We start from the raw sequence: 101574 nt of genomic DNA on the forward strand, positions 1-101574 counted from the left end.
TCGTGTTCTGCAGTAAACAGTCTGTGTGAATGCATCTAAATTCCACTTCAGATGCAGATTCTATTCCACCTCTGCAGTGCAAAAACAAATTTTGATTAATATCATTTGATTGGTAACAGCTCTATAGTGACTATTTGAATTTATTGATTAAATTTAAGAATTTGACACAAAAGATGATGCATACATTTAATTAGGTTAGAAAAGAATTGGTCTTTAAGGGTAAAAATTTCAATAAAAGGTAAAAATGAATTTAGACACTGGAAAAGTTCATTTCTGTTACTCCTGCAAATGAACCACCACGCAGAATATGAAGAATATCAAAAGCTTTGAGCGTCAGCTGACCATTGCAGTCCCCTATATTGCAGCATTGTAGGCCATGAGTGAAAAAAGATGAATATATTGAACAAAATGTATTTTTAGGGCTGTCAAAGTTAACGTTAATTTAAATGACTACATGTTTAACACATTGATTTTGAATATTGTGAGAAGTGCTTGATAAATCTGAAAATGTTTCTCTCCAGCATTATTTTCATAAATGTTAGTGTCAGAGAGATTATTTAATTTTTTTCTCATTTCCAAGCAGTAGCTGACTGTATTTTGATCCCACTTACTGTATGAATAACCCACAAAAAGCCTGTGTGGTTAAAGTGCTTCTTGTGACCTCCTCATTTTCAAGCAGTTTTCGAACGCAAACACGTGTTCTGGGCGTCCGCCCTCCGAGACATTCTGTGGTCACGCTGTAAAGGTTGACGACAGGGCCTCATCCTCTCCCTTTTGTTGCTATAGCAACATACTCTGATGATAGTTTGCTTACATGTAAGTTTATGTGCAATGGACTGTGTAATTATATACCGCAGTCTTTATAATGGCAAAGCTGATGTCACCATGTGTAGTGGGCAGATCACTTATGTACTGGAGGGAAAATTGTTAGAAGAAACTAAAGCTTGTCAGGAAAAGTTCTCAGGTTTCAAAGAATGAAAGAAATATCATTTTATGTTTTTTATTTTCTATATTTCCCTTTCATTGCTTTCTCTATTTGTTTATTTATTCTCCTCTTTCACACTTTGTATTACTGCAGACTACTTAAACTTTTACACCCCGCTGTGGATTTTTACACACACACACACACACACACACACACACACACACGCACACACTGACTGAAGGATTGAACTGAAATTGCAGCTGTCAGTAAAGGCCCGGCTCTCTTTGACTCTACATTATCGTCCCATAACTGTGTAGAAGTTTTATGAGGTTCTGCCCCGCTCGGAAATAGAGGTCACGTAAAGGTTTCATCCACTCCTGATCACACTTGGACGTGGGATTGGGCTCTGCTGCCCATGGAGTTCCTGTGAGGATTTAGTGCAAATGTTTTTTGAGAAATGGATCTGCCCTTTCACTGACCTCATTCAAACACCTACCACACCACTTCCAAATGTCTTTGAAATACACCGCTCACTTTTGACAGTTGTTGGCGTTGGTGATAGGGACCACCTAAGAAAGGTCAGCCGAGCGAGTGTAGAAATGAAGAATATTGTCATGTCAAATATTTGTGTAACGTGTAAATTATTGGATGAGCCCCTGTGTAAGCATGTTGGTCTTTCCTTCTTTGCAGAAACCACACAGAAACCAAACCTCATAAGTGTCCTCATTGCTCGAAATCATTTGCCAACACAAGCTACCTTGCTCAGCATGTACGAATACACACAGGAGTTAAACCTTACACCTGTAGCTACTGCCAGAAGACCTTCAGACAGCTCAGTCACTTACAGCAACACCACAGGTAACACACAGACGTGCTTTCTTTTCTTTTCAGTTGTGTTTTTTCATTCATGTTTTTTCTTTTTATGTATGTTACACCTGCATTATTATTCATATAGACTATTTAATTTCCTACCTCTTGACTTACATGTTTTGTGCCTGTTTAGGATCCACACAGGAGACAGGCCATACAAATGTTCACATCCTGGCTGTGAGAAGTCTTTCACTCAGCTCTCTAACCTACAGGTAATGTATTCTGTTTCTTTATTAAATCAATTTTATGTGTTGCTTTTATTTAGAATATTAATTCTTAGTTTTCTTTAAAGGGATAGTTTGCCTAAAAATGAAAATTCTGCCATTAATTTCTCACCCTGATGTCGTTGCAAACCCGTAAGACTTTCATTCATCTTCAGAACACATATGAAGATATTTTTGATGAAATTCGAGAGCTTTCTGACACTGCACAGACAGCAACACAACTACCACATTTCCAGAAAGGTAGTAAGGACATCATTAAAATAGTCCATGTGACATCAGTGGGTTAACCATAATTTTATGAAGCTACGAGGATACTTTTATGTAGGGCCAGGCTGCTCAACCCTGGTCCTGGAGATCGACTTTCCTGCAGCAAAAGGTCCATCCCTGACCAAACACGCCTTACCAGCTAATTAGTATCTGAAGGAGCAGTTGATAATTACAGACAGGTGTGTTTGATCAGGGTTGGAACTAAACTCTGCAGGAAAGTCGATCTCCAGGAATAGGGTTGGGCACACTGATGTAGGGTGACCACCTGTCCCACTTTGCGTTGTACCGCACAGCATTTTCACCCCTTGTCCCACACGTCGCATATTGAGAAAATGTTCTGCATTTTAATCAGTCTGTTGGTTTTTAATTATCATATTAAGAAAACGTCCAAGCGTTTTTTTGGCCTTTTAAGAAAGCTTTTCATTTATTCTTTTTGCAGCTTAGTTTCCGCTCAAAGGATTTGCGGACCTCATCAAGTGATCTAGTACAATTTATATACTTTTTAATGTCAAATGCTCATCTTGTCTCACTCTGCCTAAAGTGTTTTTTCCAGTTCATGACAGGTTATGTCGAAAAACTCCCATCTCATGATCTCCCTGAACTTCAAAATCGCCCTATATCACTGTTTTACCTTTTTTGGTTGAGGGTGTTTGATGATCTTTGCATGTTTACTTTGCAAAGACTGGGTTGGTACTTCTGCAGCGATGTAGGATGATTTTGAAATGATTTTTGAAGTTGAGGGAGAAAATACGATTGGAGTTTTTCGACATACCCTAACTGTCTTGAACCACAATACACAGTTCAGACAGAACAAGATAAGATGAGCTTATGAGATTTAAAAGTATTTAAATTGTATTTTTTAAAAATAACCAATCGTTTCGCTAGATAAGACCCTTCTTCCTCGGCTGGGATTGTTCACAGCTGCATTTAGGATCATTTGAAGCTGCATTTAAACTGCATTTTGGAATTTCAAAATCGGGGCACCATATCAGTCCATTTTATGGAGAAAAATCCTGAAATGTTTAACTCAAAAAATATAATTTCTTTACGACTGAAGAAAAAGACATGAACATCTTGGACTTCTTCTTTAAAGCGGCGTTGCTGGTAATATGACATCAAAGTACCCATTCACTGATCGGTCTGCTTTAAGACGAACGCACGCAATGCCGTCTGCTGGACTAAGCACGCTCATTGTTGCATGTATATGATTTTATTTTCACCACCTCTGAACTCACAAAGAGCTCGTAAAAGGCATTTTACCGCCTCATTGCTCCACATTTGCCCTCTGCTCATTTTGTTTTGGATACACCGCTTGTTCCCTTCGTGAAATCATGTCGCACAGCGTCGCATCTAGTCATTACTTCGTGTTTTTGGTTCATTTAGAAGTATTTGGTCCATGTTGCATTCATATTTCATTCGAATCGCAACCGAGTACGTCCACTAAAAAGATGAGTCTCGGTCCGCTTGTTTGGTGCACACGAAAGTTCGAATGGCAGCGTTCACACTTACTCAAATGAACCACACTAACAGAGCAATTGCACCAGGGTTCATTTTAATCAAGCCGAACATGACAAGTGTGAACACACCGAGAGAGAGAGAGAGAGAGAGAGAGAGAGAGTTATATTGTAAACCTTCAAAACAATTTAAAAAAAGAGCACTGAAAAGTCATGAGCTGTTTTATGATGTTTTTATTGTGCTGTTTGACAACCCTTGCTCCTCATCTATTTTTATTGTATGGATTGATTTTGACAGTTTTGTAACAACATGGTGTGAGTAAATAATGATTTTTTGGTGGGGTGAACTGTCAGTTTAATGTTTCTGTCAATCACAGTCTCATCGGCGTCAGCACAACAAGGACAAACCGTATAAGTGTCTCCACTGCAACCGTGGTTATGTAGACGCAGCCAGCCTGGAGGTTCATCTGTCCACTCACACAGTCAAGCACGACAAGCTCTACTCCTGTGGTTTATGCAACCGCACATATACCTCGGTAGAAACCTCAGCACACCATAATGAGAATCATTCCCAATTCTTTTTCAAAATGATCCTAATGTGTATCTCTCTCTCACTGTTTGTAGGAAACATATCTGATGAAGCACATGCGAAAACACGCTCCAGATATGCTTCCGTCTCCACCCGGATCCAACCAACAAAGTCACAGCCCCGGTCACGCAGGAGGAAGCAGCTCAGATGGAGACACACAAAGCCAAGCCGAGAGGAGCCATGCCTTCATCCAGCCGGTCGGTGTGCCGTGCATATTCGACCTGAACCAATACAAACCAGTACCTTCTGCAGAAGTTCAGTATAAAACTGTCAGCGTGTCTGACATCTCCCCTCACAAGGACCTCTGCATCACTGTGGAGGCGTCCGCCATACAGGTGGAACATCTTAACTCCTGAGGAATCCCATGGAGAGAGAAAACTTTGGAGGTTAGAAAAAACTTTTGCAATTGACGAAATCCACACAAAGCTGTGGATATAGAATGACTTTTCTTACGTGATATTGTTTTATTTGTATGAAGGAGCAAGTGGATTTAAATGGACAACAGTGAAGAAAACAGACTTTTGTATTTTTTTTTTCTTTTCCATTTTTTAAACATATTGCTGTAATCCTGATCTTCCTCCAAAAAGCTTCCTTGAAGACTGTTGCTGTTTCAATGGGTACCCAGTTCATATCTCAAGTCTTTTCATGAAATTTCTGGTTTGTATGATTGTGTGCGTCTGTAGTTGTTGGTACGATCACCGCACTGTCAACATTAATATTGTTACTGTCAATAATAACGGAAATATTGTGTCTTGCACAGAATGTATGGGAATTGTTGGTCTGTTTTTGTTTTTAAAAAGGGAAATTTGTTCGCAGTCACATACGTAAAACAAAAGTACATATGGTTATCAGATGTATAGTGTGTGTGAATGAGTAAAGGACAACAGTGAATAGGACAACAAGATGTATCAACTAATGTTGATGGAAAATGTTTTTCTTGAAAAATTATCCTGTTTAGTATTTACATTTGCAGATGACATGTAATATTCCATAATTACATAAATAGAATATATGATATTCTATTGTAACTACTGTTATGCTATCAAAATAACTGTTAACATGCAGCAACCTCTAGGCATTAACAAAATCAGATTAGTGTGCATTAACCCTTTAAAACAAGATATTAAAAAACAAAAATTATTGCTTCTGATGTGCCTCCTTGTGATAATCTCTTACAACAGGGGTTTGCAACATTTACAGACTGGGTTTTTCAATAGCAATTGTCATTTATAACATTAACAAGTAGTGTTGCCTTTTATAATACATAAACCATTAAGAACATAGAAGATTATTACTAACAGACCAAAAAAGATCCCTCTTTGGTTTAGAACATTCAGGTACTTTCTTTGTGGTTTGTAGCTTTTGAACTTTTCTAATTAAATGTATTTGTAAATTCCCTCATGAAGTTGTTTGTCAGACATCAGAGAAACAGAATATGAAGCACAGAATGAACTGTTTGTACTTAGCTTCATATAATTTTAGATTTATTTGTAGTTAATTATACTTAAATGTTAGATATTTATAGGTTTGGCCTCCATATATAATCGTCAGTTTCATTTCTGGGAGAGACTGCACCACTAGTCACAAAAACGGGGGTCAGAATTTCTTACTACTTTATCCTTTTATTCATAAACAGTAGCGACCGGAGGTAGTAAAAAAAAAAAAAGAGAACAACTGACTAAAAGTTGATCAAATGCATTTCTGACGCGTAGTGTTTAATCCTTGAAAGTCATAATGGTAGCGTCCACCCCATCAGGGGGCGGTCTCACAGAAAAGTCCATGCGAGTAACGGAGAAACTTCACGAATGTAAATAATAAGCGAACAAGGAGGATACGTCCTCGCACTTTCTTTCTATTTCCATCTTTTGACTAATGCGAACATGCCACGCAGAAAGCCTTTTAGTAACAAACAGAAAAAGAAGCAGCTCCAGACGAAACGCGAGAAAAAGAGAGGTGGGTAACTAACGTTAGCTTAGCTGAGTTAGCCCGCGACCCGTTTGCAGACGTGCTACATTAGCCACGTGACGCATTGTTTTATGATTTATATATTTTAGTGTGCAGTCATGTGAGCAGGTTCCCTCATGGTAGAGCATTAATTGAGGTATTACGTTGCTGTAACTACTTTGTTTGCTAAGTTTCTGTGGGTGTGCGTGAAACCAAACTTGACATGCACAAAGCAGCGCGTTGCTGTCATTTTAATTCGTGGTTGTGAATATGAAAGAACGCTGAATTTAATGTCGATCGACAGTATAAATCCATTAACTTGATATGAAGGTTGTATGCAGTAAACAACTGCTGACAGGTCGACCGTCACACACCCGAGCAGTTAATTTTCTATGTGGACCATATTTCGATTATGATTTGTCAACAGTGAATTAATGGTGAGAGGAGGTGATTATGATACGCATTTTGAGCAGCTTTTGTTTTGCTGTAGCTGGCGCTTGTGTTATGCGGTATGTAAGTGCGCAGACTCGGCGTGAAGTTACGTAACACAAAAACAAAGCGATCAATGCACACTGAAGCAGGCTGAATTAACTGCTGTTCGCCTACAGTTTTGTAAGTATTCGGGTCCAGTACACAGCAAAACAAGCCAAAATAGGTGCAGATGAACTGGTGGAAGCGTTAAAGGAATAATTATGCCATCAGTGTAAAGCACACTGCAATATTCTCATAGAAACTGTAATGACAACAGAGTGTTCATTATGGAGGGATATGACTGGTTTCTGAAGGTCTTAAAAAGTGTGCTTCACAAATTAAGGCCTTCAAAAGTCTTAAATCAGAGCACAGGTTTTAATTTTGTAATGTCTTGGCATCAAATATTGCAAGCACTGAAAAAAAAAAGAAATATCCTCTGTATTTTTGATTTGTTTTACAGTAGAAAATCAAAACAGTTCAAATCAAAAAAGGTTACTTAAATGCTTAAAATGAGAACAAACATCTGTAAGGATATAATTTTTCTCGCCCATGTGTTTCCCTTTGAATTAAGTCAATCTTTAGACATTTTTGCAGAGTTATTTTTAATTTTTTTGTAATTTTGTCTACTTATATTTGTAAAATTAATTAAAAAGCAATGGAGATCTGTTGGAAGTTGTATTTTCAAACTTTGAAGCATCGCTATTGAATACATTTGCATTTAGAGAGTCTGTTGACTTATTGTGTTCCTTTCAATTTTTTACTTATATGTGACCCTGGATCACAAAACCAGTCGTAAGGGTCTGTTTTTATAGCGAAATAAAATACCTGAAAGCTAATAAATAAGCTTTCCATTGATGTATGGCTTGTTAGGATAGGACAATATTTGGCTGAGATACAACTATTTGAAAATCAGGAATCTGAGGGTGTAGAAAAATCAAGATATTGAGAAAATCACTCTAAAAGAAGTTCTTAGCAATGCATATTACTAATCAAAAATTGTGTTTTGATATATTTAGGGTAGAAAATTTACAAAATGCCTTCATGGAACATGATCTTTACTTAATATCCTAATGATTTTTGGCATAAAAGAAAATCGATAATTTTGAGCCATACAATGTATTGTTGGCTATTGCTACAAATATTCCTGTGCTACTTATGACTGATTTTGTGGTCCAGGGTCACCTATTTTCTTTACTTGGTCTTAAAAAGTCTTAAATTTACCTTCAGAAAATCTGCGGAAACACTGGAATGGACATACAGGATGAAAATACAGAAAATAGTGTATAATTCAAAAACAAACAAAAAAAAGCTTTTGGAGTCTTGTTCAAAACAGAATACACTTTTTAAAGTTTGTGTGTACTTACTTAAACATATTTTAGTGGCAAATTTGTATTTAAAAGTGAACTAAACCTGAGAAAAAAATCTTTAAAAACCACCCTTTGGAAACGTTCTCATTTGTAAAACTGGTATTAAAATAAAGTAAACAAAGGTTTTTTTAAAATGTAAAAATGCAGAAAGTTTTCTGTGAGGGTTAGGATCAGGTTATAAAATCAATAACTATCTGTATGTGAAAAAACAATAAAGTCTATGTAATGTCCCCATTTAGATAGCTGCGTAAACATGTCTGTCTCTGTGTGTGTGCAGGAGAAACTGGTTCAAGTCACAGTAGCCGAAATGCCAGTGTGGAGAGAGGGCCTGGCAGAGACAGGCAGTCGGATACATCAGACAGCGAGACGACAGACATCAGGAGGATCAACCATCAGCCTGGCACCAGAGACAGCAGATATGACCCCAACAGGTGAGTCGGGACAGGTGAAACAGTCACTCCAGCCTTGTCTTATTAATTTAACATGAGATATTTTGGCAGGGGCATGTATCGTCCTGTTTGTTAATCTTATAATGGCTTGTTTTGCAGATTCCGTCTGCACTTTGAAAAGGAGAGCAAGGAGGAAGTGGAGAAGAGGAAGAAAATAGCGAGGGAGAAAATCCTAAAACCGGTGGCAGAAAAGGAAATGGAGATTGATATGAATCAGATCTACCCAGAAGATAAAGGTATTTATACTACTGTGTAACTTAAAAGGATAGTTGACCCAAAAATAAAATGACCCCATGATTTAGTCACCCTCAAGCCATCCTAGGTGTATATGACTTTCTTCTTTCAAGCGAATATGATCAGAGTTACATTAAAAATGTTCAGCCTCTTTCAAAATTTAGAATGGCAGTGAATGGGTGTTGAGATTTTGAAGTCCAAAAAGTGCATCCACCAGTCTTAAAAAGTAGTCCACACACCTCCGGGGGGTTAATAAAGACTTTCTGAAGCAAATCTTGCGTTTATGTAAATATACAGTTTATAAATCGTATGGGTTTGGAACGACATGGGGGTAAGTGATTAATGACAAAAAAATAATTTTGGGGTGGAGTAACCCTTTAAGAAGACCTTTAGTAACACACGGGAGCCATGTGGAGTACTTATATGATGAATGGATGTGTTTTATTGGACTTCAAAAAACCAACAGCCATTCACTGCCATTATAAAGTTTGGAAGAGCCAGGGTATTTTTTAATATAAGATTATATTCATCTGAAAGAAGAAAGTCATATACACCTAGGATGGCTTAAGGGTGAGTAAATCATGGAGTAATTTTCAGTTCAGTAATTTTCACCCTTTGAAGTGGTGACGTAATGTTATGATAATAGACTTTACATTTGGGTGAATTTTCACAAAACTAGCCAGAATGTCACCTTCACAATTACACCATCAGATGCTGCAGCATCTGTGTCAAATAAAAAAATGCATAGTATGACTTTGCTGTCAAATAGACGAGTCAATGAATTGTTAAAAATGCTGAGTCTGTTTACAACCATTTGCTGTAAATGAGAAAAGGAGATGTGTTTGTAATATTAAAATTCTGCACTGTTTGACCTAAACAACTGAAAAATGGAACACTAAAATATAACATATATTCAAACTCCTGTTCAAAATTCTGGGGTTGATTACATTTCTTTTATGTTTATCAAAAAGTCTTATATGCACACCAAGGTTGCATGTTTTTTTTTTATTAAAATTACAGAAAAATGGTAGTATTGTGAAGTAATATTACAATTTACAATAGCTTTTCTCCATTTAAATATATTTTGAAAATGCAATATAATCCTGTTAAGGCAAAAGCTGAATTTTCAGCATCATTACTCCTGTTTTTAGTGTCACATGATCCTTCAGAAATCAATATGCTGATTTTATGCTCAAAACAAATCTTAGTATTTATAGGAATGTTGAAAAAGTTTAATATTGCTTAATATTTTTTTGAAAATCATGATACATTTTTCAGGATTTTTTTATGAATATAAAAGTTCAAAAGAACAGCATTTATTTGAAGATGAAAACCTTTGTAACATTATAAATGTCTGTTTAATCATTTGATGATCTTGATGAATTTTTGATGAAGTATTCATCAAACTCACCTGAAACTACAAAAATAACTATTTTGATTTTTACTATTTTTCTATTTTGGTCCATGTTGTTATATCTTTCTTCATTTCACTTTCATTTTGTCTAATAACAGGCCTAGATTTCCCACGGCGGCCCTCGTGGCATTACAACATGCGGCGAGAGGAGTTACTGCGGAAAGAGGAGAAGTCATTTCTGGAGTATCTAGAGGCTCTTCACTCCAAGAACCCACCCGGTACCCTCAGCCACTTTGAGCACAATCTTGAGGTGAGGCATGTTCTGTTACAAAACACACAGCTGAAGTACTTTGAAAAATCATTTTTATCAGCAACCAGAATTTGATCACTGCTGAGTCAATAGCTATAATGAAACCGCTTTTTTTAAAGCGCTTGAGCATCTGTTTGGCCAGGCAGTGCTGGAGGCAAATTCTGTTAAGTGTTCACATTCACTGGTTTATGAGCCGTTGTTTTTCTCAAGCTATGTGAGACATAAAACGGTTGTTTGCTTAGTGCAACAGGAGCAATAGTCAAGCTTTTTCAACAGTTAAAGGCATGTTTAGTTTATTAAAAGAGGCTTTGTGATTTTTGTTTGTTTTTAATAGCCTGCAGAAAACAAAAGCACTACAATATGTGACCCTGGACCACAAAAAGTCTTAAGTAGCACGGGTATATTTGTAGCAATAGCCAAAAATACGTTGTTTTGGTCAGAATTATCAATTTTTCTTTTATGCCAAAAATCATTAGGATATTAAGAAAAGATCATGTTCCATGAAGATATTTTGTAAATTTCCCACCATAAATATATAAAAAATTAACAACTTTAAAGGTGATTTGTGTTTTTTTTTTTTTGCATCCTCAGATTCCAGATTTTCAAATAGTTGTATCTCGACCAAATATTGTCCTATCCTAACAAACCATGCATCAATGAAAAAGCATATTTATTCAGCTTTTTAGATTTAAAAATGTACTTTTATGACTGGTTTTGTGGTCCAGGGTCACATATTGTGCAGATAATTTTAAAACAAACAAGCTTTGTTTCAAAGAACTCATAAACTTGCATCTCAATTTTTCAACCACTTAGCTAAGCAAAGTATTGGATCACAGTGAATTCATTGTTATTAACATTCTCCAATTTTCAGATACTTTTGCATTAATGTAGCTAAAGGAGACCATAAAATGCCTGAGCCAAAAACCTTTCAAGTCATTATTTTACCTAAAGTGGGCCAAAGGTCCACAAACAAGTAGGCTAATCCAAAAGAATGTGAATAACAGATTAAGGGTTCATTACTGAAATTCAGACAGCCTAAATAGTGCTCTTTCAAATAACAGATACGTAAAAATTTTTTTTTTTTTTTTTTTTTTTTTTTTTTTTTTTTTTACTACTGACTGATTGACTCTCTTTCAGACATGGAGGCAGCTGTGGAGAGTAATGGAGATGTCTGATGTCATTCTCCTCATAGTGGATATCAGACACCCAGTGAGTGTGCGACTGTAACGCCTGTTGAAACTTTTAGCAGTTTTCAAAAGATCATCAAAATTGCATAGCATTACACTAAATGTGGCGAGTGTCAAATTATGCAAACTGAAGTAATAAAATCCCCACTAGGTGGGGCCAGAGATTCTATCACATTTAATCTCAGAAAACAGCATTTTTGTATTGTGTTATACATATTAAAGGGTTAGTTCACCCAAAAATGAAAAATCTGCCATTAATTTCTCACCCTCCTGTCGTTCCAAACCTGTACGACCTTCATTAGTCTTCAGAACACAAATTAAGATATTTTTCCATTGCGATTGAACCACTGATGTCACAATTTTATTGATGTCCTTACTACCTTTTTGGGCCTTGAATGTGGTAGTTGCATTGCTGTCTATGCAGGGTCAGAAAGCTCTCGGATTTCATCAAAAATATCTTAATTTGTGTTTCGAAGATGAGCGAAGATCTTACAGGTTTGGAACAACATGAGGGTGAGTAATTAATGACAGAATTTTCATTTTTGGGTGAACTATCCCTTTAAGCAAAACAAAACATTATCTCTCTGTCTGTAGGTGCTGCAGTTTCCTCCTGCTCTGTATCACTACATCACCAGTGAGTTAAAGAAGTACATCATCCTGGTGCTCAATAAGGTGGACTTGTGCCCCCCTCCGCTGGTGTTAGCATGGAAACACTACCTGACTAAACAGTTCCCACACCTGCACTGTATTTGCTTCACCTCACAGCCAGGACAACCCTACAGTACACGTAAGAGAGAGTTTCCGGTATCAGTGCTTTCATATAATTGAACAAAATAGACAAGAAATAACAAAATAGACAAAAACGTCCTCCTTCTTTACTATCTGCAGTTCTACAGAAGAAGAGGATGAGGAAGAAAGTAGGATGGAATCAGGCTGGAGGCCCAATTCACATCATGAGAGCATGTCAGGAGATCACAGCAGGAAGAGGTTAGACAACTTCCTCCCAGACAGCAAATTATCAGCACTGGAACACAGGGGAGTATTAACTGATAATGATGGTTATTGTTTATAGTGGATTTGAGTAGCTGGGAGAAGAAGATCCAGAGGGATGCTGTTGCCGTGGGAACAGAGGGGGATCAGGCTGATGATGGATCGGAATCTGTGTTGATGGAGCATCACAGTGACGTTGCCATGGAGATGAACAGCCCCACACAAGAACTATATAAAGATGGTGTACTAACATTGGGCTGCATAGGTAAAAGCCTGTTTCTCTGATATTAAAGATACCATGAAACCAGAATGACAATAGGTGCATTTCCATTATAGATTTGCAAAAGTTTTAGCGATATTTTATAAATGTCAACAAGATACTATCGCGAAATGACGGTGATTCTGTTAACCAGTATTATGTGACTAAAACATAATTTTTACCTCTCGTCATGATGTTGGTAGGTTTATGTAAAGTGGAGGTCAAAAGTTTACATATACCTTGTAGAATCTGCAAAATGTTAATTATTTTACCACAATAAGGCTATGTTCACACTTGGCGTCTTTTTTTGACAAGAAAAAAGTTGACAAGGGCACTTTTTAAGTAAAAAAAAAATCTGTTTCTGAAAGTTTCCATTTCAGTTTTGCGAAATAATCCTTTTTCGAAATGACTGAAAAACATATTGTAGATAAATACCAGTTTCATATAAAAGATATATGAAGTATCTTCTCAATGTGTACATTTTAAATTCATTCATTAGTTTAAAATTCATATGGAGTTTTTTGCACTTTCTCCAGGTTTTCCTAATGTAGGCAAATCTTCAGTGCTGAACAGTCTGGTTGGCAGGAAGGTCGTGAGCGTGTCTCGAACTCCAGGTCACACAAAATATTTCCAAACGTACTACCTCACTCCCACTGTTAAACTGTGTGATTGTCCTGGGCTTGTCTTCCCTTCCCAAGTTGACAAGCAACTACAGGTAAAAACAGAATGATACTGTATCATTCATTATTATGAAAGTTAAGTCACCAAGTCTGTTTTGTTAATTCTTATGTTCATGTGTATTATTTACCTTCTCAAACAGATCCTAGCTGGTATATATCCAGTGGCCCAACTGCAGGAGCCATACAGTTCAGTAGGATACCTGTGTGAACGGACCAACTTCCTGTCTGTGTTAAAGCTGAAACATCCTGACCACAGCCCAGAAACTCCGCAAGACCCCAGCACACAGGACTGGACAGCATGGGACGTGTGTGAAGGTGTCTGTCCTGTTTTGATATTGTGTCATTTGTTTCATATTTAACATTTGACTGAAGGGAGAAAGTTGTTTTTATTGGTTTGTCTATCCACCTTATTTTTCCTGTAAGAGTGGGTGCAGCCATTTATAAATTTTATGGGTTTGGCTTCTGGCCTCATCCGTGCTTAGCTATTTTTAGCTGTTCAAAACAGTTATTTTTATTGCTTGATATTGCATATTGGTGTCTTACCATATTATCTGAATGTATTATCTTAATTATGATCACAGTGGTTTGTAGTGCAAACTGTTTTACCATTTACTGCACGTTGTTATTCTTCTTGTAATTTTTCTATAGCGGTTAATGAACCAAAAGTGTCGCCCATAGGCTTATTTCCGCGTTGAAGAATAAGGTGGATAGTCACATATGTTTTTCATTTACTTCTTATTTTTTAGCCTGGGCTGAAAGGAGAGGGTATAAAACTGCTAAGGCGGCCCGTAACGATGTCTATCGGGCAGCCAACAGTCTCCTGCGTTTAGCCATCGATGGTCGGCTGTGTCTTTGTCTGCGACCACCCGGATACACTCAGAGTAAAGGTCAGAGGTCAAACTACTACAGATTGCTTTATGTCATCCGTCACTCATGACTCGATTTAATGTGTAATTTTCACGTCTTCAAGATTTCTGTAGCACTAACTGGTAATGTTGAGTCTATTTGCTGATAAGAGGCTGATATCTCTTCAGATGAATGGGAATCACACCCAGGCCTGGCCGAGATCATTGCTATTCAGGGAAGGAAGGAAGAAGAGGAAGAGTGTGGCGACAGGGAAGATGACGAAGGCGAATCCAGCTCAGAGCTGGAGGAGGAGAACGATCGAGACGCTGATGATGATGAAGATGCTGATGGGGATGACGAAGATGATACCGTGAAGGCTGACACCGTGAAGGCGGACAGGAAGGGCCTCACTCTCAACATGTTCAGTGTGCTGGGAGAGAACGAGTGTGAGTGAGGGATGAGATCCGGGTTCATTCCATGTTCATGCATTCCAGTTTTTTATTTATCACTGATCTCCTTACGACCATCTCATTTCAATCTGCAACGTGTCAATCAAAGGACTGTATAAAGTTTTGAATTTAAACGCTACACATTTATTTTGCATTCGAGCCCTTTGTGCATTTATACAGCCCGTTGTATAGACAAAAACATTCTTTGTTCTATCTCCTTTTGCTGGTTTTGTGTTTTTCCAGTCTTTCTGTGCCTCTATATTTTCTGTGCTTTCCATCATTAGAAAATGATCAAAATGCTTTGAAAACTTTTGTACCTCCCGCATGCAGCCTTTTTCCCCTTTTTTGAGTGGGCAGAAGGAATGTCTGTACAACTGGTGATTTGTACAATCAGTGTTACTAAACAAACATTGATGAATACAATCGCTGATTCATCATCAATCTCAAAGCAGTGATGCCAAAGGTTCAGGTGAGGTCAAAGGTCACTGCTTTGACCTCAAACTGTGAGTCCCCCATGCGAATGTATTCTACCCTCAATCTCAGTACCACAAACCTCTGCATGCAGGGCAGAACCAGCCGTGTTAGAGGATAAAAGATAGAGACCAGAAACAGACTGTTGACTTGAAGATTATTCTTATGAAAAGACGTTATGGACACTCCAAGCACTTTTTAAAGCCAGAGGCAGCAACCAGCAGTCTTTTATGGATGAATACTTTAATTTCTAGGCAGATATATACGTTTATTATGCGGGCAATGAAGTGAAAGTGTTGTTTAGAGTTGCAGAGTAAATATATATGGCAAAACAAGTTCTAGACTATGCAAAGTTTACCGAGGTATCAGAAAAACTGATACAAGTGTTCCAGTTCTAAAAAAAAAAGATTGTATAACACACACTAACACAAGCCACTTGAAGATTTTGGAGTCATATTGGTTTGGACTAAAAGTGCTTTGTTAGAGAGTGGGTTGGTTTTGAAGAATTCAAGTTTGAAGTGTGCACTTTTGCTGTAGGACTATAGGACTCAGGTAATGGTGTTGATGTGCAGAGAGACCGATACAAGAGTGCTGGTTTCCTGCTTTTCAGCCTCCAGCCCTGCATGCCCTTGCTTAGGGATTTCATGTGGGCCTGTCTTTATTTGTGTGGGTGTGATGGTGTGTGGATCATTCTTTCTTTATTAAAATGTTATTATACTGACAGAAACAGCCCTCTGCAATAAAAACGTTCCCCTGACTCTTTGCCGTCATTGTTTTTGAGAACACAGATACTGATGTCTTTACAAACAGGATGTCGGAATGTAAACTAAGTACTCACCCTCATGTCGTTCTAAACCCATGAGCGCGCATCATGGTTGCAGAAAACCCCGGAGAGACAGCCTTCATGGTTAGAGAATTACACGGAGACGGTAAAATACTTACATTTAAGGAGACTGATGTCATTTTCAAAATGTTCTCCGCATATTACAAGAGCTTGTCACCCAGCGATAAGCACTGCTATTCAACAAAGTTGACGTTAGATAGTGCGCTAGTATTACAGATCCGAAACAGGGATGATGGTTTTTTGTGGGCGAAGCCTATCTGCTGACAGAAAATGATGGTTATCAAGTGGCAGTATATAGAGCTATGGAATAAAAGAATAACAAAAGGTCAATTTGATTTTATATTTCAAAATTCGGACTTTATTCTTGCAATTCCGAGATTATACCTCACAATTGTAATGAGGCAAAAAAAACTCATTCTCTCTTTTCCCCTTGGCTCAAAATAGGAGTTCATCCCACACTCCTGGCTTTTTTCCCCTCATAATTGACAAACTCACTATTTTTGAGTTAAATCGAGTCATAAAGTCTGAATTGGGAGATATAAACTTGCATTTCCAAGAAGAAAAAGTCAGAATTCTGAGATAAAATAAATGTTATGTAAAAATGTTAATATTAATAGGTTTAAATAATAGTTCATGCTGTAACTGTAGGGCTGATACAATACGTCCCCTATGAACAACATATGTGAATATTATGTAGACCTATTGTTTAAATCAAATTTATGCTTTAAAAGTAGAGTAATCATAGCAGTCTTCATCCATAGCAGTTTCATCCAAGCGTTTAGCCTGAGGTATTCAATTGAAATTATTTGCATTCCGATTTTGACATCAAAAGGCACACAAATTGTTTTTTTCGTCTTATTCCATATATTTGACCATTTACCTCTGCTTGTTACCAGTGTTTTGTTTTGTTTTTTTCTGCCACCACAATGCGCGCACAGCTTCAAGTGAGTAACTGTGACATCTACTCCAAATTGGTCTATTATAAACAATATAGCTAATGTATATTACACATTATAACAAATCCCTGCAGAAGGCGCCAGTGGTCTGTGATTGTTTTTACACTTTACTGTGCAATCTATTCCGTGTTTAATATTGACTCAACATTTCATTCAGATGTCCACCTTATCTTTAATATTTGGCCATATCTTTATGACAGAAATGCTACAGCCACTGTAAGTTCTTGAATATGTGGACATCAAAACGTGTAAACTCAAAGTGAGAGTTGAAACTTTTATTTTGATATCGTGATGAACAGTTAATAGCATATTGAGAAAGAAACTAATGTATTCTCTTGTGTTTACATAGGTTTATAAATGATTTACCTTACAAATCTGATGAAATGGTGTTTGTTGCGTTCCCAGATAAATGTTACAATAAACCCAAACTCACATGGAAATGATAACAGTTTGTATAGCAGCATTTACTGTGAACTGAGCCGCTTTGAGAAGCACGTACATAACCTACAGGCATATAAATAAAGCATATATATTTATTCAACTGAATTGTAGTGCTTTATTATGATTTTAAATGGGTTTTATACGTGGAATGTGCCACCTCCGGTATTTTGCCGATTGATTGACGCAGGCAAAATGCATTCGAGGATAGAATCAAGGAATTCCTGCAGCCCTAGTTCTTACTACCTTTCTGGGCCTTGAACGTGGTAGTTACATTGCAGCTCTCGGATTTCATCACAAATATCTTAATTTGTGTTCAGAAGATGAATAAAAGTCATATGGGTTTGGAACAACATAAGGGTGAGCAACTAATGACAGAATTTTTTATCTTTGGGTGAACTCTCTTTAAAAATCACATTGAAAACTCAACACAGTGGTCAAAATATGTCTGTTTACTACAGGTTTACATAGAAATACAGTTAAAAGGCTGTGGAAAAGAACCCAAAAACACATTCTGTGTAAACCAGCCTTAAAACTGTTGGAAAATCAAGTGGTTACCTCATTTGTCTGAGAGAATGCCGTTTCTAAACACCTATTATCAAGGTAAAGAGTAGCTTCTTTGAAAAAGCAAAATGTAAGATTTGTTTAACAGTTTTAGCTCATTACATAATTCCTATACTTCCAATTAGTGTTTCTTCATAGTCTCGATTACTGTTATTGTAAAATATGGAAAATAGTAATCATGAAGAATGAGTAGGTGTGTCCACACTTCTGACTGGTACTAATTATGAGCTTTATACTTAGGAAATAAAACCGTTGACAGTCACTGGCCATGAGGTCACATGGCACTGCATCACATCAACTAAAACATTGCTAATCATCATTTGCCAGCAGTAAACACTGCAGCATTATGGAGACAACGAAGCATTCCTATCTAATTTGATTATTCCACCATAATCAAAAACATGTCATGTAAAATCCTCCATGTCGATTACATTATAATCCGTTTCTAATTAAACTGGGAAAACTATTAAACAGGCTTGTGGTTTCGGGTGTGACTTGAATATGCTACAGTGCCTCACAAGCATAATTTTCGCATAATAACCAACACAAATAATCTTCCCCTCTGTAAAACAGTAAAACACAACTCACTAATTTCCTGTAGATTGTGTAAAACTATTTGCCGGTTTGTAACCGCCATCAGCTCCACGCTGCTCTCATATTTCACTCAACCGTGACCTCATAAATTATCCAAATTAAATTCTGTGGTCTTTAACAGGAGTCATTGGTCATGCTTGTGTTGTCCATATGTGTTGCATTAGCGTAGAGGAGCCTGCTTTTCACATGATGTACATAACCAGTCTGTAACACCCTTAAAACCGCTAATCAACAAAGAGTGAGTGAATCAGTCTTATTAAACCAGTCTGGCTTTAAGCGGCATAATCAAAGGTTTTGTATTGACTGAGACAGCGTCTAAGTTTTTATCAGTGTGAATAATGGCAAACACACATTAGGTCAGGCAGAGGTTAATCAGAAACAAGACACATACTGTATCTCTAATCTCATTGGTGTTAATTTGCTTGTTTAGACATCTGGTGATTTTGGCAGACTCTGTTAGCGATACCATTCATCACATGAAAGAATTTACCGGTTTAGGATGTCTGGTTGATTAAATATCTTCCACAGTAAAATGAAAAATGCAGTTTGTATATAATCTTGAATGATAAATGGAAGCATGGAGTCGTGTATCTGAAAGAAATGCAGAGGTAGCATTTGGTCTTTTTGACTTCACAGGCTTTTTATCACTTCCCTTAGGAATGCAGAAGGAACTGATAACACTGGGCACAGCAATCCTAGGAATGTCACTGGTCTTGTAGCTCCACAATATTTATGGTTCCAGTGATATTTGACCACATGATGAATAATTTTACAGGCAAGAGAACAGAATTTTGAAATGGTTATTGGAGTTTTCTATTTGTGACTAAAATTAGGTCTGTTAACTTGCCTAGAGAAGCTTTTATGTTCTACAACATACTATTTACAGTAAATTAAAGTCATAATATGGAAACCTGTTTCTGTTAAAAAAAAAAAAAAAAAGACAGTTGTGAGATTGAGATGTTAGTCACAACTGCAGAAAATAAACTCGCATTTGCACAATATAAAGTCACAATAATAGTGATAAATAGTGAAAATAAGTCATAATTGTAAAAAAAAAATATTCACAAGAAATAATGTCGCAATTGCAAAGTCTCAGTTTCGAGAACTAAACTTTCAGTTGTATATTATTAAGTGACACTGAGCAATATTAAAGTCACAATTCGCGAGAAACAGATGTATTTACAAGAAATAATGTCACAATTACAAGATGTCACAGTTTCAAGAACTAAACATGCAGTTTAATTATGTTACATCAAGTAATATAACGTCACATTTGTGAAAAACAGATGCATTTACCAAAAAAATATCACAAGTGCAAAATGTCACATTTTCGAGAAGTAAACTCACAATTGCACAAGTCACATTTAGCAATATAAAGTTACAATTGTGAAAAACAGCTGCATTTATAAGAAATAATGTCGCAATTGCAAGATGTCACAATTGCGAAAAAACACCTGCATTTACAAGGAATAAATTTGCAGTTGTAAGATTGTCACAATATAAAGTCACAATTGCAAAAAACAGCCATATTTTCAAGGAAAAAAGTCGCAACTGCAAGATGTTACAATTTCAACAAATAAACTTGCAGTTGTACATTATAAAGTGACATTGAGCAATATAAAGTCACAATTTCAAAACAGCTGCATTTACAAGAAATAATGCAAGATGTCACAATGTCCGGAACCAAACTTGTAGTTGTATGCTATAATGTCACAATTGAAAAAAACAGACACATTTACAAAAAATGTCACAAGTGCAAGATGTCACAACTGTGAAAAAACAGCTGCATTTACAAGAAATAATGTCACAGTTGTAAGATTGTGATAATATAAAGCCACAATTGCAAAAAACAGCCATATTTACAAGAAACATTGTCGCAATTGCAAGATCTCACAATTTCAACAAATAAACTTGCAGTTGCGAAAACAGCTGCATTTGCAAGAAATAATGCAAGATGTCACAATTTCAACAAATAAACTCACAGTTGCACAGTGTAGTCACATTTAGCAATATAAAGTCACTACTGCAAAAAACAGCCACATTGACAAGAAATAATGTCGCAATTGCAAGATGTCACAATTATGAGAACTAAATTTGCAGTTGTGAATTGCAAAAAACAGTTGCATTTACAAGAAATAAAGACGCAGTTGTAAGTTGGTGACAATATAAAGTCACAATTGCAAAAAAAAAAAAAAAATTCGCATTTGTAAAAAATAATGTCACAAGTGCAAGATGTCACAATTTCGAAAACTAAACTTGCAGTTGTATATAATTTGACATTGAGCAATATAAAGTCACAACTGCAAAACTGCATTTACAAGAACTAATGCAAGATGTCACAATTTGCAGAACCAAACTTGTAGTTGTATAATATAATGTCATAATTGCAAAAAACAGACGCATTTGCAAAAAATAATGTCACAAGTGCAAGATGTCATAATTTCGAAAACTAAACTTGCAAGTGTATATTATAAAGTTACACTGAGCAATATAAAGTAACAATTGCAAACAGATGCATTTACAAGAATGTCACAATTTCAAGAACTAAACTTGCAGTTGTATATTATGAAGTCACACTGAACAATATAGTCACAATTTCGAAAAACAGCTGCATTTACAAGAAATAATGTCACAAGTGCACAATGTCAATTTGCAATTGCATGATATAAAGTCACATTGAGTAATATAAAGTCACAACTGTGAAAAACAGCAACATGTACAAAAAATCATGCTACAATTGCAAGATGTCACAATTTCAAGAACCAAACTTGTTTGGCAATGACACAATATAAAGTCACATTGAGCAATATAAACTTGTAGTTGTATATTATAGTCACAATTGTAAAAAAGGAAAAAAAAAGATGCATTTACAAGAAATAATGTCACAATTCTAAAATGTCACAATTTCGAGATCTAAACTTGTAGTTGTATATTACAAAGTCACAATGAGCAATGCAAAGTCACAATTGCGAAAAAGTCACATTGACAAGAAATACTGCCGCAACTGCAAGATTTGAAGTCACACTGAGTAATATAAAGTTACTGTTGTGAAAAATAAAGTTGCATTTACAAAACATGTCACAATTTTAAAATATAAGGATAAAATATATTTATTACTTACACAATTTGCGAAAAACAGATATAATGTCGCAATTGCAAGATGTCACAATGTCGACAACTAAACTTGTATTTGTATATTATAAAGTCACAACTGCAAAAAACAGCCACAATTTCAACAAATAATGTCGCTATTTTATGTATAACTTACATAAAGTCCCAGTTGTGAAAAACTGAAATAATGTCACAGTTGCTAAGATATGCTACAGTTACAAGAAATAAACCCGCAATTGCTGACATAAAGTCACACTGAGTAATATAATAATATGAGTTAAAATTTTAAAAAACAGTTGCATTTACTAGGAAGAAATTCATGTTGTCATTTTTAAAATATAAGTCACAGTTTTGAAATACAATCTCACAACTGTGTGCTGTAAAGTCACAGATGTGAAAAAATAAAGTTGCATTTACAAGAAACTATGTTTCTGTTGTAAGATTATAAGTCATCATAATTAAATGAAATAAAGCTGCAAATGTGAGCCATAAATTCATATTGAGTAACATTAAGTCAAAATTACAAGAAAAAACATTACCTCTGCGGTGGCCTCTCTATATCATACCTCAAACAGGATTAAGCGTATTAGCCTTTTAGTTTGGCCTATAAATTGACCACTTGATTGAAGAGCTCTATTAAGAAGACCTTACTCAGCTACATAAACAAATTTTGTTCATGATTTTGTTTAAAAATGATTTATAGTGTTTAGTGTATATATTTGGATAGGAGTTTCCCCTACATTTATTTCAGTGCGTTCAGTGCTTCAGGAACACACGCACACACACACACACACACACACACACGCCGGTGTAATTTATGAGCAGGCAGTTGTTTCTAGTCTGCTTCCGAGTTGGGTGCTGGCGATGGCAGTGAAGTGTATTAGGTGTCCTGTCTTCTGCCCGAATCTAAACTCCGCTTTCAGTACGGCAAGTCAGAGAGGCCAAACTATGCTGGCACACAATAGTACTGACATAATAAATTATCATCAAACAGCATTATGAAATATCCCACCACCGTAAACCACCTATTATGTGATAGAATTAGCTCAGACAGCCTAAAGACAGTGTATAAATCACACCACAGAGATTTTACACATCCACCGAGCAATGCTTCAGATTTTCATCACATTCTAAAGTGTTTTCCACATGTGCGCATGTGTGTTTTGGGTGGTGTGACTGTTTGCCACTCACCATGTTTGTTAGAGTCTATGTGTCAATAGGTATTTTTAGCTTGGGCTCTCACTGCATTGCAATGGCACTCATTCCCAAAATCCCAGCAACCCCCCACTCCGCTCACTCTCACTGTGAAGCCAGATAGAGCAGGAACGGCCAGGAAGAGAGCGAGCGGGACAGTTGTGTCGTCACATAGACAGTCTATGCAGAATTAGACACTCACTGCTCTGTTTCCATGGAGACAGTTTGAAATAGCCCCCGATGATGGGCTGTTATAAAGGCCGACCTACCTGATTGCCACACCCTGACTCAACCGTTATTACCGTCAGCCGCTACATTGTTAGCCACTCATGTGCTCAGCACAGAGACAGAAAATAACAGTCATTTGGAGAGAATCAGATTCTGTCTGATGTGGAGGAAAGAGGGAGGGAAAGAGACAGATTGAAAGAGAGAACCCGTAATTAGGAAACACAATGAGCGTCTAACAAGGGAACTAATGAATTAGGCCACAGACTTCTACAAATACATGACAAACGTGTTTATTCACAGATGGAAAAGAAGGAGAGGGAGAGGAAGTCGAGTGAAACTTGTGCTGTAGTCACAAAAAAGACACTCAAATACCAGATTTCTCTTCCTCTTCAGGCTCTCTTCATTTTTGTCCTTTCATGTTAAAAGAATCACAGTCCCTGAAGGGTTCAGTTGGGATTTGGGAATGAAGTGAGCAGACTGATTGAAGAGACTGTGGGTGGGGCCTTAAAGGAGAAGTCCACTTCCAAAACAAAGATTCACATACACTGTACTCACCCCCTTGTCATCCAAGATGTTCATGTCTTTCTTTCTTCAGCCGTAAAGAAATGATGTTTTTTGAGGAAAACGTTTCAGCATTTTTCACCATATAGTGAACTGATATGGTGCCCCGATTTTGGACTTCCAAAATGCAGTTTAAATGCAGCTTCAAACGATCCCAAATGCAGTTGTAAGTGACCCCAGCTGAGAAAGAAAGGTCTTATCTAGCGAAAAGATCAGTTATTTTCATTAAAAAATACAATTTAAATACATTTAATCTCAAACACTCATCTTGCCTTTCTCTCCCTGAACTCTGTATATTCTGGCTCAAGACAGTTAGGGTATGTCGAAAATCTCAGACCGTATTTTCTCCCTCAACTTCAAAATCATTTCAAAATCATCCTACATCACTGCAGAAGTTCCGACCCAGTCTTTGCAAAGTGAACACGCAAAGATCAAACACCTTCAACAAAAAAGGTAAAACTGTTTTTCGACATACCCTAACTGTCATGAACCAGAACAAAAACAGTCCAGGCAGAGTAAGACAAGATGAGTGTTTGGCATTAAAAAGTATATAAATTGTATTATTTTTATTAAAATAACTGATCGTTTCACTAGATAAGACCCTTCTTTCTCGGCTGGGATTGTTTATAACTGCATTTGGGATCGTGTGAAGCTGCATTTAAGCTGCATTTTGAAAGTCCAAAATCAGGGCACCATATCCGTCCATTATATGGAGAAAAAATGCTGAAATGTTTTCCTCAAAAACATAATTTCTTTACGACTGAAGAAAGAAAGACATGAATATCTTGGATGACAAGGGGGTGAGTAAATTATATGTAAATTGTTGTTCTGGAAGTGGAATTAGTTGACCCAAAAATGAAATTTCTGTCATCATGTATTCACCCTTCTATGGAACATGAAACAAGACTTTTTTGGGGTTATTTTTTTTTTTGTTTTGTTTTGTTTTGTTTTTCAGTAAATGGGGACTGGAAGCATATTAGTATATTTTAGCAGCATTATTTTAGTAATTCCGACAGTATTTATTATTGTGAATTAGCATTTATTTTTATATTTATATATAGACCTTTTATGTTAGAAAATTTTAAAATCTACACTTTTTGCCCAGAAGACCTATCGTTTCATATTGTTATGTGACCAGGATAATATCGAGACAGTTTTGCTATCGCGATACCACGATATTGATAATATGGCTACACCCTAAAATACTTTTTTATCTGTTCCTCAAATATCTTATGACTTTAAAAAACTTGAGAGACATTTATGGTAACTTTGCATCCTATTTAAGAACCTTTTTTTGAAAGCTCATCTTTAATGTTTGGAACTACATGACAAAGAGAGACCAGGACATACTTCAAAATTTCTTATTTTATGTTCCACGGAAGAAAGTCATACAGTTTTGGTCAGTGACATAAGAGTGAGTAAATAATGACATCATTGTAATTCTGGGGTGAACTTTTTCTTTTTTTTAAATCCTGAGTCTTCGAGTATATAATGTAAGCGGTCAACCAGAGCAAAAACATCTAACCACATCACACAAAAACACAGACAGACACAAACGCAATTACCGTCTGTTAAGAACACCTGCGGTCACACTCACCCATCTGTTTTAATCTTCCAAGGAGATTTTCCTTAGAAAGAGAAAACACACAACAACAACTTAATGTAAGAAGATAAAAAAAATGAAGACAAAACATAAACATTTATGAATGCATTAACATTCAGGCTCACAAAAGTAGGGCATACAGACTCTTAATGGGGTTAAACATGATCAACGTTTGTATGTCTTAGAAATCTACACAACATAAAAAAGAACAACAGGCTCAACAAATAATAAGTGGGATTACTGTTCAGGAAATCACTATGGGTCTGGGAATAACCTGTTTGAACTTGAGATCTATGAATGCATTGAAGCAGATTCAAACAGAACATCCTCCTACTATGTGACACAACTTATATCAGTACTGGAGCAGCAGAGGTTGTGCCTGGTGCATTTTTACTTCCCAATACCCAAAAAAAGAGATCAGAGAACTGACACCCTTCTGACCCCCACCCAGACACCTACCCGTGGCTGCAACCTGACCCTGTGACCTCTGACACCTTCACCTTTTGGAAAAGCTTCAAGGGAATAACCAAAAATGGTCAGTATCTTCAAATGTGCAAAGTAATATGTTTAACACAATTGGTCCATGCTACCATAATCAATGCAAGATAAAAAGCCTTTAAGAAACACGATGCCAATGTTAATGACACTAACTAAGGGATGGTTCGCACATGACACGTTCTTAGGTCCACTGGCTCAGCTTTTTAATTGTTGGTCTTGGTAAACAAGCTCTGGATGGAAGACTTTGACCTTTGCAGTGCACCTCACTGTTGTTTTTTAGCATCTTACACCATGATCGCTCCGTAAAATGCAGTGCATATAGTAGACAGTAACACAGTATTTTACTGTTTTAATTTTGTTTGATATTTAATATTTTGGTATTTTAAATTAAGTGCATAATTTATAAATATGTCTGAAACATTAGCAAATTATAAAATAATTCTATTTAAAATAACAAATATATTTTTAAATAGTAGTGGTGGTAATAATGACAATTATCATTTTTTAAATGTTTAAATTAGTGGTGTCAAATCGATTAATCACGATTAATCACATCCAAAATAAAAGCTTGTGCTTACATAATGTGTATATTTTGTATATTTATATGTTTAAGAAATATATGTAAATATATCATTTGAAAGCAGTAATAATGACAATAATAGTGTTGTTACTGCTATATATATATATATATATGTATATATATACACACACATATAAACACATGTATATATTTAAGAAATATATGTGATATTTACATTATTTTGGATGTGATTCACTGATTTGACAGCACTAATCTAAATAAATAATAATGATAATAGTGTTATTGCTGTTAAAAAATATACATAAATGTATATGTAAATATATACACATACATGTATATATTAAAGAAATATATGTAAAATATACATTTTTTGGATGCGATTAATCATGATTAATCGATATGACAGAACTATTTAATAATAATTATAATAATAATAGTGTTATTTCTGCTAAAATAAATAATAATAATAGTGTTATATATATATTATATATATATATACACACACACATAAATGTATATATTTAAGAAATATATGTAATATATACATTATTTTTGGATGTGATTATTCATGATTAATCGATTTAACAGCACTAGTATAAATTAATAATAATAGTGTTATTACTGCTAAAATATATATATAAATGTATATATAAATATACACACATACATGTATACATTTAAGGAATATATGTAATATCTACATGATTTTGGATGCAATTAATCACAATCAATTTGGCAGCGCTAGTCTAAATTAATAATAATAGTGTTATTACTGCTAAAAATGTAAATAATTCTAAATACTTATAATTAATAATATCAATATAATAAACTATATTATTATAGATTAGTATACATCTAATACATTCAAAAGTAAGTACTTTTGTACTTTCACTCAAAAGTAGTTAGAGTCATTATGATTAAAATCAGTACTTACATTTTCAAGTAGTAAGAAGTGACATTTCATCAGGTTATCTGTACTTTAAGTACAGGAACTATGTACCTCATCCTTCATCCAACTTTTAAAAACATGTCTGACTTTCATACAATGGCTGATATTTCAGCAGTAATGTGATGTGATTATAACACAGCACCAGGAGGAATCTGACTCTGTCACTGTCATTGTCTTTCAACATCACACACACATGCACACAGGACAAAGTCAAAAGTCTTACATTCCTCTAAGCCTCAGACACCAAATGTGGCTGATCTCATTTCACAAAACACACACACACACACACACACACACACACACCCTCCCTGAATCATCCCTGTCTTTTTACGCTCTTATGACACTTTAGAGAAGCTCTCTAACCTCTGGGCCCCTGAGACAACCAGCCATTTTGAAAGAGGACACCGGAGAGGACAGAACAGAGAGTGTCCTGCCATTCTTCAAGTGTGTGTGTGTGTGTGTGTGTGTGTGTGAAGGTGGGGGAGGGTTTATGTGTGTGACATTGGTAACTGAGGTAGCGGGAGGGATCCATAGCGAGCGAGGGAGAGAGATGGACAGATTATGTGCTTTAGTAAGGGAATGAGCGGAATGCCAGTTTGTGTCGCTTCCACGCATTCTGCAGGCCTGACATTGTGAGAGTGATCAGGCCGCTCTGCCCCTCAACAGCTGTGTGTGTGTTAGTGGGGAGGGGTTGCATACATGTGGACTCATGGGTGTACATATGATCTGCGCTTCCTCGTTTTAATCAGCATTTAATTACATAAATCGTATAGATGACTGGTGAAAGTGAACTATTAAAATATGCAATGCTTTATGTATGCAAACAATTATGTTGGTATTCAAAGCCATGTGCATCCCTCTCTCCCTCTGTGAGCTGTGACCTTGCACATTTATACACTTTGGCAGCTTTTTAAAGTCATTTCTAGCAATTAATTCAACTGTTCGACCATGATCTGCATTTGTGCTTTCTACCTTTCTGCAGAAAACTTACTGTAATGTTTGTCTATATGTATAGAACAAATGCAAATGATTTGTTGTAAGTTGGATGACACACATTGTGTCACATAAGGCTGTGCAGCGAAGCCATTATAAGTATCTGTTGCAAGGATGTAATTATAAGTATTCCGAAGCAAATATTAAATCAGAAAGTGTGCCAAAACTAAATTGTAAGCCTGTTTAATTCCATAGTTTCCATTATAGTGAACAAGCTTGTGTAATTCATGCAGTTATTTTTATGTACAATTATACAAAAGCTTATTTTTCACATGATTTTTGCATATTTTTCAATTATAATTTTTGAAGCTACGAGAATACATTTTGAGCACAAAGAAAACTAAAATAATGACTTCATTCAGCAATTTCTTCTCTTCCATATCAGTCTTCGACGCACATTCACAACAGTGCCACGACACACACTGAAAAGAAGAAATTGTTAAATTAAGTCATTTTTTTTTTTTTTGTGCTCAAAATGTATTTTCGTAGCTTCATAAAATTAAGGTTGAACCACTGATGTCACATGAACTATTTTAATGATGTCCTTACTACCTTTCTAAGCCTTGAACATGGTAGTTGTGTTGCTGTCTATGCAGGCTCAGAAAGCTTTGATTTCATCAAAAATATCTTAATTTGTGTTCCTATGATGAAGGTCTTACAGGTTTGGATCAACATGAGGGTAAGTAATTAAAGGGTTAGTTCACCTAAAAATGAAAATTAACCCTATATTTGCTCACCCTCCAGGCATCCTAGGTGTATATGACTTCCTTCTTTCAGACGAATGCAATCAGAGTTATATAAAAAATTATCCAGGCATTTCCAAGCTCATGGCAGTGGGTGGGTGTTTCTCTTCATCAGTCCAAAACAAGCCCAATAAAGTACATCCATCCATAATAAAAAGTACCTTGCACGGCTCCAGAGGGTGAATAAAGGCCTCCTGTAGTGAACTGATGCATTTTTGTAAGAAAAATATCCATATCTAAAGCGTAATAATCACTTTAAGTTAGCTTGAGCCAAATGCTCGTACACAGAAACAGCTCCGGGTGGATGACGTAGGATGTCGGAGTCTCGCGAAAACCAATGTTTGTTTACAGGAGCAAAGGAAGCATTTCCTAACTTCCACTTGGTTTATATCAAAATCCTCCAACATTTTTCTTACAAATCCTCGTTTTGACCTAATTAGTGACCAGTGCTTTGTTTACCTTTCTCCACGGTGCATTCGCGTTCCTCACATATGTATGAGGCACTTTTTATTATGGATGAATGCACTTTATGTGACTTGTTTTGGACTGATGAAGGGAAACACCCACCTATTGCCATGACAGAGCTTGGAAATGCCTGGATACTTTTTAATATAACTCCGATTGCATTCATCTGAAAGAAAGAAGTCATATACACCTAGGATGCCTAAAGGGTGAGTAAATAATGGGCTGATTTTCATTTTTGGGTGAACTATGCCTTTAATGATAGAATTTATGGGTGAACTATCCCTTTAAAGTGACTGTTTGGGCACATTCCTGTATCATACATTTTTTAAAGCTTTAGGCCTCAAAACTCTTGTGTTTCATACTTTAGCTCTATACTTTCAAACAGTCTTTTAATGAAATTCATTATTCACATTTTGTAAAACTCTCTTATTGTTTGATTCTACATGCATCACACATCTGTTTTTAATTTCATTAAAATGTATTAAAATGTCATGCATTACTGGCTTCTCAGGGGTAAAGCTGTAACTATCAGGCACTTTTAAGTGCATTGCTACTCCCTGTCTTTCTCTTTTTTTACTGTAACCAGCTTTACTTTTCACTCAGATTGGATTTACCTCCTTTTCCTTTCGGCCACACTTCTCTCTTCCCTCTCCATCCTTCACACTGAATTCCACACAGGATCAGGCCTGCTTTTCATGCTTAGCTGAATCAAGAAAAAGAGAGAGAGGGAGAGAGAGACAAGAATGGAAATTTAGCTGTGGAAGAGATCTATTAAAAAAAAAGAGTTATTCAACAAGCGTAACAGAGGGCCTTATCTTCAGGAAGAGAACGAATGAAAGAGAGAGTGCATGAGACAAAGCCAGTGCAAGTAGTGAAAACCAATGAAACAATGAGCAAAGGTCACTGCAACATTACAGGGGGATCGCAGGTTGCCGGAGCAACACACAAAGCTAGGCTAGCGGGAGAGAGGTGAAAAAAGGGAGGGAGTGAAAAACAAAGAGCGAAGTGGAAGAACTAATCAGGCTATATCACAAGCTAAGCCTGTGGAGGAGGCGTTCAATTTTCTAACACAGTTGAAAAGTTATAGTTCCTGTCTTTGCTTGTGGCACCCTGGTAAACTGAGCTCTGCTCAAGGACGCGCCCTCAGCTTTATTACACTGTGGTGAAATGCCCTTGTATTGATTTTCATTATAAAACATGAAGATTAGTTGAATCACTTGGAACATTAAATTTAACACTGAAAATCTCCCAACTTTTTAACAACAGAAGTGCACTGAATCAGGCAGTAATTTAAAGTTCTGATGTAATGGAAATAGCGACAGATCATTTCTTTGTGCGTCATGAATATGCGTCAAAGACTGACACGGAAGAGTAGAAATTGTTGAATAAAGTCGTTATTTGTGTTTTCTTTGTGCACAAAAAGTATTCTCGTAGCTTCATAACATTAAGGTTGAATCACTGATGTCACATGGACTATTTTAATGATATCCTTACTATCTTTCTGGGTCTTAAAAGTGGTAGTTGTGTTGTTGTGTTGTGTTCACCAAATGATTGGTGAAGTTCTGCATGTCACCAGAAAAAACGTCATTTTCACTGAAAGGTCTAGTTGTGACATTCTGATTAAATCAGGTGAAAACATTTTTAAAAAATATTAACATGCACATTAAGATCTATGACATGCATTTAGCAGCTAGATAAGAGTGAATTTTCTTTTCATGCCAACTTTGCAAAGTGTGAGGGGAAAAAAAGAAGAAAAAACAAGCAGGGGATTTGGGTCAGAATCTTTAACCATTAAATCCGTGTTTGAGTTAAAGTTAATCATATTCAAAGTTAAACCAGGTCATGCACAATTGTTCATTCAGCGCAAATTGGACAAAAGAACAAGCTGCTTTCAAAGCAAAGTTTGAACTGGAACTCCTTCACTTCTAATTTTTTCCCTCTTTAAACACATTCTCTCCTTCAACACACCTTTGTTTCAGTTTCAAACCTGATGTTAAACGATATCTCCCTCTGTTTTTCTCAAATATGCTTCACTTCTCTGTGCAAATTCTTTCCGTGCCATAAAAAGCAATACCTTCACACACGCTCATGCTCATACACGATGCCTGCGGTCAATAGGCTTTGAGAAACAATATTGACTCGCTAGGTAGACTGCTGTTCTCTGGGTCCACTATTTACCTCAGTGTTACTGAATGACTGCCAGCAAGTTTCCAATTCCCATCTCCTTCCAATGAATGGGCAAGTAGCAACACATAGCTGTGGAATAGCTTTTTCACTCACCCACCCTTTTCTACCTGTCTTATTTACCTTTAATATCCCTTTTCACTGGCATTAAAGCACCACGCCCATTCAAAATCAGCACAGCGTTTTAAGTTTTTAACCTAAAGACTTTTCTTTTACCTTTTCATTCTTATTGCGTCTGAGCTCAGGTTTTAGTCTGTTAACACACTATCTTTACTGTCTTGCCTCAGGACATAATGGTATATTGCTGGGGTTTTACTCTGTAATAATGTCATCTTTTACCACTACAAAGAGTTGTTTTTCTAGACGCTAACTTCAAACTCTGTGGGGGAAAGCCAACAATATTAGAAATTCAGCCAATACGTGATTTACGGCGAACGCCGGAAAGGGTTAACAAGGTACACCCCGTTGTTTCCTTACTAGCAATATTAAATTTCATATTCCCCAAATCTCTCCGTTGCTGTAACCCTTTTTTTTAAGTCTCTCAGAGGTAAGCGTTGAGTATCATTTACAGCGGCGCTGCCAGGTCACGGGTTCCTTGCTTTACTCCCCCCGGATTGGTCAATTGCCTCATGAAATATTCAAAGAAGCACCTGATTGAGGGCTGCCATTGGACGCAGCTAGTGCAGTTATGTAAATGAGCACCTGGTCGTGTTTGCAAGCCCTGAGGGGAAGAGAAAGAGGTCTAAAAGCTAAGCGCTTATGAGCGCGCAGAGAGAGAAGCACTGATTGAGAAATAAATAAGGACGTCCGTGTCATTTGCGCTCATAGAGGAGTCGGATCTTACAGAACATTCCTACTTACAAACGTTTTCGAGCGTGGGACGTACAACTTGCCTTCTTTCAGAAACTTTCTGCCTTGGCTTTCTTGACTCGGTTTATTTATTTGTGCTTTTGTGGCTTTAAGCACAAAGTCATAAGACTGTGCCAGACTATATTTACCTAGTATATAAACAACCTGCCAAAGTCAACAACTCGGATTAAAAAGAAGCTCAGGCGACACATTTGAAGACGTTTTCGCGTTCTGACAGACTTCTAGGTAAGTGATTAGAAAATAACCGACTATTGCGTATAAGTGTAGTTCATTTATGATTAGCAAGCTGTCAGAGCTTACTTTTTACTGTGTCGTTTTTAGTAAATGCACTGTAGATAGGCTACTCGGATTGCGATTGTCAGTGTTTGTTCGACCGCCGCGTGGAACACATTTGGCTTTCCGTTAAACTCCATTCGTTTTAGACTGCGCTCAAATGTGTTAAGTCGTCGCGCAAGTAAACTTAACCGTCTCTGTCTCGTGCATGGCGGCCAAGAGTCTCGGTGTGTGTGTATATGTGAGGAGTTTGGACGTCTGCCACGGTACCGGGAATGCGCTCGGTCTGGTGCGGAGTCGTGCTGTTTGTTTGTGAAGTTGTTATTCACACCCGCTCGACGATATTTAAACGGTTCCTAGTTATGGTTATGAAACCTGGAACCAGGTTTAATGGCAACATTTATATGAACAAATACTGTGAAATGGCTTGAAAACTGCTGTGGGTCATTCTGGTGGTATATTTACCCACCTGTGGCCCCGGCATTACGCGTCAGTTAGTATTTATGGGCTACCGCAATCTTGCTTTTAACTGTAATTGCAGAGCAGTCTCAAAAACACGCTAAACTGACGAGTCATGGTGTTAAATCAGTAAGATTGATGCAAATTGCTTATCAGAGAGCTACTATGCAGTGATTTACGATTGCTCTTGGTGTTTGAACTTATTTACAGCTTGTAAATAACGGTTTACCGCACTAACCGATTTATTCACAATTGTTAAGTGAGCACATGTGTTTTACTTCTAGGATAGAGAAATTAAATAAACAACTTGCCTTTTTACACAGATATTATCTTTCAAACCAACAAATTGAATTTAAACAGCTCTGGTGATGTGCTATTATAACCAAACATGTAAAATATAGTCTACACTTTTATAGTTGACAGCTCCATGTAAATACCTTTCAAAGTAAAAGGTACATTGTTCACAGATGTTACTATTAGGATTAAAGAGGTAAGACAATAGTGGGTTTGTTTAAGCTTTCGTTAACAACCCCTCCAGGGTAGCATGTTTGAGTGGAAATGTGGCGTCCAATTGTAACAATAAGATCTGTCTGCACTTTATTGAAAAAGCCTCTCAACACAGTCCTTGCGAATCTAGAACAATAAATTCAATATGTGCCTTACACCAAATTGCTATACAGATTTTAGCAATTAGTTTAAGACCACCAGACAGTTGCAACATACTGTTCTGAGGATTTGCAAGTGTTTTACGTTCTGGCGAATTGGTGACTAATTAAAATTTGTACAAATTGATTCATACATTTTTGTATGATCTGCTAATGCCTCACTACCTTTGTAATTTTCCATACAAATCACATCATACAAATCAGTACGAAATTGCCAGCTCATACTTAAGTACTTAAGTTTTCTCATGAGATCTGAGCTGCGTTTCCCAAAAACATCATTAGCTAACTGTGGTCATAAGTTTCATTGAACTCTATTGGTGATTACGGAACTTGCAACCATAGCTGCTTTTGGGAAACGCACCACAGGTTGGTTTGTTCTGACCCTTGTGACCTCAGACCACCGCAAGACCCTGTGAATGGATCAGCGTCAGCAGAGCAACTTTAAACTGTGTGCTAGAAAGGACACCGCAGCCTTTCACATCACCTAAATTACCAACCACACAAAAAAATGTACTTGTAAATGGATTTTTGCCCTAAAAAGGAGAGTTAATTTTCTGATAAAGCAGAAAAGGAGCATTACTATGGTAACCATAGTAAAAGCGCCATGGGATTTCTTTCAGACCATGTCAGAATGTTTCCATCTGCTAGTAAAAATATTGTAAATATCAAATTTTATGGGGTTTATAGAAGGCTTCAATGGGTTTTGTATTTTCTGAACAGGAAAAAGAAAATGCAGTGTATGCGCAAAAGCAGTGAAGTGATGCTAATGAATGCACCATGAAGCCGAAAATTCACCCTCCCCCCTTTTCTATCTTCTCTTTCGCCTCTCTCTCTGTTTAAAATGGGTTTTGGAGACTTGTGAATAAAGACACAATGAGAAGTGCACTGAATTGTGCTGTGTCACCAAGGGAGGGGGCCAAGTGCCAAGAGTGGTACAGAGGAATGTATGTATGTATGTGGGGGTGTGTGTATAGGCAAACATATGCTCCGCAAACATCTCTGAGGAGGTTGAAAGCATTGATCAGGGCAGTGAGGGTTTCATTATGAGTTTGTTTGTGGAGAAATCACCAGAGAACTCTTCGCTGGGTCATTATCCCAGGGAGGTTTGGCTTTACTTGAATACAAAGAACTATCGCTTTTCCTTGCATTTCACATTATTCTTGATATGAGTGTGTCTGTGTGTGTGGTTGAGCTTAAAATGAATTGTTTTTCATGCATTTCTTAAACCGTTTTGTCTCCACACTCATATGTGTAAACAGCAGAGTAATCTCTGACTAGCGTGTGGTGGGTAATGATAGAGGGATTGAAAGAGAATTGAAAGAGAGAGGGAGAGACACGGGTGGCATACCGAGTGGAAATGTCCTCTCAGTTGGAACTAACATCAGACGGTCTTATTTCATCTATTAAATTGTCTTTTGACACACCCTATACTTCTCTCTTTCTCTCGCCCTCTCGCTCTCTCTTCAGTCCACATACTTTCAGTGCTGTAATTTATCCTCCTGAGCAATCTGTTTTACGTTGTATCGCATTCTGTTCACCTCCGGTCTTCCATCACTGTCTCCGTGCCATCCCATCTTGATGTTGCTGTAGCTGTAAATCATTTATCCATCCATTCATCCATCTCTTCATCTATCAGTTACACATCACTGTCTCTATCTTTAGTCTCTTTTGTCAGGTCCTTTAGAGTTCTTGTGTGTACATATACGTTTATTAAGGTCATAAAGGTCAATATACAACTAGTGCTGTTGATCGATTAAAAAAAAAAACCTAATTAATTGCAGTTTCTTTTTGAAATCAATCACGATTAATCCCATATAACATTAAAGTTTTGAAATATACTTTTATATTGCAGTAATTTCACATTCAATCTTCCAGTTAATGTAGAATTAACATACATTATATTTTATAATATTATTTTTTAATATATATTATTATAGTATTTTTTGACTAAAGGTTAGTATCACTGATACCAATATTACTAATTTCTCTAGGAAATTATTTTTTCCTAATACTTAACCATTGATTATAGCCATTTAACATTACTGTATAATTGAAATAGGCTTTCTATTTTAACATTTATTAGAGCAATTACTAAGCACAACTTCTAATTTAAGTCAACTTAAAACAATCTTCACATAAACCCATTATTTACCTGTGCCCTTCAGCAAGTGGAAAATATACAGAAATTAAATAAAGTTATCAAACACTAAATATTAAATAAAGATGAATCCTTAAAGCTACAAAAGTTATTGATTTCATCTTTTCTTTTGTTCTTTGAGTAATAGGCTTCACAGCAGCTGGGTTATTAGGTTATTTGGCTGCTATTACCTAAGAGCAACCGCTCCGAAATGATAACAGGTTGCAGGTTGGAGTGCGCATCTGAAGTCTCCCATTTGATGTGGTGGTAAAGACATTCTGCGACTAAATAAATACACTTCTTGTCGAGAGAAAAGAGGCAAAAGTAGCAGTTTTGAGTGGGGTGGCCAACCCTAGCCCCACTCCTGCGTTAAATATTTTTAACGCTGTTAAACTGGAAAAATGAATCTGTTATTTTGACAGCACTAATACAAACTAGGGCTGCCCCCTAATAGTTGACTAAGTTAGTCGACAAGAAGAGGCTTGGTCAACCAAAATTTTATTAGTCACTTAGTCGTGTTAGTGTGTTAGTTAGTGTGGAAGCTGAATGACAGATGGAGGCGCCGGTGCGGTCACTTGCACCGACATTTTTGTGTCATACAGATATAAGTAATACATCTTTAGAATCTGTAAAGACTACGTTTATTTGTGTGCACTCGCAATAACAACAAAACGTTGCGCTTTTGTAAAATAATGAAAGCAAACAGGATGTGCTTTGTGAACTTGAGCGCAAAACTTTGAAGCTCTGTGTATACTGTTGTGGCAAAATCAAACCGACTCTCACCAAAGTAAGAGACAAACTCAGTCAAATGTCTTTTATAAATTTATTCTTTGCAAAGAAGGTCAGACAGTCATACAGAAACACAGGTTACTGCAGAATGCAACCAAGAAGGGAGGGCTCACTTCAACTTATATCTCTTCCCTAGCCTTCAAGGTTACATCTCCTAAACGGCAGCTTTCCACACATAGTAAGAGTCAGATAAATACATTCTGCTATGTCATACTCCCAAGAATCAAATCTTTATATTTAGGGCCCTGAAACCCTTCTCTCATGTCATTCTTATAGCAGGTTTAAATAAAGCAGACCCTTACAAAATTTTCTATAAGCACACAGAGTAAAATGAATTTTTCTTTCACAATACTTGCCTTACAGACATGAAAAATGTATCTATAGAGAGTGAAATGTCTATTTTCAAGTGAACCAATTCAAATAGAAAACAAATATTCCCAGATTATGTAATCTGTATGAAACAGACACACAGATGACGAGTGTTGCCGGCTCCATCTCTTAAGACAAAAACAAAGAAAGCACTAGTTTATCAATAAATTATAAAAACGTTAATGCAGTCTCCTTGCTGTTTTTCCCTGAAACATTCATAATTATTATATTGGTGCACTGTGGTAAGCTTTATGAGTGCTTATTAGGCAATTAAAGGCTCATTATTATGATTTATATGGTTTATTAATAAACATGCAACTAATATGTGATTAATGCTTAAAATGAATGACTACTAGTCGAACAGAAGAATCTTTAGTCAAGGGCAGCCCTTGACTAACAGTTTATATTGAATATTCAAAAATGCATTAAATATGCAATTTATGTACCTGGAGGGCCACTGTCCTGTAGAGTTTAGCTCCAGCCCTAATTTAACACACCCAAACCAAGGTTAACCAAGGTCTTTAGACTCACTAGAAACATCTAGGCAAGTGTTTTGGACTGGGTTGAAGCAAAACTCTGCAGGGTATTGGCTGCAAACAATTGGACACCCTTACTGTGTATGTTCTCCAGACTTGCTCCCACTTACAGACAGTATTTCAACCTCAAGACAGTTTCAAGGTTGATGCTGCTGTAGATTCTGTTTTATTGATTCATCATGGTCTTCATTATTTGCTGTTCATGTATTTTATGATTCATGCATAGCCTGTCTGGTAAAGCCTGGATCATTGAAGAAATCAATGTTCATAGATCCTTGACCTCTGTGTATGTTACGTTCTGAAAACCTTCATGAATCACTCTTACATAAGGGTTCTGCTTTCATTAATGAAAGACTGACTTGAGGGGGGTAACCACAATACGAAACATCACAGCCAGATCTGCACACAGAAGTGCAGGGGCCACAAACTAAAGTATTATTCAGATCAATTTGTACTGGAAGAAATAATACATCATCCAACACCAAGTCAGCTAGATGTTTATCATGTAGTTTAAATGGTGAGGAAACAACTTATTAGCATGTCCTCTAGGTACATTTCTCAAATTTATGAACCTGAATGTAATATGAAAATGTGTTTGAACAGGTAGGATGGGTATGATTTGCATACAGGATGACTAGCAAACATACATAAACAATGTTTTTTACAACTGCTGCCAGGCTCATTTATCTCTCCAGTAATTACACATGGCTTCGAGCAAATGTAGGCAAGCTTTTGAAACTTGATCATGAAAACAGGAACATCCAACATCAAAGCTGCAGCTTCGGTAAGTGTTTTTTTTTTTTTTTTTTTTTTTTTTGCCTGAATCCCGACTGCCAAACGCTCTAGAGGAAAACAAGACCATGACAACTCTCACTTCTGCTTATTAAAAGTTTTCAGCATTTTTGTGCTTGTTTTCTTGAGTTTTTAGTAATCCTCCAGACGTCAGCTAGATATTGCACCAACACGCTTCTGTTTGCTCTGGCTTGAGATTTTTTTTCTGCTTTTGTGTGATATAAATGCTTCAAATCAGTCAAATCAAACACTCCAGATACATCTCGGCCTCTAAGCTTCTGAAAAAGATTTTGTGCAAGCACTCAGGCTAGTGTCATTTTGGGCATAAACCACAGTGCTGAGCTTTCTATTGCGCCTTTCTTTTGACCTGTTCCCATTTTCTTTCTTTTTTTTTAATTTTTATTATTTCACATTTGACTTCTTTTTGAAGATGCCATCCTTTCTTGTCTTTTCATCAGTTTTGAATTACTAATAACCCTCAATCTAAAGACTGTACTCATCTTTCATTCCTTTTTTTTCATTGTACTTCAAGGACCAAAGTCAAAGCGTTCTAACTTTTGTTGCACAAAAGAGCAATATCACACTTCTCACTTTTCTTCTTTTCTTCAGAACCTTCCTTCACTGCTCTTTGTGTTTATACATGTGCGTCAATAGACAGTTTTCTAGCTAATTTTTTTTTTTTTACTATGACAGAGCTGCATTTCATAACTAGTTTACTGGTTTACTAACCACCCACAATACAGTTTAACCAGTCTTTTTGTTGATAAGCAGTATGCTGTGAGTAGTTTCAGCACCTGAAAATATTAATTTAGAGCACCAAAAAGGAACTGGTTTTGGCCAGAATGGTTTCAGAGGGTTGACCCAAAATAGTTAGGCCCTGTGTAGTCTTGTGTAGCCAGACCTTCAGACTGACGGTCTGAATGGCCAAGGACCACCCAAACGGCTAAATGACTGACAGGTAAAGCAACCAATCACTTTTTGTTTTGTGCTGTGTCATGTTTAGGGGTGTGAAAATGTCCCCACAATACCAGACTGAAATGTGAAATTTTAGGACGCATTTTAAAAAGTACATATTTTACATACTTTTGAAAATCCAGCAATTAGTTGATCCTGATAAGTGCTCAGTGTTACAGTTGTAAGCATGATGGCATTCTTCTTCAATGAGGAGATTTGGTTCCACAGCATCTTGGTTTCCAGGTATAATGTTAAAGGTTTGCAAGCAAAGTTTTAGCTCAAAACACCCTAAGAATTTTTTTTATAGCTTGTTAAAATTGCCACTTTTAGGGTATGAGCCAAAATGTGCCTTTTTGTGTTTGTCCCTTTAAATGGAAATGAGCTTTTGCTTCCAGAGAAGAGGGCAGAGCATCAAGAGCTTACGCTCTGATAGACATTCCACTATTAGTACAAGCCTGTTATCTTTACAGAAAACAAAATCTGTTTAAAAGTCAATCCTCAGATTTTACTGTGCACAATTCATGCATGTTTATGAATTACACCGACGGGAACATGGCACAATTAAAAATAACTCATGGTGCCATCACGGGCTATTACAAACTTTATAAGCCACACTTGTGATTATGAGCTTGACAAATTCAAGTGGATGATTTCATTTTGCTTTCATATGCAGTTTTTAACAACCACTTTCCTATTCATGATCATTCGGGTAGCACACTAAGTCAGCATCAGTAAAAATAGGCAGAGACAATGGTAGCTTTAGCAACATTAGCCTTACAGAGTGCCAGGAAGCTCATTCAGAAAGGCAGTTTAGGAAACAAACATGTGACTTACGCTGTGTGGAGCTGACGTTTGCACGCAAAGCGTTGGTATTGATCCCTAAACATATAGTGGACTTTGCTGATTTTTTTTTTTTCTGGAACATTTCTTTTGTAAATGAAATTCAACCACAGTGTCCTCAGCAGTTAAGATAAAGTGAGTCTTGGAAACTCTTGTGTTGGTTGGTGCATCAGAAAACGCAACACTTGTAATGCCTGTTTGGCACTAATATTGTATATTTCCAGTAATGTTGTTGTTTCTGCTAAAAGGGCAGAGATCATCACAAATGGGTGGGAGGTTTTTCCCTATGATGACGTGTACGTAGGGAGAATCTGAAATTGCTTGTTCTGAGAGACTGTTCATGATACCTGGGATTATAAAAAATGAATGAGTGGATTTTTACCATTATAGGCTGATTGTTTTCACACACTGTGGCCACACAACTATGTTTAACCTTGACACACCCATCTTCTGGAAATCCTGTATATTTGAACCAGTCCGAAGATGACTTCGAAACTCTTGAAGTGTTTTGTGTGCCAAATGCATCGGACATTAAGCCAGTGGTCCGTGAACGTGACGTCTGGGCTAAAACTAGGCCGCCTGTCCACCAAAGCGTTTTTTTTCACAAGGCTAGCATGTTTTTTCATTTTTCAAAGAGAGCGCCATGAGCGTGACGAGGCGCTAAGTGTTTATTTATGTTTTTTGTGCTTAGAGTTTAAGAATGTGCAACTTACAATAGCAGCAGATGACAAGAAGAACAAGGGCCAGAGCTAGAAGTTTATATGTCAGTATTTTTATATTCACTTAAAAACTATCTGCAAAATCAGATACTAGTTACACTTCAGTGGGTCTTCCGTATCATAACAACCAAAGCGTCTCAACTGAAAAAAACACTGTTCCTCAGAAGTGCTCTCAAGCGCTCATAGCTAGGCATTGTCAGCTGACTAAAAATGTTTTTTTTGCTTTGTGTTGCATTTTGATTTTGTTAGCTTTTATTTCATGCACACAACTTGGATAAGCTACAGCAGGAAATCATATCAGTAGTGTGGATGCGCTTCATCAATAATGTACCAATTACCAGTGGTTGCTGTCGTTTTGTCTTGATGACATCTAAAAGAAAGCTATTTATATTTGCACATTTCATATAATCTTTGGGAATGATACTACCGTCACTTGGAAGTTACTTAATGGGGTCATCGGATGCAAAAATATTTAACTTTTTATTTTCTTTTTCACTTTTACATGTTTGAACATAATTGTGTGTTGGCAGTGTGTGTACACAACCACCCTATAATGATAAAAATCCACCAAGTGGTTAATCCCTATAATTAATATCCGCTTTTTCAAATCAAGCCATTTTCAGCTTCTTGGCTATGTGACGTCGCACAGATCAAGGCCGCTCCCATGATAGTTGATTGACACGGCCGTCTTACCTTACACAGTCCTCCACTGTGTCGATGCCGGAGCAGGGGAAGACAAGAATGTCTCCCAAGCGATTGAGGTGTTCTGTTGTTGGATGTAATAATGAACATACCAGTTGTCAATTACTCCCTACATCTAAGCCGCTAAAGACACAGATTAATGTTACTTTAGTTTTTGAAGGGAATGCGCCAATCGCCGATCTGCCTAAATACGCCAAAATCACACAAATCTTTTGTGATGCAGCTTTACCTACAGAAGAAGTGAGTGTAAGGGTTTTATATTAATATTAAATATTATGAATATTTGCAAATCGCCTTTCCTAATAATTTTCTAATTAGCAAGTTTTGCGGTTAAATGTGGCTAAAGTAAACATTACGGCTCACAAAGAGAGGGGGTAGGGTGAGCAGGGCTCATTAGTATTTGAAGGAATATGCAGCAAAACAGGTTGCTGTGAACAGAGCTGATTTGGATAAGGTAAAAAGGGTTTACACTACAATTGTTATAGACTTTTAATTAAGACTCGAAAGAATCATATCAACTTGTGGAAAATGGGCTTCTGATGACCCCTTTAATAAATATATCAGAAATAAAGGCAGAGTTGCAGTGGTTGAGGGAAGCTGCTGGAAAAGTTGTCACAGGAACGAGGTAAAACCACTAGCATGTCCTTGTCATGAATGACATGAGTAGATGAACAAGTTTCACCCAAGCTTTCATTTAAAATTGAATTTCAAAGTAATCATTTCATATAAAAGAGGTCAGATGTAGTTCATAGACAGTTTTAATAGAGCACGTTCTGCCATTTCATGGAATATTTCACCTCACATTTGAGTTTTCTCAGAAAACACATTTCTTTTTTATTAGCTCAAAGAAACTGAATAGGGTGATGTTCTCTGAATATCAGTGCATGGGAAAGTAGATTTGGCATCCTGTTCAAATGGCATGGGTGTATTGTGGGAACTGTCAGCTGTGAGTGTTTGATGGGGTGGTGAGGTGGATCAGGCAAGTGTAGAAATGCACCTGGTGGGTCGAGACCATATAATTTCTGCTGGGTGAGGTTTTCATGTAGATGAGGCTTTAATAATTTGCTTTAATAATTTGGCCTATCCCGGATAATTCCGGTAAAAAATTCTCCTCTCATAAAGTGACTAAGCCTTCCTGCCTTCCTTTTTTTGTTCTCTCTCCTGCTCATTTTTCTCTTGCTTGCTCTTTCGTTTGTCCTCTCTCTGACTCTTTTCCTGTTCATTGAATAAGTAATTCAGATTTCCTCTTCCTGTCAGCCGCAAATTCATAAGTTAACGGTCATCTTGGCAGGACTGCTGGAGGAACAGCTCATCCGCGCTACTGAGTCAGTGCGGGGACTGACGCACACCTGAGTCATGATTTGGCATGAAAATGGTGTCCAATTGTAAACACGACCCATCGTTCTTCAAAACACTGCCGCTGTTGGATAGCCAGCTTCAGAGGTGATGTGCTGTGTGGTCGGTCTCTTTGAGTTAAAGAATCATAGGTCACTTGGGTTCTGAGGAAATTCCATTTTATCTGATGTTTAAAGGGAAACATCAAAACAATGGAGCCGAGGACGCCGAGTCTCCTCAGTACGAGCATTACTCACCAATTCTTTCTCATGCCAGCGTGAGCGCACACATTCAGTCATTCTCCACAGATTTGGACGGAGTGGTTGGAAACTTTTCATCTGCCTGGCGGAGTCAGCGGGACTTGCGTATGAGCAATCACCAAGTCATTTAAACGCTTTGGACATTGTTTTACTCAATCAGTGTTGTATAACAACACTATGACATTGTTGTGGTGATGAAAAGAAAGCAAATCTATACTCTATATGATTTGTTGAACATTAAAAGTAGGATTTGTCAGAGACGTGGCCTAGCAGTTAGCATTAAGGGCATGTGGTATAAGTACAGGAAACCGAGGTTTGACTCCAAATTTCATTCTCCCTGAAAAATTTCTTTCACTTCTCTATTAGCTTTCTCTATTAAAAGTGGTAAATTACAAATAAAAATAGCTAGACATGACCTTTTGTTAAAGGATTAGTTCACTTCCAGAAAGAAATTGTCCTGATAATTTACTCACCCCCATGTCTTCCAAGATCTTCAGTTGAAAAGAAATGAAGGTTTTTGAGGAAAACATTCCAGAATTTTTCTCCATATAGTGGACTTCAATGGGGACCGATGGGTTGAAGGTCCAAATTGCAATTTCAATGCATCTTCAAAGGCCACTACATGATCCCAGCCAAGAAATAAAAGTCTTGTGTAGTGAAAAGGTTGTTCATTTTCTAAAAAATTAAATATTTATATTTATTTACTTTTTGACCACAAATGCTCATCTTGCACCAGCTTAACTTCATTGGAAAGGTCACATCTGACGTAGATGCAAGGAAAGTCAAATGGCCATTACAAAAATAAAGTAAAACAATGACGTTGGGCAATTTTGAAAATGTTGAAGTTGGAGGAGAAAGTTTTTCACCCTACCCTACGTTTTTGATCCAGAGTACTTACTCGGTAGCATTTGTGGTTAAAAAAAAGTATATACGTTGTTTTTTTTTTTTCTTTTTTTTTTTTTTTTTTTTAAATGACAGATCATTTCACTAGATAAAACCCTTCTTCCTTGGCTGGGGTCATGTAGAGCCCTTGAAAGCTGCTTTGAACCTGCAATTTGGTGCCATTGAAGTCTTCTATATGGAGAAAAATCCTGAAATGTTTTCCTCAAAAATCTTAATTTATTTTTAACTGAAAGAAAAAAAGACATGAATATCTTGATGACATGGGGGTGAGTAAATTATCAGGAAATTTGTATTCTGGAAGTGACCTAATCTTTTAAAGGTGTAATTCACGTCCAGAACAAGAATTTACAGATAATTTACTCACCCCGTTGTCATCCAAGATGTTCATGTCTTTCGTTCTTCATTCATAAAGAATTTATGGTTTTTGAGGAAAACATTTCAGGATTTCTCTCCGTATAGTGGACTTTAATGGTGCCCCTGAGTTTGATCTTCCAAAATGCAGTTTAAAAGGGCTATAAATGATCCCAGCCAAGGAAGAAGGGTCTTATCTAGCGAAACAATTAGTTATTTTTTAAAAAATTGCAATGTTTATACATTAACTGCAAATGCTCGTCTTAGTCTAGCTCTGCGTGAACTGTGTATTACTGTCACTACTTATGACAGGGTATGTTGAAAATCTCCCATCTCATTTCCTCCTCCAACTTCAAAATCATCCTACACTTTTTTGTAAAGACCATTTAATCTTCTTTGCATGTTCACTTTGTAAACACTGGGTCGGTACTTCTGCAGCGATGTAGGACTATTTTGAAGTTTGAGGAGAAAATGAGATGGGAGTTTTCTGACCTACCCTAACTGTCATAAACAGGAATATACATAGTTCACAGCTAGACCAAGACAAGCATTTGCATTCAAAGAGGTATATAAAAAGTATACAAAAAGTGTGTGTGTGTGTGTATGTATGTATATATATATTGATTGTTTAGAGCCCTTTGAAGCTTTTTTGAAAGTTCAAACTCGGGGAGCACCATAGATATCCATTACAAGGAGAGAAATCCTGAAATGTCCTCAAAAACCTGAATTTCTTTACCACTGAAGATGAACATCTTGGATGACAAGGAGGTGAGTACATTTTTGTTCTGGAAGTAAACTACTCCTTCAAGCTCTGCCATCCTTGGTTAAGACTGACACGGAAGAGAAGAAATTGTTGAATAAAGTTGTTATTTTTGTTTTCTTTGTGCACAAAAAGTATTCTCGTAGCTTCATAAAATTACGGTTGAACCACTGTCACATGGACTATTTTATTAATGTCCTTACTCTAGCTGTCTAGGGCTTGAACATTTTTTTTGTGCGGTTTACTAATTTTTTTGAGAACTTTGAGAATGTATTTGCCTTTAATTTTATGTTTGTCTCTGTCCCAGCCCATGGGGATTAAACTCATTGCAGATGGGGTCACGAAGGTGAAAGTCGGCAGTGATGATGTGTTGCGTGTATTGATGATGTGATATGTCATTTGCCCAGCGGTTGTGTCCTTAGGGTTATAGACTCAAAAACACACATACTGTTAGCATTTGTGAGATTTGCTTTATCAGCAGGTCTAATACTGACAGTTCTTGATGTGCCTGCATGTGTGTGAACTTGCTTGAGGCGAGTCTGTTAAAACTTTGTCAAGAAGGGTTTTGTTAAATGGAGCTGAACTGACAAATTTGCTGTGTGAAATTCCCTTGGGCAGAATCACACCCAGAGTGACCTCAGTGGTGTCAACCTGAGTTATGAGCCACATTGTTACTGTGCTGTTAATGTATAGGGGGTTGTGATTGACTTTTGATGTATGCGGTGAGTCATTTAAGTGTTTAAGATCTTCATCTGTTTGAACTCAGTACATCGGGGCGTCTTTCCAGACTGGTTCCTATATGGCTATATAATTATAACCACTGGGGAGGTTTAGCTCATTCACTCACTTCCAGCAGAGACATGAAGCTGATGGTGCTATATAGAAAACGTCTTTCTTTGCAGAACATGAAATGGAAGTTTATAGGGGAAATGAAAGATCAGATCAAACTTAACATATAAACTTGCGTTACCTTTGAATTTACACCAGAACTCATTTCCTGAGTTTTATATTTTTCATTTTTTTTCTCTTTTGCGCTCAGGGTCCAAAGTTATTTTTTGCTACAACTGCAAGCCAGAAATATTTTTACAGGCAGTGAAACTGCACATACACATTTCTGTACTAATGAAAATGGGATGATTTAGCAATTTTGCTTCATATTAGTGATAAACAGCGCAGGTCATTATGTCAGCCTCTGCATCATATCAAAGGCAAGTCAGTTCATTCAGTGGTCAAATTCGTAAATGGCCTGGAGAAAGTATTTCTAGCCATGCAAGTACAGCTCCCATCTATCTCTATGAGGAAATATATTTTAGGTTGGTTAAGCTAATGTGCATGAGCATTCTAGAGTAAACAATCACTCAATTGGATATTAACTGTAGGAAAAGACTTCCAGTCTTTTAGCTGCCATATTGAATGTTGCAGATGCTTGTGAAAAAGTAGTGTGCTTAACTGTATTGAATGTGCAATTGTAGTGTACTTCATACCTTAAAGTTTACTTGCGTATGATTTAAGTGTTATTTAAAAAATCTTACTTTTAAGGTACATTTTAAATTTAAGTTTATTTTAGTAGTCTTTTGACCTGCTTTAAAGACGAACACTGGTTTTGATCAGTTCACTAATGTACTAAAGCACATGTAAAGTACTAATTTTACCTAATGTTATTCAATATTATACAACAGTTCTTTCTGGTCCACGAATCTGATTGGTTGAGAGGAGTGCGATATTCTAGTGATTTCAGAACTCCAATCGTTTTACCGTTGGTATCACTCCGCTTGCAGTATTTCTCACAGTGAGTTACATGGTGGACACTATAATTTAACCATAATGTTGTAATCATCTGCTGTGAAAATAAAGCATAACTGGTGGCTGTTGCGTTCCCAAACGCGCGTTGAACTCACAGCGCATGCGACAAACGCGTTCACAGCGTTCACTGTGAACAGAGACGTTCTGATGCATGAGAAAACAACGGATCAGCTGATCGCCTGAACGAAGTGTGCAATTCGCTTTGAAACGCACTGCGAAAACAGGATAGATGAAGGGATGAAGCCATATTGTGTAAAGACCTTTTATGTTGGAATATTTTAAAGGGGTCATTGGATGCCCATTTTCCACAAGTTGATATGATTCTTTAGGGTCTTAATGAAAAGTTTATAATATACTTTGGTTAAAAATTCTCAATGGTTGTGTAAAACAACACCCTTTTTACCCTGTCAAAATGAGCTCTACAAAAATCATCCCATTCTGAGGGATTGTTCCTTTAAATGCAAATGAACTCTGCTCGCCCCGCGCCTCTCTTCTCTCTGTGGAGTGACGAGCTGTGCTCTGAGATATTGTTTACTTTAGCTGTGAAACTTGCTAATTAGCACATTATTAGGAAAGGTGATTACAGTGAAGCTGGATCACCAATGATTTGCATGAACATAGATGCATTTATGTAGATCGGGAGGCGCATTCCCTATCACAAACAAACGTAATCTACTGCATCTTCAGCGGCTCAGATGTCGGGAGTAAAAAATGACGACCACTATGTTCATTATTACATTCAGCAACACAACACCTCAATCGCTCAATCAGAGATATTCTTGTCTAATTTACATCCCTGCTCCGGCCTCGAAACAATGGCGATTGGACTGTTAAGACGCTCGTGTGACGCCACACCGACAGGCATCTGAGAACGGCTCGATTTGAAAAAGGGGATATTATTTTTACAGATTAATTAAAAACCACTGCATGGATTTTTATCATTATATGGTAGATTTGTACATACACTGCCAACACACATTAATGTTCAAACAACATGAAAAAGTGAACTTAGCATCCGATGACCCCTTTAAAGATTTACACTTTTTGCCGGGAAGACTTATATCGTTTCATATAATCATGTGACTACGTTAATATTGAGTTTTGTTATCACAATACCACGATGTTGATAATATCGTTACATACCTAGTCTTAAATGTACTAAATTGCAACTTCATTACGAATGTGTCATTAGAAATATATTTAAATACACAACATCTAGGGTTCAACAGATATTACATTAAACTTAAAGTATGTTTTAGTTTAACATAAATGCTGTTCAGTGTGTTCGGCAGTACATTTGAACCATATTTTAAAGAAAATACAAGTAATTGTGAATTACATTTAAAAATGTACATGTTGGGTCAAAAAGGCACTCTAAAGTTCAGATAATTGCATTTAATATACATTTCAACTATAAAACATATAATTAAGTATTCTTTTAAAAAGTATGCTACAGGGTACTTTTTTCATTAAGGTTTTAGTAAAATATAAATGTATGATTTGATTTGACAGACTGTCAGACTGTTGTTTTTAAAGTTTGACTTACATGAGGTAATGTTGCAGAATTTTATAAAGTTACCAGCCAACTGGCGATTAACTCTATTTTGTTTACCCGCCAAAGTCAATTTTTTGACTTTTGCGAGCATTGGCACTTGGCGAGTATTCATTTTGGACCGTAGTCTCAGTATTTTGTTCTCTCTCTCAATCATTTGGATTCGGTATATTGAAATTGTTGATAGGTTGCTAAGGTTACGCAACAACGATTGCACTTATTGTCAACAGACGTGAGAGCATTTGTAATGCCAACTGCAATAAAGTCACACTTGCATTACAATAGCAAATTATTTGGCGCACGGACTGATATTTCTCTCTCTCCCCCTTCCCTTCTGTTTTCCCTGGGTTTTGGAAACACTTGCAGCCTGTGTGTGTTGGCCACCGCCTGTCTCGAGCTCAGGACAGCTGCACTGGCTGCCACACTCGCTCGCTCACACACACACACAGACAGACAGTATGTTGAATATGACATGCGCACACACTAAAATGCAGTCCATTAAGCTGGGTCTATTACATGCATGCCTCGTCTACACCTCTTCCACACCTCCTTTCAGATTCTACTCTCTTCTACTCTCTTTGTCCTTGTGTCTGCACAGCTGTGCATCAGCTGTCTGTCTCTCTCACAGACCCCAGAACCAGCGCTGTCACTCTGCACAGGACAGCTGCCACCTCACACACACACTCACACTCACAAACCCCCATTCCATGCCTTTGTGGGATGCAAACACATATACAAACACAAATCACATATTTACAGAGACCTTGTTTTAATGGGGATGGAATAACAGAAATGCCAGACAATGCTGGAATAAGAGCATGTGTGACTTAAAAAAAAAATCTGTAGCCTATAAGTGTGTATACACCACTGTTCAGATGTTTTTTGGACTGTTTTTTTTTTTTTTTTTTTTTTTTTGAAAGTAGTCTTTTAATTTATTTCTGTGATGGTAAAGCTACATTTTCAGCATCATTACTCCAGTTTTCAATGTCACGTGATCCTTCAGAAATCATTCTAATATGTTTATTTGGTGTTCAAGAAACATTTTGTATTATCAATGTTGAAAACAGTTGTGCTGCGACTACTGTATATGTAATTAATGTAAAATGCTATTCTCTCTTTGCCTGATAATGCTTCTTTCCTATATTGAATTTGTCAGTTAAAAAAAAAAGAAGCCTAATATACAAACATAAACTTTTATATTCACAGAGACAAATGGAAAACATGGCATGCTGTGTAATTTCTTTTTCTAATGTGTTTTGATATATGTGGCTGTTGGAATGGCAGTATGTTGACTTTGGGAGAATTTCTAAGCTTGATGGGCCACCAGTGTAAATGAAATGATCTCTAGTGTTTATATCTATTCAGTCCAACTGACTTCATCAAACTAGTGGAGATTCCCCCTCATCACACATTATGACATCATAACTGAGATCATATTTCACCTCAAATTGTTTGGATAAAAATATAATAGTCATGACAGTACATTTCCACTATGAAATGTGGAAATCCAGTATGAATGGGATTTTAAATGCTACAAATGAATTTAGGTATTACAAAACGATAGTGTGCAATATGAAAAAACAGTGTTTAACAGTGTTATTAAAAGAATACATTTAACAGTGATAAATGTGTTAGTGTTTTAATGATTAACTTTTGTGAACATTTGATGATGGCAAATATAAGCTACAGCTGAGGTAAAAAGTTTACATACAACTTGCAGAATCTGCAAAATGTTAATTATTTTACCATAAGAGGGATCATGTTATTTTTTATTAAGTACTTACCTGAATAAGATATTTCACATAAAAGACGTTTACATATAGTCCACAAGAGAAAATAATAGTTGAATTTATAAAAATGATCCCGTTCTAAAGTTTACATACACTTGATTCTTAATACTGTGTTGTTACATGAATGATCCACAGCTGTGTTTTTTTGGTGTTTTTTGGCTGTTCATGAGTCCCTTGTTTGTCCTGAACAGTTAAACTGCCCACTGTTCTTCAGATTAAAAAAAAAAATCCTTCAGGTCCCACTTATTCTTTGGTTTTCCAGCATTTTTGTGTATTTGAAACCCTTTCAACAATGACTGTATGATTCTGAGATCCATCTTTTCACACTGAGGACAACTGAGGGGCTTATATGCAACTATTACAAAAGGGTCAAACACTCACTGATGCTCCAGAATGAAAAACGCTTCATTAAGAACCGGGGGGGGTGAAAACTTTTAAACAGAATGAAGATGTATTTTTCTTGCTTTGCCTAGATATCATATTTTTGTCATTTTGTACTGCCCTTTGGAAGATACAGAAGATACTTACATGTTTCCCAGAGGGCAAAATAAGTTACATTTACCCTGATATTCAAATTCAAAAAGTTTTCACCCCCTGGCTGTTCATGCATCGTTTTTCATTCTGAAGCATCAGCCTTCTGTAATAGTTGCATATGAGTCCCTCAGTTGTCCTCAGTGTGAAAAGATGGATCTCAAAATCATACAGTCATTGTTGGAAAGGGTTCAAATTTGTGGGACCTAAAGGTTTTTTTTTTTATCTGAAGAACAGTGGGCAGTTTAACTGTTCAGGACAAACAAGGGACTCATGAACAACTGTCACTAAAAAAACATCATTCAGGTAACAGCACAGTATTAAGAATCAAGCATATGTAAACTTTAGAAAAGGGTAATTTTTATAAATTTAACTATTATTTTCAGATCAGTACTAAATAAAAAAATAACATGCATTTTGCATAATCCCTCTTATTTTGGTAAAATAATTAACGTTTTGCAGATTCTGCAAGGTGTATGTAAACGTTTGATTTTAACTGTAAATGTGAAAATCTGGGAAATGAAAACTAAAAATGACTATCGAAAGGAAAACTAATATTGACTACCGATATTATTGCCTGATACAGTACCAATGTTTTGTGCATCCTTAGTACAATATGTGAAAATTTACTCTTATTTTTTTTTTAGGGGACATAGAATACCCATTTTGGTGCATGTCTCTTTAAATGATAATAAGCTACTGCTCACTCCGCCCCTCTCGTCCTTTTTTTGTGTATTCAGTGGCGCGTTACCATCAAAAACTAAACAAATCCACTGCAGTGGCTTAGTGCCTCTGATGTCGGGAGAAAATGAAGACTCTTAAGTTCACATTTACATCCAACTACAAAACACCTGCATTGTTTACGAGACATTGTTGTCGCTACAGCTGCTCGAGCATGGAGTGTACAACTGGCTGAGGGCGGAAATATGCTAATACAGGACAGTCCGTCAGCGTTTGTAGGCGAGTCTTGAGCAGTGTGACATCATACTGCTTAGAAAATCCAAACACTTGCTAAATGAGACTGTTTAGGTGTTTTATGTGCAAACACCATGTAAAAGTGAATTTTGCGTCCAAACTCCCCTTTAAGTAAATGTAACTGACTCTTTCTCTCTCTCTTCCTCAGGTATGTCTGTAGAAGATAATTCAACTCTGGCCAGGTAACCAGGTGTCATTGTTGCTATGGCAACACGGATGCTGCCGTTGTTGCCTGCCTTCCTCACTGTCCTCCTCGTTTCCTGGACAGCGGCCCAGGACGTGGATTGGCATTTTGACTCTGGTAAGAACGCCAGGTGTTCTGATCGCGTTCTGCTCCTGTCATACATCACAGCTAGTGGGAGAAACACCCTTTCTTAGTTTATTTAACTGTGGTTTTGCGGTCCGACCCTGAGGATGTGTGGGTCCTCCCAAAGTCCTAAAGTCAGATTTCCTTTAGAATCAGTCTTCTCTCCTGTCTTTAATCTCTTCCAGTCCACTTCTTCTTTTTTGTGTTTGTTGGGGTTTCTAATGTGTTTTTAATGCCTGCGAAATGTTTCTGTGGTCATTAGAAGTCATTATATTCAGCCCCAGTCCCTGAATGAAAGCTTATGATCCATGTGTATGCAGTGTTTTTCTCCATGACCGGTTACTGATAGTTAATCAAGTAATAAGCTGGAACGTCTGCAGGAATAGCTTGCCAGAGACTGAGAGGGAAAAGGAGGGGAGACGTGAGGAGAGATAGTGAGGGGAATTCATTAAAAAAGAATTGATACTGACAGACTAAGTACATTTATGTGCAGTTATAAATTAGGTAAAGCAGATTTTAGTCTGAGAATACGTGGCACAATTCTCACATAACACAGTACATTGTCTTTTAGAGATTGTGCACGTGAAGAGGCCATTTGTAGTTTAATAAACATGTATGCATGCACTTATAGCTTGGCATTGTTGGTATTATGGTCTGTTTATCCAATGTTTTGCTGGCCGATTCACTAATTGAAGTTCATGTAACTCATTTAAATAATTGCATCACTATTTCTGCACATTTAGCATCTGGTTGAACTGCATTGCAGGTGGCTAATGAATATGACACTTTTTTTGCTGTAATGCTAAGTGCAAAAAGTAGCTTAATTGCTTAGTGCATGAGTCTTCAGACAAACTTTATAAAAGGACTCTCAGAAATGATGGTCTCCATGTTAAAATATAAATGCAGCAATATAATTTCATGTAAAAGGCTGATTTTATATTGTCTGTAAAAACTATCGAGCATCATATTCGATGCAAACATATTGCGTTAAATCCAAAGCAAATTACATCAAATTAATTTTTTTTTAAATGTACACACTCCAATTCGAAAGTTTAGGGTCAGTAAGATTTTTGAAAGACGTCTCTTATACTTACCAGATATGGAAGCCCAATATTTTTTATACTTACCAGGTATGGAAGCCCAAATTATTGTGACAGTTAATCTCATAATTCTGCCTTATTTTACTTAGAATTGCATTATACAAACTCACAATTCTGGCCTTTTTTTCTCTAAATTTTGAGATATAAACCCATAATTGCGAGTTATAAAGTCAAAATTGTGAGATATAAACTCACAATTCTTACTTTTTTCACAGAGTTGTGTGATTTTTCTGTAATAGTTCCATAAGAGTCCCTCAGTTGTCCTCAGTGTGAAAAGATGGATCTCAAAACCATACAGTCATTGTTGGAAATTGTTCGATTTATTTATTTTTTTTTTTATTATTATTTTTTAATCTGAAGAACAGTGGGCAGTTTAACTGTTCAGGACAAACAATGGACTTGTTTATAAACTATAAACGTACGATTGCGAGTTATAAAGTCAGAATTGTGAGATATAAATTTACAATTTATACATTTTTCACAGAATTGCGTGATATGAAGTCACAATTCTTACTTTTTTCTCAGAATTAAGAGATGCAAACTTACTAATTTTTTGTCTCAGAATTACGTGATATAAACTCACAATTGAAGTTAAAAAAGACGTTTAAAAAATCAGAATTGCGAGACAGAAAGTCACAATTCTTTTTTTCTGAGAACTGCAGGATATGAACTCACAATTGTGAGAAATAAAGTCAGAATAGTGAGATATGAACTCACAATATTTACTTTTTGGTCAGAATTGCATGATATAAACTCACAATTGCTCGAAATAATGTCAGAATTATGAGATATAAAGTCACAATTCTTACTTTTTTCTCAGAATTGCGTAATTAACCCACAATTGCAAGTTATAAAGAAAAGTCAGAATTGCGAGATTTAAACTCACAATTCTTGCTTTTTTCTCAGAATTGTGTGATGAACTGAGAAGTCAGAACTGCAAGACAAACTCGCAGTTCTGAGGGGAAATAAGTCACAATTGTGAGTTTATATATGCGATTCTACTTTATTTCTCAGAATTGCAACTTTATTATTATTATTAAGTTTGCATCTTACAATTTTGACTTAACTCGCAAATTTGACTTGTCTCACAATTCGGCGGAAAAAAAAAGTCAGAATTGTGAGATGCAAAAAGTCACAATGACCCTTTTTTTTTTTTTTAATCAGTGGCGAAAACAGGCTTCCAAAATATAGCAAAAGCAGTAATATGTGCCCGAATCCAAATACCTTATTTAGAAAGGATATGACATGTACTACGGAACCCCTAAAGAGAATAAATACGAGATGGAAGAAAAAATTAAATACAATTTAAATTAACTTATTGTAAAATGTAATTTATTCATTCCTGTGATGACAAAGTTGAATATTTAGTAGCCAATTCAAATAAATGTGAATAAGCTGATTTGCTGCTCAATAAATGTTTTTTATTGTCTGTTCAAAATAGTTTTTCTGCCTAGTATTTTTGTGGAAGCTGCCATACATTTTGTTTTCAGGATTATTTGATAAATAAAAATGTCAAAATAACAGCATTTATTTTAAATTTAAATGTGCCACAAACACACTCTTTCATACCCCAGGGTTTGAAAACCCCAATTTAATGAAACTTGTCCAGTGTGACGGTTGATTTCAGTGAGGATGATGTGTTTCCTGAGGAGAGATAAATATACACAGAGGTGCAAATAGATCAGAAGCAGAAAATGACTGCGTTCGTGTCACCGAGACTTCACTGTTGAAACTAGAGGACATCTGCTTATAATTCAGAATGACTGTAAAGAGCAGCTCTCGTCTGCTCTGTGTTAGCTGGAGATGTGTGAGATAGACAGATTAAGAGTCATGGAAGAGAAAAAGAAAGAGTATGGAAGAGAGAAAGCATTTTATTGGCAGCAAAGTGATGATGTAATGAAACAGGCACCTGTCCACAGTCTGATTCTCTCTGTGCGTGTATGTGTGTGGGTGTGGATGTGTGTGTGAGGGTCTCGCAGGCTGGGCAGGGTTTGTTTTCCAGCCTTAGCATTCTTATCTCATGACTCACTTTACAGCAACTGAGTGCGTCCCCCCCAAAACCTCACCCATCACCCCCAGCTTCAGTTCACACAGACAGGCACACCCTCTGGACTGACACACAGGCAGGACTGACATGTGATCCGTGCAGATGATTTCAGCACTGTACTTCTGCCAGAATTTTTCTCTACTGTCCTCATTTCATCTTTTCATTTTTTCTGCACCCTGCGCTACATCTGTAAGACATTCCCGAAGCAATTCCAACAATGCAGCAAACTTTGCATTGGTATTTTTGTGAGAGTTTGACATTGTGCCATGTTTGGAACTTTACTTACCTATATATTTTACGGACAAAAATGTCCCAAGAATTCAATTAGTCTGATAGAACCTTGATTCAGTGATGTCTTCAATATTTTTTTTTTTTGTTTTTTTCAAGATTAATAAATAATCAACAGCTAGTAAATTATGTTGCAAGGTTGTTAAAGTTAAACAGGTTACCACACTGTTATTATAAGTATTATTATTATTAGTAAATGCAGTTGTTAATCAAAAAAGCGCATGATAAATAAAGATGAGTCGTCATATTTTCAAATTTTCTGCGTACCGTTTATGGTCAGTGTGCTTACATCATGTCGAGAAGACGCTGTGTTTTGTCCAGTGAAAGCAAGTTTGTTTTTTCTTTGATAATAAGCCCCAAGAAACCGTGGTTTACAGAGAATTTATAACAGCTAAGGGGCGTTGTTAGGCATGACGCAAAGCATTATAAATTCACTGTAAACCACAGCTTCAAGGGCTTATTGCTTTTATAAAATGGTTATTCCATACGTAGCAAAGTTTTACAAAATAAAACAGAGCAAATAAAGTGTAATGATATAAATAAAACAATATTCTTCCACCAAACAATGCAGTTCCTCAGAACCAAGCAACACACAAAAGTAAACAAAGGTGTATGTTTGTAGAGTAATTTACAACAGCTTCAACTGAGGGTCAACTAATCTGAATCAAGGACCAGAACTATCCGTATTATACATTATTTTTTTCCACGATACCACAGCAATACAATTCCATTTTTTTTAACCTTATGGCATCTTTGTTTACAAGTAACCTCCTGGAGCAAAAAATTAGTTATGGTCATGGGCGTTTCATTTCCAACACGCATTGTAAATGGAAAGACCAATCACAACAGACTTGGCCAGCTGACCAATCAGAGCAAAGTAGGCTTATTAAAGGGAGTGGTTTACAGACGTTGAGCTCAGAACTGCTTTGAACGAATCAGTTTCAAATTCATTGAAAAATTAAAATATTAAATGTATAATCTGAGAAAATTACAATGTTTTCTGACCTTAGATGCGTTTAAAAGGGTCATCGGATGCCCATTTTCGACAAGCTGATATGATTCATTAGGGTCTTAATGAGAAGTCTATAACACTTTCCTCAGTGGTAGTGTAAAAAAAACACCCTTTTTATCTTGTCAAAATCAGCCCTTCTTAGAGCGAGCCATTTTGTTGCATTTGCCTTTAAAAGCTAATGAGCTCTGCTCACCCTGTCCCTCTCTTCTGTGGGGTGTTGAACAGTACTCTTTACTTTAGCCGCATTTAGCTGCGAAACTTGCTAACTAGCACATAATTAGGAAAGGTGATTTGCAAAGATACGTTGAAAAAAGCCTTGTATTCACTTCTGCTGAAGCTGGATCATGAATGATTTGCACGAACATAGATGCATTTATGTAGACCGCTGGGTGCATTTCCTTCAAAAACGAAAGTAACATTAATCCTCTGAGTCTACAGTGGCTCAGATGTCGGGAGTAAATGACAACTGCTGTGTTCATTATTGGATCCAAAAACAAAACACCTCAGTCGCTCAATCGAAGACATTCTTGTCTACTCCTGCTCTGGCGTCGAAACAATGGCGTTCGGACTGTTCTCAGCTCACTCAGCTCATTTAGGGCGGGTCTAAAGTAAGACAGCCGCGTCATTCAACTATCGTGGAAGCGGCCTGGGTTTTTGTGATGTCACACAAGACAAGATGCTGAGAATGGCTTGATTTGTAAAAGGAGATATTATTTATAAAGATTAAAAAAACACTGGGTGGATTTTTATCATAGTGTGGATGTGTCCACACAATGCCAACACACATTAATGTTCAAACAACATGTAAACATGAGTTTTGCATGGGATGACCCCTTTAAACCTATTGTAGGGAACTTCAACACAATATTAGGACAGTTTAAAATACCATATGATCTGCACTTTAAGCATCTCCTTTCAGATGAGTAGTTTGAAAACTGTATAAACAGATTCTTTTTTTTATTGATTGACTGTTATTGTCTTCATTAAAAAAAAAAAAAAGCGTAGAAGTGCATGATATGCCAACATGTAGATTAAAAAAAGCTAGCTAAATATGACTGTGTGTCAGAATCAGTGTTACTGTAGTATTATTGATATATTGTTATAGTATTTATACATATTTTGTATTGGTTTTTGTTTTTAAATTTTCATTTTAATTTTAGTTTAAGTCATTATTTCAGTTTTGGTTTTAGTATTTTTAGAAATTCAATTTAAACGTACTTTATTTCAGTCAATTTTTTCAAGTCATTATAAAAATTTTTTTTAAAGGAATAGTTCACCCAAAAATGAAAATTCTGTCATTAATTACGCATCCTCATGTCATAAGACCTTCGTTCATCTTCGGAACACAAATTAAGATATTTTTGAGCTTTCTGACCCTGCATAGACAGCAACGCAACTGACACATTCAAGAGAGGTAGTTAGGATGAAGTTGTTATTTTTGTTATCCTCATAGCTTCCTAAAATTATGGCTGAACCACTGATGTCACAAGGACTATTTTAACAACCTCCTCACCACCTTTCTGGGCCTTGAACGTGGTAGTTGCGTCGCTGTCTATGCAGGGTCAGAAAGCTCTCGGATTTCATCAAAAATATATTAATTTGTGTTCCAAAGATGAACGTCTTACGGGTTTAGAATGTCATGAGGGTGAGTAATTAATAACAGAATTTTTTTATTTTTTGGGCGCACTATCCCTTTAAGTATGTTTTTTCTCAGCTTTATTTCAGCTAAACAGAAAAATGTAGTTAAATTCTGATTCCTAATGTGATTCATAAGTTAGTTTTGGAGTGTGTTGTCACAGCCCGTCTGAAGTGTTTTCTTTTGTAACACGCAGCTAAATGTCGCTACGCTCTGGGGATGGAGGACGGCACCATACCCGACTCTGACATCACCGCATCCACCGCCTGGTCCGACTCAACCGAGGCCAAACATGGCAGGTAAGCGCGAACACGTGCTTTCAATTCACACATCGCCGCCTTGTTGCGTGCATAATACAGTATTCTCACTCTGATTTTGTGTTTGTGATTTGTGGTTGGTTGTTTGTGTTCGTGGGCTCTGTGAGGCTCATGAGGGGACGTGATTAGGTTACATGAGATGTCAGTAATGGAGCGTATCCTGATATAGAGCATTAGGTAATGACATTACAACACTGTCTGTCTGGACTAGACTCACATGCTGCTGAATACAGGCCAATACCACACACACGGTAGCAGACGCAACACACACACACACACACACACACACACACACACACACACACACAAAAACACAAAAGCAGACACGAAACAACACTGACTAATAAGCTTTGAGGTTAGCATCACCATTCCATCCTGAAACGAATAGAAGTGTGTGTTTGTGTGTGTGTGTGAGGGATGCTGCTGTCTTTTGGCAACACACAGATCATGTGGTTGTTATTAAGTCCACATTCTGTTTAAGACAGCAGGGGGATTTTGAACAGAGGGGAGAGAAGCTTACAGGAAAAATGAAGCGAGGGAGAGGGGCAAATAGGCGGAGAAGGGGAATAAAGAAGAAAGAGGGTGGAGGTTGTGAGGAATGATGGGGTGCTGAGAGGTGCTGAAGATGGGATTTATGGTGGGGATACATGCTTTAGGGGTGTGTGTGATTTTGTATGTTAGGGAGGGTTCTCACACATGACCTTTCAGAAGAACAGCTGTGTGACAACGTGCTGAAGACCAAGAGATGCAATGAGAAAAAAGAGGAGCTGCAACTAACTGTTTTGATAATCTGCTGACATGTATTCCACATCTGGTACATTGGTGTCCTTCAAACAAATCTCATTTTGACAGTTTAACGGCTGAGCCCAAGCCTCAATTACTAATTCGAAAACGTCACTTTAAAACTAGTAATGAAGGGACGTAAAGTTGCTTCATTAAAAGCTTATTGTGTTACTATATTAAAAGCTCACTGTATTATGTAGAGTGTTATGAGAAAGAGATGGGCAAGTGAGATTAGCTGCATTCATTCTTCAGCACATATTCACAATAAAACATAGTTTGAATGTCTGCTGAGGAAAGCGATATCTTTGTCATAGTATCCTTTCATCTGTTAAGGGTGATTTCTGATGAGAGCACTGCTCAGTGCATTTGTTGGCTGCCTTAAATGGTGTTGTTTAAAGTAAAAATAACCTCTTTGGTTACAACCACGTTTCAGTCTCTTTCAATATAAAAGTCTTTACTGTGGACTCACTCATAAAAAGTCTCTTGTCGCCATTTAATGGCAGAATAATGTAACTAAAATCACTATGAACACATACTGTTTCCCAATGCTAAATACTACTGTTATTTATATAAAATATTTTTTATTGAATAATAATATTTAATAAACAACAACAGCCATTATAAAAGTTGCTATGCAATTCAGTCAAAAGTACAAAGGCTGCACTCTGATACACTGCATTAAATGTACATAAATTATAACGTGATGAGGTTTTGCCCTCAGCCAAAACTATTTGCTCTGGAACAAACCTTATTTGTTAATTAACGAGACCAAATACTGCCATAAGATTTAACCAAAACAGATCATATTTCATGTTTACCCAATATAGAGACATCAAAGCCAGCTGCAATTTCCAGAAGATCTGGCTGAAGTGAGGCTGCTCTCGGTGGGTTCATGAGCGCTGATCGCCCGCTGACGCCCTGGAGCTCACATCTCTGAAAACATCAAAGCAAATAGATGTTATATTTATTAACAAACCGCATATTTGACTTCTAAACATGTACATTCTCGCCTAAAACACTCTTAAAACTACATTCCATGACACAAAAACAGTATTATTTATAAAATTATAGTGGATTTAGGCATCCGCCATGACACTCACTGTGAGAAATACTTCAAGCGGAGTGATACAAACAGTGAAACGGTTGAAGTACTGATATCAGTAAAATATTGAACTCCTCTCAGCCAAATAGATTTGAAAACCAGAAAGAACTGTTACATACACTATATTGCCAGAAGTATTCGCTCACCCATCCAAATAATCGGAATCAGGTGTTCCAATCACTTCCATGGCCACAGGTGTATAAAATCAAGCACCTAGGCATGCAGACTGTTTTTACAAACATTTGTGAAAGAATGGGTCGCTCTCAGGAGCTCAGTGAATTCCAGCGTGGAACTGTGATAGGATGCCACCTGTGCAACAACTCCAGTCGTGAAATTTCCTCGCTCCTAAATATTCCACAGTCAACTGTCAGCTGTATTATAAGAACATGGAAGCGTTTGGGAACAACAGCAACTCAGCCACGAAGTGGTAGGCCACCTAAACTGACGGATCGGGGTCAGCGGATGCTGAGGCGCATAGTGCGAAGAGGTTGCCAACTTTCTGCAGAGTCAATTGCTAAAGACCTCCAAACTTCACTTGGCCTTCAGATTAGCTCAAGAACAGTGCGCAGAGAGCTTCATGGAATGGGTTTCCATGGCCGAGCAGCTGCATCCAAGCCATACATCACCATGTGCAATGCAAAGCATCGGATGCAGTAGTGTAAAGCACGCCGCCACTGGACTCTAGAGCAGTGGAGACGCGTTCTCTGGAGTGACGAATCGTGCTTCTCCATCTGGCAATCTGATTGATGAGCCCGGGTTTGGCGGTTGCCAGGAGAACGGTACTTGTCTGACTGCATTATGCCAAGTGTAAAGTTTGGTGGAGGGGGGATTATGGTGTGGGGTTGTTTTTCAGGACCTGGGCTTGGCCCCTTAGTTCCTGTGAAAGGAACTCTGAATGCTTCAGCATACCAAGACATTTTGGACAATTCCATGCTCCCAACTTTGTAGGAACAGTTTGGAGCTGGCCCCTTTCTCTTCCAACATGACTGTGCACCAGTGCACAAAGCAAGGTCCATTAAGACATGGATGACAAAGTCTGGTGTGGATGAACTTGACTGGCCTGCACAGAGTCCGGACCTCAACCCAATAGAACACTTTTGGGATGAATTAGAGCGGAGACTGAAGGCCTTCCCGTCCAACATCAGTGTGTGACCTCACAAATGCGCTTCTGGAAGAATGTCCCGTAAACACACTCCTAAACCTTGTGGACAGCCTTCCCAGAAGAGTTGAAGCTGTTATAGCTGCAAATGGTGGACCGACGTCATATTGAACCCTTAGGAATTCAATATGGATTAGGAATGGAATGTCACTTTTTCATATGTGAGTCAAGGCAGGTGAGCGAATACTTTTGGCAATATAGTGTATAGTATTTGTAGGGACACTTACTGTATTTCTCTGCAGAATGAGAGAAAATGCATATTTTTCACCTTGAATTCTGCTGATAAACATTATTATTTACAAAAAAGTTGAAATAATGCACTCTGATGGCAACAAAAGCTTATACCATCGATTAACAGCCATGTAATTTACAATGGCTCTGTCTTTAACTGTTAATAAGTTAATGTTAAACATCAGTTCCCCTCTGGAGAAAATGAATGCAATTTTTTTTACTTCTAGGACCTGACTGTTGAGCTTGTTATATAAAGTGAAAAACAAGAAACAAGCCAACACTCTTCACAACAGAAAAGCTGGAACACAGATGAAATTACCAAAGAATAAACACTGTTACAGAAAAAACAAACTTAGTTAACTGGTAAGAGGTGGAAGAGTTTTATTGCACTTTCTAAAATTGAATTTGGACCAAGACTAATCATTTTACTTGACTGAACTGTGATGGTCCTTTTTTTGTTGTTGTTGTTGAAGTGTCCCTATTCATGGCCAGAAGAACATTTTAAAGTAAACTAAAATTCATTTTGATTATAAAAGGGTCTGTGAGACTGATCCGTGTGTTTCTGTGACTCTGAGGTCATGGTGAAGATTCAAGGGTGAATCTGAAATGTCTCAGACTGGTCTCAGTTTCTTGATCTCAGCTGTGTCACAATGAGGTCTCAGTAAGGTGACAGTACCCACACCTCACTGGAGGATCTTATTTCAGGTGCATTTCTTTTTTCGTTTGAGTGTTTGTGGTCTCCGCTGCCTGTCGTCAGTGTCTCGTCACCTATGTGATATCAGTAGCTGAATGCAGAGATATTGAGTGTTGTTCTTTCTTCTATGAGTGAGGAACGTTTAGTACTGATGCTGAGCCAGCCGACAGCTCAGGCTATTACTTGTGTTTGTGAATGAAGAAAATGTGTTAGGAAGTTTAAAAGAGGAAATGGCTTAAATGTCATACAGATGGTTGTGTATGTGTTAGAGGCATGTGAGAAAGCTTAACCAGGTGAAGGTGTTTACACACAGTCCTCACCTCTTACATATCACCTCATTAGCCTGCAGTTCTTTTCTGAACTGAATTGGGTGGTTTTTCATTTTGTTTTGTTTTCTTTTGCTTGTTTGTTTTGGTTTGTTGTCTTGTTGTATTTTGCTTTTTGTTTTGTGTTTTGTTTGAGATTTAAGAATTTTTGCATTGTGGTGTAAGTTGTGATTTTTGTTTCGTTTTCTTTTCTTTTTATGTTTTGTGAGTTTTGTTTGGTTTGTTGTTGTTGTTTTTTTTGTTTGTGTGTATTTTGCTTTCGGTTGTGTTTTTGTTTTGTGTTGTTTTTTGTTTGAGATTTGTTTCAGAATCGTTGCATTATGTAAATTGTGATTTTTGTTTAGTTGTTTTTTGTTTGCTTTCTTTTGCTTGTTTGTTTGTTGTGTGTTGTTGTACTTTGTGTTGTGTTAGTTTTGTTTTGTTTTTTGTTTGAGATTTGAGAATTTTTGCATTGTGGTGTGCTATGGTTTGTTTTATTTTACTTGTTTATTTTGGTTTATTTGTTGTATTTTGCTTTGCTTTGTGCTGTTGTGTTTTTGTTTTGTTTTTTGTTTGAGAATTGTTGCATTTTTGGTGTAAATTGTGTTTTTTTTTTTGTTGTTTGTTTTGGTTTGTTCTGTGTTGTTTTTGTTTTGTTTTTTAAGCATTATGGTATAAACTTTTTTTTCTTTTGCTTGTTTTGTTTGTTTTGGTTTGTTGTGTGTTGTTATACCTTGTTTTGTTTGAAAATTTTTGCATTGTGGTGCAAATTGTTTCTTTTTTTGGTTGTTTTTTTTTTGTTGGTTTGGTTTGTTTTCTTTTGCTTGTTTGTTTTGGTTTGTTGTGTGTTGTATTTTGATTTGTTTAGTTTTGTTTTTTGTTTGAGATTTATTTGAGTAATTGAATATTTGCATTATTGTGTTATTTTCAGGATAATTAATTGTACCACCAAATTCTCATGAAAAATATACAATTTAAATTATTCAAAACAAAGAATGATTTTAAAAGATGTTATTGTAATGTAATAAAAATAATTAAAAAATGTACAATAATGTGAAAATAAAAATAATAATAAAATGAGCCAGTTGTAGACTAAATTTCATGTACATAATGCTTATGTTTGCGTCCTGTCCTAGGTTAAGTACTGGAGAAGGGGACGGGGCATGGTGCCCAGCTGGTCCGGTGTTCCCTAGTGGCTCCGAGTACCTGCAGGTGGATCTGCGCAAGCTTCATTTCCTGTCTCTGGTGGGCACACAGGGTCGCCACGCAGACGGGCTCGGGCGGGAGTTTGCACGCAGTTACCGGCTGCGATACTCTCGTGATGGACGACACTGGATGACGTGGAAGGACCGCTGGGGACAGGAGGTTTGTAATTCTCATATGAACCTTAGTAATGAAGTTTTGTTAGCAGAATTTGGATCTTAGGTATTTTACAGTTCTTCTATGTTGTTTTTGGCTCAGGTGGTGTCAGGGAATGAAAACACATATGATGTGGTCCTGAAAGACTTGGGCCCACCCATCATAGCACGGATGGTGCGCTTCTACCCGCTGGCGGACCGTGTGATGAGCGTGTGTCTAAGAGTTGAACTCTACGGTTGTGTTTGGAAGGGTGAGTCCAACACATGACAAGCAATCCATCATTCTGATCACATGTACACTCAACTCCATTACATTCACATCAGGCACATTTTGCAATGGACTGATGTTTACCTTTATGGAATGAATGATGTGCTTCTTCTCTGTTAGACGGACTAAAGGCATACACTGCTCCTGTTGGTCATGTGATGGACCTGTCAGGCACTCCTGTCTATCTTAATGACTCCATCTATGATGGCAGTAAAGAGGGAGGGTAATGTATAAACACACACACACACACATACTCAACTTTGTTTAAATTTGTTTAATTTTAGGGGTTTGAGTGGGTAGCACTGAAACCCTATTGTAATTGTTAAAATGGTCACGGATCAGCGATCTTCGCGTAAATCTGAACGTGCAGACCAAACCGAGACTTGAAACTTGGAGGGATGGTAGTACTCACACCGCCAACAACGTGACCCAGGCTCACCCCAAACGGGCTGACGGGGGGCGCTAAAGCGATCAAAAGTACAAAATTGCTCATAACTCCTAAACCGTCACTCGCAGGCTCAAGTGTCTTATGTTGTTGGAATCCTTGGCTCATGTCAGACAAAACGCATGCCTCAGATTCAATCATGAGCCTGGCAAAATGTACGTTTTTTTTTTGTTTTTGTTTTTTTACAAAACCTACATTTGCGAACTAATCCTGGGTTTTTCGTCCGATCGGAACCAAACCAGTGCAGAAAGATTCTCTAGAGAGCAAATATCAATAATTATCAAAAAAAGTCAAACTTTTGACTCACCGTCGCAAAGGGACGCCAAAACGTTAGAAAGGGGCAGGGCTAGTTTTCGTAAAATGCCTGTAACTCCTGAACGGAATGAGATATCTTTACCAAACTCAGAACACTTATGTAAGAGCTCAATCTGAGGTGGCAGGACAAAACTCGCTGAGTTTGGCCACTTGGTGGCACTATAAGAGGGAAAACTATAAAAATGTCTATATCTGCGCAACCATTTGTCCTATCAACATGAAAATCGGTCCAAATTTTGGTCCAAAGTGCCACAAGTGTCTATAAAGACATTTACATATCTCAAAAAACACATGGCTGCCACTGGCTGATGAAGTTTAAGCACCTATTAGATGTGGTTAACGGAGACTGATTAGAACGAAACTTGGTGGCCCTATTTGACTCACGACCCCAAAGGTCTGTGAGAAATTTGAAATAAATCAGCCACAATATCACGTTTTTCAAAGACATAAACGATTGTGTATTGCGCAGTTTTTCACATATACATGCTATGTTCGTATCATATGACAGAACTCCTCATTCCAGAAAACTTTGCATCTAGAACCACTGCTGTCAATCAAATCATTCGTTAAATGATTGAGAAGATGTAAAAAACCTACTTTTCCGAACTAGTCCTAGGTTTTTTTCCGCTCAATCTGAAAAAAAAAAAAACCTGCAGTACAATTCTTTGGACTCTCTAGGTCAATAATTCTAAAAAAAAATGTTGGAATTTACCTTTTGGGAAGCTATAACGTGGTCGTTTAGAAAAGGGGCCTGTCCAAATTTACCCGAAATCTTATAAAGCCTAAAGGAAAACTCAAAACCTGGCGAGCACATGCGACAGGTGATTCTAAACAAGCACACAAGGAGATTTAGGAGATCAGACCACAGGTGGCGCTATAACAGTCATGAATGTTACAAAACATATTTCTATGGTAAATTACCTGTATTTGCCAAAAAAAAAGTTTGCTACATAATGTTTTAAATGCCTTAAAATGCCTGAACCCCGGTAATCGCTGCTTGCAGCTATATTTTAAGAATGGAATTTCATACTCCCTGCAAGTGTTCCATATCTGCATGAAAATTGTACATGTGTGCTATCAAGTTAGTAACTAAAATGATGTAGAATTTATACTTGCAAAGTATTTTAGAACTGTAGAAGAATGCACATTCTAGAACCATATCTCAGATCGCAACCTTAGGTTCATGCTGTGTGTCAGAAACAAGCAGTTGAGAGCTTGCTGAGGTAAACTTCTCAAATCTCACCTGCTCCTGTCAGCCTTAATTTTCTGTGATGTATGTTAAAGTCCAGAGCCCTTTCGCATGTATGTATGTGTATCTGTCAGGTGGGGTTGACGAATATAGTGTAGAAACATTCCCAGATGTGTTTTAATGGAGCAGAAATGTTTGCAATAGCTATGGTAACGTTTGACACTAGCCAGATGTTGGTATGCATGGGAAATTCCAACATGTATTGAGTACATGCATCTGTGTGTATGTGTGCGCACATGATCTCACTTCTATTATATCTCTCTCTTCTCCGTAGGGCGATGTTCGGAGGGTTGGGCCAGCTGTGTGATGGTGTTTTAGGTGGGAATGATTTCATGGAGAGTAAAGAACTGAGAGTGTGGCCGGGATATGATTACGTAGGCTGGAATCGAGAAACCTTGGGGCAGCCCACTGTTGACATTGAGTTCCACTTCGAGAAAACACGGGTCTTTCACACCATGCAGGTCAGTGTGTGCAAGCAGTCCAAAATACATTTGGACACTTAAAGTGATAGTTCACCCAAAAATGAAAATTACCCCATGATTTACTCACCCTCAAGCCATCCTAAGTGTATATGACTTTCTTCTTTCATACGAATACATTATAATAAAAAATACGACAGTTAGTGGAAGCTAGAGATTACAGTTTATAAACTTTTAAATATGGATGTTTTTCTCACACAAACACATCGATTCACTTCAGAAGGCCTTTATTAGCCCCCTGGAGCTGTATGGAACACTTTTTATGATGGATGGACCCCCTTTTTGGGCTTTAAAATCTCAACACCCATTCACTGCCATTATAAAGCTTGGAAGAGCCAGGACATTTTTTAATATAACTCTGATTCGTCTAAAAAAAGGAAGAAAGTATACACCTAGGATGGCTTGAAGGTGAGTAAATCATGGGGTAATTTTCATTTTGGGGTGAACTATCTCTTTAAATCACAACTTAAATGCCTTAATGTCATTGCTTTAGAAACAAAACAAATGATACTAGAACTTTTTCTCAGTTTAAATTTTTTAGGGTGATTTTTAGACTAGAGATTTTTTTGCAGAACACAAAATAACTGTTTTTGCCCATACAGTGAAAGTCATTGGGGTCCAAAATAACATTCAATTTCATTGAGATAAAAAATATATTTTTCTGCAGATGTAAAACATAAAATCATACAGATTTGGAATGACATGAGGGTGAATAAATGATCTCCTGTTTGTCTTCAACCTGAACTTCCCACTAAGCCAGATGGCAAACGCTATCCTAGAATTAATCTCAGTCAGTTAGCAGTCCAGTAATGAAGCTCTGCCTCAGTAAATCTGCCCAGTAAATCACCCTCAGGAGTCTGTCATTATCCTTCAACCCTTTAATGAACATTTGATTTGTTTTTGTTCGTCTTTCTGCTTGTGGCTTTCCATTTGTGGTCATGTTTGATTCTGAGTGCTTTGTTATCCAATTTCTGGCGCCATAATTATTTCTGTTGTTTGTTATTTGCATGTATGTGTGTTTGGTGTGCATTATCATTCTTTAAGGGTCTTTCTGACCAGGAATGCTGATTTGTTTGTACCACTTCTGGCTTTTTCCGGTTTTGAGAGGGCATTCTCTTCATTCATTTCTCCCTGACACAGTTCACAAACGCCATCATCCTCTCATGTCGCCCTGTTTTTCCTGAGGCTTCCCACTGTTTCGAACACTTCCTCTAATACTTGTTTCCTGCAAGTCTTGCAGCAGATTCCCAAAAGATACTAAGAAATAGGACCAGAGGCCCTATTAAAACATTTCCCATAACAACAAGCACTTGTTCATGTGCCTATGCGAGATGATTTATGTCGCCTCCCTCTGCTCACTCTTCCAGACCTTTGTTTAGAGTATTTCCGGCTGTTTTTTCTGCATTTTAGGAATACCGCTAGTCTCACTGGCACTTTTCCTCTACAAATCAACCCCCCATTGCTTCAGGAACTCCAGTGCAACGTTTGCCTGAGAATAAATCACTGTAGGATTTACTTAAAAAAAGTAAATTGCTCACAAATTGCTAGTAAAATCACAATTAATAGTATTTTCTTTAAAAATTACTCAGGCAATCTTAATTTTGTTCACAGTGCAGCCCACCACGGAGTGTGTGTGTGTGTGCAAGAGAGACTTATGAGGTGTCACCATGATAGCTTTGACTACGCATTAACCTTCACCGCTGTTATAGCAGTTTGTTTTTGTTTTATGTATCAGTGAGCGTTTGCACACATGTGCGCAGTTAGACATTGACCTTACAGCACCATTAATGTCTAACCGGTCACATTATATATGTTCTTGCCCTGCACCTCTCATTTACTCCCTGTTTCTTTTCTTTTTCTTCATTTATGGAGTAATAACTTCCGTTGTTTCCACTGTCTTATTTTTGTTCCCAGCTGTTTTGATGCGTCTGACTGCAGATTTTTTAATATCTGTGTTTCAGGTGCACAGTAATCACAGACACACTCAGAACGTGCGGGTGTTCAACGAAGTGGTGTGTGAGTTTAAGGCCAGTCTGTTGAGCCCATGGGCAGAGCCTGCGCTCAGTCTTCAAGTGCCGCTGTCTGACCTGCACGACCCTTCGTCCCGCACCATCTCACTGCCACTTGGAGGACAACCGGCGCAAATTCTCCGCTGCCGTTTTGCTTTCAGTGACCGCTGGCTCCTCATCAGCGAGATAAGCTTCTTCTCAAGTATGAACACACACACCTGACCTTCAGCAAAGTGCACTAGCTCATTACCATTACAATTCCTCAGCCACTTTGGTGTATATAGTAGCGATTTATTATGTATGAGAATTATTACTTGGCTGTTTGATTCGAGTTGTTTTATTAAGTGAGAAGAAAAAGTGCTTTGCATAGCTTTGTAGGACATTGTTCTATTATAGTTTGGCGGTCATTATACAGTTGAGGTCAAAAGTTTATATCCTCCTTTCAGAATCATTAAAAATGTTATTTTACCAAAATAAGAGGGATTATACAGAATGCATGTTATTGTTTATTTAGTACTGACCTGAATAAGATATTTCACATAAAAGATGTTTACATATAGTCCATAACAAAAAATGATAGTTGAATTTATACAAATGACCCGGTTCAAAAGTTTGCATCCCCTTAATTCTTAATACCGTTTTGTTACCTGAATGATCCACAGTTGTGTTTTTTGTTTAGTAACAGTTGTTCATGAGTCCCTTGTTTGTCCTGAACAGTTAAACTGCCCGCTGTTCTTCAGAAAAATCCTTCAGGTCCCACAAATTCTTTGGTTTTCCAATATTTTTCTGTATTTAAACCCTTTCCAACAATGACTGTATGATTTTGAGATCCATCTTTTCACACTTAGGACAATGGAGGTACTATTACAGCAGCTATATATATATATATATGTATGCAATATAATAATATATTATTATAATATAATATGCAACTATTACAAAAGGTTCAAATGCTCACTGATGCTCTAGAAGGAAAAATGATGTATTAAGAGCTGGGGGGTGAAAACTTCTGAACAGAATGAAGATGTGTACATTTTTCTTATTTTGCCTAAATATGACATTTTTTAATTTAGTACTGCCCTTCAAAGGACACAGAAGATAGTTACATGTTTCCCTGAAGACAAAATAAGTTAAATTTACCATGATCTTCAAATTCAAAAGGTTTTCACCCCTGGAGAAATTTATCACAGATGAGCTGTGATTGACTGATTAGAAAGTTGTGTAAAACCCTGCTGAAAATGTCTTAAATCAGCCCAATGTAGTGGTCTGAACTGGTTTAGTCAGTCTTCCAGTCTTGTCAAGCTGGTGCATGCTGGTTTAGTTAGTTGGCAAGCTGGTCTTCCATCCTTACAAGCTGAAAGGCCCCCAAAAACAGCTTAGACTGTTTTAAAATGCCTTGCAGAAAAGGAATGAATAGTATGATATTCCCACATCATTCAAAAGAAAGTCTTGACTCCTCCCTGAACGTTTTGCACTCATCCTTCTTTTTCTGACCTGTCTTTAATAAAATATACCTTAAGTAATCTAATTAAGTTACAAAATACTGTCAACTAAATGACTCTTCAGAGTGTGTGACTGGTCCTGATTGGTTGGTCAATATCAACCAAAATATGAGCAAGTAGTAATGTGACTTACATGGATGGATACAGCTGACAACAATAATTTGAGCGTAATATAGACTTTGTGCCACATTCACTTTGAGACTCGTACTTAATGGGTTTGTAGATAAGATAAGACAGCTGAATTAATCAATATTGATGCTTTATCTGAGACAAAGACTACTTATCTAATGCTGTCTGTCTTTCTTATCATTTCTCTGTCTTGTCTCCAGTGCCATTTGAAGATGGACCTATCCTTCCTCCTCTGCCTTCCTCCAGCACTCGTCCTCTAAATGCTACATCTCCACACACCCCCAGCCCTACAAATGGAACCAGCAGCCCCACCGGTGAGTCGGACGCACGTCAACCCCACTGCATTACGAGTGTGTATGCAACGCACTGCCCTGTCATGTCTGCGTTAGTGCTGGTTGTTAGTATCGGAAAGGAATCGCAAAGACTTAAATGATTTTGGTTCCACAACAATTCTTTTAACAATACTTTTAGTATTTTAGGATGCAGCCCATCTCAATAATTGGTTTGTAATATATAGTAAAAGTACACACGTATATATTTTTCTAAAGAAACATTGTCCAACATTTTCTCGCCTCCATGAGCCCATTGAGTTTTAACAGACCCCTTAAAGCGTGCAGTGAGTTTGGTGGGGGCTAATTGAGAATGAATAGGGGAAAGTTACACGAGAGGAGGCAATGCCTGTGATTGGTTCATTTGATAAAAAACGCCTCCTGTGTTTGTGCACATTCCACATTTACGAATCCGTCTGAATGAACAATATAATGAGGTTAATGGGAAGACAAATTTAAAAAAGTAAGTAAACAACTCACACACTTAGACTTAAAATGACATGAAAACATGATCTGTGGTCTGTGACCAATATTTAAATTTAAAAATTTTAAAAAGTTAAAAGTTAACTGTTAAAAAGAATGTCTGAACGTAAGTTCACAAATAAAATATATTGTTGAAGTTGTTACTGCCTTGAGTTATATTTTGGAATAAATGTAAAATGCTTAACTTGATCAGATTCATACTTGGCTTTAATAAATAGAATATTGATTGCATTGTTAATGTTAGAATATAAAATAGTTTTTATTCTGATAGTGTAACTAACCCTATTTATGAGGTCTATTGGGAGACTTGTTGCGAAAATGCATCTTTACAAACTGAATAGGCCTAGCTTCACTCCATTCTCACAGTCTTGCTTTCCTCATCTTTCAGCACTCTTATGTCACCCACCCCATCGCTCTAATTCTCCCTCTTCTGACTTGTACACCCTCATTTTTCCAGACCTCTTCATGACCATTACTTCACTGCTGCCCAGCAGCATACAAACAGGTGAGAGAGAGAGAGAAAGAGAGAAGGACAAGGGGAAGAAAAGAGCACTGTCTCCCTTGTTGTTACGTCTTAGATTTTTATGGCATGTTTACCAGTACAGACGCCTTTTATGATGCTCCCCTTTAAACCTCTTCACATTTGAAAACCCTGCCCTCTCATAAAATCACTCGAGAATGCGGTTGGTTTTTGCGTGTGTGTGCATGCATGTTCATTTTAAAGCCTTGAGAATGTTTTTTGCATGATTCAAATGTTTTTTTCTTCTTGACTTTAACAATGCACTATTGTTTTGAGTTAGTGTTTCATATAGCCAAACTCATAAAGGATCTTTGTGAAATTGCTCCAGCTGTCCTTGCTCTTGTCCCTCTTTGAATTAACTTCAGTTCCCTCGGCTTTAGGACTGTGCCCACTCTCACAGCTCATTTACCCCCGTCAAAGCTTATTACAGTCCCCCAAAACAGCTGCCTCCTAAATTTACTGACATCAGAACACACACACACACACACGGAGTGTTTAAGAAAGCAAGTCGAATCACAGAAAGTGTGTCAATGACCATGAAGGCATTTATTTAGCACTTCCCCACCCAGCTCTGAGATTAGAAGGTGGCTGTAATGGACAGATAAGCTTTGGTTTTACTCTCTAAACACTCTGTAGGTCATTAAATGCCTCATTTATGCTGTACGTAATCATTTGTATTGTCAGACTAGCGTTACACTAACATACACATGTAATCATAAAACTGTTTTGTTTTAACAGAGTTCTCTGCTGTCACTCTGAGGGCGGGCTTACCTGTGGCCAAAGATGACAGCAGCAACACGGCCATCCTGATTGGCTGCCTGGTTGGAATTATCCTGCTCCTATTGGCTGTCATAGCTGTCATACTTTGGAGGCAATACTGGAAGAAGCTACTTGGCAAGGTGTTTTTCATTATTCATTATGTTCTTATATGGTTAAATATCACTGGGACTTTTAAATGTTTTATCACTTCAATTAACTGTTTGCATTTGGTGACTTAGTGACTGTCTTTTCAGTTAAACTCGTTTGTTTAACTGATTTGTTTATAAGCACTGCTGCTTTACATCTAAATGGCTGGTTAACATTCACTAGAACGTTTCACGGCACATTTTTAGTTATCTGAAACCCTCCACCTCCCCAGCTCCACCTGTAGAGATCTGCTACGGGTTGATATATGTGCTATTTGTCTATTTCCTGTACTTGCTTTGCATTTACAGTTAAAGTCAAACGTTTACATACACCTTGCACACCTTGCTTTGCATTTACAGTTAAAGTCAAACGTTTACATACACCTTGCAGAATCTGCAAAATGTTAATTATTTCACCAAAATAGGAGGGATCATACAAAATGCATGTTATTTTTTATTTTTTACTGACCAGAATAAGACATTTCATATTAAAGACGTGTACATATAGTACAAGAGAGAAAGTAATAGTTGGATTTATAAAAATATTACCCTGTTCAAAAGTTTACATATGCTTGATACTGTGGTGTTGCTGTGTTGTTAGTGATAGATGTTCATGAGTCCCTTGTTTGTCCTGAACAGTTAAACTGCCTGTTGTACTTCAGAAAAGTCCTTCAGGTCCCACAAACTATTTGGTTTTTCGGAATTTTTGTGTATTCGAAATCTTTCCAACAATGACTGTATGATTTTGAGATCCATCTTTTCACACTGAGGACAACTGAGGGACTCATATGCAACTATTACAGAAGGTTCAAACGCCCACTGATGCTCCAGAAGGAAAAATGATGCATTAAGAACTGGGGTGTGAAAACTTTTGGACAGAATAAGGATGTGTACATTTTTATGAGTCCCTCAGTTGTCCTCATTGTTAAAAGATGGATCCCAAAATCATACAGTCATTGTTGGAAAGGGTTCAAATACACAAAAATGCTGAAAAACCAAAGACTTTGTGGGACCTGAAGGATTTTTTCTGAAGAACAACAGGCAGTTTAACTGTTTACGACAAACAAGGGACTCATGAACAACTATCACTAAACAAAAAGCTGTGGATCATTCAGGTAACAACAGTATAGCTTTTGAACATGGTCATTTTTATAAATTCAACTATTATTTTCTCTTGTGGACTATATGTGAACGTCTTTTATGTGAAATATCTTATTCAGGTCAGTACTAAATGAAAAAATAACATGCGTTTTTTATGATCCTTCTTATTTTGGTAAAATAACATCAGAACATTTTTGCAGATTCTGCAAGGTGTATGTAAACTTTTGACTTCAAATGTATCTGTTATAGCATTTTATGAGCCCACTAGCATACAAATGACTAACAGGCATGGACGAAACGCCACAGAACTAAAAAATTTGATTTCATGGCTCTTTCATTTTGTCTCTATATCCAGGCACAAGGCAGCCTCTCTAGCGACGAGCTGCGGGTTCATCTTTCCGTTCCATCGGACAACGTGGTGATCAATAACACTAACACCCACACATACTCCAGTCGCTACCAGCGCATACACACCTTCCCCGACGACCGGGACCGAGAGGGAGAATACCAGGAGCCCAGCACCGTACTGCGGCCCCGAGAGCAACGAGACAGCACAGGTGACACACACAAAACACACACGCACACTCAGCATTCATATACCTCACTCAGCAAGCGCACAGGAACCCAGGTCACCACGGAGAATGAACAGCACTGCCAAAAAGACATCAGAAAAAGTACTTTAGGACAATCCACATCCCAGACACAAAGAGCCACTGTCCTATCTGACGGAGAGAGGAGGGAGGGAGATTTTATTTCACTCACACTCCTCTTGTACTCAAATGTTACTGTTCTTTCTGCCATAGTTGCTTTCATGACGAATACTTTATTTTTGAATCATTGTGTGATTGTTTTTTACATTTTAATTAACATAAACGAATGCCTCAGAACAGACTGACCAATGAAAAGATGATTAACAGCCTGCGTCATTATCAATGATAACACTGCCTGCTGTGTTTGTGCATCTCACGTGTAACTGGTTTGCTCTGTCACCCCTTAACGGTCCTGTTGTTTGTGTTTTGTTGTTGTGTCGTCTCGTGTTGTGTTGTGCTGTGGTTTGGTTGTGGTTGTGCCGTTTCGTGTCGTTGTTGTCTTGTGGTGACCGCTCACACTGTCGTACCCTTCGTGGACTCGTGTGTGTGTCCGTCCTCCTAGCACTGCTGTTAAACAACCCAGCATATCATCTCCTCCTGTCTGACCAGACACATGGCCCCAACAGGCTGACAAACTGCCACAGCCAGCAAGAAAAGCCCCAAAACCTGTCCCAGGGTAAGAGAGAGGGGGTTCATTTTGCCCTGAAAAAAGGGGCAAGGAAAGGTAATGGTTAGAGTGATAAAATGGCCCCAGAAAAGCACAGAAGATATGAAACATTCATAAAAGGCTGATAAGTGTGTTTCTGGGACTTTTATGTCTCTGGGGTTGATTTTTATTAAAACTAAACGATTTAAAATGTATCTTGTGTTATATGAAGGACTCATTTAAAATTGTCTTGGAAGGTTGTAGTGATTTACCCGTGTCTCAGACCTAAACGTTCAATATTGCAATATGAAAATCCACCACAAATATATAAAACAGTACTTTTAAAACTAAGATGATCTAATAGGATGTAATAAACATCCTATTAATAATAATAAACCGCTTATCCAAATCTTGAAGACTTTTAATGTTTTTTTTTTTTTTTTAGAAATCTCTTCTGCTCACCAAGCCTGCATTTATTTGATCCAAAGTACAGCAAAAACTGTAAAATTGTGAAATATTTTTACTATTTAACTGTTTTCTATTTTAATATATTTTAAAAGGTAATTTATTCCTGTGATTTCAAAGCTGAATTTTAGCATCATTACTCCAGTACATGATCCTTCAGAAATCATTCTAATATTCAGATTTGCTGGTCAAAAAACATTTATTATTATTGTTATGTTGAAAACAGCAGAATTTTTTCAGGTTTCTTTCATGAATAGAAAGTTCAGAAGAACAGCATTTATTACCAAAATTGGTATCTGAATATTTCAGATAAATGCTGATCTTTGGATCTTTATATTCATCAAAAAAATGTATATTCTAAAAAAATATTCTGAAAAAAAAAAATGAACATAACTATTTTTAAGATTGATAATAATAATAATAATAATAATTATTATTATTATTATTATAATTGTTTCTTAAACAGCAAATCAGCCTATTAGAATGATTTCTGAAGGATCATGTGACACTGAAGACTGGAAAAATGATGCTGAAAATTTAGCTTTAATCACAGGAATAAATTACATTTTAAAATATATTCAAATAGAAAACAGTTATTTTAACAAATATTTCAAAATGTTGCTGGTTTTGCTGTACTTTGGATCAAAAAAAATGGAGGCTTAGTGAGCAGACAAGAATTCTTAAAAAAAAAAACATTAAAAATCTTTTGACTGTCACTTTTGATCACATATTTGTCCTTGCTGAATGAAAAGTATTAATTTCTTTCAAAATACTCTACTGACCCCGAACTTTAGAACAGTAGTGTATGTCCACTGTTTGACATTGTCAGTGGTCAAACTAAATAAATTAGTGAGAGTGAAAGTAAAAGTTTTTCTATGGAAGCCCATTTCCACCACTGAATAAAAGATTTTAAAAAGGTGATTGTAACTTATATCTCACAATTCTGACTTAATATTATTATATTATTTATATTATTTTTCATTTAATGGCAGAAACTGGCTTCCATAGTTTTCAAAGTCTACAGGCCCTCAAGGTGGTAGCATATCGTTTTGTCAGGGATGAGGTACCGTATGAGCCCATATGAGGGGTGTTTTCACAGTATGCATGTACATAATGTGTCCTCTCCAGTGTATGTGAGTGTTTAAGTGCATGTGTGCGGTTCATAATTACTCATTAGTATTATGCAATAAGGCTGATTAGCTTCCTATTAAAACAGTTTTTCTTCTGTACCTTTTTTTCCTTTTAGCATGTGCTATTGATATGGTTGATAAAGGCCTACCCATTCAGGAGGGACCGCCTCCTTATCCTGGAGCTCCGCCCCCTGGCCTGTCAGGGGCTCATTATGGAGAAGCATCGGGAGGCGGGGGAAGTGTTCCTCATTATGCAGAAGCTGACATCATCAGTCTGCAAGGTGTCAGTGGTAACAATACATATGCGGTTCCCGCCCTCTCAGCCACGCCCACTGATTGTCCACCACTGCCTGAGTTGCCACGGGAACGACTTATATTCAAAGAAAAACTGGGAGAAGGACAATTCGGAGAGGTATAATTTAGGATTACATAAATATTACAGATTACAAATAAAAACACCTCTCTTAGTATGATGGAATTCTTTATTCAGACACCTTAATGTGTGGCCAAATGCACTTTTTAAATAATATTGTTCACTTTATAGCCAACTGTTTATTTTGTTTTCATGTTAGGTTCATTTGTGTGAGATTGAAAATCCCCAGGACCTTGCAAACCTCGAGTTCCCGTTTAATGTCAGGAAAGGGCGCCCTCTGCTGGTGGCTGTGAAGATTTTAAGGCCAGATGCCTCTAAAAATGCAAGGTAACTCTTAACTTTGATTTATTTAAAAAAAAAAAATAAAGAATGAATGACAAGTTAGTCATTTATATTCTTTTTATTTATTTATTTATTTATTTATTTTTTATATATTTTAATACAATTCTACCTTAGAACCTTTGTTCAGAGATTTAAAAAAAAAAAGCAAATAAAAAAAAAATATATTTTTTAATTTATTAGTGAATAATAAATAAACCATGACAACATGACCACAAAATGCTACCTAACTTTGATTTGGTTAAAATAAAAAATAATAATAATAATAATAATAAATAATAATAAATAAATAGAAAACAATTTAGTAACTTATATTCTTTTTAATTTTTTTTTTTCGAATATTTTTATTGCAACTTTACCTTAGAACTGTTGTCAGATATTTTAAAAAAATGCATACGTTTTAAATATCTTTTAAAAAACCTTATTTTTTGTCATTTACAGATGCATTTAATTAATTTGTATTTATTCATTAATATATGTTATCAGACATATTTTTATTTTATAATGAGTAAATATTATAAGTTTTTATGTATTAATGATTAATAAATATATTTTAAAATTACAATATATTATGGTGTTTAGAAATTAATTATTTATTATTAAATAAACCATAACAACATGACAACAAAATGCTACCTAACTTTGATTTGGTAAAAAATAAAATAAAATAATATAAAATAAAATAAAAAAGGAATGAATGATTTTTTTTTTAAAATAATTAAAAAAAAATGTTTTAATGCAATTACCTTAGAACTGTTGTTAGAGATACAAAAATACAAATGTTTGAAATATCTGAAAAAGGACTTATTATTTCAGCATTTTATAATGAAGATACACTTACTTCATTTATATTTATTCATTAATATTTGTTGTCATATTTTTTATTTTATAGTAAGTAAATATTATAAGTTTTTATGCATTAATGAATGATATATTGTAAAAATACAACATATGATGGTGTTTAGAAATTGTAGTTTCTGCTTTACTATAATGATGTATTTAATTACTTAATATTTTTTATTATTAATATTGATTATTTTATATTATAACATTTCTGTATATACTTTTTATTTATCAATAAATGTAAAAAAATACAGAGAGAGAGAGAGATCTTTCATATGATTCATATCCCAATTTTCTGTCCTTTCCCCTTCTCTTTTTACACTCTCATTCTTTTCATGCTCTTCTTTCAACAGGAATGATTTTCTGAAGGAGGTGAAGATCTTATCTCGCCTGAAGGATCCGAACATAATCCGCCTGCTGGGTGTGTGTGTTAGCAGCGACCCATTGTGTATGGTCACAGAGTACATGGAGAGCGGAGACCTCAATCAGTACCTCTCCCATAGAGTGTTGCTGGACAAGACCGGACCTTCACATAATACACCAACCATCAGGTACATAAACATACACACACAGAGAACAGTATTACAGCAATATCTAGTAATTATATTATTTAGAAATGCATTTCTCATAGTGTGGAAGGTTAAATGTCTCTCTCTGTCTCAGTTACCCAGCTTTGATCTCCATGGCGAGTCAGATCGCTTCAGGAATGAAGTTCTTGTCGTCTCTGAACTTTGTGCACCGAGACCTGGCCACGCGAAACTGCCTGGTGGGTGGAGAGAGGGTTGAGGGGGAGGAACGCGGCGGAGAGCGGCAGATTAAGATAGCTGATTTTGGCATGAGCAGGAACCTCTATGCTGGAGATTACTACAGGATACAGGGACGAGCTGTGCTGCCTATTCGCTGGATGGCATGGGAGTGCATCCTCATGGTAAGGACACCATATATATATATATATATATAATAACTTTGCTATAATGAATGAAAAGATACAGGAACATCTGTTTATCTGTACCTATCTATCTATATTTTTTATTTATTTAGAGATATATTTATTTGCTTAATTTATATTTTTAAATTGATTTCTATTATCAGACTTAATATTTGAGATTTTATAATAAAGAAATACTATATTATATTGTATTTTACATTTTTGCATAATTTTTTAATAAGTAGAAATACAGTATATAAAGGGTCCAAAAAGTCTGACCACCAGTGAAAGAACTTCATATTTTTTCTACATTTTATAATTAAGATAAATTTACTTCATTTATATATATTTTTCTCATAGCAAGGAATTTATTTATTTATTATTAAATAATAAATATATTGTAAAAATCTCTGTATAATGGGGTTTCTAAAAGTCTACAAACACTAGTACAAAAAAAAAAACCCTGTAATTTTCTACATTACCATAAGGAAAATGTATTTAGTTTATTTATTTTTTGTTTATTAATATTTATTGTCTTATTAAAATGTATATACGTTTATAACAATTTATATATATATATATATATATATATATATATATATATATATATATATATATATATTATTATTATTATTATTATTATTATTATTATTATTTAGTTTTTTTTTTTTTATTAATTAAAAAAAAACAATATATAAGGTTCCAAAAAAATGTAGTAGCTAGTGAATATACCATAATTATGGTTAAAAAAAGGAAGGAATGTTTATCATCATACTTAAAAGATATTAAATATATAATTCATTTTATTTTATTTTGAATATATATTTCATTTTATAATGAAGATACATTTACTCCATTTATAAGTATTATATATATATGTTTATATATTAATAAACAATAAATATATTGTTTTTGGTATTTTTATCTTGTAAAGATAAATATATATTATATTCTTGGAAAGATATTGTATTATGTTCTAATATTTTTGTACATATTTATATTGTGTGTGTGTGTGTGTGTGTGTGTGTGTGTGTATATATATATATATATATATATATATATATATATATAATAAATATATAATAAATATGATATAATAAGTGATATTGATGTTTAATATTTATTATCTTATAAAAATATATTAATAAAAATTTTAATAAAAAATAACCAATAGCGTGTATATATATTGAAAAGGTTCAAAAAAATCTGCTACAACTAGTGAATATGTCTTAATTATGGTTAAAAAAATTATCATCATACTCATTATTAATAAAAATATAAAAATTATTTTAAAATATATATTTTCCTGCATTCATATAATTTATTTACATAAATTATGTCTATTATCTACTAACATTTGTTATCAGACTTGTATATTTATTATTAAAAAAAATGTATATTAACATTTAATTTTAGAATTTAGCATCAATACAAATATTTGTAGTGTTTTATCTGTAGAAAGGAGCTCACATGCTTAGTATCCCAAATCATGAATATCATTTTATCATGTTTCTTTCTTTTTTGGACCACACTGAATATAGAATAAAGTCACATAAACAACATGGCATATGCATATCCAGATTTATTACCTCAGAATGTACGTAATACTGGTGTTCTGCCTAACAATCAGTTTTTGTTTGTCTCTGTGTGTGTGTGTAGGGGAAGTTCACTACAGCAAGTGACGTGTGGGCATTTGGCGTGACTTTGTGGGAGATGCTGAGTGTGTGTCAGGAGCAGCCGTACAGTCACATGACCGACGAACAGGTCATTGACAACGCAGGGGAGTTTTTCCGAGACCAGGGCAGACAGGTATGTGCGCTTACTAACACTTATTAACCCTAAAGTAAGAAAAACATTAACATAGTCTCACTCACTCTTTCTCTCTCACTCCCAATCAGGTGTACCTGTCTCGCCCGGCTGTGTGCCCACAGGGTTTGTACGAGTTGATGCTTAGCTGCTGGAACAGAGACTGTAAACTACGGCCCTCCTTTGCGTACATTCACTCCTTTCTCACCGAAGACGCCATGAACATGGTTTAGAAAGCAACAGAGATGAAAAGAGGAAGATTGTAAGAAAGTATGTGTGGACCACAGACTGGTGGTGTGTTTTTAAGCAGACACGGCTAAGCACTCTTATGTAAATTAGTGTATTTTTGATGGGTGGGTTGGGGCGAATAAAAGCCGCAGGTTCGGTGTCCCATAAATGACCCACTTCTCACCCCTAATCCTGAAATCCTGAACTCTACAAGCAACATTTTATCCCCAAATAATTTTAACCCTCACTGTTCCCCCACTATCAATACTTGTCAAATCAGTATTTAGCTTCTCAGAGCACAGATCTCCCAAAATGCACCACAGAAATTGCCTAAAACGTTATTCTGCCTCATATTTTCTCTGTGAACCTGAAAATGAAACCTCTTTGTAAATGTTTCCTGCTGTAAAACTAAAGTATTTTGTGTTCTGTGAGGTCCAATGATGATGACTAAGCGCTGACGATGAAATAGCATGGAATTGATTTTAGGATAAAATGTTGCTTGGCATCTGAACCTGAAATCCTGGTTCTCTAACCTGTATCTTCATTCCCTAAACACTGAATAGATCTCGAAACATTATCATAGGAACTGGTGGAGGGTTTCGTAGCTAGATGACAGGCAGCACAAAAGCACACGGCTCTACAAACTGTCCATTTAGTCTTAGTTCTCTTGACAGATATGCGTACTAAAACATACTATAGCAAAAATACAGATTGTTTTTTCTACTTGCCTATTAAGTGAAAATAGTGAACATTTCTTAAATAGTAAATACAGTCTAACTTTGCTAGCATTCGTGGTCATGTAGAGAATCTAAGAACGTATCTGCCCGTTTTTCATGTCTTTTCTGTGGTGGAGGGTAATTCATCATTAAGATATGCTCACAGATACCTAAACATTCAACGCTGAGTGGAACGTTTTCATCTCAATTATATGAAATAGCCTTTTTTGAATCAATGTAATGGCGAAATCCCATACAGGGGTATCGTAACCATTCTGACACATTCACAAGTGATTGGAAAACCATTGAAAGTGTTGATAAACGTCAATAACGCTTTTGGTGTGCATTCAGAAGGTTCTGTAATTTTGTACATCAATAGCTGTTGTGTGAAGCACAGTTTTATTACATGATAGTCAAATTGAGTCAAATTAGAGAATGAATATTTGTGACTCCACCCCTGTCTGTCTGCACAGAAATGGTCTTTGAAGATGAAAATTCTGTTATTAATTACTCACCCTCATGTCGTTCCAAATCCATAAGACCTTCATTCATCTTCAGTACATAAATTAAGATATTTTGGATGAAATTCGAGAGCTTTCTGACCCGTTCAAGCACCCGAAAGGTCGTAAGAACATTGTTAAAATAGTCCAGTGGTTCAAACAGTGTTATAAAGCTATAAGAATACTTTTTGTGTGCAAGAAAACAAAAAAAACTTTTTACAACAATTTTTTTCTCTTCTGTGTCAGAGTCAACTCTTCTGTGTCAACCGAATTTACAGCAATCCTACGCAGTGTGTATGGAACTGAACTGAACAACTAGTTGTTAGTGACGTATTTAAACGCGCATCAGAAATGTGTCTCCGTCTGTATGTGAGATGCAAGAAAGTAACAGTGAAAAAAGTCTTAACCTTAGCACATTTTGACACAGGGCTAGTTGCGCCCATGTGCAGGGTTGCCAGGTTTTCACAACAAAACCCGCCCAATTGCAACTCAGAAGTAGCCCAAAACTAGCCCAGTCACGTTTCGAGGGGGGTGCCGTTAAATGCCAGGTTTGGGGGATAAAATACACATTTTTTTTTTGTCAGGGTTTCCCTGGTAAATTGGTATTTCAGGGGCTAAGTATGACGTTATTGGGTCGCTTCAGCCCGCAGACATCAAAAACAACCCATGGCAACAGTGTTAAAGTAGCCCAATTTCACAGAAACACGGCGGACATGGCAACACTGTTTAGGAGCCCTGTGCTAAAGTGTTGCTAGATCTTCATAGAAACAAAATATAACAAACAAGGACAAGCACAAAAACACTAAAACACCCAAATGCTTTTTTTAATATAACACCAAAAAAAAATCATATATCTCAAATCCGCAACAGACCACTTTATTAACTCCATAAAGTGACAAGCTTTATGAGCTAAGACCAAACAACATACCTAAAAGCGTTGTAAATATGAGGACCTGGCAACACTGCAAGACAGCGCTCTCTAAAGTAGCCTCCAGAGAATAAACAAAACACAGCACGTCTCTCAGCGGTAGCTTTGTTAAAATCGACGGACAAAAAGAGTTCATAGCCAAAAAATGGCAGATACCAAACGGCTAAATTCTAAATCACTCCCGCAAGATGCTGAAATGTTGCTATGGTTACAAATGCAGGAGTGACTGCTGTTCCGTACACACATGGAATGTAATTATGAGACTCACTACCGCATTTAAATGCGGTCACTCCTGAAACTTGCAGTCTGTACATTGCCACCGTGTCCTAACCACACGCGACACAACAAGATTCCAGCGAAAAGCAAGTTGGCAGGCCACACCACACGTGATGCGACAGCGCGACGTGACACCCGCTGAAATATCAGCCATTCAGAAGAAGCACACTCCCAACGGAATGGACAAAATTATAATCTAATTAGTAAATATTAAACCTTTTTAACATTAATAAAACTACATAGTGAACGACCGATACCATCTTTGTCATAGAAAGCACTTGTTGGCTTGCACCAGGGTTGCCAGGTTTTCACAACAAAACCCGCCCAATTGCTACTTAAAACTAGCCCAAGAGTAGCACAATGGCGTTTCGAGGAGAGTCCGCCGGTAAAAATCCCTGGGTAAAATTGGCATTCCAGGGGCTAAGTATCACGTTATTGGGGTCGCTTCAACCCGCGGACATGAAAAACAAACCGCGGCAACAGTGTTAAAGTAGCCCAATTCCGTGGGGAACCCATGGACTTGGCAACACATGTGTTTGCTTAAAATTTATTTTCAAGATCTGAGGTAAATTATCTATTATTGATTGTCATTGTTGCGTCATGTGTAAGGACACAGTGACAGAAAGTTCTCGGAATTAATCAAAAATATCTTAATTTGTGTTCTGAAAATGACCAAAGGTCTTACGGGTTTGGAAAGACATGAGGATGAGTAATTATAACTGAATTTTCATTTTTGTGTGAACTAAACTGAACTAACCGTTTAAGTGTGACTGTGAGTTACTGTGGAGTCATTTGATGACAGAAAATGACTGCGGATGGTTTTTGAAATGACCTGCCATTATGTGCACTGAGTTTAATAAGCTGAACGCAGATTCTGAACTTGTGGGCTTCGGTATGTTGTGTTAAACTGAACACTCCGAATTTAAAGATGCTTTTGAATGGGATATATGGTAATGGACTACCAATGCACTATTTGAATAGTCTCAATATGAGAGAAATCAAAATGCATGGGCCTGGAAGAATTTAGAGAGAGAACGAGAGGAAAGAAAAACAAGCAGAATGGCCACAGATTTGTACATTTATATCAATAAGAGTGACAAAGTTATTGCCTCTATATAATGAGAAATATACTGAGCGAACAGAAAAATAAGCAAAGCATTTGTCCTGAATTTACTATGTAAACCTGTAGGACACTTGCAGGAAACTCTCTGTAGATTTATCTTGAACCTGGTGTGGTGACGCCACCTCTTCCTCATTTAAGAGCAAGACCGTGTGTGTAGGTGGGGGTGGAGACGAGTAACATATATACTGTAATATACACAGAAGAATGTGATTCCCAAGTGGTTGTATTACCATGCTGATTATGCTTATTGAATGACCTTTAACCTTTTTTTTGGTACACTGAGGCCCTGAACCGTTATTGTATTTTTATAAATATAGTTTTGGGCATGTTCTGTCCTCAGCTATTCATGTTTCATAAATAATGAAAAATGTAAATACTTCATGGGACATAATTTTCTTCATTAATATTGCTATCTGTTATTAATCAGGTCTGTCTGTCTCTGTTTTAGACTCCCTGCCTGTGTTAGTCAGTGTTGTTGCCTGTGTGTCTATTTTTGTAGGTGTTTTAATAAAGTAACCTTTTCAAATAAAGTAAAATCCTCATTTTGTTCATATTAAGTTGTCACACACATATTCAAACAGCATTAAAACTCTACATTTGTACAAACACACACACATTCACGCAAAGCCATAAATCAACAAGTTATAAAGTACAGCGCACACTAATAGTTTATTGTTTATAATAAACAGTACATACTTAATATGTATTAAGTCTCAGTCTGGATATATAGATCTTCAGTTTAAGGTGAAAACATCTACATCACCACTAAACATACAGTAAGGCAAAAACTGTGTTAACTTGATATATATAAAAACAATAATGAGGTTCTACAACAATAAAAACAAACTAATGCCAAACAGATTGAATATTCTGAATGAAATTAGTCATTAGGGAAAGGAAGTATCACATGACGGATCACGGTTCCTGTTGCAGAAACACAATCAGAGCAGGCTGATCCAGTGAGAAAGTAAAAAATAGCTTTGAGGCACTTTGAAGGCATAAACTGGAAATGCATAGGTCTACCTTTGGTAACGTCGAGTCGATCTTAGTGTGAAGTACACAGCAGCATGGTTACACAAAAAGACTAACCTCATTTTTTGCACATGTTGGAAAGTGATACAAGAAATGAAAACCACTACAAGCAGTTTCTGTGGGCTCAGAGACATGTTTGCAGCCTGTGTTAAAAACCTAACCTGCTTCCTCTTCTTCTTTTTTCCTGTTTGTTCATCAACTTCAAAAATCAATGGGTTTCTTTTCACCGCTCACTTTCCACCCCCTCTTTTCAACTTACTTTATAAATCACTTTACTGACTGCACAGACGGTCATTTTCAATATGTGACTACGGCTTCAGTAATGCACTTCAGGTGGATTTACATGCATTTGACTTGAATGCACTTTGGTTTTGAACGAAGCTATACCAGAATCAACAGGCGTGAAGCTCTGACAGACAGAAATACAGAAGTTATTTAAAAAAGAAAGAAAGATCAGCGCTGCTTCCCTGAATATTCACCATTAACAAAGGCTCTAGAACAGAAATGTAGTTCACCTAACTTATAAAACTCTCATATAATGTGCTAAAATAATTCACAAAGCAGAATACAAAAACTGAATATTACAAACGGTGGATTACAAAACCAAATGACCTCAATGTTTCAGCTTCAGTACAAACACAGGCATGCACACATGCACATGACAGGAAGAGCGGAGATCCACGATCAGAGCTGATCAGACCCGCCTCCTTCTTCATGAACTCCATTAGCCCATGCGGGTTAAACCAGCCTGACCAAAAAAAAAAAAAAAAAAAGCAGTTAACATTCAGTTGATTTAAAGCAATTATTGTTTTTCTGAAATATTTAAATCTAAACTTAAAGGGACAGTTCAGCCAAAAATGAAAATTCTGTCACTAATTACTCACTCCCATGTTGTTCCAATCCTTCAGTTCATCTTCAGAACACAAATTAAGATATTTTTGATGAAAACAGTCCATGGCCACATACACACTGCAAGTTTCAGGAGAAACAGCTGCTAAAAACCACATTTAAATGCGGGAGTGAGTCCCGTAAATTATCATTCCATGTGTGTACGGAACTGCAGTCACTCTTGCATTTGTAACCGTAGCAACGTTTCGGCGTCTCGCGGGAGGAACGAGAAATTAGCTGTTTGGTATCTGCCATGTTTTGGCTAAATACTCTTTTTGTTCATCGAATTTTAACTGAACTACTGCTGTTAGACATGCTGCTTTACAGAGAGCTGTCTTGCGGTGTTGCCATGTCCTCATATTTACAAGTGCTTTTAGGTATGTTGTTTGGTCTTAACTCATAAAGCTTGTTACTTTATGGAGTTAATAAAGTAATCTGTTGCAGATATGAGATATGTGTTTTTTAATGTTATGAAACATTAAGCATTTGGGTGTATTAGTGTTTTTGTGCTTGTCCTTGTTTGTTGTTTTTTTTCTATGAAGATCTGGCAACACTGATACTTCAGCGCAGGGCTTGTGAGCGCAACTAGCCCCGTGTCAAAATGTGCTAAGCTTAAGAGTTCTTTCATTGTTATTCTCTTACATCTCACATATTTCATTAACAACTAGTTGTTTAGTTCGGCTTCGTACACACTACATAGAATTTCTTTCATTTGTCACTACCTGTATTTTTCGGGAGTTAATGCGTTTGTCAAATGCGGTTGTCACTGCCGTATTTTAGTGAATTATGTGGGTACAGAACATGACTAAGGAGTAAAGGTTTCAGCTTTCAGATGATGTATAAAGCTCAATTTACAAAAATGGACCCTGGTTTGACTGGTTTTGTGGTCCAGGGTCACATATAGACCCACATATAGATCGATATTTTATTGATGTCCTTACTACCTTTCTGGGCCTTGAACATGTCAGTTGTGTTGCTGTCTATTCAGGGTCAGAAATCTCTCAGATTTCATTAAAAACATGTTCATTTGTGTTCTGAAGATGAACAAAGGTCTTACAGGTTTGGAACAACATCAGGGTGAGTAATTACTGACAGAACTTTTATTTTTTGGTGAACTATCCCTTTAAGTTAAGATTTGAAACTTACAGTCAACATTGCTTTAAAACACACATGCTTTCTTTCAGATACTACAGATAAGACAGAATGCCTGCTAGATATCAGCACTAAAGTGATTTTATCGCTGATGTGAGTGCAGTCACCTGTGAGATGTTGACTCCAGTCAGTTTCTCCACTGTGCTCGGCAGGCGAGTCATGATATCCAGAACTTCTCCTGTCAGCTTAGCTGCGCCCACTTCTGACCCACCGCTGGACACCATGGTGACCTTCTGGGCCGCACAGAGTGGCTTGCTGATCTCTTCTGCCATCTAGAGGAGTGTAGGCCATTATTGAGTAGTCTTATCATTGAACTTGTTTACTGACATTCAAAAGTTCAGATGCACGAACCAGTGGGAGTTTCTCCAGCAGCATGTCCACCATGGCTCCCTCTTTGTATTGCTTAAAAGCTTCTGCCTTTTTGGCCATCTGCTCAGCTTCAGCCCGCCCCTTCGCCTCCAGTGCAAAGGCCTCGGCCTCTCCCCTCATCTAAAAAGAGAGACGTGAATGCTGAGTGGGGTGAGTGTCTTATGTGAATAGTAACACTCACTTTTGCCGACAAGAAACAAGTGTGTGGAGAGATCAACAGACTCACTCTGATGGACTCTGCCTCAGCTTCTGCCTCCATGATCAGCTGAAGCCTGTTAGATGAGAGAGCATTAAATGTTTTTTTTTTCTAGATTATCATACCAAGCTGTAAGTTTTATTCTTCAGATTTTCTACAGCATGTGAGTACTAAACTAAGTTCTCTTTCATGTCTTATTGCGCTTAAACTGTCAAATACACGTTTATGTTAACAGTATGTTAGTTTGCAAAGAAGAGCTTACAAAAAAATGTACTGGATTGTTATTTTTCACATTTTCTGTGTTGGTAGATACACTGGGGACCCGATTAAAGTGAGATTTTCATGATATGACACGTTTGAATTAAAGTAAACAAAAAAAAACTTTTGGACCCCAGTGTGTTTGTGTATTACTTCATTAGTTCCTCCGTTTTCACCTTTCTGCCTCAGCAATCTTCTCAATACGGTATCTCTCGGCCTCAGCTGGTTTCCGTACTTTGGCCTCCAGTTCCTTCTCCCTGCGTGTGATCTCCTGCTCCTGTAGAGTGATCTGCTGTGTACGCTCCACGACCTGAACCTGCATCTTTTCCTCCTCGATACGCTGCTTTGTCTTGGCCACCTGAAGCAGATGACAGCAAGTGAAATATCAGTAGATGGGACTTAATTGTCGTTTTTGTTGTACTTGCCTAGTTTTACATTACAACCCTTGTGTTACCAGCTGAAAACCGAATCGAGTATCATTTGCTACCTGAAGCTGATAGGCCATTTCAGACTCTGCCTTCTTGGTGTTGACCTCAATGTCATAGGCGGCTTTCTTCAGCTCAAAGTCTCTCTGGGCTTTAGCCATCTCAATCTCATTCTTATACTGAGCAGAGACCTTCTCCTGCATGGCGTGAGCTTCCTACATACACAAACATACACATTTACAGTTTAATCATACTTTTATATGATACCAATGTTACATCAATGGTTATACATCCAACAATAATAACAGAAATATGAAAAAATGTACCCTGATGACGGCATCCCTCTTGAATTGAGCTTCACCGATACGGGCATCTTTTTGCACCTGAGCGGTACGAGCTTTACCCAGCGAGCTTAGATAATTCTGTAAGAAAGTCCGGGTGAGTTTTGGGTGAGTGATATATATATATATATATTATATTATGTATTACGATTATATGCTACTTTTTAAAACATTTGAGGTCAGTAAGATATATATATCTGTGCCTATGATGACGTTTTAGTGCCATGTTAAAAAAAAATAAAAATCTACAATTATGAGATAGAAGTCATAATATTTCAAAAATGAAGTTGAAATTATGAGAATAAAGTCAAACTATTTTGAAAATAAAATCATTATTACAAAAAATAAAGTTGAAATATTTTGAGAAAAAAGCTGAAATATTTCAACAATAAAGTAAAAATTATCAGAACACAGTCAAAATGTATCAAGAAGAAAATCAAAATTACAAGAATAAATTCAAAGTGTTTTGAGGATCAAGTCAAAACATTTTGAGAACTCAAGTCAAAATTACGAGAATGAATTTGTATAAAACTGACAGATTTTGAAAGCTGAGACTTTGTTTTATATTAAAAGTACCAAAAGCACAAAGCTTATTGCTATTACAGGGTGGCTGGTGCACTACAAATAGTCAATAATAATGAATGCAATCGAAGATGTACTGTCCCTACAAATATAACACATGGTATGATTTCTGCTAATAATCACACATATATTCAAATAAATTCGGGTGGCCTGGCAACTTGCCCCCACAGTGCTTCCAGTCCGGGTCATTTGCATGTGTAGGCTATACTCTCAAAATATTATAACTTTAATTGCTATGATTTATTTCTTGTAATTTCGACTTTATTCTCGAAACATTTCGACTTTATTCTCAGAATTATGACTTTATTTTCATAATTAAGGCTTTATTTTTTAAATTTTTTTACTCAGTTCTCAAAACATTATGATTTTATTCTCATAATTTTGGATATTTTTTTTAACGTGGCACTAAAACGCCGTCGTAGAAGCCCGTTTCCACCACTGAATAAAAAATAAAAACAGACAACTCTGATTTTTTATCTCACAATTCTGTCTTTTTTTCCTCACATCTGCGAATTACAATTCTGAGAAAAAGTCAGAATTTTGAGATATGAATTCGCAATTGTGAGTAATAAAGTCAGAATTGCGAGATACAAACTTGCATTTGCAAGAAAAAAAGTCAGTATTGCAAGCTATCTCACAGTTCTGACTTTATTTCACGCAATGACTCTACATCATGAAATTCTGAGAAAAGGCAGAACTGTACGTTTCTATCTTGCAATACTGACTTTATAACTTGCAATTGTGAGATAAAAAGTCACAAAAACTTTTTATTCAGTGGTAGAAACAGGCTTCCATAGATACTTTAATTCAGCAAGGATGCATTAAATTCATCAAAAGTGAAAAAGACATTTTGTGTTGCAAAAGATCTATTTCAGATAAATGCTGTTATTTTGTACTGTCTATGCATCAAAACATTGTGAAAGACAAAAATATTAAGCAGCTTTAACAGTTATAATTTCTTTTGCACAGAAAATCAGCATATTAGAATGATTTCTGAACTATCATGTGACACTGATTACTACAGAAATGGCTGCTGAAATGTCATCATCGCCATACAAATACATTACATTTAAAAATATATTTACTACACATTAATATATATACCACAAGCATTTATATGATAATGTATGTTAGGGTGTGTGGTGCATAGATATAGTCACCTGATCATCATGCACGTCTTTGAGCGTGTAGCTCACAACACCAATCCCCATGTTGACCAGGTCAGAGGAAGCCACCTTAAAGACCTGCTCGGAGAACTTTTTACGGTCCTGATAGATCTCCTACAGAGAGAAAGAAAGAGATATTGTACAATATATAGCAAATAAAACAGCTAACAGCAGCAGTACAGCTAGTTGCCTGTCACATGTTTCAGTCAGCAAAGGTTGCTTGTTCATTTCAGCACTAAAGCCCTCTGGTCCTCTTTGTAATCTTCATAAAAAAACGTTTTCTTCTATCTCTCTGTGTGTGATACAGAATACAAATAGCTCTTTTAGCATCTGGCAGTACCTCCACAGTCAGGTGGGCGATAATGGCTCTCTGATGTCCCTCAAGGGTCTCCAGAGCAATCTGAGCAATCTCGCTCTCGGACTTCCCCATGAACATCTGACATGCTGTGGCCAGCATTTCTTTATTCTGACCCTGGATCTTCACCTGCAGAACATATGAACAGCAGCACTTACAGACTGTACAACAAATGTGTGCAACACATGATTGTAAAATGTGTGCATCTCTAACCTGAGCAATGCCCGTTACTGAGATTGGTACTCCATGTCTGGTGTAGACCTTGTCACTCTTCACATTCAGAGTCAGAGTATTGAGAGAAATCCTGAAAGCAAAGAAAAACAAGAGTGAAAAAGTAGTCAAAGCATTTTTTCAAAAACAAACTGTTCTTAAAGGATTAGGCCTTGTTCACTCCAGAATTAAAATTTCCTGATAATATTGAAAATGATCCAAGATGTTTATGTCTGTCTTTCTTCAGTCAAAAAGAAATTAAGGTCTTTGAGGAAAACATTCAATGGGGACTTCAATGGGGATCAACAGGTTGAAAGTCCAAATTGCAATTTCAATGCAGCTTCAAAGGGCTCTGCACGATCTGAGGAATAAGGGGTTTATCTAGCGAAATGCTCAGACATTTTCTAAAAAAATTTAATAAAATTGTATACTTTTTAACCACAAATGCTTGTCTTGCACTAGCTCGACCTAACACATCACGTAGTCACTTTGGAAAGATAATGCCTGACGTAGGCGGAAGTACCAAGCCAGTGTTTACAAAACTAAAATGCAATGTAAGTCAAACACCTTTTACAAAAAAAAGTAAAACAACAACAGGATGGGATGGAGTTTTTTGCCCTACCTTTTTGAACTGAAGTACACAGACGAAGAACTAACCACACATGATCTTTACGTGATACGTTAAGTCGTAGTCGTAGATTTTTTGAGTGATCGTTTCGCTAGAAAAGGCCCTTATTCCTCGGCTGGAATCAAGCAGAGCCCTTTGAAGCTGCATTGAAACTACAATTTGGACATTCAACCCACTGATCCCCAATGAAGTCCACTATATGGAGAAAAATCCTGGAATGTTTTCCTCAAAAACCATAATTTCTTTTCGATTGAAGAAAGACAGACATGAACATCTTAGATGGCATGGGGGTGAGTAAACTGTCAGGAAAAATTAATTCAGGAGTGAACTAAACCTATAAACCAAGGCAGACCATCCAAATGAAATTGCAAAAAAAAAAAAAAAAGATCCAAGATCCAAATAGGTTTCCTGAACAGGGAAGCCTATTTCCACCCCAGAAAGAATAATGTAAAAAATAAATAAATAAATAAATAAAAGTCAAAGATATTGACTTTTTATCTCAAAATTTGAGACCCAACTTTTCACACTGAAGACAACTGAGGGACTCATATGCAACTATTAGTCAAGTCAAGTCGAGCTTGTCATTCCGCTACATGTGTGGACATACAGTGAAACGAAATGTCCTGTCTCGCAGGACCACGGTGCTATATAAATAAACATAAATGTGAACATACACTAGACGTAGAAACAATTTTTTAAACCTGTACATGTAAAATTTATTTGTTGTGCATACAAGCGTTTTACAAGCTTGCTTGATGCCACGGGACAGATTGGCTCTCACTGTTTTTAGGGCTGCTTTGTCTCCTGATCTGAATGCATCATCTCTGGTCTTTAGCAGCCCACAAACCTCTGCTGTCATCCACGGCTTCTGGTTTGCACGTGCGGTGATGGTCTTGGTGACTGTCACATCATCAATGCACTTTTTAATGTAAGCAGTCACAGTTTCAGTATACTCATGCAGGTCTGTATGGTTGTTGTAGGTGGCCGCCTCTCTGAACATGTTCCAGTCTGTGTACTGAAAGCAGTCCTGTAGTGTTGAGGTGGCATCATCTTGCCATACTGTGATCTGTTTTTGAACCAGTTTGGTAAATTTGAGAAGTGGTCTGTATGCTGGGATTAGCATGGCAGAGATGTGGTCCCAGTAATCGAGGTGGGGGTGGGGTTCAGCTTTGTACGCATTTTTTTCTGTTGTGTAAACCAAGTCCAGAGTGTTGTTCCCCCTTGTTGCAAAGTTCAGTTGTAGTATCTGTTGGTAGAACTTTGGCAAACTGACTTTAAGTTTGTGTGGTTGAAGTCCCAATTCTGACCCCTGCCAGATTACTACCCCAGGGTTAGGTGTGGGAGAGGGGTTAGGATTAGGCAATCAGGTAGCGATTTCAACAAGAGGGGGTAATGATTTTGGCAGAGGTGGAAAATGGGCAGAACAGCGGCAATGATGAAAAAGCTGTAGCGGTTATTTGTTTGTTGGTCGCTGATGGCGCTGTACAGCTCGCGAAGCGCGTCCTTAGCGTTTGTACACGGCGAAACGTAAACCAATGTCAGTGAACTTCCGCGGCAGATAGAAAGACCGACACTTAGCCCGTTGTCGTTTAGCCATGTTTCAGTGAAAACAAACACACAACAATCCCTTGCCTCATGCAGTGTGGAGCGACTGAGGTTAATTGAGTCCAGTTTATTTTCCAGCGAGCGAACATTAGAGAGCATGAGTGTTGGAAGAGCTGGTCTGGTGGGGTTAGCCCTCAGCCTAGCTTGTATGCTGAGTCCGCGCTTGCCGCGCATCTCTCCCCTCTCACACCGCCGGTGCCACGCTTTTGTCCCATGACACACCGCCGGCACCGCCGCTTTGTGTGGGTAGCGTCAATAGACGAGGCCGTGGTCTCGGGGCTCGGCTTGAGCACTAAGCAAAGGCCTTGGAGCTTCTCGGTGGCCGCCGGTGCAAGTTGGTGGTTATATGCATTGCCGATTTCCAAAAGGCTTTGGCAATCATAGATGTATTTTGGAGTGATTTCCTTATGAATTAGCAGTAAATTGGCACTATTTTGAGACTAACAGACGACATTAACGACATTTAAAGCACCGTTTTTGGGAGCCGGAGTAGCCACTGTGTCTGACCGAGATTTTATCTCAAGATGATTTTATTAAAGAAGGTTCAAACACTCACTGATGCTTCAGCAGGAAAAACAATGCATTAAGAGCTCTCTTAATGCATGTTTTTTCCATTTAAACCTTATGTAATAGTTGCATACGAGGCCTCAATGTGAAAAGATGGATCTCAAAATCATACAGTCATAGTTGGTTCAAATAGACAAAAATGCTGAAAAACCAAAGAATTTGTGGGACCTGAAGGACTTTTCTGAAGGACAGCCGGCAGTTTAACTCTTCAGGACAAACAAGGGACTCATGAACAACTATCACTAAACAAAAACACAGCTGTGGATCACAGTATAAACACTCAAGTGTATGTAAACTTTTAAACGGGGTCATTTTTATAAGTTCAACTATTTTTATATACATGTAAACATCTTTTACGTAAAATATTTTATTAGTTCAGTACTAAATAAACAATAACACGCATTTTGTATAATCCCTCTTATTTTGGTAAAATAATTAACATTTTGCAGATTCTAAAAGAGGGATGTAAACTTTTGTCCTCGACTGTACATCTCATGATTCTGAATTATGACATAAAAAATAAACACCTTGAATTACCCTTTATACAAGCTTCTATAACCAATATAACCATTTATCCCGTCTCCAATTATTTAGGCAAATAGATAGCCCACCCCCAACAGTCAAGCTACTCCCACACATGGCTCTGCACACTGATGGCTGAGCCTGACCACACAGATGTGATTGCTGATGTACAGTAATCAAATTACCAACAGACAATGTGGAGCTAAGGCGAAGTCCGTCTACAAACTACTGCAGTGATCTGCAGTGATCTACAACATGGGAAGAAAGCGTTCTCTGAGGACTGAGTGATTCATTAATCTTTGCCATGCATACATGGAGAGGAATGTAAACACATGTGGAGTCTCTATTGCACACAGGCCCGCCTCTTGTTCTTAGTCCCATCATTCGTGAGGCCTGAGACTCTCAGTCTTTTCTGGAATTACATTACAGAACGGTTCTTATGCATGTGTGTTCTTGCACTAACTTGTTCTACTTATTCGTCTATTATTGTAATTCAATACACACCGCTGGATTTGCTGAATGCAGGGAAAAACAAACACTCGTCCACCAGCAATCAGTAGAGGAGGAGAGCGACCACATCCTGAAAGAGACACAACACACAGAGATTTTGCTTGCTGGTATAAAGTGTCATGGTTTGACTAAAAACATACTTGGTTGCAGTTCACTAGCTAGGGGTCGGAGGTATATCCAAAATGAAAAATCGTACATTATATTATCAGTAATTTACAATTACGGTAACAATGTATTCACAACAATAATACAGATGGTCAATAATACAACTTAATACTATTTTGTCTAAATGAATTACTAGAAAATTAAATCATTATAATTAAAGTGTTAATAAAATTAAGTGAGCATCATCCTAATGTAAAAATTGGCAGAAAAGCACAAATAACCATTATTACTGGCCATGAAACTATATTTTGCAAGAAAAAGAAGGTTTTTTTTTTAAGAAATTAATACATTTATCAAACTTTCTACTCATCAAAAAATTCTGGGGGAAAAATAGTAAGCAGTACAAAAACTATTTTTATTATAATAATAAGCAATGTGTTTTGATCAGCAAATCAGCATATTAGAATGATTTCTGAAGGATCATGTGACTGAAGACTGACGTAGTGACTGCTGAAAATTCAGCTTTGCCATCATGAGAATAAATTCAAATTTCAAAACATATAACAATAGAAAACCGTTATTTTAAATTCTAATAATATTTTACAGTATGACTTGCTATATTTTTGATGCAATAAAAGACTTTTTACATTCACTACTTTTACAACATTTAAGGATAAAAATGATGACAATTCCTATTTAAAAAACTGCCGACCACTGTACAAATTATTCACTTTTACTATCAGGACAAACTTTTAGTTTAACAGCAAAGAAACGTATGTCATTATAACATTACTTGGCTGGAAATCCACGCACGCACATTTCACAAATTAATGTTTTGAAATACGTAAAAAGCAAAGTCAATCCCATACAGGATTTCCAACATTAGCAAAGACTCTCATTAGTACACTTCCTGCCATTGCACGTCTGTAATAGAATGTCAACTGCTTACAGAGAGAACGAGGGCGACAGAGACATAATGGTGACTTATTTTCTCCCTCTCTGTACAGTGTTGTTTGACTGCATTAACCTTGAAGCAAATGTGAGCCTGCTGTTTTTTTTTTTTGTTTTTTTTTTTTTTACCCCTGAGGATTAAAGTAATCTTAATGTGTAAACACTGACATTTATCTACACAGAAAACACAAGCATTACAGTGAACTTTGTGTCTGTTTTGACCTGTGAATGAAAGTCACATGAACAGCTGAAACCAGTTCTGCATTGGACATTGTTTAAGAAAGAATGGAGTTTGCACAATTTCATTGACCTGTATGATCATTCCAGAACTGCACAGTCTCTTGTAAAAGTCTGATGGGTGTCAGTCATTAGTTAACATTTAGTTCAATCCACAAGCTATCCAGTTCAATCAACAGCTGCTTTAATTTTATGTTCTTTCCTATTGTATGTACATATACACTACCAGTCAAAAGTTTGTGAACAGTAAGATTTTTTATGTTTTTTTCAAATAATTCTCTTCTGCTCACCAAGTCTGTATTTATTTGATACAAAGTACAGCAAAAGCAGTAATATTGTGAAATATTTTACTGTTTAAAATAACTGCTTTCTATTTAAATATATTTTAAAATATAATTTATACCTGTGATCAAAGAAACATTTATTATTATTATTATTATCAATATTTTAAACAGCTGAGTACATTTTTTAAGAATTCTTTGATGAATAGAAAGATCCAAAGATCAGCATTTTTCTGAAATAAAAAGCTTTCGTATCATTATACACTATACCATTCAAAAGCTTGGAGTTAGTATACTTTTTTATTATTATTTAGAAATTATAGAATCCAATACTTTTGTTTAGCAAGGATGCTTTAAATTAATCAAAAGTGATTAGAAAGACATTTATAATTATTATTATTAAATCTTTACCCATGTTCAAAGCTGTGCTAAAACAACATCTGTTAAAAACAAATAGGGAATATATTTAAATGGGTTACTATGTATGTGTGTTTATGTGATTTTTAAGCATTTTACCTTGTGATTGTGAAGCACTTTGGGGCAACACAAGTTGTATTAAATTGTGCTATATAAATAAATAAACTAAACTAAATTAAACTATAATGTTACTAAAGATTTCTATTTCAGATGAAAGCTGTTCTTCTGAACTTTCTATTCATCAAAGTAACCTGAAAAAAATCCACTCAGCTGTTTCCAACAGAATAATAATAATAATAGCAATAAATGTTTTTGAGCAGCAAATCTGAATATTAGAATGATATTAGAATATTAGAATCTCTTACTGTTCAAAAACTTTTGACTGGTAGTGTTTTGTCATTAATGGAACCTTGAAGGAGGATTTTTACTTATATGTTTATTTATACACATAACTGACATAACTGTGTTATAAAGCCCAACAACTGCAGCATACCTGAGACCACCATCGCCTCATTGGGACCACAAGTGTAAAACATCCTGAATTAGATCTGAAGAAAGAAGTATTTAAAAGGCATCATTCACCATATCAACACATGCTGGGAATATTTTTGATATGACATCTGAGTAAACACAGACAGCACTAGTTAACCTCAAGAGTTCATATGTTGATGACTAGTTTATGTCTCTCATGTGAAAACTGTAAAACATACAGCTCTTTTCACTTTTCAAATCAGAACTGTTGACCAATCATAAACCTAATCTACAAAGCAACTTACAGTATAAGAGATTTACATTACATTACATTACACAATATGATTTATAAAAAAAAAAATAGTTTTAAAAATATTCATAGAAAACTATTCACATATAATCTACAACATTAAAAGTTTTGCATCTAAATATTAATAATCACAAAACTCTACTCTAAACTGTAAACACTATAAAAAGGCTAAACCACTAAAACCAACATGCGACGATAACCCTCGACGATAAATAAACGTATATCTCTAACAATAAATAAAACCTAGGTACGAAAACACAAACAAAAACAATACTACATGTTACACAGAACTAACTTATATCAACCTGTACGTGTTTAGAGGCACTACAGTATTTTGCAACAGAACAGGAAATGCTTTGCTTCTCCTTAGCAGCGCCTACGCTGCATTTCACGCGACTAAAGTTACTTTGGTGTTGAGAATCACAAGATGTAAATGTAAACAAATTCAGAAACTTCGTGATATGTAGATAAACCCATATGCTCTTACCGATTGCTGATGTTTCGTTAAAAACGAAGCAAATGTAGCTCGGGTTGTCTGACTTGTGTGAATGGCAAAAGCTCGCCGTAATCACGCAATCTTGACCACGCCCATTCACAACACTGAGGCGGTGTCTCAAAACTTAGTAGGCTCCCTACCCTCACTACAGTTTTGTGCGTTCACGATGCGCAAAATGCAGCCTAGGTTACCGTTTTACAAGGTTCATGGAAACGAGTGGGTAGAATGTGAAGTGCCGTGAACTGAGAAATAAGACACCTTCATTTGTTTGCTTGTAGATATACAAATAGATGCTCATTTCATCCTTTCAAAATCATGCTTTGGTAAATCAAAGCCAAGTATGGCGTAAAAAGTCATAATTATCGTAATTATGAGATTCGAAATCATAATTATGTCAAAGTTATGACATATTCTAATATAAAAAATTAATATATATATATATATATATATATATATATATATATGACCCTGGACCACAAAACCAGTCATAAGGGTCAATTTTTCGAAATTGAGATTTATACATGATCTGAAAGCTGAATAAATAAGCTTTCCATTGATTAATGGTTTGTTAGGATTAAACAATATTTGGTCGAGATACAACTATTTCAATATATGGAATCTAAGGGGAACAAAAAAATCTAAATATTGATAAAATCGCCTTTACAGTTGTCCAAATTAAGTTAATAAAAATGCATATTACTAATCAAAAATTAAGGTTTGATATATTTACAGTAGGGATTTTACAAAATAGCTTCATGGAACATGATCTTTACTTAATTTCCTAATGATTTTTGGCATAAAAGAAAAAACAATAATTTTGACCCATAAATTGTTTTTTTGGCTATTGCTACAAATATACCCCAACGACTTAAGACTGGTTTTGTGATCCAGGGTCACATATAAGCTTTCCATTGATGTGTGGTTTGTTAGGATAGGACAATATTTGACTGAGATACAACCATTTCAATATATGGAATCTGAGGGTGCAAAAAAATCAAAATATTGAGAAAATCACCTTTAAAATTGTCCAAATTAAGTTCTTAGCAATGCATATTACTAATCGAAAATGATGTTTTGAGATATTTACAGTAAGAATTTTACAAAATATCTTCATGCAACATAATCTTTACTTAATTTCCTAATGATTTTTGGCATAAAAGAAAAATCAATAATTTTGACCCATACAATATATACAAATATACCCCAGCGACTTAAACTGGTTTTGCGGTCCAGGGTCACATTTTTTTTTACAGAACTTGAAGACATGGGTGAAGACATTACAGAAATAAGACATGGGTGTATTCCTATTAAGAAAAAATGATAAAAACTAGGACAGAAAACTATTATGGATTTCCCGACATCAAATTACGGTATTATCCATACAAAGAAAAACACAAAAATAAAATTACATCTTTCTAGAAAAAGTGTCATAATGCATCAAAAATTTAGCACTCTTTTTGTTGTTTGTAAGTCTAAGAGATGAAACAAGAGAGTCAACTTAAGCAAGAAAAAGGGGGAAAGACAAAAGTAATTTAAGCCGTTTTTGCTTATGAATGAAGAATTTTGCATTTAATAGGCTATAAGAAAATTAACAACATATTCAGCAGACAATAGCTTTGAATTTTCATAATAAAAAATAACATCTTTAAGGACAAAATAAGCTACACCTGTAAGGCTACAAACATAATTTAAAAAGTCTATTTGTATGAGTCATAAGTATAGTAAGTCATAACTACAACTTTATATTTAACAATTCGGACTTTATGTCATAATTTGGAATTTTCATAGCTATTTTTAAAAGTATTTTGATTGTTTATGTTTAAATTATGACTTTTTATGTCATAGTTTTGTGATTCAGTATCTCATTTCGATTTTTTAATATACAAAATATACAGCTTTGCATACAAGTAGGCAAATTGAAGATTAATCTCTCACCACTCCCTTTCTTAATTTATTTATTTGCTTGTTTGTTTAATTGCTTGTTTAGGACATGCAACATTCACAAGGAACATGTTTACCACTTAACAGGTCATTTTTATCTATATCTATTTCTTTATTTCTTTCATGATCCTTTTCTGTTCTTATGTATCAGCTTAAAGAAGTCTGCAGTCTCTCTGATCACTGTCTCAGGTTCTTTCATCAGCTCCATATTGCTTTGTCAGTGCAGCAAGCTTTTTTTATGCTTTATACTCAGCATATATTTTTTAATTGTCAACATTTTGTATCCACAAAGAACATGGGTAAACATTATTAATTAAAATTAAACAATAAATTAAACAATAATGTATGTATAACATATTTTTTTTTACACCATAACAATGACTATGAGTTTTTTCACATAAAAGCAATTGTTCAAGAGCACATT

The 101574-nt window shown here is 36.5% G+C and overlaps 4 protein-coding genes across 8 annotated transcripts in view; 3 read left to right on the forward strand and 1 right to left on the reverse strand.

The window, feature by feature from the left end:
• Positions 1–5475, forward strand: part of znf384b (zinc finger protein 384 b) — a 15148-nt gene extending 9673 nt beyond the window's left edge. For 2 of the 3 annotated variants that reach the window (XM_051131836.1, XM_051131838.1), the window contains 4 exons: positions 1616–1783; positions 1929–2007; positions 4118–4276; positions 4365–5475. In XM_051131836.1, the coding sequence (XP_050987793.1) occupies positions 1616–1783; positions 1929–2007; positions 4118–4276; positions 4365–4685 (727 nt within the window). In that variant the 3' untranslated portion in view covers positions 4686–5475. The remainder of the gene's footprint in view (positions 1–1615; positions 1784–1928; positions 2008–4117; positions 4277–4364) is intronic. The other variant, XM_051131837.1, reaches the window with a different exon arrangement.
• Positions 5476–6072: 597 nt separating this feature from the next.
• Positions 6073–17681, forward strand: gnl1 (guanine nucleotide binding protein-like 1). Its single transcript, XM_051131669.1, has 12 exons — positions 6073–6282; positions 8389–8542; positions 8660–8796; positions 10307–10458; positions 11596–11667; positions 12240–12432; positions 12534–12632; positions 12718–12900; positions 13431–13609; positions 13715–13889; positions 14321–14461; positions 14609–17681. The coding sequence occupies exons 1-12, from the start codon at positions 6210–6212 to the stop codon at positions 14872–14874; spliced, it is 1824 nt and encodes a 607-aa protein (XP_050987626.1). The 5' UTR covers positions 6073–6209; the 3' UTR covers positions 14875–17681.
• Positions 17682–32517: 14836 nt separating this feature from the next.
• Positions 32518–83001, forward strand: ddr1 (discoidin domain receptor tyrosine kinase 1). 3 transcript variants are annotated; one of them, XM_051130750.1, is made up of 19 exons: positions 32518–32901; positions 52320–52472; positions 58758–58860; positions 64289–64517; positions 64614–64761; positions 64899–65001; positions 67062–67248; positions 69228–69477; positions 71107–71220; positions 72176–72223; positions 72977–73137; positions 74600–74801; positions 75397–75510; positions 77192–77487; positions 77648–77775; positions 78984–79181; positions 79294–79558; positions 81218–81367; positions 81457–83001. In XM_051130750.1, the coding sequence occupies exons 2-19, from the start codon at positions 52376–52378 to the stop codon at positions 81595–81597; spliced, it is 2934 nt and encodes a 977-aa protein (XP_050986707.1). In that variant the 5' UTR covers positions 32518–32901; positions 52320–52375; the 3' UTR covers positions 81598–83001. The 3 variants fall into 3 exon arrangements, with proteins under 3 accessions (XP_050986707.1, XP_050986709.1, XP_050986708.1); XM_051130752.1 differs by lacking the exon at positions 75397–75510; XM_051130751.1 differs by lacking the exon at positions 72176–72223.
• Positions 83002–85777: 2776 nt separating this feature from the next.
• Positions 85778–99321, reverse strand: flot1b (flotillin 1b). The gene is made up of 13 exons (XM_051130753.1): positions 99201–99321; positions 98426–98480; positions 95936–96011; positions 92113–92203; positions 91885–92028; positions 91539–91658; positions 89782–89877; positions 89518–89670; positions 89207–89388; positions 88803–88848; positions 88559–88696; positions 88315–88479; positions 85778–86915 (listed from the first exon to the last, which is right to left on the reverse strand). Exons 2-13 carry the CDS (start codon positions 98466–98468, stop codon positions 86892–86894), a joined length of 1278 nt encoding a protein of 425 aa, XP_050986710.1. The 5' UTR covers positions 98469–98480; positions 99201–99321; the 3' UTR covers positions 85778–86891.
• Between the last annotated feature and the right edge of the window lie 2253 nt (positions 99322–101574).

Source organism: Labeo rohita, chromosome 16, assembly GCF_022985175.1.
Source record: "Labeo rohita strain BAU-BD-2019 chromosome 16, IGBB_LRoh.1.0, whole genome shotgun sequence".
NCBI lineage: Eukaryota > Metazoa > Chordata > Actinopteri > Cypriniformes > Cyprinidae > Labeo > Labeo rohita.

What these genes read in the sequence shown, in the direction of transcription:
- gnl1 (XM_051131669.1), top strand. Translation starts at nt 6,210, where the DNA reads ATGCCACGCAGAAAGCCTTTTAGTAACAAACAGAAAAAGAAGCAGCTC. An exon ending in AGCAGATATGACCCCAACAG is followed by an intron (nt 8,543 to 8,659) that starts GTGAGTCGGGAC and finishes CTTGTTTTGCAG; the next exon opens with ATTCCGTCTGCACTTTGAAA. An exon ending in GATCTACCCAGAAGATAAAG is followed by an intron (nt 8,797 to 10,306) that starts GTATTTATACTA and finishes GTCTAATAACAG; the next exon opens with GCCTAGATTTCCCACGGCGG.
- ddr1 (XM_051130750.1), top strand. Translation starts at nt 52,376, where the DNA reads ATGGCAACACGGATGCTGCCGTTGTTGCCTGCCTTCCTCACTGTCCTC. An exon ending in GGGTCTTTCACACCATGCAG is followed by an intron (nt 67,249 to 69,227) that starts GTCAGTGTGTGC and finishes TCTGTGTTTCAG; the next exon opens with GTGCACAGTAATCACAGACA. An exon ending in GGAAGAAGCTACTTGGCAAG is followed by an intron (nt 73,138 to 74,599) that starts GTGTTTTTCATT and finishes CTCTATATCCAG; the next exon opens with GCACAAGGCAGCCTCTCTAG.
- flot1b (XM_051130753.1), bottom strand. Translation starts at nt 98,468, where the DNA reads ATGTTTTACACTTGTGGTCCCAATGAGGCGATGGTGGTCTCAG. An exon ending in CAGTAACGGGCATTGCTCAG is followed by an intron (nt 92,029 to 92,112) that starts GTTAGAGATGCA and finishes TATGTTCTGCAG; the next exon opens with GTGAAGATCCAGGGTCAGAA. An exon ending in AGAGGGATGCCGTCATCAGG is followed by an intron (nt 89,671 to 89,781) that starts GTACATTTTTTC and finishes TTGTGTATGTAG; the next exon opens with GAAGCTCACGCCATGCAGGA.